Source organism: Anastrepha ludens, chromosome 3 (assembly GCF_028408465.1).
Source record: "Anastrepha ludens isolate Willacy chromosome 3, idAnaLude1.1, whole genome shotgun sequence".
Classification (NCBI taxonomy): Eukaryota; Metazoa; Arthropoda; class Insecta; order Diptera; family Tephritidae; genus Anastrepha; species Anastrepha ludens.
This window is the reverse complement of record NC_071499.1, coordinates 117,506,897-117,651,075: the sequence shown is the minus strand read 5'-3', so window position 1 is coordinate 117,651,075 and position 144,179 is coordinate 117,506,897. Positions and strand designations below refer to the sequence as shown.

General features: G+C 37.8%; 1 protein-coding gene across 1 annotated transcript; it reads left to right on the top strand.

Moving 5' to 3' along the window:
* Positions 1-70,735: 70,735 nt before the first annotated feature.
* On the top strand, positions 70,736-141,082 carry LOC128857697 (jerky protein homolog-like). Its single transcript, XM_054093442.1, has 3 exons — positions 70,736-71,420; positions 71,609-72,231; positions 141,011-141,082. Exons 1-3 carry the CDS (start codon positions 70,736-70,738, stop codon positions 141,080-141,082), a joined length of 1,380 nt encoding a protein of 459 aa, XP_053949417.1.
* Positions 141,083-144,179: the final 3,097 nt, after the last annotated feature.

The window sequence follows — 144,179 nt, the reverse complement described above, 5'->3', positions numbered from 1 at the left end:
GACTCATTAATTTCATAACAATGGGAAATATTTACTCACTCCGGAGTGTTCAAAAAAGAGGGTTTACAGATAAAAAATACAAATTAAAGAAGACAGGTGAAGAATTTATTTAGCCAGCGCAAATGTTCAAATGGATGACCTTTTTGATCCACAAATTGCTGGTAACGCTAAGCAGTCGAACCGCAAACGAGGCGAATCATTTCATTAGAAACTTCGTTGCATTTTCTGCCAATTTCCGCCTTCTAATGATCTAATGGCAGTTAAACCTCATCTCTGATAAATCCTCACAATAAAAAAAATCCAGTTGCGTGAGGTCAGGAGCACACAAGGACTAATCTATGTCCTCCCTTCGACCATTTTATCTGCTCAGCAGATTTTCATTGAAATAAGCTCTCACATCAGGAAGTGAAGAGATGCTCCATCTTGCTGGAAAGAATAGTCACTTTTTCCTCAATAAATAGGTTGTACCCCGAAAAAAATTTTTTTTGAAGGAATAAGGCATTAAAGGGTGTATAGATTTTTTTTGCCACTACAGGAACTGACAATTTTGCTTCTTACAATCGATTTTTAGAGCCCTAGTAAGTTACGTGTTGGCGTCTGCTGACGATTACGATATTGTTGGCCAGTCTGGAGAAGAAAGCTGAAGAAGTGGGTCTTGCGGTGAACGAACCTGCTGTCAACATGCAAAGAGTCCCCGCGTCTTGGACAACACGCCACTGTTGGCAAACGTGAATTTGATGCGATGAAGGGCTTTCTTTATCTAGGTACCAGTGTTAACAGCCAGAACGACGTCAACATAGAAATTAAATAGAAGATAACTCTTGTCAACTGATGTTACTTTGCGGCTCAGTAAGCGTACAGAGAGAGTTCTATTTCTCTATTGCTAAAACCTAATCATCCTTGTATATGTTGCAGACGCTTGGACAATGACGACAATGGATGAAAGCGCACTGGGAGTGTTCGAGAGAAAAATTCTCCGGCAAATCCTTGGCCCTCTTCGCGTAGTCGAGAATGAGTTCCGTAACTGATGGAACAACGAGCTGAATGAGCTGTACTGCGATGTGGACATAGTGAAGCGTATTAAAATACTGCGGCTGCGTTGGCTTGCCCATGTCTCTAGGATGACTGAAAGTGCTTCGGCACGGCAGTACTTCGAGAGGGAACCCACTGGTGGACGACGAGGAAGAGGCAGACATAATCTACGTTCTACGGAAATCAAGTGAGGCATAACCGGGCAGCGCTCGGTGTCACCAACTGTCGGCAGCAAGCAGGGAACCGAGCTAGATGGCGTAATGTTTTAGATTAAGCCAAAACCGACATACGGTTGTATATACTAAGTAAGTAAATAAGTTACCTGTTTCTCGTGCGTCGGGTGTTCATCAAAGTGTCATCGCGTACATTTCCACAGCAATATTTATGCGCTGCTCTGCTCATAGCGGCTAGATGGCCAATAATTCAGTGATATTCCGTGAGAAGTCGGTTATGCATTTTGCAGAGCCTCTGCAGGTTAGTTTAGATTTTGGTGCTTGCCAGTCTCTATAAGGGCGCTAACTTAGACTTGGAGGTGTGATGCTACTAATTTGGACTCAAATGCCATCTCTAACTCCCAATGTGGTAACAACACTTTGTCTTCCGAATAAACGATAAATTCCTGTGAATGGCTGTCGGATCCCAAGTATGCCAGACATTTAAAGAAATAAGCGTTTAGACCACGATATCACTTTCTGAGCCCCTGTAAGTTGTAAGCTCTACATTCTTCGAGGGGTGGCCGAAAAGAATATTGTACTTTGCATGCATTCAGATGAGTGTAGTCGCTCTACTCCTCTTCCAAACTTGTGACAACAGGAAACTCAGAGCAACTTAGATGTGTGCACTCGATTTCTCAATTCCTGTGTCAGTACCTCTACTCGCACACTCGTCTATTTCTTCATTTTCGAAATGCTACTGCATTTCGTAACTATCAACCATCGAAGCTTTTCATTTAGTATTTCGTACTTTTCGCACCACTGTCCTCTACTCGGTCCACATTTCTCCGTAGTCCTCTACCACTTAACGAATACGCAACTGCAAATTTTCAAATTAATGCATGAAAAATCTCGTAATGTCTCAGTAAGTTTAGCTTTTTTGAGGTGCAAGGGGAAAAAATTAAGTGAATCCGGATTGTGCACCTGCAGCAAAGAAATAAAAATAATAAGAGCTCATGCGTATGCACTTTTACATAGACATGTGAAACCCGTGCGAAGGCACTACGAGCATTTCAAATGCGTCGAGAAAATTAAGAAATTATGCAAATGAATTTCGCCATACATGGAAAGCGCACCGCTGGCGACATCATAGCGAATACAAGCCCGTGGCGTCAAGCGAGAGTGAGCGCTAAATTGCATAAACTCTCAAATGGAACTGGCGCTTGTGGACCGCAGTGGCGCAGGAATATTGCGAACAAAAAATAATAAAAATAAAAATAGCAAAAAATACAAACAAAAAACAATTAAGATTTAATTGCAGTGATTTCCCTGGGCAAGCGGGTAGCGTTTTTTTCTTATTTTAGATTTTTTTTAGCTTTCTTTATACGGGCACAGCTTAGAACTGACTAGCAAAGTTTGAGTCACCGACACGGCAGAGGAAATCAGCATTTTTTTATTGAGGTGCGCACACAATAAAACTGTAGCGTCTCTCTACTCGCTTCCTAGTACGGATACGGTGGATGGCGACGGCGGTGGCGGCGGCGTCGTGCTATAAGATGACAGCTTCCGTAGATTCATTCACTCAGCAATGACGGCGTCCGTTAGCTGCTTCATATTCTCGCTTTTAACGAATTATTATTATTTGCTTGCAATTGTGGATTTCTAGCGAAGTGCGACGCTAAATTTATGCTTGAATGCCTTTTATGTCTCCTGCTACGCGTTCAAGCTGTAAATTTGCAGCCGAAATGCGTCCGGACGCATTCGCTGATCAAAGGACGGCACTCTTGAGAAATTATCATAAAAAGGATTTTTTCTGCAGACGCCCAACTCAACAACATACAATAAATGCATTTAGTGAAAAATTAAGAAACGTCGAAAGGTGGGGAAATAGAATCGAGAGTTTTTGAATTTGAATTTGAATGGGCGCGCACGCCAAAGTGGGCGTGTGGATATGTGGAGGAGGAGGAGGAGGAAGAGTCGTGTGGGGGGAAACGCCAAAGTGGCAACTCATCAAGGTGTCAATTCAATGTGGATTTCTCGTTTCGGCGCAGCGAACTCGTGCTCGCGCAGTTGTTTGGGGACTGATTTTAATTTTTGCATATTTTTTTCTGCAACATTACAACAACTTTCGCTTTTGTTAACACTTGAATGATTGTTGTTGTTGTTGAAGATTTCACCGTTGTCGTGATTAATGCAATTTGCAGCTACAATTTGTGTAAATTGTAAAATTTGCAAATTACTAAAGTGTTTTGTGCAAATGTTAATGAAAATTGGAAAAATGCTAAATAACTTGAAAGGCGAAATTAGATGCGAAATCTGATGGAGGGAGCAAACGAAAATGGAGGAGAGTGGTGTTAATGATGTATTTGAATTCCATATGCTAGCGGACGCCGGGATTTTTATCAAAGGATTATTATTTATATTTCCATATGCAAGTGATGCACGAAAGTGGTTTATGAAATGGAATTGCACTTGGCAGGTTCTGAGTGTGCAAAGGTGTGGCAGATATTAAAGTAAAAAAATGAAAAAAGAACCAGTGGCAATGTGGAAATTTGAATTGCCAAAGAACTGTACTAAGACACCCCGACAAAATTGTAAGGAGAGCCACTTGATGTCGTGAACTCAGAACTCATATGCCGGCTTTGTAGTAGAGACATGCTTCGGATTGTAATTTATAGGTCCTTAGTGTGATGACTTTGAAGCTTTCGAACCACAGCTTATTCCTGAACCACAGCAACGCTGAAAATTTTTGCTCCTAAATCTACTTTGTCAGGAAATTCCTAAAAAGTTTCCCAGGCCGAGAAGATTAAACAAAATTTATAAATAATTGGCGCGCCCACTTTTGTTAGGTGTTTGACCGAGCTCCTCCTACTATTGGTGGTTTGCGTCTTGATCTGGTTCCTTAAATGGTGGGACCTACAGTTTTACGCTGACTCCGAACTGCAAATGGTTTTTGTGAGGAGCTTTTTCAAGGCAGAAATACACTTGGAGGTTTGCCATTGACTGACGAGACCATAATTTTTTTATAATTTTGTTGTTTCATGCATGGAGATTGGAACTTACGCACTCCTGAATGGTAGGCACGCATCAACCCATCAACCCACCCGGCTACGGCGGCCGCCAGGAATATTAGAGAAATATAATTCAGTAATTTAAGCAATCGGATTTCACAGCCAAGCACCAAATAATTTTAAGACACGCTTCAGCTTATGACTAGGAAAAACGGAATGTACCTGATCGTTGCTGGATAGAAGGAATCGCGGTTATCGATAAACTGCAAAAAGGAGGTTTATGCGGTGTTACGCTGAGGCTTCAAGTGTTTTGTGTTCTTGGCTAGTCAGCGTGACTTGTAAATGAAAGGATATACTCAGAGTGGGCAGACATAAACCGGTAGAGTAGGGCTGTCTCAAATTTGCCCTGAGGTAACTACATCGAATCTCGTTGAGCGCGTTTGCTGCAGTACCGAATGGGTGTGCCTACTGATATGGAATGGCAGTTATGTCTGAAGACCAATGCGTGGGAGCTTGGGGTTAGCTGTATCAAGATTCATATCTTTGAAGAAAAATAAAGCCGATTCTATGGGTGTTAAAAATTCGATATAAAAACGATCTTCTGTGCTCCTTCACTCCTTGCTCCATTCCAGTGTTCCTCCATTCCTTGCTAAGATCAGAAATCAAAAAACCTAGTACTCGTAGAAAGAATTCGTTCGATAGCTACAGAGAAGCATTGAGATGCTTAGGAAAGCACGTGAATGTATTGCCAGTCAGTATTACCCTTTCCAAAGTAGCTCATACTTAGTTCTTTCCAGTCAGTGACGCGCCAGTATTCTCCCAACGGGCTTTCGGAAGTTTTCAATATTTTAACGAGATATCTCATTTTTTTTTGCAAATATTTTATGGGCTCGTTGTGAACGGGTCAAAGTAATAACACCTGGGTGGGAGAGAGGCGTCGGCGCCAAATACTTTTGCTCAACCAGGTCGACGGATTTCTCTACATAACTCGCACCAAAACGAGATTCTTTAATATCTCGTAGATTTTCGTCCTGTCATCCACTGAAAAGAAGAAAGACGTGGCTGAGGCGCGCTTCCACAAAAAGATGGAGCGCTCTTAAGAGTGTTGTCCACGTCATGATATTACAATTGTGTTTGATGACTTCAACGCCAAGATAGGCAAACAAATCTTTGGTTCAACGGTGGGAAACTACGAAACCTCTACTAGTAGAGTGGGCATGAGCCCAGAACAGCAATATTCATGAACTTTTTGCACTTCAGCAACAAATTTTGTGACCAAGCCATATGTGAAGACGCAAATAAATACTGCAATAAGATTAAAAAATTGTAAGTCCTAACACGGCACGCAATGCAATACATTCACATAAAAAAATATTCGCATGCATGTCACATCCATATAAAAATTTGTATCTGCAGGAAATGGTTGTAGTCTCTGCTAAACAGAAAGCACCACCACACAGAGCGAATGAGGTAAAAGCACAACAACAAACGACGGTAAAAAAGCGTAGCTTTTGTCAGGTAAACAAATGAGCTTTCTTTCTCACATGTGAAGGAATTTCTTAATAGAATTTTATGCGTAGAGTGGGAATAAGGATATGATGGAATTTCAGAATAGGGTTGAGAAAGCAACACCTGTTGCCGTTGTGTAAACAAAAATCAAACAATGTAAAATCAAATAAAATAAAAAGTATTTAAAACAAAGTGAAATTAAATAAAATTTAATTACCAAAAACACATAAAACTAAAAATTTAATAAAAAAACTTAAATGAAATTACTTAAAATAAAACAAAATAGAACAAAAAAAAAATATAGAACTACATTAAATTAAAATAACTAAAGTACAATAAAATACACTAAATAATAAACTAAAAATTTAATTTGAAAAAAAAAACTTAAATGAAATAAAATGAAGAAAAAATAAAACAAAACAAAAAAAAAGAAAAATAAATTAAATTAAATTAAATTATTTCATTAAAATATTAGTTAAAGTATAATAAAGAAGAATAAAATATTACAAAATAAAAGAGTAACGAGAAATAAATAATAATAATAAATTAAGAACAACTAAAAAGACATACAGTAAAACATATGAAGCAAAATTAAATTAAATATAATAGAATTAAATTCACAAATAACACTGAATAACAACCCAAAAATATCTTGTTTGATGATTACATTTTCTAAAGCAGTTTTTCATGCTGATTACAAATATGAAAACCGTTTTTCTCTATCACGTCAGGTTTTTAAGATATTAACATAAACATACATTTTTTAATCCCTTATTGTTACGAATGAATAAGAAAATAGAGTTTAATTTGCTAAGTTAATAACATATTTGCTATTTTTTTTTCAGTGAAAACAATGGCGTCTAGAGGCTTCATCAATTCACCAGACTTGTTTTGTTATGTGTGCGGCTATCTCACAGACAAAAGACACCGAAAGACATTTACACCATTTCTGAGAAAAGCTTATGAACTATACTTTGATTCAAAGGTTGACAGCGGCAAGTTATGGGCACCACAGTTCATTTGTTTGACATGTGCATGCAACTGACGGGGTTGGATAAGGAAGGCTAAAAATAACAACCATCTGGCATTTGGAGTTCCTATGATATGGCGTGAGTCAAGCAACCACATCACTGACTGTTATTTCTGTTTGACAAATGTCACAGGTTTCTCATACAAGACTCGTTCATCTGTGAAGTATCCAGATATTCCCGGTTTCAAAACCTTTTCCACATGATCCAGTCAGTTGTCCAATACCAACATCACCTACAGAATACAGAGTCGATGATGCAACACAAGAAGAAAGTTCGTCTTCCAGCAACATGGCAGACTCTGACTACAATCCTGATGATGATGAAATTCATTTGATTAATAATGATGATCTTTGCGACCTTGTACGGGGCCTGGCACTAACAAAAGGTCAAGCTGAACTGCTAGGTTCACGTCTGGAAGAGTTTAATTTGCTATTACCAGGTACAAGAACTTCACAATTTCGACATAGACACAAAGAACTCGTGCAGTTCTTTGCAATGAGTGACAATATGTGCTACTGCACTGGCATCCAAGGTCTTATGTCAAGCCTCGGTGTAGAACATAAGACTGAAGCATGGCGTCTATTTATTGATTCCTCCAAGGCAAGTTTGAAGGCTGTATTATTACACAATGGAAACATGTATGCATCAGTACCGGTTGGTTATTCTACTCATCTAAAAGAGACGTACGAAACCATGTCGCTAATTCTTGAAAAAATTTGCTATCGCGATTACATTGGAATATGTGTGGTGATTTAAAAGTGGTCACTATTCTCATGGGAATGCAGACAGGGTACACCAAGTACTGCTGCTTTATCTGCGAGTGGGACAGCAGAGATAGGAAGCACCACTATATAAATAAGAATTGGCCCATTAGAGATAAAATGGAGCCAGGTAGTAAAAACGTCCTGCGTGTGCCATTGGTTGAGCGTGAAAAATTTATTATGCCTCCACTTCATATAAAGCTGGGGCTCATGAAAAACTTCGTGAAGGCACTAGACAAAAACTCAGATGCTTTTCGGTAGATCATAGCAGACAGTCACTTCGAAGATTTACTCAGCAGAACTGAAAAAAAAGCATGGTTGGCATTTAAGTCTGTTGTAGCCAATTTCCTTGGAAATAATAAATCTCCTGACTATGTAAATATTGTGCAGAAGTGCATTAGTGCGTACAAGTTAATGGGTTGTAACATGTCCCTCAAGATTCATCTCCTCGACTCACATCTCGACTTCTTTCCAGAAAACCTAGGTTCTGTTAGTGATGAACATGGTGAACGTTTCCATCAGGACAACTCGGTGATGGAGTCACGCTATCAAAGTCGATGGAGTGCAGCAATGTTAGCCGACTATTGCTGGATGCTTCAGCGCAACATGCCAAATTGTCAGCACAAACTCAAGTCTACAGCCAAGAAATTCAAACCAAACTAACTTTTAATTTAAGGAACTTTACGTTATACCTATGTATGTATTTTACAAGTGTATTATATCTTAAACTATGTGTATTTATGTTAAGTAGTGCTCTATTCAGCGATATATGCTCTACTGTGACTTGCCTGCGAGTTGTTTGCTTTGATACAATATTAAACATATATAAATGGTCAATGCCAAATATCTCAACAACGGTGGGTGATAGAGACAAACGGTTTCTATATTTGTAATCAGCATGTCTTACTTGTCTTAAAACAAGTGTTGGTTTCCAAGATATTTTCCGAAAGTTTTTTTTTGTTGATCAGTGTAATTAAACAAAACTAAAATAGAACAGAAAAAAAAATTATGTAATATAAAATGAAATAAAATAAAATAAAGATAAGATAAAAATGTACTAAAAAATAAATAAAAAAAAAAAAATTAAATTAATTTAAATATAAAACAAAAGAATTAAAAAACTTAAATTAAAATATTAAGTTAAAAATAATAAAGCTAAATAAAATTAAGTTTAAAATAAAAAAGTAAAACGAAATAAATAAGGCAAAAAATAAAATAATGAAATTAAGTCAAAATAAATAAATTAAAAATAAGAACGAGAAATAAAATAAAAAATAATAATAATATTAATAAAGAACAAAACAAAATAAAATTAAGTGGAATATAACAGATTTAAATTAAAAATGTATTTAAATAAAAGTTACTTAATTAAAATAAATTAAATGTAAAATAAATAAAGTAAATAAATAACAAATCAATAAAAATAATAACTTAAAGAAAAAAGGGAATTAAAGTAAAATAAAACCACGTTAAATTATATTAAAAAAATATAAGAGGAGAAAATCATAAAAATAAAATAAAGTTAAATGAAGTAAAATAAATCTAAACAAAAATTAAAACATTAAAAAGAAAACAGAATAAGAATGTTGAGTTAAATACATTAAAATATAATAAAGAAGAATAAAATAAAACATATGGAAATATTAAATTAAACCACAATAAAATGAAGTCAAATAAAATAAAAACTAAAAAAGAATAAAACATGAAATGAAATAAAGTAAAGCAAAATAAAATTTAAAAAACTAAACAAAATATAAAATAAAACTAAAATATTAAATTAAATTAAATAAAGAAGAATAAATAAGAAATAAATAAAAATACAAAATAAAAAACAATGAAACGAAATAAAATAAACCAAACTAAATTTAAAAACATTAAATTAAAAAATTAAAATAATATAATAATAAAATTAAAAAATTAAGTGGAATGAAATAAAATAAAACAAAATAAAACTACACAAAAAATAAAAAATAAAATTAAATAAACCAAAATATAATAAAGAAAAATAAAATAAATTTAAATGAAATAAAATTAAAAGGATCATTAAAATAAAATAAAGTAAAAAACTAAATTAAATTGAGAGAATAAAACCGAACTAAAAAAATTATAATAAAAGCAATGAAATAGAATAAAATATAACTAAAAATCAAATAAATAAAATGAAATTGAAAAAAAGCAAATAATATAAAATACACCCCACTTTGGATGAATCAATCCTACGAAATCAGGAACGCAACCTCAACGGATGAAAAGATTTGAAGATCTGAAATGGCTGTCCACGGCGTATATCGAAAAGACTTGCTGAGCCCACACGCCGAGCACAAATAGTCGCACTTATGGCTTACCCACAGGCCGATATTCGCCGAAACGGAGGGTACCATTCTCGCCAAGATGGTGTGATTCCAACAAGAAATTACATTAAATATGTAAAGCGATATCCAAATGCCGCTGCAGACAGATGTCGAAGATGCAATAGTCAGAGTGAGACATTAGACCACGTGCTAGCGGGATGTACCACACTGGCAAACTCTATGTACCTGAAGCGACACAATGACATCGCGAAAATAATCCATCTAAAACTGACGCAGATATACAACTTGAATCAAAGCAAAATACCGTACTTCAGATACACCCAAGAACCTGTTCAAGAAAACTACAACTACCTTTTATGTTATGACCGAACAATTTTAACAAATGCAACAAGAGAGAACAATAATTAAATTTTTTTTTTGTTTTATTTTTTTTCCTCTTTAATTTAATTTTTTTTTACTTTATTTAAAAATTTCGTTTTTTACAATAATTTTTTTTTTATGAATCCAGTACCAGTTGCCTTTTTAATTTAAAATTTGTTTTTTATTTAAAAATTTTGTTTTTTTTTGTATGAATCCAGTACCAGTTGCCTTTTTACTTTTAAAATTTTCTGGTTTTATTTATTTATTTTTTTAATATTTACTTTTTTTATTTTATTTTCATTTTAAATTGTTTTTGTTTAATTTTTTTTATTTTTAATCTTTGTTTTCCAATTTTTTTTATTTTATTTAAAAATTTTGTTTTTTAATTTTTTTTTTGATTAATGCAGTACCATTTACCTTTTTAATATTTTTTAATTTTTAATTTAAATTTTGTTTTTAAAGTCCAGTACCAGTTACATAAAATAATTATAGTTGCATGAGTTCCAAGTTTTTAATTAAGTTTTTTTTTAGTTTTTAATTTTTTTTATTAATCCAGTTGTTCTCACACAAAATAATCCCTAGTTGCATGTGTGCCAATTCTCATATCCAAAATCTATACGAGCACAAACATACAGAGGAAAAAAGCAAATATTTGTACATCAGCCATCTTTATTTGCTCAGCAATTAAGTGCGTAAAAGTGTCGAAAGGACGCGCTACAGCTTGACAACTGATCGTCGCATTAAGATAACTAGCAAAATGTACACCGAATAAATTGCTTGCATAATTTACGAGGATGATTAGATCATTAACCGGCGAATAGGCTGAGGAGCAGAGTGTCAACATCTCAAAGGAAAAATTGGATACCAAAAAAAGGCATACAAATTAAAATAAACTGTCACGAATGAGCGGCATCGCCAGTCCAAACAATTACACAATTACAACAAAAGCAAGTAAGCAAATATGTGCATATGGATGCATGGATGTATGTGTGCATATAACCTTTTCATATAAAATAAGTAAGAATAACAAAAAATGCGTGATATGCATCGCTCCTCACCAGCACACACACACACACACACACACACTTCACCGCTCATTCATACAAAATACACAAATTGTGCGTCGACTTTTTCACAGCCCTCGCCGCTGTTTTCGTTTGCTCATCACCAGCAGTGATCCGCATTCTGATATGTCGGTTGTGTGTGACATAAGCGCCATTGTTGTATTGACATTTTTGCATTGAAAATATGAAGTGTGGAATGTAAATAATATACGGGGGATCTGTGTAGTATTTCGCAGCTGTGCGGATGGCGTGAAAATGCGAAGAATAGAGGGACACAAAATAATAATAAAGAGAAAAAACTGAAAGGAAAGCAAAGACTAGAGAATTTCTAGGAAGGTTTGCATTATGAAATTTTGGCACTTTTGCTGTGATGAAGCGCTAACTTTTGTATTTCGTAGGTGTTGATAAATTCTTCGCGCGTAAGTTGTAATTGTTTGATAGGATAACATGGATATTTTGAGAATGGCATGCGGTTGATAAATTAGTAACCTTCTTCAAATTTGATGGTATTCAAAAGAGCATTCACGTACATAAATACATAGGTACATATATTTATATCCAATATACCTATGTATGCATGTGTATGAGAGCATATCATATGTACATACTAATACTTTTAGGAGGAAAACCCCTCAGGGTAACAGAAAACGCTAAATATCTAGGACTTGTACTAGATAGGAAGCTAAATTGGGGCTCACAGTCGCAGATAGAGTACGCAAAGCTACGACGGCGCTATACTCCTGCGGAAGGCTCATTGGAAAAAAATGGGGTTTGAAACCCAGAATGATACACTGGTTGTACACAGCAGTAATTAGACCAATTCTCTACTACGGTATTGCAATATGGTGGAATGCCCCGGAGAAGGGCGTGAACATTAAAAAAATTGACAGGGTCCAAATACTTGCATCCGTTCTTATAACCGGTGCTATGTCAACCACACCATCGAAAGCACTATATGTGATATTAAACTTCCTTCCGGTAGACCTGCAGGCAAAGTACATTGCGCGCAGTGCAGCAATAAGGCTGAGCACTTTAAGCAAGTGGTCAAACACAGACTATGGCCACGACAAAATCCTGGATGGCACGTTGGGGCTTCCCAGACAGATGGACTATGCAGTTCCGATTATACTTGCCATTACAACGTTCGTGACCCTCCTACCCTCGAGGGAAGAGTGGGAACGGAACGTGGTAAGACAGGGCGAGTCCATCCATGTATACACAGATGGCTCAAAGCTCGATGGCAGGGTGGGCGGAGGTGTATATTCCGAACATCTGGGGATCTCCTTCAGTTTTCGGCCCCCCCGACTACTGTAGTGTCTTTCTGGCTGAACTGATGGCAATAATGAAAGCCGTGACACATTTTCACTGATAGCCAGGCGGCGATAAAATCCCTCACAAAACAGTCGATAACCTCCAAGGTAGACATGAAATGCCGCGCATCTTTAACGAAATGGCTGAGTCATCTCACCTAATGATAGCATGCGTTCCTAGCCATTGCGACATTGAGGGGAACTGCACAGCCGATGAACTAGAGAAAATCGGCACCAAATTGACTGCTGATTACATAGACAACAATATAGGTATGCCCTTGCAAACATGTAGACTACGTATCCGCGAGGAAATTATAACAGTAGCGAACGCAAGATGGCGTAACGAAGCCACTTGCAAAATAGCCCGACAGATGTGGCCGACTCTCAATGCTAAACGCACAGAACTTCTACTAAGAAGAGATAAGTCTTAACACACTGATTTCAGTCATTACGGGGCACGGCCTAATCGGTAGGCACGCCCAGAGAGTGAGTGTGCAAACACATGACTTCTGCAGAAGTTGTCTAGTCGAGGAAGAGGAAGACATAGACTCGCCATTTTGGGCGGACATTTCTTCAACGAGTTAGAAGACCTCGGCTCTGTCGAAATTAAGGATCTTGCGATATTTGAAATTTGTGCTATTTGCACACATTGGTTTCAGGAGAGATAGGGGCTAGTTCTCCACGCCGCATCACAATGGGCTATGAGCCTGAGTGTGTCCTACAATGGACAACCGCTTCAACCTAACCTAACATACTAATTCACAATACCATTAAAAATTAAAGCTAGCATAATGAGAACATTTATTTCAGAAAATCTGTTAATAATTTCGGCATAGAAAATATCAATAAAAGTACCGAAATTACAATTCAAAGTTTTGCCCGAAGCACTATCAAATCGTCCACACCCTTAGGGAATAAAATGACTATGAAGACGCAGATCGCTTCCATTATCATTAACGATAGCGTGAACAAAAAAGGAACGATTTGTTTCAAAGTCCGTAAATTCAGCTTCCATGACTTCGCTGATAAAGAAACAAGTTTGCGCCTATCAGAGAGGCATGACGTCACACTGGTGCAATTGCGTGAGAGGCTCTCAAATAAAACCGAGTATGCTGGGAAGACCGCCGGCAACCTTCCAGTGTTTCAGATGTACGTCCAAGGATGAGAGATTACGTGGTTTGGCCATCCGAGGAGAGAGTAGCTGGGAGAGGGACTTCGGCTAGCCCATTCATTTCACAAGTATCCTTAAATCTATATCTCGATCGAAGTTTCTTGGCACACGAATTTAATAAATTTATAACGAAGATAATGAAAACTTATCAAATCTGAATTTTAAGTACCCACAGTAGTACCAACAAGATGTTCATATAGTTGTTGTTGTCTGAGCAGCTGGATTTCCTGAACGGGAAGAAACTTAATTAGCATCTAGCGTCATTTTAACATAACCGTCCTCAGGGATAACAGATTGCCAGGCCTGACCATTCGATGCGAAATCGTGAGAGTAACTTCGGCCGCCGCGTCATTGGGAATTCGGCTGCAGAATTCTGTCCGCCTATTTCACGCTCAACCAATCAGACGGCAACGCAGTAGGTAATATAAGCAGAGGCTACGCTACAATCTCAGTTTCAGCTGACCTCTGATGTGTTGCCTGTGGCATTGTAGAAAATACTGCGACACGTCGATACTAAATGTCTTGTAAACGAAGAATGAATTGACGAACTGAAATAAAACTTCACATACTAGGTTGTTCAATAAGTTTTGCGATGCGAAAAGAGAGGCCTCTTCATATGAAGAGTGTACCAACATAACAAAAAAAAATACAATTTAGGTTAGTAGCAACGCCCTCTCTTATCAGCTCACCATGAGCTTGTCGACTGGTAAAATCCGTCAAGCAATTCATGAATGCCAAATTGTTAAGAGCGTGGAGTTATCGATGGTGAAAGTTGTTCATCAACACTTCGCGTTACAGCAGCAGCTTTCTCAACAGAAGTTCCAGTTTTTGGTCGTAGGAACCAAAAAGTTTGTGAACCTCTCGATCATTGTCGAGCCAAGAAGCACCGAGAGATTTGGTAATTCCTAAAACACTCAAGTCATTGTATTTAAAGCTCTGCAAAGTGAAAGGAGGTATAGTAAAGGAGGAAAGATAGGATAGAATAAAAGAAAAGAGGTATTTAGTCTTCTGAGAATTTTCCAAATTTTTTGACAAATCTGTAAATATCCTCCAGTTTTAGTGAACGAATATTACTCATTCTCACGGCATCGGTACCCAAAACTCAAAGCCTTGCTCTAGCAAAGGCAGGACACTCACAGAGAAAGTGCTCAGTGCTATTCGCCTCTTCCAAGCAAGACAGGCACATGGGGTCCTCCATGATTCCAATGGTGGTCATATGCTGATCCCATGAGTTGGTTCTGTAACAATACCGACCAACCGAACGTCTTTCCTTCCGAGTTTTAGTACACACATCTCCGGTGTAAAGAGCTCTTAGTTGGCAGTCGCGTTGCCTGAGTATCTGTCCGCTTTGTTATAAGTTTTTCGAGTTGGCAACCAAAAGCGGATCATTATAAAGGGTCTTCAAAAGTGATACCTTGTAGTATAGTACTAAGTAATTCCTACTTTTTTATGCCATTTTTGACATTTGTCAAGTACAGTTGTACATTTTTACGCGATAAAACAACGCGTTAAAATTATTGAAATTTTTTATAAAAATTGTTCATCGTTTAGAAAAGTATATCGCAAAATTCGTGATGTTTTTTTTCGTGGAAATAATCGTCCGAATGAGACGAAATTTCAAAGGTTGGTGAAAAAATGTCAAGAAACTGATTCTGCTGAGGAAAAAGAGGACTGGCGGAAAAGCGGGAGTGGTTTGAAAAGTAAAGTCTATATGAATAAGCTAACCACGAGTCCAGAGCTGAAACACAACATTCGGAACGGGATTGCTGAACTGAATGCGTTAAGGGGGGATGTCCATGTATAATTTTCAAAAAATCGATTTTTTTCAATATTTCGAAAGTATAGTATCTTAAGAATATACTGTGAAATTTTCATGCGGAAATTCCTAATATTATAGCTTTTATAGCCCATTAGCTATGTAGAGACCGGTCCTGTACCTTAAACTTTAAACTCATTTATCTCGAAACTGTGTTATCGACCGAAAAGTTATCGACCGATTTGTTTGAAGTTTGGTGAAACCTCTCTGTATATTACTATCGGATGGATAAACCTAAAATTTCAGATATTTCGCTTTGATAAATTACTTTTTGAGGGTTAAAAATGTCAATAAAATAGCCCTAAATTCTGACTTGTTTTTAAAGGCTTACTTTATAATTAATTTTATACTTGCTTTTTAATTTTATAGGTTCATCCTTTCCGTTAATATGTTATGAAAAAAACCAATTTAATATTTTTGTTTCAGATCGATAGATTAAGAGTAATAAATAGAGCAGTTTGGGACCTCGCGCCGTAGGTGGTCGAAGAGGAAATGATCCTGAGCCACCATTTTGGAAACAAAAATGAAAAAAAAAATTTGTTGGACTCTCGAAAGGTTAAATAAAGTTGTGTTAAAGCTTCAAAATAATATAATTATTTTATCACCTTTAAAAATATGTTTAAAAAATGACCGATTTTGAGCCTTCTACATGGACTTCCCCCCTTAATGTGTGAGCGAGTACTTGAAAATTTTAATTCTCCTATGACAGCCTGTAGATGTGAGCACGGTGGACATTTAAATGATGTAATTTTTTACAAACGAGGTGTGTTCAAAAAGTATCGCGAATTTTGGGGTTTTTTTTTAATTATTTATTTATTCATTAATATCTATTTTGTCCCCTTCAAAGCTCTCATACAACTATTGAGAGCCGTATTTTGAATAAAATTAGTGAAACCTAAAATAATCTATATATTTTTATTTTAAAACAACATCTTAGTGCGTCCTATGTATAACACTTTACTTTCAAACCTTCTTCTTTTAAGTCTCCTTTAGACCTCATCTCTACTAAATATTTCTACCAACCGAGCACTCCTTTTGTAAGCATAAAAATATTGCATGTAAACAACTGTCAACTGCGCAATTTCCGCAGTGTTGCATTTATGAACTGCATTTCTTTCTTGGCATATGAGCGCTTGTGCATTTTCACTTTTGTAACGACATTTACAATTGAATTCAATTTTCGAAGGCATAAAAAATGAAAACTGTATGTAAATGTCAAAAACTTCAGTTGATATTTCACTTGTGCGCGGGGCAAAAGCTGCGCGAATTCAATGCAAAATCAGCAACTCACAACAAATGACAAATAAAACTTTCAAAGCACACAAAAATGCAATTTCTAAACAAACTTCACAAAAATCAAGAATATTACATGTACATACAAACGTAGGTGTGTGTGTGTGTGTGCATGTGGTGCAAGTGCAAATGCAAGTTTTGACATTTAAGCGCGCACAATGTAATTCGATTACGTGTCGCCACGCAGCTGTCGTGGCAGTTTTATTGAAGTTTGTTTGCCCACGCACTCTACGCACTGAATTCTGTTTGTTGTCAGTGAGTGAGTATTGGGATTAGGGAATTGGAAATTGCATTTCACTCAAGGTGCAGGCATTGCATATTTTTCAATTTCGTGCAATTCGCTAAGTTGAAGTGGAAAAAATAAAAGTAAAAATAAATTGAAATAGGCAGGCTGGGAGTTGGAAAACTTTTCAAGTTACTTTTAAGTATGCACTTATAAATTTAGTTACTTTGAGTTGAGTGAGATTTGCTTTTTCTGCAAATAAAGGCAAATCGTTTAGTGACATTTTTATTGCAACAAAGTGGGCTAAAAAAGTAAGGAAATGAATGTCAGTAACTTTTATATCCAACGCACTGAAAGTACGTTAGGGTTTACAATTTTGTTTATCTGGAGTTTTCTAGTAATCCCAAGTTCTTTTTACTGAATCATTCAACCTGGCGAATATCAGCCAAATACGAAATGGCGTTATCACGGAGCTAATTGAGGATCACAGATGGCGGAACCGTATCCGATGGCGTTCTTGAGTAGTTGACGTCCTAGGCTTCACTAGGAGTTAAAACAAAACATACTAAGATGTTCAGTAAGTTTTGCGGTTCGATAAGAGAGGACGTTGCTGATAGGCAAATTTTTTTTGTATTTGTTTTGTTGGTCCTCTCTTCATATGAATAGTATTCCCATATCGCATCGCATCGCATAGCAAAACTTATTGAACAACCTAGTATAGGGTGGGCCATGTAAAATTTGCTTTTTGAATCGGCTATAAAAAAAAACTAATCAATATTTTTTCAAACTTTTCTTTTTATTTTGAAGATTGAACATTGTGATTCATGAATGAAAAATAATATTGTTCAAATGACTGCCACGACTGGCTTTACAGTAGGCCATTCGGTCAACCCAATTTTTAAGCACATTTTCGATTGTTTGGGCTACAATTTCATGAATGACAACTTCGATTTCGTGTTTTAAGGCATCAATCGCCTCTGGATGGTTCGCATAGCGTTTGTCCTCAACGGCTCCCCACAAAAAATAGTCCAACGGGCTTAAATCACAGCTCCGGTGGCCAATTGATATCGGAATTCAAAAACGGTAGCCAAAAGTTCGAGTGTAACTTTGGCAGTGTGACAAGTTGCACCGTCTTGTTGAAACCAAATGTCGTCCATGTCATCCTCTTCCATTTTTGGAAACAAAAACTTGTTGAGCATGTCACGATAACGCTCGCTATTTACTGTAACCGCGGAAGAAGAAGAAGACTCACCACTTTGGAAATAGGTTTTCAATATTTCCCAATTTTGTTCAAGCGTATAGCGTCCCATTTCGTAAATGTCAAACCTTTAAGTAAATTATGAACACATTTGACATGTCATTTGTGTTACCATTCTCAAAAAAATAGGTGGTTCAAAAAGCAAACACTATTTGGCCCACCCTGTATGTGAAGTTTCATTTCAATCTGTCAGTCAAGTCATCCATTGTTTACACGCCATTTAGTATCGACGTGTCACGGTATTTCCCACAGTGGAAAAAATCAAGTATCGTGCAGTGACTGATTTTCTATTTTTGGAGGGCTAAAAAGCAAATGAAATTTGTGAACGAATGTTAAAAGTGTGTAAGGGCCTTTCGCCATCAATTGGTAGAGTAGAAAGACGGGTTACTGAATTTAAACGTGATCGTACAAGCTTTTAAGCGATCCACACCAAGGACGTCCCAAAACAGCAGCAACACCAAAAATCGTTGAAAAATTACAGGAAATCGCATTCGAAAACAGTCGAGTGACTGCAAGAGATTTAGTACATAGAAGCCTTAGACATTTCATTGGGCAGTGTAAGCAATATTTTGACTCAAGTATTGGGTTTCTGAAAGCTAAGTGCACAGTCGGTGCCTCATTCGCTAACAATGGAACAAAAATAAATTGGAATGCGGCTTTCTCAGTACCATTCAGAACGTTTTCGAAAGGATAAAGTGGATTTTATACATGAATTCATCACCATGAACGAGACTTGCGTCTGTCACCATGATTCTCAATCAAAACAAGAGGCTAAAGAGTGGTGTAGTGAGCCCAGTTCTTCGGCTCCGAAACGAGTTCATGCCCCGAAATCGGCCAAGAAGGTGTTAGCATCAGTTTTTCGGGATGCGAAAGGAATTTTTTTCGTGGATTAGTGGCAATCTGGTAAAACAATATAAATACTGAATATTATTGTAACCGTTTAAACCAGCTGAAGTTGAAAACAGGCGTGAAAAAAACACAGTTTGCAAAAGAAAATAATTATTTTTCATCAGGGCATTGCACCGAGTCACAAGAGCATTTAGACAAATTAAAATCCATGAATTAAAGTTCGAAATGTTGGAGCATCCACCGAATTCACCAGATTTGGCCTCTAGCGACTTCGCTATGTTTCCAGACCTAAAAAAGTGCTTGCGTGGAAAGCATTTTTCATCAAATGATGAGGTCATAACAGCTGTAGAGGTACATTTTGCAGCACTCCCTGATTCTCACTGCAGGAATGGAATTCATAAATTGTAATCTCGTTCGAAAAAGTGTATTGTTGCTCAGGGAGACTATACTAAATAATAAAATGTATTTGAAACCATAAAATTGTGTTTTTCTTATCGAACCGCAAAACTTATTGAATAACCTAGTATATTCCATTCAGAATTTTCAAAAAATTGGATTTTTTGTTTTTGCATTTTCTTAAAGTATAATAGTTATTGTGTGAAAATTTGAAGTGAATCCGACAAATACTTTTCGAGTTATTCAATAATTAATAAAGAGCGCTCGGGCGCTTCGGAGCAGATAGCAAAACTTTAAATGCGTTTTTCTCAAAACTGTGTTCTTTGAACTGGTGATCACTGTAACTTAAAAGCCGCTTGGTAGATTTCAATAAAATTTATACTGCTTTTGAAAAACATTAAAAACTCGTGCCTGATCGAAGGATTTTTTTCATTTAATTTAAATTTTTTTTTTTAACAACTAATTGTAGGTTTTTTTTTATCGAAAATCTGAAAAATATTTCCTGAGACCGCCATATTGTTAATTTCTAAAAAAAAGAGCTTCGATCAGGCACAAGATTATCTATTAATAAAACTAATTTCCCTTATCCGATTGATTTTAGATGAGTTGCCAAGGTTTTGTGATGATCACCGCAAGGGACTTCTGAAGAAACGGGCTCCACACAAACAGCGATAACTTTTTCAATTATGAATTTTTTTTTTAAATTTTGCTGAAGTCAAGTCGAAACATGATGCATTAATGCTATGTTTTTATTTTTGCAAAATAAAGCAATTGACTAGTAAAAAAAAAATTATTGAAAATCATAATTATTTCGGGCCTCTGACTACCCTTAATAAGAAACTCACACCTGAAGTTCTTCACTGAAAATTTGAGAAGCAGTATGGAATGGTTCCATCAAGACATGACTAGGTTTTAGAGGACATTTTCAGAGAAATAGTAGACGAGCAGATTTCTGCTGGTCTTTGGCACGAGAAACTCCGACTTTCGGGTAGAAAAGAAGATCCAGCACAAAATTATTTTTAACATTTCTCATTTGACTTTTTATTTATGTTATTATCACTTACAGATACGACAATATTTTTTATTCCTCCAAATAAAATGCATGGCCTCCTGAATCGGAGGGTGATAGAATAAACGTGAAGCTCATATTTCGATTGACTCTTTATTTTTTATTTATATTTTTCTGTAGTCAAGTGACGTTAAGTAGCAAATGAATTGAAGGAAAGTTATTTGTGTTTCATGCCATTGTAATTTAGCATGTCATACTGAGTTATTTTTTTCTTAATGTGAAGGCCTACAACGAGTCTTTTGGATTGGAAACCAAGTTTTCTGGAGAATGTCTTGATTAGCTCGCCGATCACGTAGAAATCAAAAAGTTTGTGATCTCAAGGATCATTGGCCGCTACTTGGGATGTATTTACAAACAATTATCTGTTTATCTTTTCATTCAACTGTATATATATATACCTATAGTTCCATAGTTCCTAGATGAAACATAGGGCCTCAATAAACAAGTTATAATTTCGTCTATAGTATACTGCCCCTAATAAACACCTCCTGATCTAAAAACTTGACACATCTTCGGTATGTAGAGCTCTGTGTTGGCAGTCGCATCGCCTGTGTATCTATCCGCTTGGTTATAAGTTTTTTGACACAATTTCCTCTGAAGCTTCTGATGTCGTCATTGTCTCGTCTCATGGCTATAGAATTGTATGTCTCTTCGCTATTATAGTTCCGTAGTCAGCGGGATTTAATGTGTTTACATCTCACATTGCTTTCCAAAGGTACTATGCATGAAAGTTGAATAATTTGTTCTTGAATTCAACCATGTATGACAGTTCTCGCTTCCTTCAACTTCTATTCATTCATCACCAGGTCTTTCCAACACAGAGCTGGTCATCACCAGCAGTTTGGTTATATCTACATGCGGTGCTTTGTATTTAGTTGGGAGTCATACAAGAACTCGTTAGCCCCTAAATCGTAAAGCCCCGACTAGAATTATAGTGAGGCATGCCGAAGAATCAGTTAGGCCCGAATTAGGCAGGCCTTACTGAGGCACGCCTCACTTACCTTACCAGGCCCACGTTAGGCAAGGCAAAGACTGGCATGCCAGAACAATACCAAATTTGGTTGTGGTCACGAAAATCTGGGGCAGTGTCTCACTTAGGTATAAATTGGAATCCCTAACTGATTTGTAGAAGGGCATCCGGAGTATTACCGAAGTTCGGTTTTTCGAACCTACGCCTAATGAGGCAGGTGTGTGGCGATACCTTTCGGGACTTGGGCCTAGTTTGGCTGCCTTTTGAGGCGCAAATTTGGAATGCGGTCAGCCTTACCTGCGCCTAATCACCGCCTTACCAAAATTTCTAGTCGGGGCGCTAAACTCGTTCGTGCAGCTCATATTGATTGAAGTACCGGCGTTTACATTATCGATTGTCGCCAACTCGAAGAGGTCCTTAAATAAACAGCTGAACTTTTGAGCGAAAAGTCAGTATTCGAACAACTGAGCCGTGTAATATCTTGTAATTAAACTCCTATAAAGGAGGACTAGCTAAAAGAGAGCATAACCTGCGAGGTGAGAATTTTCTACTCAATAATTTCCTCCGCTCAAAGTAGAAGTTCTTAAAAACTCAGTAATTGGGCTTGGATTGTTCACCAAATGGTCTTGGTTTGATCGGAAAAGGGTGTCCAAAAAGAGTGACATGCGAGGAATGAGACACTGTAAGCACAACTCACATCTACTAGAACTTTCTTTAGCAGTCTTCAACTCAGACGCTACATAATCACCCCACAACTAATTCGGGAAAGGTACTAAATTCTGCTTTTCAAAATTCTTTTGGATGAAAATTCTGTAAAAATCAAAAAAAAAATTCTGTCCAGCCTAAATTCTTTTGGTTCAATATTCTGTATTTAAAATTCTGTATGATCAAAATGATGGAGAACTGAAATTCTGTATATTAAAATTCTGGAATCAAAATTATTTTCGATCAAAATGCTGTAAAAATATCACCTAATAAGCAGATAACCTGATAAGCACGCTTACCTGAATAGCACATTTATTTTATGAATAATGGAATCCTGATTTTATAGAAACAATGGTATATATACATACGTCAATTAAAGATAAATTCAAAAATTCATTCAAACCAAAAGTTATTACATTATAATGGAGAAACAATTATTATATTGTATTATTAAATTTTTAGCAATTCGCTTTAGAAAGTCTTTTTTTGTTATTCTTTTAATTCTGTTGTTTGCTTCTACAGCCTTCTTCGTTTGACTAATTTTGTGACCATTTTGAATTTTAGCTAGTTGTGCTTTCGCACAACCCAGCTCGCCTTTTAGATCATTAATTAGTTTGTACAACCCTGAGTTTCGTTTCCCAACAATAACTTTTAGCCGTCGATGCCAAGCCTCAATACTGTTTTGCGTTCTGGGGAAAGCGATATTGGACTCATCGTGCACTGACCAAAATTTTGGTGGGTATTTTGGTATACAATGAAAGAATGGGAATTGATTAAAACAGTTAGGTATTTGAACGAAGTATACAGAAAATATTGCAATTATTCTACAATATTTTTTAGCACGGTTGCTCGAATTTCATTCACATTGTTTCTGAATCTATAAATACATACAAACATATGTACATTTGCTTTATGTAAATCTGTTTTGATAATATAGGAAACCATATGGGTCAAGACAAGTCATGTATTGGCAGTATTTTGTTTTGCAAAAGTCTATATTGAAAAATCGGAAGAGCATATGGATAAATAAAAAAAGTGCGCACTTTTTTATTTTTCCATATGCTCTTCCGATTTTTCAATACAGAATTTTGCAATGCAGAATTTTGACAATACATAATTTTGATTTACAAAATTTAAAATTACAGTGTTCCGCAATACAGAATTTTAACATTACAGAATTTTGCATTACAGATTTTTGAATACAGAATATTGAATACAGAATTTGAAATACAGAATTTTGAACCAAAATCATATTGTACCCAACCCAACTAATTCTTGCACGTCCCGCAATCGGTCCTACATTACCGGAACAACCGGGATTTATATCTGGCCAAGCACTGTCCCTTCAGCAGCACTCCCCGTACATGTATGGGGAATGTTTTTGCTGCTACAACAACAACAACAACAACTAATTCTTGCAACTTGTACAATGACCCTCACTAACAAATATTCCACATGTCATTTCAACCACAAATAAACCCAATTGCAAATAAATCACTTCAGGCAAAGTACGAAAATGGAATGCCTACAATAATGTCCGCCTTCCCAACTGCGTCACAAATATTGTATGATTGTATATATGTATGTATGCGTAAGGAAACTTCAACAAAGCTGAGTTTGAGGTGGTCCTCATATGAAGATCTAAATTCGTATGGTATGTCTGCATGTGCGAGTGATTTGTTGCCAAACAAATAAATTCTTGGGCGAGGGAGCCTGTTTGAAACGTCAACAGAGCTTTTAACCTCAAGTAACGAAATATTATTGTGGCCATCGAAGAAGTAGTAAACATGGCACTTATGGGTAAAGCCCACTTCAGTTGGGGTTGCTGTTGTTGACATCTTTGGCGCCAATGGACATGCAAGCGGTTATATGTATGTATGTATGTGGGCATATACACAAAACAACAACAAATGTGTATTGACTAGGTAGCAAAATACTGTTGTGAAGATATTTGCCCACATTTTTTTTTTTGTTTTTTTTTTTGTGCAATTTCTATTCTACTCCATTTAATTCTTTTTGCTGAAATAATTTGTTGGCTCCAAAGGCTAAATTTGCTCGCTAAATGTAATTTAATGCAATTGTGCGTAGGCGTGTTTGGCTTCATATATTAAATTAAGTCGTTTCTATTCGTTGGACTACAAATTACGAAAATTAATCCTGATTTGATGCTGGGCGCGTAGTGTGGCGGCGGGTTTAGTGTTTGGAGGGCTGAGGTGGTAAGCTGGGCGTGTTTAATATTCTTAAGTGCCATCGAGTGTTGGGGAATGGGAATGCACACAGTGAATATGTACACTCGTGCACAAATTAATAGTAGTGCGATGAATTTTTTTCATTATTTTTTTCTGCTGATTAATCCTTTGAGGAACATAGGGCCTCTACAAGGCTTGTCCAACGTGCGCAATTAGATGCTGTCGTCTCAGCACAGTCCCAGCTTGTGTTTATAAGTGAAATTCAATTTCTCAGCCCGATGAATTACCAAGTTTTAATTATATTTTTTGGTAAATTGTTTTTTCTGAAATCGTACATAATAAATGTATACTTCAGAGTAAGGCAAAAACCGGCATATTCGGAAATGAGATAAATATCGGTCGGAGTACCACAAGGCAGTATATTCGCACCGGTACTGTACTTAGTCCTGCCACAAGATATGAAATTATAACACTTTTTTTATTGAACTTAGCCTTAAATAAGCCTTCACACGATTACGTCATTTAGCTATTGCAGCTCGCACGGTGTCCATGGATACTGACATCGCTGCTCGAACCTACTATTGTTTGAGACTCCCCAAATTTCTGTGAGGTCTTCGACAGGCCATGTTCTCCCATTCTGACTACAAACTGCAGTCCAATGGATTTAGATCTGGACTTCCAGACGAGCAATCTTCTGCCTCTATGAACCCACGAATATTGCTTTTTACCCACTTCCGGATGATTTTTGCCTTATGAGATGGAGCGGAACCTTGTTAGAAGATCCAATACTCTCCATTCAAAAGAGTACTGCTCAACTCGCCTCCTGGTACACCTTTGCCCTGGTCTGAACTCCTTTTTGCAAAAAAAGAGATGTCTTCACAAGACATTCCCCAACAAACCATTACGGAGGCTGGATGGTAGCCACCCTGAACCCTTGGAACAACAAATTTTGTGTGTTTGGAAGCTTTAGAACAGATTTTGTCGTTTTGTTTATTAAAAACTTCTTCGACAGTGAACATTTTCTCATTTGTGGAAAGAATATTTCCATGGCCGTTGACCGCGTGCCACCGAAGAAGATGATTGCATCTGTCGAGCCTAATTTTCTTTAAGCGCCTTGTCCAAAGGTGACCAGTTGAGCGACGGAAGAGGAACTCACACTTACTGGGAATTCCAAGTTCATGTGAACAGTTTCAGTTCACAATCCCAAGCACGAAAGTGGTACACGTTGATACTTTCATTGTAGTACGCGTGCTGCCCAGGACATCTAAGGGCATCACAGACCAGTTATTGCTCAATCTTGTTACTGTTAGACGCAATTTTTCCAACAGGACGACTCCACTTATATAAACACATTCAAATACTTGTACATTCACGATGTACGCATGAAAGAAGGCAATATAAGTTTGAACATCATAATCCTGAAAGTAAGTATTTAATATATTTGAGTCTCGTTCGCTATCGGAATTAACAAATCACTGCACGAATTAAGAATGGCATGCACCACCACCCATAGATTCGAGAAAGAGCTATCAACCTCTCTTACACGCTTATGTTCAGACCTGGTAAGCTTTCCCGTACTGTGGAGATCATCTCTAATTAGTCTTGACATGGATCTGGTCGATGCACTCATTTCGCAGGACATGGTTTTCTTCTTTCTAAGGGGATTTCTGCGAATTCTTTATCGAACGGCTTTTATGGCTGTACTATTTCTGTCCACCAAAATTAAGAAAAACATTTTTCTAATAGCGGTCGCCCCTCGGCAGGCAATGGCAAACCTCCGAGTGTATTTTTGCCATGAAAAAACTCCTCATAAAAGTATCTGCCGTTCGGAGTCGGCTTGAAACTGTTGGCCCCTCCATTTGTGGAACAACATCAAGACGCACACCACAAATACGAGGAGGAGCTCGGCCAAACGCCCAAAAAGGGTGTAAGCGCCATTTATATATATACATATATATATATGGGGCATTCTTCGCCAACCGGACACCCCCATCTGCCCAGAACAGTTTTTATAAAAAAAATTGTTCCCTATGCCGAAATAAAAGCTTATGTCATGTACTTTAATTTGTCATGTGGCACTTTTTAAATATTCAAGATGGACGACGAATATTGACATGATGCTCGGGGGTTTCTGGGTTCGCTGCTGAATATAAATATTGAAGGAAATTGCTGAAATTGGAATTTTTTTTTCATAATACAGGATTTTTTTCACAGTAAAACTTTTTTTTCTTCTGGAGAATTGGAAAATCTTTTAATAATCACTTCCTTTTTGTTTGAGATTTGGAAGGAATGGCTTTTTAGTATTTCTGGTACTGGTGCTGCAGACTCGAATCTTTTGTTAAGCTTCCAACATATTTGTCAATATTCGTCGTCCATCTTGAATATTTAAAAAGTGCCACATGACAAATTAAAGTACATGACATAAGCTTTTATTTCGGCATAGGGAAACATTTTTTTTATAAAAACTGTTCTGGGCAGATGGGGGTGTCCGGTTGGCGAAGAATGCCCCATATATATATATATATATATTTCTGTTTGTCACTTCAGACGTTTGGGAAAAACGACTCGTAGTGCGATAAACAAACTTTCTCGAAAATTTAAGTTTTTTTCAGCAATTCGTAAATTCCACATGCACTTTTACCACCCTTTTGTAATGCAATCACTGCAATGCGATTGGCCTTAGCTCCGCATTCCATTGTTAACAAGCGAAATTCGCCACAAAACTGAGTGCAATTTATGAGTAGACAATACATACGAACAAAATAAAAAATAACAGAATTTTTTCAGCGACTTTGTTCTCGCCGTATGCATTGTGAAATTTGCCACAGAATTTATGGCAAGACTAAGTACTTACTTTATACCTCACACTTGCCAGATCTATCTATGATTACTTCGGAGGTAGGGTAGATTTAAAGAAAATTTAAAAAGGTAACCCGAGTGCAGTACAATGGACTTCATGTTGTCTGAGTGCTGTACTTGCTAGTTTGTCTCAAAAAAAAAATGAATTCTTCATTATGCGCTGTAGGTATGCCGGAATTTTGAACCTTAGTTCGAAGGCGGCTAATTTGTGCGCTATTGAAAGCGCTCATCACATCTAAGGTAGCAAGGAGGACTATGCTTCTGGATTGTGTACTAGCCTGTTGCGCTGCTCCTCCGCTGTTTATGACCGTTTCAATTGCAGTTCCTATTTCCATATCTAAGGCCGTGATTTCTTGCTGATAGTCTTCCGACGTTATCTATGGCTGCAGCCAGACGAGGCTTAATCACTCTTTCAAGGAGCTTGCCTGCTGTGTGGAGCATGCATAATGGCCGACATGCTGGTGGGAGGTTCGGGTTGCGTTTGCCTTTGCTTATTAGCACGAGCTGCTGCTTTTTCCAGATTTCTGTTAACATCTCATCGCTTAGGCAGGCGTTGTACATGTTTAGTAAGATTTGTGGTCGCATTTTTACGATCTTCTTGAGGACTTTAATCGGACCTAGTTTCTTGTTATTATTTGCCAGCTACCTTTTGTGAGGACTTCTTTAATTTTTTTTTGTTTTTTAATGCATTAAATCTGCACTTCTGGCAACAGTGATTATAAATAACTAGCAACTACTGAAGAGAATAGAAAACTACAAAACATAGTCGTCATAAAGTAAGAAGCAGAACCAGTTTCGAAGACAGGTTTCAAATAATAAAATAAAAATAAATTCATAAAGATGCAGTCGGAAAGATGTTGTGGTACGTATGTATGTATTCATCTAATTCTAGTGCCCCAATAGTGGTACTATTTCTACAAAAAAACAAAAAAAAACAATAAAAGTTGCTTAACACAGCTCACAGAAGCCCATTGAACAAGTTCTTTGGCATGCAAAATTGTCTTATTAAGTTTTCTTCCTCTTCTTTACAATCCTCATTCAATGGCAGCATTGCGAAGTTGTACTTGTCTGTGTTAGTATTTCTGTGAATGAATTAATTTCTTATTTGCTGATTTTGTGAAATTTATTATTCATATTTCATTTACTCATTTTCTTGATTTTTTGTGTTCTTTTTTTCTTTTGCTAAAGAGACAAATTATTTCTTTCTGCGCAGCATTCAAAAGCAACACAGATTATCAATTCATCCTTATACCTATTTATTTCTTTTTGATGTAAATGATTATTACTTGTTTGCTTTCTTTTGACGTCCGAGCAATGATTGCAATTTTCATATAAATGAAAATTTACGCTTATTGAGCAAATTTTCATTTGTCTGTTCCTATTCGTTTTGAACGACCGCTGGGAAGTGAAATAAATGTGGATTTCGGGGGAGGTGAATTTATTGGCGGAGTGAGGAAGAATAAAGAGGAATGAGGAGTTTCAAAATTTAATTTAATAGTTTAATTTTTATATTAGAAGCATTTTTTAAGTTTTGTTAAGTATTTTTCTTTAAAAATTTTACGGCATTTGGATATATAGGAGGTTTATTGAAAAATAGAGTGACTTCAAATTTTTCAATTTTCCATTTTTTTTTGTTATATTGCCACACATCTGCCCAATATATTCTGCATTTCTAATTGGTTTTTCATAGATTTAAAGGTAAAATATGATTTGGTATTTCTGATGATTTTTCGCTACCGACAAAAATGGATTAAAGCATCTGCATTTTTTAACTAAAAACAAAAGACTTACCTTGGCACTCTTAGCCGCCAAATATTCTCGCCCTCCTGCGTGCCTAATCCTCGTACTAGTCCCCATAACTGAAAGCGACCGGTGAAAGGCAATAGATTTGCCACGATTGAGGTGATAAAGACCTCATCGCTGGAAGAGCTCATGGCCAAGTGCTTCAAGGATTGGGAAAAGCCCTGCCACTAGCAATAAAATATGGATGGAAGACCACTTTGAATGAAATGGAATATATTAATTTGGGGATAAAGAAAGACATTATTTTTTCGGTAGATGACATCTGTATTTATCGACATATCGTAAAGTATCGAAGTTGATCGGCATAGTAGCTAAAGATCGACCATAAAATAGTTATAAGCCATTTACGCAAAGCTGGTTTCAAAAAGAAGCTCGATGTTTGGGTACCACACCAATTGACACCAAAAACATAATGAATCGAGTTTCCATCTGCGAAGCCTTGACCAAACGGCATGAAATCGGCCCAATTCCCAAACGGATGGTGACTGGCGTTGAAACATGGGTCGCATACGACAATATTGTGCGAAAGAGGTCGTGATCAACCCGACTAGAAATTTTGGTAAGGCGGTGGTTAGGCGAAAATAAGGCAGACCGCATTCCAAATTTGCGCCTCAAAAGGCGGCCAAACTAGGCCCAAGTCCCGAAAGTAACGCCACACATCTGCCTCATTAGCCGTAGGTTCGAAAAACCGAACTTCGGTAATACTCCGGATGCCCTTCTACAAATCAGTTAGGTATTCCAATTTATGTCTAAGCGAGACACTGCCACAGATTTTCGTGACCACAACCAAATTTGGTATTGTTCTGGCATGCCAGTCTTTGCCTTGCCTAACGTGGGCCTGGTACGATAATAGTGAGGCGTACCTCAGTAAGGCCAGCCTAATTCGGGCCTAACTGATTCTTCGACATGCCTCATTGTAATTCTAGTAGGGAAGGCGCGATGACGTAGCTCAAACGGCGACCAAACCAAGACTGTTGGTCAGGAAGGTTCTACTGTGTATTGACTGTAGTGGCTCTTGAAAGGAATGATTTTTTTATGAGTTGCTTCCGTATGGAGAAACACTAAATTCAGATTTCTATTGTCAACAAGCTAGCGGTGGACGAAAACAGAAAAAGTTTTGCGTGCCATTAGAACAACGCAGGGCCACACACGTATGTAGTGACTTGCCAAATACTCCGGCAGCTTGGCTGCGAGATTTTATTGCATTCACCATTTAGTCCGGACCTGACACCAAGCGATTACTACCTTTTTGCTCTCATTAGCAGCAGCAGCATCAACAACAATCAACCTGAGGGACCGAATTTTGTGTTCATTTCCTCCGGCCAGACCTGTCTACTTAGCTCAGAAAGGGCTCTGTGATCCATGGCAAATGAAACTATCGATATCGTATACATACACCCCACATACCACTGTTATGACGGCACAGACACGCAAGAAGACGAGTCTATAGCATGAAACTACCTACCAATATGGTGGGCCCAGACGTGGGTGAAAAGTATTTCATGGACGCCCGACTGCCCCCACCGAAGTAATGCATAAAGTATTTCCGGGAAGGGAGACTCACCAGTAGAGGAGGGGGGATTTTTTAGTGGCCACACCATTCGACGCAGTTGACGACGGTCGCTGTAAATGCGAAGGCATTTTGAACCCTACCATACCCAAAAAAAATAAAAAAAGGCATCCATGGTCCACCTACTGTTCGTCTTTGGGGTTTAGACTAGCCTGATCCAGTGATTCGTAAAGGATAAGGGGTGCCCACATACATGATAGACTTAAGGGCTGAATTAAAATCAATTCCCATCTCCCCATCTCTGTCAACTCATCCGCTATACAATTTCCACGTATGTCTCTGAGTCCAGGGGCCCAGAAGAGCTCTACTGCTAATTACTACTTTGGAGAAAATAATATAGAGATTTTATGACAGCTTGATTGCTGACCCACAACGCGGTCGGTTCTTAAACCTATCAACTCAGCTTGAAAGACGCTGCAGTAGTCAAGTAGCTGTAGATGTAGGTTCAGCACTTCTTTGCCGATCATTAAAAAAACCTACGCGAATGTACAAAGGATTTCCTTGGCTATGAAGGGTTTTGCATCTAAAAATGGAGTTCTCATCTGATCTTACGATTTTAGTGGAAAACAGACAAGTCCCTGATCCACAACGCAACTGTTTCTTAAAGCTATTAACTCAGCTAGAAAGACTCTGCAGTGTACAGGTAGCTGTGGGTTTAGGTTCAGCACGTCTGTGTAGATGCCTTTGTCAACCTTAAAATAACATACTGGAATGTACAAAGGATTTTCCTGGCAAAGAAGGATGTTGCATTTTCGTCTTACGTTACGATTTTAATGAAAATTCTTGGAATTCAGTCTTAAAACAAGAGGAATCTACAGGTCAACCAAGTAATAAAAAATGAGATCTGGCGTTTTCAACCGTTACTATCTCCACTCTTAATATTTCGTTAAACAATCCAGCACTATCTTAGACTTCAGTCATTAGTTCCCCATTTTATACAAAAGATTTTCCTATAGTAAAACATTTATATATTTATTTCCCCAGCCAGAAGTGAGCCTTACAAGCCAAGTGGTATAGAGAATTTTGCATTCCCATTGAGTGGTGCATTGCTCTGCCTATCCCAAGGCTCACAACACTCTCTCTCCCTCTATGCTTCTTAATTTAATCACACGTAATACTAAGTATCTATTCCACATTTAATGCATTATGCAAGTGCATCGTTAAGCGCCACATTAATACCGAATATACACCACTTGAGAGCACACGAGTGGAGGACGAAAAGTTACGCATACAAACCTCGCCAGCCCGTAGTAGAGTCCTTCAACTCGAGCATAACAAACACATGCATATCGCCAACAGTATTGAATACTTCAACTGATTCATTATACCGCACTAAAAAATCAAGCAGGTGCATCCTCGCTGCGATGTTGTTGTCCAAAATGAGGCTATACAATGAGACGACAGCATTCGACTTGAATGGATGCGCAGATGAGATACGCTGAATTGTATAGGTGGGGCGGATAGATGGAGAGGATGGGCAAATGGCGTAATAGCAAATACCATTGTTAGGCGCTGGGGATGGGTTTCGACGCTGGGTTCGAGTATTAGGACAAGTAGCGGCACTGAGTGCAAAGTGTGGGGGTATGGGGTACGAGGCGAGTCAACGAAAGAATTCGCCCGTATCTACATATTCAATGAGGCAAAAAACGCTTTAGGCAACACTCAATTTGAAATTTGCATTAAGTGAAGTAGTCATCAGGCAGTCAACGGCGGTCGGTGGACGGCGGCGGAGCGACAGCAGCGGCAACATCAACAACAATCAACCTGAATCCCTAACGACCTGCTCATTCGCAAATCAACCAACTGAACTTATCACTAAAATGAGGTAAACGAAGCTAAACAGCGCTCTGATGCTGATGGATGGCTAGATGATGATGGCTGGTTGGTTGTTTGGTTGGCTGGCTGGTTGGCTGGTTGGCTGACAAACTGACGGACGGCTTGTTGCCTGTTATTGGCGTTGGTGTGCCGTTGGTTGGTGCGTCAGTAAGTCACCCAGTTGGTTGGCTGGTAGCTTAGTGCCGGATGGCGTGTTTCCTCCCTGCCGTATTCTCCGCACACTCCATACAAATCCTTTATAATCAACGTCAACATCAGTGAAAATTCATCGACATAATCGTCCTCATTAACGTAACGTTTAATATCCTGAAAAACCTCGTCAACTCATCAAGCATGCAGCAACAAGCATGATGGGAGCCGAAGCAAACACGCACACATACACACTACTTGAACGGGCTCAAAAAATCCACACACACTCGAGTGTCGTGCATACATTTGTATGCATGCAAGTGCGCCTGAGCGAGGTCATTCGATTTTTGTTTTTTTTTTTCTATTTATTATTTTTGTTATTTTTTGCGTTTTGTTATTGTCTCACACTCCTTTCGTTGTAAAAAATTGCATTTTTTGTAATTTTCCGTTTTTTTGCAATATTTTCAAAAATATTTTACATTTCAAGTACTTCAGTGTGAGCTCGGGGCATATACACAAATGTCTTCAAGTGAGCCCTCAAACCGCATGTAAATATGTAAGCTTATCTTTACTTTCAGCGTTATTCTTGCGCTGTGTATGGCTGCGTGCTGATACTCATTAAACTCGATCAAATAAATGAATTGCTGCTGAATAACTGATTGCTGGGTTGGGCTGATTGCTGGGTTGGGCTGATTGCTGAGTTAGTTGATTGGTTTGGTTGACTGGCTGATTGAGTGTGGGTTATGTGCTTCAGTGACTCGGTGACGGAATTGATTTCAAACGAATTTCTAGTAGGTTATGCGACAGAAGATTGAATTGGACGCAAATAACCGTAGCAAAAAAAAAAAAATGAAAAATTACAGATATCTCATTCAGTTATATTCAAGTACTTCTTTCTCACTCCCCAGTTGTATTTATCAATTTCCTAATTGCATTTCATTTAAAGTGAAGAAGCAAGGCTGTCGTGCTCTTCTTCTTGTTCCCCCTTTAAATGCAATCAAACAATGGCAACCCCTTTTTCCTTTTCCCATTTTCTGTTTTTAATTGATTTGGAAGTTTTGAGCGCAAAATATACTTATTTAACCACAGTCTAATTGATTACTTTGCTGAAATATTTTTTCTGCTTCAAAATACCTTAAGAGGTCCCGGTGGTCTAGATCTCGAAGAATTGGAGTATTTTAAGGAATATTGTTTTTACAATAAATATAAATCATATAAATATTAATCAGTAGCTATGTCCAGCTAGGGAATAAAAAAAGAATAAAAAAGAAAATTGACCAAATAGCGCGGTTTTGAATTTGACACTCTAAAAATCGGGCTTTTATCAATTTTTTAATAAAAAAATACAAAATAATTGAAATAATAATACGATTCTAGAACGGGCGATAGACATTGATGTTGTGAGCAACATATCAAAATTTCCGACGATTCGGTTGAATAGTTTTTTTTTTTTTTTTTAACAAGACCAGTCCAAAAATGTCGTTTCGAGGTAAATGAGTTTAAATTTGCAGTACAGGAGCGCGCGGACCGCTCTCTCCTCAGTTAATAGGCTGTAGAAGCTATAATATTGAGAGTTTTCGCATGAAAATTTTACAGTATATTCCTAAGCTACTATACTTTCGAAATATCGAAAAAACAAAAAATCGGTTTATTGAAATTTCTAGACCACCGAGTCCCCTTAAATGCTTTCCCATTCCACTTCGGCAGATCGTTGGAACTACAGCTCAATACCTTACAATTCTTCTTGATTGGCGCGATAGCCACTTACACGATTTTGGCCGAATTGAACAAAGCGCGGCAGTCGTGTCGTTCTCATCCGGCGCCAGTTGGACACCCCCAATGAAGCCCGGTCCTTCTCCATCTGATATTTCCAACGCAGAGGTGGTCTTCCTCTTTCACTGCTACCACCAGCTGGTACCGCATCGAATACTTTCAGAGCCGCAGTATTTGTTTCCATTCGTACGACACGACCTAGTCAATGTAGCCGCTGGATCTTTATTCGTCGCGCTATGTCTACGTCGTCTTAAAGCTCATTCAGCTCATTGTTCCATGGCCTGCGATAATCGCCGTCACCGTTCAAAAGTCTTCCGTAGAATCTTTCTCTCAAACACTCCAAGGGATGCCTCATCGGATATTATCACCGTCCAAGCTTCTGCACCATACTTTAGGACGGTCATGGTGAGAGTTCCGTAGAGTGTTAGTTTTGTTCGGCTACTCAACTCAAACAGCAAAAAGAAGCGCTTGCAGATATGCCACGCAGGGCTGCGCAGAATGCTCCCTGACAGCATGATCGCTAAGTCTAAAGAAGAGTATCCAACCGAGAACAAAGTCAACTCGCACTGAACTAGAAGTAATTCTATTGAACATAGAATTCACTCTAAAGCACCTGAGATCATCAAATAGACATCACAAGCAAAAATAAGCAGTGAAAAAGCAAAAAGAAGCTTTGCATTGTCCGGTCATACCCTATGATCAGAAAATACCAGGAATGTTTAATTTAAACGAACCGCACAGTGGGAACCGGTCCATGCCGCCTTCGGATCATTAGTGTCTGCTTGGCCGGCCGGAAATGTGGGCAAACAATTCTTAGATTTCGCATGATGATAACGCACCGAGCCCAAATTGTCCTGGATTATTTGACCAAACATCAAGTAAATACCATCGTGCAAGCACCGTATTCACCTGATATGGCCCCGTGCGACCTCTTTTTGTTTCCCAAGTTGAAGTTACCACTTCGTGGAAGGAGATTGCAGTCGATAGAGGAGATCAAAGAGAATACGACGAGGGAGCTGAAGGCCACCCATTCGTCGGCCTACCAGGGGTGCATGGAGGACTGGGTTAAACGTTGGTCCATGTGTGTTGCTTCAAACGGGTCATATTTTGAAGGAGATAAAATAAATTTGCCTGAAATGTAACTCTGTTTTGGTTTATTTAAACATTCCCGGTACTTTCAGATCATAGGGTACAATCCATTATGAGGGAAATCGAGCTGTCACCGTCCATAGCGAACGTAAATGGAGAGTCCCACGTAATAGGTTCTACTTTGCCGGAACGAAACGGATTTATAACCGCCTAGGGACTGTAACTCCAGCTGTGTCCCCTAAATATGCGTGGGAAAAGTTATGCTGCTACTACAAAAACAACAAACCGTAATTGGAGGCCCATCGCCGACTACATATTGCAAACGAGGGCACACTGAAAGTCAGCATAAGCAAAAACTCAAAGCCAAACGGTAGCCTGAACTTTGCGTTGTCCTAGAATATAATCGAGAGCTAAGATAATCGAGCTATCGCCGTTTATATAGTACCAAACGAAAGCGGGCGCCAATCATCGCCTATTACCGATAAAGAGCTTCAGCTGTTAACCGTCAACCGTTTTGGATGTTTGGCCGAGCTCCTCCTCCTATTTGTGGCGTGCGTCTTGATGTTGTTCCAATGAAAAAAGCTCACATGTTCCGCCTATGAAGAAATCCGCCTTTCTTATCTCACTCTTATCCCTCCATTTGGCTTCCCAAGCCAACAAATCTAGAACACCTTTTCTTTTTGTCGCACCCTCTCAAAACGACATGCTTCCTGGGCCTACCATCTCTATCTCTAGTAGAACACTTAGTAGATATCCGGCCAGGAGGTTTGAGTAGGACTGCTACAATAACAACAAACGGTACTACCTTCCATTGTGTTCATTATAGAGAGAAATTTTCGCTTCTAAAAGTTGGCATCGAAAGCAAAATCCGCTTGAGGTCGCTTAATAAATGGAATAATGTGAAATTTTGTTAATTTAAAGAAATATTACGTCGGTGTTTCAGACTGAATTCAAGATGCTAAACTCACACAAAATTGCAATATAAAGGCTTTTGGCCCACCACAAATCAGCTTTGCGCGAGCAGAGGTCGCTTCACACTTTAACTTTGTGGGGTATCTTAAAGTATGAGGTGGTTGAGGTGTTTATGGGCAATGAAAGAACTGAGTGATTAGCTCTATAGCCGAAAGGAAAATGGTAAGCTTAGAAATGTAGAGCTCGGTTCGTTGAATTTTTGAACAACTCCTAAAACTTTACCGAAATGATGTAAATGCCTTTATTGGCCATCTAACAAGCACTGTAAGCTAAGGTATCATTTTCATAAAGTATACATTTATGTTGCAAAGAAAGATAAAATTTATTAGTTTTTTTTTGTTCTGTTCCATTTTTGCTGGCAGAATCACGTTCGAATGAAAATACTAATTTTCCTTATTTTTATTAAAGGTCGGGCTTAACTTATTGAAACACATTTTCTATTTTTGAGCGGCTGAAAAATATTCCTCTTCTACTCACATAATTGCAATCAACCTCGGGTTTTCTAGTAAAGAGTCTACCAAATCTTTACATTTTCCAATCCCAACAATTGCGATGCCTTATTATTCGCATTGTCACAATCAAACACCAAAGGATATGCATAATTTTCCTCTTTTCATATTTTGCCTTGCGCCAGTTTGTAATAACCCCTTTGTGAGACCACCCGCCACTCAAACATTCAAACATTCAAACAAATAAAATGCGATTTGTTAGTTTATGTCACCATAAAGCGCTGATTTGCTATGAAAGCCGAGCTAAAATAAGAAAAAGCACTGGATGCAAAAAAACAAAAAAAATATTTATGTAGAAAAATTGAATAGAAACTTTTGTAGCGCACAACTCGAGGAAGTGGAGGATTTTTTTAAATTTCCTTTTCTAGTCACATTTTACAAGGATGTGAAATTGTAACAGCTATGAGTGAGAGGATGCGATACGCAAATGAAGCCAACAACGTTAAGCAGCATGGTAATGTGGTGAAGGGTAGAGCGGTTGGGCGGTAGGCAAGCAGAAGGGATGTACTATAGCTGATGTTGATTTTTAATGGCGGTCTGATTTCCATTTTTTCACTTTTTCCCACTCAAGCAATCATAATAATAATCATCATCGTCGTAATAATAAATCAGCAGCAGGGAGACCAAAAAAAAAAAAAAAAAAAATTCGATGTCAATGGTTGGTGGTGGTAGCGAATTCATGCAATAACAACAAGTAGAGCAAGCAAAAATAAGTATATGCAAGGGGAGCAGCTGCAGTACGGCATAATGGCAGTTTGCTACATACAAACAATTGTACCTACATATGTACTTCCATACATACATACATGCATAGGTTTAAATGTGTATTTGTATTCATTTGTATGACTGCCTGATTGAATGGCGATGCATGCGTGATGAAATATGTGCGCGATTTTTTTCTATACACACACAGGCATTATGAAATGCACGCACACATGTACATACATATATATGTAATATATATACGCGTACATGCATGTGTGAGCTCAAACTACCGCCATAATTGTGCGACGCGCAATTATTGTCCTCGTTATCTTTGGAATTCGTATATGTGGCAATCTTTATTCCATGTTATATTTTTACAAAAATAACGGGTGTTCCATTAAGGACGCCGAATCTATATTTAATTGTATAGGAAAAATGAGAATAAAACAGCGACAAAATGTTACAAAAGTAATGGGTGTTTTATTAAGACCCCCGAAATTATGTTTAAATATAGAGCAAAAAATGAGAATAAAACAGTGGATTGGGACATTTTACATTTTTATACTTTTTACGCCAAAATTTAAAGATGTAGCGAAATCATATTGGATAATGCTTTATAGGAACAACATTACAACAACACTTATATTAAAATGCTTAAAATTATATATCTCCTCATAAATAAGCATGCATCCGTATGTTTTTAAGCTTTCCCTTTTAGCTTAATTTTATTTTGTTTTCTTATAAGCCCTTTTTACCAAAAACAAACGATTAACTCTTTTTTTTTTGGAGAAATTCCCTTTTGATTTTTAAGTAATTTAAACTTAATATTAAAATCAACTAAAAAACCAAATTTTTTGAAAAATTCCCTTTAGGGAAATTTGTCATTTAAACTTCTATTTAAAACAATTTTGTTTGAAAAATTCTTTTCTGCGAAATTTTTCCTTTTACGTAATTTAAACTTAAAAACAAAGTAAATTAATTATATAAAACAAATTCCCTTTTGTGAAATTTCAATTTTTCTGCAATTTAAACTTAAAATTAAAAAAAAACATAAAAAAACTTTTGTTTGAAAAATTTTCTTCTGGGATAATTTTATTTTTATGTAATTTAAACTTAAAATTGAAGTAAATTAAGAAAAAATAAATTATTTTTGAAAAATTCTCTTTTGGGAAACTTTTATTTTAATGTAATATAGATTTAAAATTAAAATAAATTAAAAACAAAAACATTTTTGCTAGAAAAATTCTCTTTTGGGTAATTTTTATTTTTATGTAATATAAATTTAAAATTAAAAACAAAAACAACTTTTGTTAGAAAAATTCCCTTTCGGGAAATTTGTGTTTTTATGAAACTTAAATTTAGAATTAATTTAAATTAAAAGAAAACAACATTTTTTTTTTTAAATTCCCTCTTGGGAATTTTTTAATTTTATGTAACTTAAACTTAAAAATAAATTAAATAAAAAAACACATTTTTGAAAAATTCCCTTTTGGGAAATTTATATTCCTATGAAATTTAAATTTAAAATTAAATTAAAAGAAAACACTTTTTGTTTTTAAATTCCTAAAACTTATAATCTCTCTGAATAAAAATCTCTGATGTCAAACTCAAAATAAGCGATATTAATAGGACACCCATTACATTGCTGTATTTTTAACAGCATGTCAACTTGTACTGATTTTATGTTTTATAACATAGATATTGTTTCATAACTTTTAGGGCAAGATTTTTAAGAAGTAGTGAGTTGCAATATTCTAGATTTTTGAAATATGTACTCAATTTTTGTTGTGTGATTCAATTACATAAGATGCAATTGCGATAAATTTCATCATTATTAAAATTTTGTTTTTTATAAATGTATGTATGTATGTATATTTCATGCTTTATCCTTGAGAAATGTGTTTTTGTGGAAAAGTTTCAAGAAAAATTTATTATTTTCTAAAAACTACCAATTTAGGAAAATTCCCATTTGGGAAATTTTTCGTTTTAGTAAAATTGTTAGTCTTAGTATGATCAAAAAGGGGCCCAGAAATGTATTTTATGCCTTTTCCGCAAAAAAATAGTTTTACAAAATTTCCTTTCGCAATTTTTTTCATTTTTATTTAATTTTACAAGACACAAATAATATTCTTTGTGTACTTTTTGTTCGACTTCTTTGAAACCTAGTGACCATTACTCTAAGCTAGAAAAACTTGCATGACGTTTATTAAAATTCAGAAAAGTAATGCATTTTAGATAAGGGAAATTTTTGTTTCATATGATTTTTTCAAAAATGTGAATCCTCCACTTGAGACATTTTTAGTTAAGGTTTGATTTCAACGCGAGTCCAATAAATTTCTAAGATAATTAAATGCGAATTTGAAAATTCCCTTAGAAGCTTCCACTTTGTGCCTTCACTCAGCTTCTGTTCCATTGAATGATTTCTCTAATACACTAAATCTTTTGTTTGACTCATTACCATTACCAAATCAAACATCATTAAAAATTGAATGACATTTTAAATAAAAACAACTTTAACAACCCACTGAACGTAAATAAACCTCAACGAACTACCAAAATCAGCTTTTATATCGCAGTCCATCCCAGGCACTAACAGCCACTAGAGAACAGCAAAAAAGTCAGCACAAATCAACCAACCACTAAACAACAGTCGCCCGCACATTCATACAAACAATGATGCCGTATTGCGAGCCACCCACGCCATTGCAGGCAGCATTCACGTGTATAAACATGCACACACACACCTATCTAAGCTGAGGCTGCCCATACACACATTCTTCGCCCTAGCTGTGCTCGGCTTGCATTCGCGCTCTTTTCCACATATAGCACTTCGTTGTTTATTTTTTTCTTGTTGCACTCTTCTCACCGATGGCAACATTTACCTGCAGTTAAGCTGCAGCAACGCCAAGAGCAAACAACCCTCATTCACTTCGTTAGCACATTGCTTTGCTATTGCTGTGTTTCTTATCTATTCTCAGCAGCAGCTGTGTTTGCGTTTGCTTTTGCATTTGTTTTTGCTTTGATGACATGCTTTTATTCTTTCTTTTCTTTTATTCACTTGCCATTTTTTTTCAACAAACATTTTTCTCAACATCCACGCCCCTCCCTCTGATTTAAATGCAATGGTTTGTTGTTGTTGGCGCTGTTTGCTTCGCTCTCTTTCTCTCTCTCTCTCTGTTTCGTGCTATAATGGTATGCTGCACTCTGCTCGCACTGGCGCGCTGCGCAATGTACAGTAGCTGTCAACCACTCGACGTAGTCTGCCGTCGTCGCTCTAGTCCGTCGTTTATGTTTGTAGTTAAGTGGCGGCCATTCGTCTCCCGCTGTGCTGCTGTTGATGATTCCTTAATTTCGATTATCCTTAATGCGTCTAATTCTTTGCGCAGCTTTACTACAGTTACACTTGAAGACATTTCTCCACTTTGCATTGTCCCATTGTAGTTACTTTCGCAAGGATTCTTTTGCTCACACCCTCTGTCGGCTTTGTTTGTGCGCGCCTTATGATCCTTGACATTTTGCCTTGTCATAATTATCCCTTCATTAGTAAGATTTTTCTTGCGCTGAGTGGAATTTGATTTCTTTGCCTTTCGCATTGCTTTTGTATGCAAAGTACTTGAGCGAGTGCGCAAGGGTAGCGTGGGCAGAAATTAAGAAAATATTAAGTTTTCAAAGATGGTACGGATGTATTGGCTAAATTAGAAATTAATTTAACTTAATGATGAATTTGTAATTTGATTGCGTGCACAGAAAAGTTAAATAATAAATTGTATGAACAAATTACAGTGGTTTTTTAGAAACTTTTTATTCGGATGTTTGATTTTGTATTTGCTGTATAAAAAGGGTAAATGGGTTAAAGACTGTTTCTTTTCGTATAAGTATGAAACACGTATGACAACTTAAAAAGGTTGCCCTTAAGGAATATACTGGTTTGCGCTGATTATTATCTTATTTCTCTGCTGATTACTCCCCTCCTCTACAAGGAAACGTCTTGTGTTTATAGAGGATACATGGCTTATCTGTATGGATCTTTTCCAGACGCTCTTTGATCGACCGCGACTTCTGCTTGTCTGAGGATTCCATCATAACGCCATTATTATGATGCGGTTTTCTAATATCGTTCATTTCCTGCGTGCTAGCTGGCGTGAGGTGGCATAATCGTTCGCTTGTCTCCAGAGTTCTTCACTACTTATGATGTTGGGCCAGAATATTCTGCATATTATCTTTAAGCATTTGATGGTGAAGCATTGAAGTTTCTGGGGGATTGTTTCCGAAACAAGGCATGTTTCACTCCCATATAGCAGCGACAACTTGACACATGGATTGAGTAACCTGAGCTCGGTGTTTCTGGAAATTTGCGAGCTTGCCCAAATCTTCCATAACCCTCGATTGCAGCCCTTGCGTTGTTCAATCCGTTGTTAACGTCTTCGTCTGCTCTGCCGTCCGCTACTATAGTGCATCTCAGGTAGCAGAAACTATCAACGAATTCCCCTTCTTTGCCATCTATCATTACGTGGTTATTCTTGGTGCGGTTTTTGCGTCGTTTATGTCCAGCCCGACTTTGCGTGTCGGCGTTACCAGTTCGACCGCCTTCGCCTGCATATCGGTCAACTTGTGCGATAACAGATAAATATCGCCAGCAAAGTCCAAATCTTCCAGTTGTGTTGCGGGAAACCATGTAATTCTAATGGGGTGCATGGTAAGTTGGCACATGACCTCATCCAGAAAGATGGTGACAAGAAGCGGTGAGAGGGGGCATCTTTGTCTAACTCCACCGTTGGTTGAGAATGCGTCCCTTATGGTACCATTGTACAGTACTGCCAGTTCAGAACCCTCGCCAAATTAGGCGAATTATTTTCGGTGGGACTCCTCGTCTACTCAATGCTACCCAAATCGCGCTGAGTTTAATGGTATCGAATACCTTCTTGAAGTCAATAAACAGCAAGTATAACGGCTATGACGACTAGCGTATTTACTTGATCGACGCTGCTGCGTTGGTGTTTATTAGCGTTATTCTTCAGAAGTTTGGTCCAGAAAAGTACTCTTTAATCCACACTGCGGAAATATGCGGGCCTTTTCCGGTGTCACTCAAGGCAGCATTTTGGACTCTTTGTTCTTTGTAATTTTTATTAACCACATATCTGGTATATCTATGATTGTTTCTATTTCTCTGTATTAAACCAGTCACGTTCATACAAACTTTAATCACACTTCATTCAGACTTAAATATTGTAGATATAAAGAAATATCATACTACTCTCGCGGAGCACTAGTAGTCGTGCATTACTTCCGCCTGCAAGTCGAAGCGTTGCTACGCACTTTAATAAGCAGATCCATTGCACTTTTCACTACTTCCCTTATGTATCTGAAAATAACTCGACAACCTAACGGAATCCCGGAAACTTTAAAGGATTAGTGAGCAAGTCTCAGTTTTTAAGGAAAAGAATAAGAAAAAACTTAAGAAGAGATGTTTTTTAAGTATATTTCATTTTAGAAATTAAAACAAAACACAATTAATCTAAAAAAGTAACCGAAGATATGTCATTAAAAAAACTCCATATCAATTTTTTGACAGTAAATAAATTTCAAAGTTCTTGTTTCTAAGTCACTTATAAGTAAATTTTATAATTTCTAAGTCATATTCGGCGCTTTGGTTCAGAAGTAGTTTTCGCTCGACTTTATCACTTTGATATCATCGGTGGTGTAATTTACTGTCCTCTTGTTTAAGTGGACATTCTAAATTTTTGTTACATCCACAAAAAACAAAGTAATGATTTATTCTTTCTAGAGTCATATAATAATATGTAAGACTAATGCTACGATTAATCAGAGAATACCCATTTACGAGTTTAATGCCGAAAATAATTGATAACTTAATCCTCCCCGATGACTAGTTACAAGGTATATTAGTCGTCCTGACGAAGAAAGGTGACCTATCGCTCTGAAAAAACTACAGAGGAACTATGCAGTTGTCAGTAGCGTCTAGGAACTTTTATGAACATTTCGAAGACCTTGCCTATGCTGATGAGATATGCTTTCTCTCCGTCAAACACACCGACATGCAGAACAAAATTGACGATCTGTCCTCAACCATATTCAATGCAGGGCTAAAAGTAAATCAGGAGAAAACAAAAGACACGAAAATTTGATCCACTAGCAGCCGCCCGTTTCTCTTAAATGGTGACCAAATTGAGAACGTTGACACCTTTACCTACTTGGGTAGTATCATTACCGCTGAAGACAGTGCGAAACTATATGTTATCACCAGAATAAATAAAGCGAATGCACAGCTCCGAGCTATCTGGTCTTCGAGCATCCTCAGCGTACATACAAAACTACGGATCTGTAAGACAAATGTACTATCAGTACTATTGTATGGATCGGAAACCTGGCTCACCACGTTTATGCAAGATATTAAAGATCTGGGGGCCCAACACCATAAATAACGACGATCTATACGAGAGGTGCAAATTCCAGTCGGTAGCTAACATGATAAAACTGCGGAAGTGGTGGTGGATTGAGCATACGCTTGGCAAGGACGCAAACGAAATCTGCCGTCAAGCACTAGATTAGAATCCACAGGGTACTCGCAAAGTTGGCCGTCCAAATAAAACTGTCCAGAAGGAAGTTGAAATGTCAGAACAAACTTGGAACGAAATAAAGCTCCTTGCAAAAAATAGAATCAGATGGAGGTGTTTTACTGAGGCCCTATGCTCCAGTGGGAGAAACAGGAAACGGTGATGAGCCCTCCCTTGGGCCCCTGGGTCTGGCCAAACTGGCTTCTTCAACGTTGGATGTGATTTTAACATATTTCTATTATAGCTAACGACTTGAGCTTCCGGGCAGCTTCCTAAAATTTGATTTTCTATCGATTAATGGACATAATCTTTTAAAAAGGATCCTCGAATTGGACGAAACAAGGGCAGACCCGGGTGATCTGTCAAAAAAATCCATATTGGAAAAAGTACCTCCAATCTAATTACCCTTTAGAAGAAAACTGAAAAAATTAACAAAAAAGTATAATATTGAGATTTTTGTGCAATACTGGTATTTTTTTATTTTTAATTCTTTTTAGAATAAAATATAGTTTTGAAAAAAATTGTTTGGAAAAAAAATTATGTTTTTGCTCAAAACTTGGATGGTATTTAACATATTTTTATTATAGCTAGCAACTTGAGCTTCCAAGTAGCGTCCTAAAATTGAATTTTCCATCGATGTATGGATAAAACCTTTTAAAAAGAATCCTCGGATAGGACGAAAAAAGGCCAGACCCGGCTGCCCAACAGAAGGTTTTAAAAAAGGTGTCCAACGGAGGGTTAAACATGAATTACAAAACCATTATACAGGGTGGGCCATATAGCGTTTGCTTTTTGAATCACCTATTTTTTTGAGAATGGTAACGCAAATGACGTACCAATGTGTTCATGATTTACTTAAAGATTTGACATTTACGAAATGGGACGCTATACACTTGAACAAAATTGGGAAATATTGAAAACCTATTTCCAAAGTGGTAAGTCTTCTTCTTCTTTTCTGATAAAGCTCATTTTCACATCGGTGGCTACGTCAATAAGCAAAATTGCCGGATTTGGGGCTCAGAAAATCCACACGTTACTGTAGAGAAGCAAATGCATCCACAACGAGTCACTGTTCGGTGCGGTTTTTGGTCTGGCGACATCATCGGGCCATTTTTTTCGAAAATGAGCGAGGAGCCGCGGTTTCAGTAAATGACGAGCGTTACCGTGACATGCTCAACGAGTTTTTGTTTCCAAAAATTGAAGAGGATGACATGGACGACATTTGGTTTCAACAGGACGGTGCAACTTGTCACACTGCCAAAGTTAAACTCGAACTTTTGGCTACCGGTTTTGAAAATCGAATAATCAGCCGAAATTCCGATATCAATTGGCCGCCTCGGAGCTGTGATTTAAGCTTGTTGGACTATTTTTTGTGGAGAGCCGTTAAGGACAATTGCTATGCGAACCATCCAGAGACGATTGATGCTTTAAAACACGAAATCGAAGTTGCCATTCATGAAATTGGAGCCCAAACAATCGAAAATGTGCTTAAAAATTGGGTTGATTGAATGGCCTACTATAAAGCCAGTCGTGGCAGTCATTTGAACGATATTATTTTTCATTCATAAATCACAATGTTCAATCTTCAAAATAAAAAAAAAGTTTGAAAAATATTGATTAGTTTTTTTTTATAGCCGATTCAAAAAGCAAATTTTAAATGGCCCACCCTATATTTGCGCGAAGCGTTCAATGATGGGGATAATCAGGTGCCGCAAAACTAATCACTCTATCAGAAAATTTCTAGTTTTTGCAAATGGCGGCGAACGTCAATCATATTTGACACTCGTGAACTAAGAAGCTGCAGTATACAAACAGACAGGAGCGCTTTAGTGGCAAAATAAAGATTTCTCTTACATCTTTGACACAAAGTCCCACAGTTTTCAATGCAGTAGCTGGTATTACAAAGCTTCTCTAATTCTTAGGTATCCTACCGGTTTGGATTTCGGTGGAAGAGTTTCCATTGTTCGGATCCCGTGCCGTTCCTTCGAGATCGGGCGACTAAGCTGGGCTCTAAGCTACCGTGTGGGTCGGCAGGTAGCGGATAGCCAGAAGGCCTGCAGTAACAGGTTAGTCGTGAATAAGTTTCAAACAAATACACAATCCCCGACAATGAGCGGCAGCTAGCAATTCCGATGACGTTACTGTGCCAAAGGCGAATCGAGACTGCCTTATTAAATGAGTGTCTCCCTCACCATGCATGGTGAACAATATAAATCCAGGAGCGACGACAGTTAGCGTCTGTTCCCCAGGTTAGAGGCGGCTATTTGATAGTGGAAATTAAGACCGAGCCCAGTAAGGTCTTAATTACGATATACTGGAAAATGTTTGGAATATACTGCCACGAGCTGACGGCTGGAAAATGTTTGGAACATACTGCCATCCAGCTGAAATGGTATTCAGGTTAATGGTGCAGCCGCCCCCACCTCGTTGAAACTATGGCAAATCTCTAAAAACGCGCCTTATCCCGTCGCCATTAAGTGTCGGCGTAGGTCTAGATGTAACATTCCTAGTTAGCACTGATTCGACTCTGAACTTAGGCTCTCATAAGGAGCCTTTGTCAACCCTCGCATGGCCTCCCTGCTTGCGAAGATAACTATGGTATCATGAATAAGTGACTACGCATTGGGATAATTATAACGGCTTACAAGTTGGGGTTAAACCACCATGAACAACAACAAACAAAATACAAATGAAGAAGCTAGAATAACAGTAACCACTCCATCTTTAGCTCTATCAAAAGAGACTGAAGGCGGCAGTAACAGCAGCGGGGAGCTAATAAAAAACCCCTTCCAAAGGAGCTCCACATTGGCTCATTCGCCTCCGTTGACTGGAAGAACCAGATCTGCGTCCATGTATGCAGTGCAGCAGTGCCGTAGAGGAAGAACTCAATCGCAGCTTTAGCGCTAAGATTAAAGAGCTAACGGAGATGATGGAACTCCCAAGGCGAAACATTAACCAGCCAATTCGGGATCTGGTTTCGAGCATTTCTGAGCTCCACAAGAAGTTGGAAAGATCCATTCTGAATTTTAGATTAAGGATGCTAAAAGGGACAAAAAGAGTTGTATCTGCAGCAAAAAACGAATGCACGCAAACATCGCCTCTTATAAAGCGCGTCACGGACGGAACGCCAAAGAGATCTATAGGCACTGTCGCATGCAAAGGAATACAACTTTTATATAGGTTATAGCTTGAATTAATAATCAATTTTTGTCAGTCGAACCCACATTGAATTCAGTAGCGGCTCATTAAAAATTCATTTTGTGCACCAAACAAAAATATCCATTTGACAGAGTTGCATCTACTAATTTTTTTTGAACCATCATTACCGCAATATACTCGTATGCATCAGCAAATCTGCACCCACTCCCACCTATGCATTTATTTAACTTTCATCTGCACACCTACACCCACACACACATACATACACATGCAGGTTCTACCTTTTTGCCACAAAAATGAAAATGAAGCCTCATTATTTTTCAAGAAAATTTCCGAAGGGAAATCATGCCACACGCTCTCAAATGGCCCAAAGCAAATGCGGGTTGGTTAGAAAAGAAGAAAAAATAGAGAAAAAAATATTAAAAATAAAGAGAAAAAAATGTTTAAAATAAAAAAAATATTCGTATAACACACAAACAAAAAAAAACATTGTAAAATGATAAATATGAAAACTGCAAAATGGATTTATTCCCGCGAGATATAAACACCAGCAATGGAGCAAAACCTGCCACATGTGCGGTGAGGTGTGAGAAGGACATATGCACACATGCAGCACACAAGCACACTTTGCCACAAGGACTTACTTCATTAGATATTTTAGTCTCAGCATCAGATATCGGAGGAAAATATGAAATGAATGAGTGCTTCACAGCGATGTTTGTGTGGGTGTGTGCGCACACTTGCGACAACCGGATAAAGGAAACATAAATTTGCGCACGTTTGCGGAAAAATAAACTCATTCGAGGTGTATTCACATTAGCACACAGAAAAATGCATATTCTTTAAGCGTATTATGCATATGTAAATTACAATAACAACAACATGTACGAGCAAAAAAAAATGTACTGTAGAAAATGCAATAAATGATGACGCCAGTGGTTTGGTGCTTTGGTCGTTTTGGTTGGCTGATTCGTTATTTGGTTATGGCATACATTACATTAAGTATAAATGGTGGGTGATGAGCACAGATAAAGTGGCAGGAGGCGAAGGTGGAAAGTGTGGGCTAACAGTGGCGAATAAACTGCTGCTTCACTAAGTAAATGAACGAACTTTTGTGCGTCGTTTTCCTGCGCGTATTAGGGGCTGACATGAATACGTTTCTTAAGGTCCTTTGACTACATTTCGCATGCTTGGCTGAGAATTTCTTTTCGTTAATGTGGCTTTTTGAACAGGCATAAATATGTTTTTATACAAAATTCAGGTATAAAAGAGTAGAATTATATTTCATTAAAAAAAAAAAACATCCGGAAGCGAAGTGTCGGCGTTGAGTTAGCCAGAATGGGTGCATTGAAGATCTGAAACAAGGTTTGGATGCTGAATTCCTCATACAATGGAATAACAGATACACTTGCATTCACTATCTCTAGCAATCGGGTTGTTGTTGTTGTTGTTTTCGTCTAGCTCATCTAACGGTAGGATCAGGAAACTTGCTGTTTCGACAGGTTGGGTCCAGAAGAAGATTCGAGTTAGATGAGTGGGTTTGATGGGACATGTGAAAAGGCGGTTAGTGTCGTGCGAGGTGGTTTCACATGCCGGACATATGTTTAGTCCATTCTGGATAGGTAGGAGTTTAACCTGCTACAGTATCCAGAACGTAATTGTGAAATCGGGTCATAGATGGCGGTAGTAGAACTACAAACCTAATATGGTCAGCAACCGTCGCATTAGAAAGGGTTGATGCGTGATTAATATTCAATACTGACCAAGTTTAGAAGCCCATGCATGAAACACCAAATGATAGAAACAGTTTTGTCAAACCTGCATTTTTTTCCACCGTTCGAAAGCGACATAAAACTGTAGGCCCTTCCAAATTAGAGGAAGGTCCTTCTACAGCACACCACAAACACGAGAAGGCGCTAGGCCGAACATCCATTGAAGTGTGTAAGAGTCAGAGGACATAAAGGACAATGAACAAGACCATAAATGGCCCGCCCAAAATCAGTAATCACCGAAAACTCTATCGTAATTGTTCGTAAATTTATCAAAAATTACTGATCATTTGGGCTTACGAAAGTTCTGTGCACGTTTCAATCCGCACAAGTTAACTGAGGACCAACAATTGCTCGGAATTCAACAGTCGAAAGACCTCATTAAAGAGGCGAGAAAAGATGAGAGCTTCCTTTACAACTTTGTAACTGGTGATGAAACGTGATGTTTCCAAAAGTCGATGTGGCGAATGGAAGGCACCAGCCAAAAGAATTGCGTTTGAAGAAGTCAAAAATCAAGTCGATGCTCATTTGTTTTACGAATGGGAATTTTGCACGAGGAGTTCGTACCAACGCACAGTGGTCCCGCCGCGTAGGAAGAGCGGTCATAAGAACTTTTGGCGTGATAAATGACTTTTCAGTACGTTTTTAAGCTGAGAAATGTTTTTATTTGTTAAAAAACATTAAGACATATAAAAAGTAATATATAATAAACTCGACGTTGTTACCTGCGAAACTTTATTAGCTGATGAAATCAATTTGGTTTTTTGATTTTAGTTGATCCAGTAATGAGTTCTGAGGGACACCGCAATAAAACTTTTTTATGAGACGTCCGCGAAGATTCGCTGCCACCAACTCATTTCTTCATAAAAATCAATGAAAATTTCACACAATATTCTTTAAATATGACTTTATAATGAAGTAATTTTAAAATTTTGAATAAATCAACTGTGTCGACAAAAAAAATTTCGAAAAATATGCTTGTTTTACACCGAATTAACCATACTACCCCCTTAAGCGCAATCGCAGGTCATCGCAGCTGGAAATTATTTTTCCTTAAAGAGGACATACGTAAGAATATTTTAATGTATGTTTCATTTGTGCAGATTTGTGCGAACTTAGTTAAAACTTTACAAACTTCTTATAAAAAAAAATAGACGGCAAATTTTAAAGTACGTATTTCGTACGGTCTGAAACCCTATTAAATAATAATTAAAAAAGATAACAAAACGTTTAACATATCGTACATAACTTCAACTTGAATTTCCATTGTACAACAGGTCATAAACACAGTAATGCTTAGAAAAATAACACTTCCCGGAACTGCGTAAGTACGGAGCGGAGACCACGCTAACTATCACTTTTCAAATTCTCTTACTTTGGAGTCACAATTATAAGAGAATTGTTTGTGCAGGTGAAATTTCTTTTGTACTCTAAGTTACTATGACTAATTAACTAGCATTTAGCTAAATATTGTTGCATAATTTTAACATGACTATTTTCATCCAATGTCCTATTGCGGAACCACTGTTCAACGGTCTAACCGTCAATGCATATTTCTATCTTGACGTTTTGAAACGTTTGTTGCATCGGATTCGTCGAATATGCCCTGAATAACGCGAAGAAGGAAGCTGACGCTTATTGCATGATAAATACATGCATCAATCCACTCTTGTGACTGATTTTTTGACTAGAAATCTTATTTTAACCATCAATCACTCACCGTATTCACCTGATATGGCTCCCTGTGACTTCTAGCTATTCGTTTTGCGTCCGCAGAGACCATCCAAAAAGCTTGTACCGACATCCTGAAGGACAACTGAAACACTCTTTCGAAAAGCTTTCAGTGTATCGAGGCCAGAGAGGACTGTTTGGAATAAATAAACTCGAAGTTATCAGAACAAAGCTCCTGTCGTTTCTATTTTAGCTCAGTCTTGTTTATTTTGTACTTCACCTTGTAGTTTTAAGAGAACATTCCACCTGTTAGCGAAGCTTAGGTCTAACGTTGCTATACTCACCATCGTTCTTATTACTCATCAGCATATTGAGACCCACGCTAAAATGCTGAGTATCGCATCCAATGGTTACTGCAGAATCTCTAGGCATGCAAATAAAAAGCATACCTATATATAGGAATTTCAAGGCAACAGATGTGTCGAAGCTCGCAGATGGTAGGGCTAGGCAGGTGTCTTTGGGCCAAACTTTAAAAAATGAATACCCATAGGCGGTTGTTACACAACTTTTCAAGCAGAGATTCGTGGCAAAGAAATCTGTGACAGGAATGTCTTCGAAGTGATACAGCTCGAAGCACTTCTTTTGTCAGACAATCAGGCAGCCTTATGTGCCCTGTAGACTCGCATAATAACATCCAAGCTCGGGGGAAGCGGGAATCATTCACTATTCCCAATACTTTCGGTTCAAGTACAATAAGGTTATGGTGGCAACGAACATACGCGCTGCCTAGTGAAATTAAACGCTAGCTCGAAATTTCATGTACCACAACTGCTTTGTGGGCTTTGGTAAGCCCAAAGACCGGGGGGGTCAGTGAATTCACACAACATTGGATGGAGAGCCTAAGACAGATGTTGGCACAACATCCTTATCCTTCCCTTCAGAAGAGCATCAAATAGGTTCTCAAACCTGGGTGGAGAGATCTTACGAACCTTCATTGATTACTACATGGGACATTGTAGACTTCGTTATCATTTCAGGAAACTACAAATAGTAAAAGTGAGTATTTGCCGTTTTTGCAAAATGTATGATGAAACTATAGAGCATTCAGAGGGCGTGAAACTCCAAATGAGAGAAACGATTTTTCTCTAATAGCGACCGCCACTTGACAGGCAGTGACACACCTTCGAGGGATTTACGTTAAGCTCTAAAAAATCATCATAAAAACCTCCTTCTACTCGGAGGCGGCATAAAACTGTAGGCCCATCCACTTCTGGAACAACATTAAGACGCACATCACAAATTGACGGAGGAGCTCGGCCAAGTACCTAACAAAAGAAATACTCTCCAATTACATACGAGCACATACGTAGATGCACTTATATATATAAAATTATTTATTACTGATGTTGATAAGCCTCCTTTGGGCACTAAGGTATGGTATATCCACTTTCACTTTTGAAGTGAATGAATTTAAGTTGATTAATGGTACTAAGGGCATTCAAGAAATAGCACTGCCACTTTTGGGCATCCAATAATCCTCACATCTATAACTAAACCACATTTCATTAGCTGAAAGTGACTTCTTTGGGGATGCTTAGTCAAAATCCATCATTAGTCCCATTCTTCTTCAGAGCTCTCGAGACTTTCAGTCAAGGGCGATCGCTGTAAGCACACTTTGCATGTGAATGGAAAACTTCTGGCGCCCACAAGACAGCGTGACATTCCACTTCATATGCAGTAATATAATATTTGTGTCGGAAGAACCTGGCCGCTAAGATCTCTGGATTCAGCTCTATAGAACTAATTTTTGTTAGGTTTTTTAAGAATTAAATGTATGCTGACAAGTCACAGACCATAGAAGAGCTTAAAGAGAACATTCGAGTCGCCATTGGCAGCAAAATCGCCTAACCTGATGGAAAATGCCAAAGGAAAATAAGTCACACCTATTTAACTTTAATAAATAAAAAGGAATGTAGTTTCTTAAAAGGTAAAGTAGGAACATTTTTTTGTACAAGGTGGCGCAAAAATAGTCATCCATGTTTTTTATGAATAACTTTTTTAGTAAATAAAAAGGAATGAAATGAATAATTAATTTTTTTATTAAATAAAATGGAATGAACTTTCTTTAAGAATAATGTTTTGTGCAAGGTGGCGCAAAATTAGTCATCCAATTTTGTTTTTGAATACCTGTTTTTAGTAATTAAAAAGGAATGTTGTTTCTTAAAAGGCGAAATAAGAACATTTTTTTGTACAAGGTGGCGCAAAATTAGTCAGCCAAGTTTTTTATGAATAATTTTTTTTAGTAAATAAAATGGAAAGAAATGAATAACTTATTTTTTTATTAAATGAAATGGAATGAACTTTCTTTAAGAATATTTTTTTGTGCAAGGTGGCGCAAAATTAGTCATCCAATTTTGTTTTTGAATAACTGTTTTTAGTAATTAAAAAGGAATGTTGTTTCTTAAAAGGCGAAATAAGAAAATTTTTTTGGACAAGGTGGCGCAAAATTAGTCATCCAAGTTTTTTATGAATATTTGTTTAGTAAATAAAAAGGAATGAAATGAATAACTTATTTTTTTATTAAATAAAATGGAATGAACTTTCTTTAAGAAGATTTTTTTGTACAAGGTGGCTCAAAATTAGTCATCCAATATTGTTTTTGAATAACTGTTTTTAGTATAATAATTAAAAAGGAATGTTGTTTCTTAAAAGGCGAAATAAGAACATTGTTTTGTGCAAAGTGGCGCAAAATTAATTATCCAATTTAATAACTTTTTTTTATTAAATGATCATTTTTTTGTACAAAGTGGTGCGCCATTGATAATGATTCATTTCACATTAAAATTATGTTTTTGAATAACTTTTTTAGTAAATAAAAAGGAATGTAGTAAAAAGTGAAGCAGGAACATTTTTTGTTGTTTTTGGACAAGGTGGCGCAAGCCCGGTGATACTATGCAGTTAAGGTGAATTAAAAACAAGTAGGCTTAATAAAAAACAAAACACAGCTTTTCTAACTCCAGTGGACACTGTCAGAATTAGGTGGTGATTTGGGTGGTGCACCCGTTGGTTTCAAGATTACTTTCAAAGGTGATATTTCCATCTATACTTGACGCATGAGAACTTTGAATAACTTTAACTCAATTTATTTCATCTATAGCTTTTTAGAAACATTTAACAAAATTATTTATAGTTCTCATGTGTAAATCAATGTTTGGAATGGATGGAACGCCCTGTATTTTGGCCAGTATGCGCCAACTAATGTTCTTGCACATGTCATCAAAGCTGGTTATCTTGAAGGAGTTACACTCATAGTACTCTTTCCTTTCTCATTGGTGGCATTTAGCATGCATGCTTCCACATCCTTCTTAGCCCTCCAGCCTGCAATCCTCAGCCCAACTTTTTCTTTTGATTTCTTTTTATCTTCATCGCATTTCATACTTGGCAATTCAATTGCAATCCTTCCTTCCCCGATGGCAACTATGCGAATTCGCTTTGAACTTTTTATATTCACTCTTATTTTCATATTTTGTACAAAAATTGCTAAAACAGCGTAAACAATTATGCGTAGCGCGTTAAAGCCACACTTTCTGCCTCGAATGCATGTTTGCAATGCCATTTTTTTCCACACTTTTTACCTATGCAACGAATACTTGGCAAGGTAGCAGTGCCACCACCACCATCGACGTCGTCATCAATTCCATTCAACCAAGCGTTGTCATCAATTTTAAATGAGTGCAATTTTGCTTTGATTTTTGCATTTATTTTTCAAATACCTGCTTTTTTTACTCAAACTCAGCTTACCCCTCTTGTTGCGCGTATTTTCTTTATTATAACAGGTGCTTAAGCTTTATTTCATATTTCTGTGGCAGAAATGTATCCCTTTCCTCTTTTCGTTGTCTCAAATGCCATTTTTTTTAATACCATTTCTACGCTTCTTTTATAATTTCATCTCTTTGCTAAATGAGTATTTTGCAAAATTTGCATAGCAATTATTTTAATGCGTTTTCCTTCGTTTTGCGCTGCCTTGCATTTGAATGGTAAATATTTTGTTTTATATTTTTTCTGTTTTTGTGTAAGGAGTTTCGGAACTCATTAAGCTCGAACTTTACCATTCCGTTTCCGTCCATAATTTCATTGGGAAAAATATATAAGAGCTTAGTAATTAATTGCATATTTTTTACTTGAATGACTCTCGTATCTATGCCTAAGCTTATGCAAATTTTTGAATCTTTCAATTCTGATAGATGCTTGATGAAACTGGCCAAAATGTCTGGTCACTTCTGTTCATTAGAAGCTGAATTTTACCTGAGCTAATTTCCTTTGCTCTTAAAGTTCTCAAAATTCAGACTTCTTTCGAAGCAAAGTAGTCTTGGATAGTAAACTCTAAGGAAAGTCTCACATAATAAAGGGTTTTTCAATAAGGGCGGGTAGATGTAGAGAATGTCAATCGTGGTGTTTGCTGTGTGGCACGTAGCGCCGCCCTGCTGGAACCACATGTCGTCTAGGTCCATATGGTTAAACATGGGCCATAAGAAATTGGTTATCATCGTTGTGTAGCGCTCTCAAAATCCACACCAAACGGTAACTTTTTGAGGATGCATTGTCACCTGGTGAACCTCGTGTGGATTGGTGTCGTCCCATATACGGCAATTTCGTTTGTTAACACAACCATTCATCCAAAAATGCGCCTCGTCACTAAAGATGATTTTTCAACCAAAACTGGGGTTCTCTTCCAAACGATTCGAAGCCCAGTCAGCGAACAAACGGCGTTGTCTATGGTCATCAACTTTGAGCTCCTGGGTCAGTTGGATCTTGTACGGGTGTAGGCCCAAGTCCCGACGCAAAATTCGCCAAGTTCAAGTCTGCGAAAGGCCAAGTTCTTGTGCACGGCGAGGAATAGACTGCCTCGGGTTCTGCTGTACACTTTCGCGGACCGCGGCAATGTTCTCGGCTGATCTTGCGTTCCTTGAACGTACGGGTGTTGGCTGATTGTTTACTGACCCGGTCGTCTCAAATTTGGCCACCAAACGTTGAAGAGTCGACTTTGAAGGGCCACCACGTCTACCGAAAAATGGGCGCAATGCACGCAACGTTTGCGTTAATGAACACTCATTTTGATAATAAAGTTTTATCATTTGAACGTGCTGTTCAATCGTGTAACTTGCCATGATGATTTGGCATAAACAACTGAATAATAAACAAAAGATTTTACAGATGGCTGCAACAGGGCGCCAAAATTGACCCGCGCCAATTGAAACCCCCTTTATTAATGTAAGAACTCTAAAACTCACTGTGTGACATCTTAACAACCATATTGCTATGTGGGTAAGAATATTAACCTCTCATAAGAATATTAACCTCTCATATTGGGCATAAGAACTCGAACGCCCTAACAGAGCTGTTAGACTATTTTCCTAAGTAGAGTGATAATATTGCGACTCACTTTGTGCACGAAAGTTAAGCTCTCATGTTGCACATAACATCTGAAGGAAGCTGTTGTTAGACCTATTCTCCTATGTACAGCTAAACTAAACATATCTTCTTCTAACCAACCCTCATCTGAAGAACTTCAAACCACTTAGAACCACACCAAAAAACTTCTAAGCGTCATATTAAATCTACAGGCATCTACAAGTAGGCTTCGCCAATTATCAAATGGTAACTCTGTTCTTCGATTGAGTGAGTGAGATTGAGAGTTTTCGATCCCTAGCAAACTAACCCATAGTAAAAATGCTCGGTTTTCTTAGGAGCAGCTCAGCTGGTTGTGCACTGATTTCGATTCCTGAGAGCAATTTCAACAAAAAAAATCCCCAGCAGAGATGATTCTGAGCTTGAAGACAGGGTAGTGGAGTGATTCTAGCACGACTGCGTTTAGACCATTTTCGATTACGCAAAAACTGCGGTGTCTTTCACACTGCAGAAACAGCATTGATGAAGGCTTTCGAACAACAATAAACTGAACATTTATATACTTATTATTGACGCTTACATCCCTGACTAGTTATTTGAATTTAGTTCCTTGAATTTGTGGTGTGCGCCTCGATGTTGTTCCACACGGTTTAACAAGACGCCTACGCTTTTGGGTAGGTTCGGTTAGTTGGTAGCGGTTGTTCTCTAAGGCGCATACGCAGGCTCATAGGTCATTGTGGTGCCCTATTGGGAACTTGTCCTGGTCGCCTCTAGTCAACGTAAACTTTTCAAAAACCTTTGAAGGTCCGTGATTTCCGCAAGGCTGAGATCTTCTAACTAATTAAAGAACTAGTAGCCGCCGTAGCCGAATGGGTTAGTGCGTGACTACCATTCGGAATTCACAGAGAGAACGTAGGTTCGAATCTCGGTGAAAGCAAAATTAATAAAAACATTTTTCTAATAGCGGTCGCCCCTCGGCAGACAATGGCAAACCTCCGAGTGTATTTCTGCCATGAAAAAGCTCCTCATAAAAATATCTGCCGTTCGGAGTCGGCTTGAAACTGTAGGTCACTCCATTTGTGGAACAACATCAAGACGCACACCACAAATAGGAGGAAGAGCTCGGCCAAACACCTAACAGAAGTGTACGCGCCAATTATATACATATATATATCTAAAGTGGTGTATCTTCGGCTGGATAGAGTCAGAGATAGAAAATGCAAAATCGTCTCTTTCTTTTCTTTATTCAGAAATAATGTGTCTGCGCGCCTAGTATCTGGAAGTATCAGCACAGTTATATGTAGCAGTCGGTCACTATTAGTCATCGGTCGTTTCACCATCTTTCGTTCGCTATGCCTAGAAGTTTTTCAAGGATAAGTAGTTTTAGCGGTATGCCTATGCCATTATCTGTGTGTACTCTTTAGTCAGTTTGGTGAAGAGTCTCACTAGCTTATCTGTCCCACAATTCCACTCGATATGACAATCGTTAGAATTCCATGTTATATTTGGGAGAAATAAATCAGCGATCTCATTAAGCATTTCATGGCTAACTTGGAGGTTGCTGACTGCTTTGTAAACAATTTTATCGCCGCCTGACTGTCAATAAAATTGTAGATATCATTTCCCGGTATTGCTACACACAATGCCGGTGTCATGGCTTTAATTATTGCCATCACTTCATTGCCATTGCTTCACTATGGCGTAAAAGGAATAAATATAATACTAACCCCTCTTTGTCGTTTAAAGGGTAACCGATCCGTTTAGTATACTCACCTGCTAGTCTCCTCGTTAGAAATCATTTAAATTGAGGCTTCGTTCAAGGCTTCATTGAGCTTTAGCTAAATTTGCAAATATGGTGTGTGTGTGTCGACCCTTTGATAATTTAACAAACACCCATTCAAGCAGGCGAATAAATGGAAATAATTTACTCTATTACAAAGAGACTCGCAACTATTTCGTATGTCAAGTAGTGTTAGACTTTGTTCAAAAAGATCAATTAACTGAGACAATTAAGCTTACTCAATTGGTATTAGACAGCTGACACTGCCTTGTTTTTGTTTGTGAAAAATTCGGCTTGAGGGAAATGGGGGAAAAACTTAGCTTTAGAGTGAATTGGATTTTATTAAAATCATTATAATGAACTACCCCAGCCAATACCATACATTTCTGAAATAAAGGGTTTTCCAATAAGAGGTGTTATTCCCGTAAAAGATCAATGGTTTCGTTGCTTGTGTGGCACGTAGCGCCATCTTGTTGAAAATAAACGTTGTCCAGATCAATACCATCCAAAAATCGTTAATCATCTCTCAATAGCGCAATCCATTCATCGTAACTGTTCCTCCGGCTTCATTTTCGAAAAAGTAAGGTCCAATGACTCCTCCGAACCATAAACCGCACCAAACAGTCACACGTTGAGGATAGAGAGGCTTTTCAACAATAACTGTTGGAGCCCCATATCTGAGCCCCAGATCCGACAATTTTGCTTGTTGACGAAGCCACCGAGGTGGAAATGGGCCTCATCACTCAAGATGATTTTTCGATGGAATTCCGGATCATTTTCATGCATTTCAACGACCCAATCAGCAAAGGCACGACGTTGTTCTAGTATTAACTGGGCTTTATAAGCCTTAAGACGCAAATCTTTACGCAAAATACGGTGTAATGACGTTTGTGGAATGCCTAATTCCAAAGAACGACGAGGAATGGACAAACCTGGGTTTCCTTCAACACTTTCGGCTACAAAAGCAATATTTTCGGCTGTTCTTGAGCGACGTGCGTGGGTTTTATTCTTCAGATCACTAACTTGTCCCAACAGGTCGAATTTTTTCACCAATTTCTGTATTGCGGTCCGATACGGTGCTTCACGATGACCCAAAAATCTTCGAGTTTTACGAACCGTCTCTGCCAAATTTTCACCATATTCACAATTTTTATAGTGAATTTTAATAATTTCAAAGCGTTGTTTAAGGGGTTACATGGGTTTCGTCGGGTAAAAAAAGGCCTTTTTTTCAATATATTTTTTTCTAAGTAAAAAATTATTTATTTAAGTCAAACTTTTTTCTGTCTTATAGAATAATTTCTGAAATTTTCAAAAAAAAAAATGAAAACTCCTCCATTATGACGTCATTTCCGGCGACCCCTCGAAAAAAGGGTGCGTCCGCGTTGTCAGCATAACTCCTGACAGGATCATCAAAAATGAAAAAACAAAAATAAGTGTTTTAGTTAAGACCATAAGCTCGTGCTTGAACGAAGGAGAGAAAAAAATGTAATTTTGGCAGACATTTTTCCAAAAAAATGAAAATTTCGGTCAAATTTGCTTGACATTTTGTTTTTTTTTAAATAGTTGTAATTAAAAAAAAATCCTTCGTTCAAGCACGAGTAAGTTGTAACTCGAACACCTGTGTAATTTTTCATCAAGATCGGTTGGGTAGTTTTCGAGAACATTTGACAACCGGCTTTGAAAACACGGTTCCGAGAAAAACGCGTTTGAAGTTTTGAGTAACAATAAAAGTGGTTTGGAGCACACACATTCCGAAGGCTGTACCTCCGAAACTATTATTTGGATCGACTTGAAAATTTAGGATAATATTCTTGAGATGTTGTAGAAATTAAGAAGCTAAAAAAAAAAAATCGATTTTTTGAACCCACGAAACCCATGTTACCCCTTAAGCGTATATCGTTCCATTTTTATTAATGGCGTAGTTTCTACTTGTCAAATATCAAAAAATGGCAGCTTCAAAAGAGATATCTACCGAAACAGCGGGCTATTCCAAATAACAACCTGTTACTGGAAAACCCCTTATTATTATTTACATGTTAGTAGCCTATTTCAACTTAGTCTTGATTTCATATGAGCTACATGAGTCTGCTGCAGGGTTGAATAATATTGACGAATTTTCGCGAGCTTTTTGGCCACCTGTTAGTAACCGCTAAACACAGTAGCTAACCTTCTTTTAGTCATAAATTACCAAATTTGGGTAAACCATAGATTGCGGCTGCACGGTCTTATCGAGTGATTAGTATTTCTTGCACCTCTTGCAAGCCCATTTTAAAATATACGATACCTATCCAGTGGCGGCGCTAGACCAAATGTGTACGTCGGCGACATCAACTTCGCGAGGCCTCTTTACTTCGCAATGAAAAAAACCGTTAAATTAAGTGAGCCAAATTATAAAATAATTTATGAGTTTAACGAGTTTTATTGTTAATAAAATGATGACAAAAAATAATTACACACAAAAATTAAAATAGTCAAACTTTTCGGCTTTTAGCCGCTATTTCAGCTGCGATTGACAGAACTGATAACGCGGATAGTCTGTGGCTCATTGTGCTTCTCAAATAGGTTTTTATCAATTTCAACTTTGAGAAACTTCTCTCAGCGGAAGCTGTGCTGACCGGAACTGTGAGCAAGATTCTAATTGTAATATAAGCATTTGGATATATTTCTTCTAAATTATTTTCTAAAATGTATTGGATGAGTTGTTTCGCGTCGTTGATAGAGTCTAGTGAATTAGTTTTTAAAAGCTGAAGCTCTTCATATAGTTCAAAAGGCTGTATATCACTGTTTTCGTCTTCCCGAAGTGTTGCACCTAAATCAGTCAAATGTTTGAGAAGATCCTCTTTTGGCATAGATTTCAAATAATTGATATCATAAATAAAACGAAATTGTTCAAAATATTCATTGAGCGCTGTAAATCGACATTCGGTATAGACTATTATAGCCATTGTGTTAAAATAAATAACTCTGAACTGTATTTCAGGAGATTCAACTGGTTCATCAGTATGTTCGTAACTAAGCATTCGTTTTTTCCTGGCTATTCTTTTTTCCTTAAATTGAGACTGAATTTCATAAGTACTTTTCTCCACAAATAATCTAGCTTCTGTTACGCTTTTTTCAAATCCTGATTCAAATTCTTGAATCTAGCTACAAAATGAACGTAAAGTATCAATAGCGACTTGCAAGTTGACTTGAACCGATTGCCATAGTTTACTTATATTATTTACACGTAGCAAAACCTCATACCACACGTGTAATGCAACAATAAAATCAAAAGTTAACATTTCTTTCATTACTTCATTACATTACTGCTTCACAGTCGCTTAGAGTTTCGGAATCATCAGTTTTATTTTTCAGTTCATTCACACATTCGATGACATCATCAAATTGTAAAAATATTGCTTTTACTGCTCCGATTCTACTCTCCCACCTCGTTTCAGACAGAGTTTGTAAAGTATATTTTAATTTACTTTTTACTATCTCCCAAAGCTTCCTTGACTTTGAAAACAGCACAAAGATTTTATTGATAAAGCCGAAAAATGTTTTGGCTGTCGTTGAAGAGTTAACTGCATCTATCAAAAGTAAATTCCAACTGTGGCATCCGCATGGTGTGAAGAATGCTCTTGGATTTATATTGAGTATTCTTGTTCTGATACCTTTTCTAATTCCGACCATATTGGCGCCATTATCATATCCCTGTTCTCGACAGTTTTGGAGATCTAGATCATTTCTTTCCAGTTCTTGCAATATTGATTTTGTTAAATACTCTCCTGTTGTTTCTGCGACGTCAATAAACCCAATGAAATGTTCTTCTACAGCGCCAGTTGACAAATTGCAAAATCTTAATAAGTTCGTGCGGTTTTACAACAGATGGCGTAACTTGATTATTATTCCATCGATCCACATTTCCAAACATTCATTGGAGAGCTACTGTCGTAAGGCACAAACGTCAGTATAAGTTTTTTATTTGAAGCGTAAACAACAATATTTTTACCACACTTAAAAATGTCGAATTTCGTGCCAAATAATGTGTTTTTGCGGGGAATTCTTCTTCATTATTTTAATATGAAGAAAAAAGCAGCCGAAAGTCATCGTATCTTGGTGGAAGTTTATGGTGAGCATGCTCTATCTGAGCGAACGTGCCAGAAGTGGTTTGCACGCTTTAAAAGTGGTGATTTTGGCTTGGAAGACGAAGAACGCGAGGGTGCGCCGCCAAAGTTCATGGATACCGAATTGGAGGAATTGCTCGATCAAGATCCGGCTCAAACGCAAGAAGAGGTTGCAAAAACTTTGGGAGTTGATCAATCAACCATTTCCAAACGTTTAAAAGCCATGGGAATGATCCGAAAGGTAGGCCATTGGGTGCCGTATGAATTGAAGCCAAGAGACGTTGAACGCCGTTTTATGGCATGCGAACAACTGCTTCAACGGCACAAAAGAAAGGGTTTTTTGCATCGAATTGTGACTGGCGATGAAAAGTGGGTCCATTACGACAATCCAAAACGTCGGGCAACGTATGGATACCCTGGCCATGCTTCAACATCGACGTCGGCGCAGAATATTCATGGCCTGAAGGTTATGCTGTGTATCTGGTGGGACCAGCTGGGTGTTGTGTATTATGAGCTACTGAAACCGAATGAAACGATTACGGGGGATGTCTACCGACGACAATTGATGCGTTTGAGCCGAGCACTGCGAGAAAAACGGCCGCAATACGCCGATAGACACGACAAAGTTATTTTGCAACATGACAATGCTCGGCCACATGTTGCACAAGTGGTCAAAACATACTTAGAAACGCTCAAATGGGATGTCCTACCCCACCCGCCGTATAGTCCAGACCTTGCGCCATCCGATTACTATCTCCTCCGATCGATGCAACATGGCCTGGCTGACCAGCACTTCCGTAATTACGATGAAGTCAAAAAATGGATCGATTCGTGGATTGCGGCAAAACCGACCGAATTTTTCACAAAGGGAATCCGTGAATTGCCAGAAAGATGGGAAAAAGTAGTAGTAAGCGATGGACAATATTTTGAATATTAAATTTGTAACCATTTTACGTCAATAAAGTTTCAAATTTCGAAAAAAAAACCGCACGAACTTATTCATAGTCCTATTATTATTGACATTTGTTCAACACGCCTTACGTCCATGGTACAATCGAGCAAGATGGCATAGTATTTTGCTTGTTTAACCCTGTGTATATATTTTCGTTAATAACTTATTTAGACATTAAAGTAATTAACTCGTTTTGGATATCGTGGCTCAGATAATGTTGATTAAGTTGTTTTTTTATTAATACGTTGCATATGCTCCCGTAATGTCGGATCATATTTAGATAACAACTTAACTAAGTCTAGAAAATTGCCACAAATTTTACTATTGTTCAATTTCAAGGATTCTCGATGAACTCTAAATGCCAAATTGTGTTGGGCCAAGTAGTTTATTATATCTATCAATCTTTCAAACAAATTATACCAATGCTTTTGGGATTCCCTAATCAATCTCTCGTCATCCTTATCTATTGTTTTACCGTGTTTGATTCTTCACTCCATGTGTCCTTGACTTTGTTCATGTCTTTGCAGTATCCGACTCAGATCCTTCCAATCACAACACCTTCTTTTACTATCTGTGTCTGCAAATGTGAAAAAAGTCTACATGGTAAGCAATAAACTTTATCTTGAGACATGGAGTAAGTTAACCATCTGCGATGTTGCGTTTCGCCGTTACTCAATTTTCTAGTATAATGAAATTTAGAAAAATGTCTTTTACTTTGGTCTTTTGGGTAATTTTCATCAGATTTCTCTAGGTCTTGATCGGGAGCCTTTTAAATTAAGAGATGGCGCTGCGCATCATTTAGTGGCAATACCCACTTCCCCGGACCTAGGTCTATTAATGGTTCGCTTAAATGAACTTCTTGCTCTTGATTTTCTGACTCACACAGAAATTTGGGTCACAGCAGATTCACTCGATGTTGAAGGTAAAGTTGTATCAGAAATTTGACTAAAGGTTTCATTGAACTATGTAGCTGATTCTGGTTCAGAAAATAAAGATTCATCACTTGACTCTGAAGCAGTGGCACCTGAAGAGGGCTTTTTAAGAAATATCATCATACTGGAACTCAGAGCTTGGTTGGATACAACCGTTTGAGCCTTTCTTTTTCTTTTTGACGCACCGGATTTCCATTTTCTTCCTACATCTCTGTCTCTAGAGGGTCCTCCAGACATGATAACCTTAAATATTTTTTAGTTCAGTTTGGTAAGAACGCAATGTTACAGGATACAGATTATAAGAGTTGGTTGATGATTATTACACAGGGAGGTCCTGGATAAAGTGAAAATTCGAAAACCATGGATTACGATACATACCCGGAACATTTTTTGTCAAACTTTTTGTCGGAAATGAAAAGAAAACGACTATACAAAATTTACGAGTCAGCTGCCAATTTGTATCATCATCATCTCAACCGGTAGGCATCTACTGCTGGATATTGGCCTCCCCTAAGAGCGCCACCTTGATCAGTCGCGGGCCTATGGTCTCAATGGTATTTGCACTTTATCCATGTCCACCCTGCATATGTATGTACGTACATGCCACAGATCGAATATTTTTATTTTATAGTCACTATTAAGAAGGCAAAGGTAAGTAGCACCAACCTACTTATTTTTTGGAATACGTAATGCAGAAGAAACTTATTATAAGCAAGGTCTTTCTATGGAGAAGTGAAATAATTCGTTGTAGGTACCTATTCATTCATATGATTTTGTACTTATTGTAGGAACACCGCAAGAGATGTAGGTATGTATGAAAAAAGAACTCTGTGAAAATAATTGTTACGAATTTTGACGCATACAAAATATACTTGAAGGCATTGGTCGGGAGGCGAAATATTTCTATTATTTCGAGAAAAAACACTAGCGCAAGTTTAAAAATAAGGAGGTAGGTACTTTACTTATCTAGGTAAATATAAATATGAATCTATTTCTTTACTAATATTACGAGTATTTACGACTTATAAAAGGTATAGGTAACTATTGATTTTGACGAAATAATTTTTCTTGATCACTCTGCCGAAAGTACGGTGTGTCTGGCCGCATTTGACTCCAGGAAGAGCGACTTTTGAGGCCTGCTCGAGATGCAGCGCGCTCTAGCGGATTACAAGACTTTCGTGGCCGGCTCGGCTTCTTCTCGGCCACCATCTCACACCCGCCAGGAAATCCAACTTTCTGGCCTTAGGTTGTAAGATACTATCGTTAAAGTCGTTAAAAAGTTGATGTTGACTTACCTTAACATAAGGTATGAAATTAATAACAAATAACGTAAAACTTTTATCCACTAGAACGTCGGGGTGATGACTTTACAATACAATAAAAAGAAACTTCGCGCTTGCGAGTCTGCCAGTTGCCGTATGAAGAAAACTACTCTCACAGACAAATGAAAGATAGATAAATAAACTAAACAACACGGGGACTCCCCGTCCAGAGTCTCGTGCGGCGTGCGCGAAATCGAGCGCTCGATATTGGCATTGGACGCTCATAATGAAGAGGACACACACACATTATGTTTGTATACACATGGCAGAAAAAGTCTGCGTTCACCCACTGTTATAAAGTATTAAAATAATTTAACGTGTTTATCTTATAACTCTCAGTTATTTCTTTTCACTTATTTCAAAGAAAATTATTCATAGAGGTTATGAACAAAATTTTTTGGAGTTTGAGCTGCGTCGTGTTCAGATAACGGGATTGTAGTACAGTTACTTAAATAGGCTAAGCAGAAAAAGTGTGCGTTCATTTCGAATAGTGACGATTATTTGCATGGCAATTACGTTAAATTAAATTTTAAATCATTCATGTAGTTGACGCGGTTAAGAACAAATCTAAAGAGGGAAAAATTGGTATTAGAAATACATTTTTTGCTACTGTGGACCAAAGGCGAAAAGAAATAGATATTGGTGAAAGGAAAATCATTGTAAGTTTGTGGCAAAATAGTAAGAGCTATCGGGAAATCGCGAAAATTGTTGGGAGGTAATACTCCTCAGTCCAAAGAGTGATAAACAACTTCAAGCAAACGAATTGTTTGGAGTCTAAGCCTCGTTCTGGGCGTCCAAAAAAACTGACGGAAAGAGAAGAACGCAACATAACTATTCTTGTGAATTCTAATCCACGACTAACAGCAAGCCGAATTTCAAAAGACATAGAAGTAAAATACCAAAAGATAGTACATCCAGATACAGTAAGAAAAATTCGAAAAAGAATCGGATTTCACGGCAGAGTGGCCCGAAAAAAACCCTTCATATCGCGAGTAAATCGACTTAAGCGGATGGCTTTCGCCAAGGAATACGTAAACAAGCCACCTGAGTTTTGTAATAGTGTGATTTTTTCAGATGAGAGCAAGTTTTGCATTTTCGGGATAAAAAGTCGTAAAATTATTTGGAGGAAAAACGGAACGGCACCTGGAAAGCAAAATCTGGTACCTACGGTAAAGCATGGGGGAGGAGGTGCCATGATATGGGGGTGTATGGCTAGTTCGGGCGTTGGAAATATGCAGTTTTTTGAGTCGATAATGAACAGACATGATTATCTCGATATTTTAAAAACGAATTTGAGAGAAAGTGCAATCAAACTGGGACTCGGTGAAAGATTTGTTTTCCAACAGGACAACGACCCGAAACACACAGCAGAGATTGTTGGGTTGTGGTTGTTGTATAATGTTCCAAAACAACTTCGCACACCCCCACAATCACCTGACCTTAACCCCTTTGAGCACTTATGGGACGTTCTAGAAAAAAAAAATACGAGAGCGTACAATAACTAGCAAGGAAATGCTTAAGAACGCGCTAAACGAGGAATGGGAACCCATAAGTCCAGAAATAACAGCCAACCTAGTTGGATCAATGAAAAGACGCCTCCTAGAAGTCATAAAAAGCCGGGGATATCCAACTAGCTATTAATTTTAAAACATTTCTATGACCTTAAGCCTTTTATTTTATTATTATTGAAGTGAACGCAAACTTTTTCCGTTTAGTTTAAATGGACTTTTTAATTTTATGTGATCTCATTTTAAATTTGATTTTGTTATTGGTAGCGAAATATGTGTGATAGTTACGTTTAAGTGAACTTAATAAAACTCATTAAAAAAAAATTCTGAAATATTTATTGTTTTGAACTTTTTCTAATGCAAAGAATATTTGCATAGGTGAACGCAGACTTTTTCTACTATGTGTATATGCTAAACTAAGATCTTTTGCACGTATAACTGATTTATTTATTGCATTCATAGGTTTAGCTGCACCCATGAATTCAATCAATAAATAAATGATAAATGCCATACACATTACTTACAAATATTTTCACCCAATAAAGATATCGTGTCGGGCAGTGTGTGTGAAAACGCTCATAAAGGCAAAGCCAGGATGATTGGCGAAACGAAAATAAATAGGTAACTCTTATCTGCGAGGCCCCCTCAGACGCGAGGCCGTCGGCGGTGGCCGACGTCGCCGACGCCTAGCGCCGCCACTGTACCTATCCATAGTCCTTTAAGAAACTCAAAATTCTCTTATTTAGCAGATAATATGCATGAAAATTTACCGTTATCATAAAACTTATTTGCTAAGTGAAACCTCTTTTCTTGCTTTTAATTAAGTTTGCAAAACTTTTCAATAGTTAACTGAGAGCTTCTTTGAGTTAATATCAAAAGCCACCCTGTAGCTTAACGTTGAATCTTCGTTTTAAATGGGAATGAAAATTAAACAGGAAGCGCTTACGCGTGTGCAACACTTGCAACATCCTCACAGCACAGCATTATTTATATAAAAAAAACAATGTGCAACAACAACAATAATTAAAGCAATAACAAAGTAACCGCTTCTAATTAAATTTTTTGCGCTGCTTTTCTTATTCCATTCAATTATCATTTCATGCATGCGCTTGAGCAGCTGCCGAGGAACCACCAATGCAGCAACAATGGCAGCATGCCCACTTCAGCGGCGTTGCATTTACTCAACAACCCTTCCGCCAATGGAGGCCATTGGTGTGGCAGAGTCGTTTATTAAATTAATATGCGCCGCATGGAGCAACAAATATGGCCAACAGCAACCAAATAAAAGCAAAAACAAATGCAAAAATGGAAGGAATGAAGCGAAGAAGAAGGAGAAGAAGACAACAAAGCAACAACCAAAACGCAAAGTAAACAATAAGAAGTCATTATAAACGCAAGCACACGGCCATGTATTGTTGTTGTTAAAATATTTTTTTTTTTGTTTTTTGTTTTGCTTTCTGGTGGCGACTTTTACTTTTGTGCGACCGAAATGCTGTTTTTATTGTTGTTGTTGCATTTTATTGTTGTTGTTGTTTTTCATTTGTGTTTCTCTTTTATTTGTTTTTTCTGTTGTTTTTGTTTGTTTACTTGGACTGCGTGCGTTTTGATTGTCTCCAAATGCGGCGTTCGCTATTGTTGTTTTTGCCGACCATTCAAGCCAAGTAACCCTGTTGCTGCATGCAAATTTGCGCTTCAAAAACACACACCTTTTCGCATTTGTTCGAACAGTGTTCTTTTAATGTTGTACTTTGGCTTTGATATGCAAATTAAAAATAAAAGCACCCGCGCTGACGGCCATTTTTCGCCCGTTTTTGGCTCAAAACTGCCATCATTTTTATGTTTTTTTTTATTTTGCGGCACACACAAGCCGTTTGTTGCATGCATCAATGCCGCTGCTCTGCTTGCAACATTAAAAACAGATATATTTAATTTTATTTTTTTTGTTTTTTTGTTGAACCTCAGCTCAGTTTTCTTTTTCAAACTCACGCGTGCAAAATGGTGGCAGCAATGAATTAACGGCTTTTTGCACTTGGCACCTCTCCTCCCACCTTCTTTGCATATGTCTAGCTATGTGTCTTCAAAGCAAGTGGCAACAATTCATGCGTTGCTATAAAATCTCGAAAATCACGCAACGTTGCTCATTTCTGTCTATTTTGCATAAAAAAAATATTTTTTTTGTTTGTATTTTTCTCACATTAATTTTCAAACAGTAAAAATCACATTGTGAATGCCAACTCAGTGGACAGTGGTAACATCAAAGCGTTTAGTTCATTCATCAAAGTACCGTTAACCGCGATTTACATCATTTTTCCTTTAGTCTATTCAAATTTATTTTCTGCGCTCTAATCTTTTCTTTTCATTAAAATCGCGCCTATTTGAGTTTTCTACTTTTTTAATTTATGCTTTTCAGTCGACTCATTTGAATTTTATACAAATCACAGTTCGTTGAAAAGTCACTTTTCTTTTTGTTAAAAGTCACTTAAGTGTGGCAACATCAAAAGCTATTAACGCTTGTTTTCAGACTACCTTCTCAAGCTGCAAAAGCTTGGGATTTTAGTATAAAAATCATTAGTGGTAGATATATTTTGAATTTTTTTTTTTTTGTTTTTGAAGCTGCTAGGACCTTCAAACGGCGCACGCAACAAAGGACCGACCCAGCGGTCGACAGAAGAAAGTCCGACAGTGCATCGTAAATCGTAAGATTTTGTCAAATTTATGTTGAAGCGTTCCAAGCTCAACTACAAGTACGAGGAAGCTGAACCTTCTGTTGAAATGCTGAAGCTATGTGGACTACTTAAGATTAAGAAAATTCTGGTAGGCGATAACCTTAGCGTACTGACTACGCAATACAAAGACATTTGCATTTTCGCTGATCATTCATAAAAATCTTTTAATGTCTCTTAGCGTGCACCTATATCGAGGAACCGATCAAGAAGGCATCAGTTGCTGGCAGTCAACAGGAGAGCCAACATTCTGGCTAACTGATCTAAATAAACTGCCTGATTTGATTGACTTCATAGTATAAAAAGGAATTGATATCATAGTAACAATTGGGTATTAAAGTCTTCGCTCGACTTATCCTCAGATCATTCCCCGTTACTTGCTCGGCTCAGCTCCAATTTTCTTCATGTTCAGAAACCGGCCATTCTGCACAGCATACAAATACATTGGCTTTCATTCCGGCCCATAATTCATGAAACATTGCACCTCGATCCACCCTTAAAAAACTGGCTTGATATAGAAACAGCTTTAGAGTTTTCTATAACACAGTTCAACATGCATCTTGCTCGTGCACACCTGCTTCATCTAACCTGAATGGTAAAAAGCGCGTAAGTAAACAAAAATTCAATGCTGCAGCACGTATTCTCAAAAACACACTTCGAGAAAAGAAAAATCGCGAATTTTCAAAACACCTGTCTGGACTATCTATTTTTGCTTTTTTTCCTCCTTTATTAATTACACCTGTCGTATGGCACTAAGTAATTCTTTCTACAGCTTGGATTTGCTAAAATTATCATTATCAATATTACATTTTGGTTAAGTTTTTGTGTGAGTTTACAAGTGTATGTACATACAGTATAATTCCCCTTAACCGGCTTTGCATTAACCGGTCGACGGATTAACCGGCCTGTTTACAACAGCCGAGCGCAATGCAATATTTTCCAAGAAATTCACCGGCGAGGCGATGCGGCTGGGATTCCCCCGATATTACGGGGAGATCCCGGCGAAGTAAACTATAAACGATGTTAGATAGGATTTTGTCGTTTTGATCAATTTGGTTTGTTTTTGCTGTGGGTACGGACATATCATAGTTCTTTCCTTAACAATGAGTGCAAAGCGCAAACGAATTGTGGTTTCGATGGATACACGATTAAAAGTGCTAAGGCGGATTGATAATGGTGAATCCGTAGTGAAAATATGTGCAGAATTTAATGTTGGAAAAAGCACTGTAAATGACTGGCGAAGAGATAGGCGTTCCATTGAGGAGTTTTGCTCGAAAATGGAATTTGATAGAAATCTGGGTAGCCGTTGTACGAGAAAAAAACCGATTTGCGAGGTCGTCGATGAAGCTTTGTGGATCTGGTTTCTTCAGGAACGTCGAAGAGGTACACCGATTGGCGGCCCAATTTTGAAAGAAAAGGCTTTGACTATCCACCAGAAGAATAATATTGAAGGTGACTTTGTGGCAAGTGATGGTTGGCTTAATCGATGGAAGAAGCGACACGGAATTCATTTCGCACATGTAAGTGGAGAAAAAATGTCTGCTGATACTTCTGGTGCGACAGAATTCAAGACTAAGTTTGGTGAAATGGTTAAAACAGAGGAATTATCTCCAGAACAAGTCTATAATATGGACGAGACCGGGCTAAACATTAAAATGTTACCAGAAACAACTTTTCTAGGCAGCCATGAACAGTCTCCCTCTGGCTTCAAAAAGAACAAAGAACGTATTACAGTGGCCGTTTGTTCGAATGCAGCAGGGACTCATAAAATTCCTCTTTTCGTTATTGGCAAGTCTGCTAAGCCACGGGCGTTCAAAAACTTGAATCCATCTTCCCTTCCGGTTTATTATAAGTCACAAAAATCAGCGTGATGAATTCAGACTTGTTTAAAGAGCGGTTTAATTTGGAGTTTGTTCTAAAAGTTAAAAAAACTTTAAAAAGTGTAAACTTGCCTATTAAAGCAATTCTTGTGTTAGATAATGCTCCAACCCATCCTCATGAGTACGCTGTAGATGACATAAAATTAGTTTATCTTCCTCCTAATGTGACAAGCTTAGTGCAACCAATGGACCAAGGAGTGATCGAAAGCTTAAAAAGACGATACAGGCGTAAACTTGTTTCTGAAATTCTGCAACATTCGGAGAATGAAGGCAAAGGTATTTTAGAAGTCATCAAAAAGATCAATATCAAGGACGTTATCTATATGTTAGCTACAGCATTTCAAGAAATGCCCTCTTCAACGTTTGTTAAGTCTTGGAGAAAACTTTGGCCAGATGTTGAGAATATAATTGTGATCTCGAATATTGCAGGGACTGAAGAAGAAGAAAACAAATCTACTTTACAAGACCTTCAAAAGTTATCGGGTAACGAATCATTACAGGCAGAAGATGTGGAAAATCGGATGACAAACTGTGACGAACATGAATTTTTGAATGATGACGAAATCATAGATTTAGCAAGCAAAGAACGAGAGGAAGATGATGAGAGTAGTGACGTTGAAGAGGAGAAAATAGTTTCTCATGAAGAAGCCGAAAATGTGATGGAAATTGCATTGAAATACATTGAGCAGCAACATGAGTCAACAGCATTCGACGTTTTGGTGATTAGAAAATGGAGGGATGTCGCATTCAGAAATTCACTGAAGGTTAAAAAACAGAAGAAAATCACAGACTTTTTCAAAAAATAATTATTACACTTATATTTTATTGATGTAACACATTAACATATGTAAATATGAAATACATAAATATGTAAAAAATGCTTCTCCATTTTTTTATATGTTATATATATTATACAAGTACACTTCGGATTAACCGGCCAAAACAGCAACCGGCCAGGTATGCAGTCCCGAGGTGACCGGTTAAGAGGAGTTGTACTGTAGCTTTAAATTATTCTAGTTATCAGCTGAGTTGGGGCTCGTCGTTTGAACAAATACATCGCTAGAACCAGCAGTGTATTAGAATTATTGTAGCTAACACAGCTGAGCCAATTGTACATTTTACGAACAGCATAACAGCTGATGGTGAACAAACTACAGTTGAATCTCGATACACTTTTATAAACGCGGAGAAAATTGACATAATCTTACGATTAAAAAATAATGAAAAGAGCTGTGGGGAAGACGGTATCTCAAACTTTTTGCTAAAGACAACAACAAACACTTTCTGGAGATTCTTAGCAATTATCTTTAATCACTCACTTAATATAGGCTATTTCCCACTGGAATAGAAAACAGCAAAAATAAAATGCATTCCGAAACCAAACACTGACCTTAGTTCTCTTGTTAATTATCGCCCAATATATCTTCTTTCAAATATCAGTAAATTATTGGAAGATTTTTTGCTTGAAAAAATAAAACAAGATATTGAAGAGCGACATGTCTTAAAAAACTATCAATTTGGGTTCTGACCATATCATTCAACATGCCACGCACTAACTTTACTCTCTAATTTTATTTGTAGTAATTTAAATCGACGACAGGCGACGATATTAGTCAGTATAGATGTGGAAAAAACATTCGATACTGCTTGCGTGGAAGGAATCTTATTTAAAATGTACAGGAAGTTCAACTTCGAAAAAAATCTTTGCATAATGTTGTATAGTTATATGAAAGAGCGATCATTTTATGTTAATGAAGGTATATTTAATTCTTTGACAAGAGACGTTAGCTCAGGTGTGCCACAAGGTTCTTTGTTGGGGAAAATTCTCTATAACATCTTCTTAGCTGATTTCCCTGACCCACCATTAAGTTCCGAAATTAATAATTGCGATATTAAAGTTCTCATATACGCAGATGATATAATTATATTGGGATCTCACCAACGCATAATCAAAGCCAATGAAGCCGTTAACTCATACCTAAATGAGTTAAATACATATTTTCACACATGGAAGCTAAAACTAAACTTCAATAAAAGCGAAACAACTATTGTTAAAGGAATACGTAAAAACTTATATCCAAATGCTCGTAAATATGAGCCTCAAATTAAAATAAATGGATTCAACATAAAATACAAAGAACAAATTAAATACTTGGGCATAATTTTGGATAGCAAATTCACCATTGTAAGACATGTAGATTTCATTTTGACAAAAGCAAAAAAAATGTTCTTTAGCTATTGTAATTTAGTAAGAACACAGGGTGGACTATCGAACTGCATTAAAATAAATATTTACAAACAAATAATTAGACCAATCATATCTTATGCTCATCCGATATGGTTCAACATTTCGTCGAACCAAATGGAGAGACTAAGACGATTGGAACGATATGTTTTAAGAATTTGTAGCGGTCTTAACCGCCAACCTTACAGGCGTGGTACTTTTCGGAAAAGAGTTTCTAATAAAAGTTTATATGAAAAATGTAAAATATCACGCATAGACTTTTTCTTATTAAATCGTCAGTAAGATTTGTTGATAAACTGACATTCAAAGAAAATGAACTGATAAACAAACATCTGTCAAAGGCAAGGGAAATATCATTACCTCTAACAGAAAAACATTTATCACCAATATATTTAAAAATACTGAAAAATAATAATATGTTACATAAAAATAGTAAAGCAATATATTATCATAGGCGATACAATACTTACAACTTCAACGATGAAAATTTAGTTTATAACATTGATCAATTTATAGTCAAATAAATTATAGAAGTTTAATATACTACTGTGGGCAAAAAGTAAGGTGAATTTATTTGTCAAAGTTCGCGGGATTAAAATTTCGCTCCAGTTAACAACATCTGGGCCAACTTTCATGTGAATGTCATTATCAGTAATATATTTACGCTTGTGTTTACCAAACGACCAAGAGTGCATTTTTCGATTTTTACAATGTCTGATTTGATTGAGCAGAGAAGTGCCATCAAATTTTGTTTGCAGAATGAAATTTCGGCTGCGGAAACGTTTGGCATGTTGCAGAAGGCATTTGGTGATTCGACCATGTCGCAGAAAAATGTTTATAAGTGGTACAAAGACTTCAAAGAGGGTCGAGAACGTGTTGATGACTTGGAGCGTTCCGGACGACCATCGACGTCAACAGGCGACCAACACGTCAATAAAGTGAAGGAGTTAGTGCTCCTCGTCTAAAATCGTCGGTTGACTGTTAAAGACCCTACTGATATGATCGTAATATCAGAAGGATCTGTGAAAACCATTTTGAAAGACCATTTGGGCCTACGAAAAGTCAAATCTCGTTTGGTACCGAAAACTCTCAATTTCTTGGAAAAAAGTCGTCGCGTTGATGTGTGTGAAACAATGCTTTCAGACTATCAGGACAAGCTCAAATGCATCATTACGGGAGATGAGACTAGGATTTATGCTTACGACCCTGAAACAACCGACAAATCAAGCGAATATCGTGCTAAAGGCGAGGCCAGACCGAAAGAGCACGTCAAAGTCGTTCAAAAATAAAGGTCATGATGACAGTTTTTTTCGATTTTCGTGGTGTGGTGCACTATGAATTCCTTCCACCTGGCCAAACTGTTAATAAGGAATATTATTTGAGCATTATGCTTCGTTTACGTGAAGCAATTCGTCTTCTCCCAATCCTATCAAAAGTTTTTGAAAAAATTCTATTAGCGCGACTTAAGTCAATACTAATAGAAAACAAATTAATACCCGAGCATCAGTTTGGCTTCTGCTAAAAGCACTCAACAACAAGTTCACCGAGTCTTTGCTGCTTTCCTCGATCTATCACAGGCATTCGATAAAGTTTGGCACCCAGGTTTACTGTATAAATTGAAAATAAAAACATTGCCGCACAGTTACTATGAGGTGTTATGCACCTATCTCAAGGAAAGGTGCTTCAGAATCAAACTAGGAGACGAAATCACGGATTTAGCCCCGATCTCTGCAGGTGTACCACAAGGAAGTATTCTTGGCCCAGTTTTTTACACGATATTTACTGCGGTTCTACCACTCTAAACTTGGTTGAGACTGCAACTTACGCTGAAGAAACCGTCACTATGTCTACTAGTCGCAACAGTATTTTGGCGACATATTTTCTACAAGAAAACATTATAAATATACAGAAACAAACTTCTCCTGTACAAAGCTATGGCGAGCGGCGACGAAAACGGGCATTGACATTATAGAGAGGCTTCAGGCAATTAAAAAAAAAAGTTGCAAGGCATCATTGGCAAAAGGTTAGAGCTCTCACAAAGCATAATTTGATGATTCTTATATAAACCCAATCACTTAAATAAGAGTCTTCGTCTGGTGGAACTCGCTAGAGAAAACAACGCTGGATATGCAGCTTAAGAGAACCCAACGGATTGCCAGCATAGGAATGAGTGAAGCTCTTCACAATACTATTATTTTAGAGCTTATAATTGCGGTACCCGTAGGTATTACAAACCAAATTGCAGCACTCCATGCTGCGATTAAACTTGATTGCCCAGACAAGATTCCCAGACATCTGGAGCTCATCTCACGGTAACTGACTAGTGCATACCCGAGTTGAGTTCAACCTGAGAACCTTTCTCATAAATAGGCTTTTCTCTCAAGTAGAATATGCGCGGGATGCAGCAACCGGAGGCAGAGGTCAGTGAACCCATTGACGAATGACGTAAAGTTCAACGGTAAGGGTGGTGCAGGAGTCTTCCACGGTGAGCTCCTCAGCAGACTCAAGTAGATTAACTAAGTGGTTTTAAAATGTTCTGCGTTTTTTTCATTGTTTTTCATTTGAAATTTGAAATTTTGAAGTGTCGAGCACCGAGCCACAGATAACACAGAAAAACTCAGGGTCAATTAGAGACATATTTTAGCTATTGAAATTTGAATAGGTCGAGCCAAGCAGCACCAAGAGATTTGGTGACTCCAAAAATACTCAGGCCCATTGTGTGGTTAAATTTTAAGGGCCGATGTTGAATGTAAACTACACCTAAATGGCAAGTTTTTTCTGCATTCCATTTGACATTTTTCAATTTCAGACTAATTCAATTTGAACCATGGAAAGATACACAATCGAGCAACGCGTTAAAGTTATTCAATCTTATTATGAAAACGGGCCACATGGAATGACCAATTTTCGAAAAAACCATCTTCAGTGATGAGGCACATTTTCACCTCAGTGGATTCGTCAATAAGCAGAATTGCCGCCTTTGGGCGAATGATAATCCAAGAGTGATTGCCGAAAAACCAATGCACCGACAAAGAGTGAACGTTTGGTGCGGTTTATGGGCCGGCGGCATCATTGGGCCGTATTTTTTCCAAAATGAGGCCACGCAGTTACTGTTAATAGGGTTCGCTATCGAGAGATGATAACGAACTTTTTATGGCCCGAATTGGAAGATATGGCTGTGGACGATATGTGGTTTCAACAGGACGGTGCCACTTGTCACACAGCTAACGAAATAATGGCTCTTTTGTGCGAAAAATTTGATGGCCGAATATTCGCACGTCGCGGCGATGTCAATTGGCCGCCAAGATCATGTGATTTGACACCGTTGGACTTCTTTCGTCTTTGGAGTTATTTGAAAGAAAAGGTGTACGTCGATAAGCCAGCAACAATTCAAGAGCTAAAGGATGAGATAATTCAGCACATTAACGGCATAGAACCTCAATTATGCCTCAGCGTCATTGAAAATTTGGACCATCGGATGGAGGTGTGCCGCCGAGGCCGCTGCCGCCACATGGCCGATATTTTGTTTTATGCGTAATTGAACGATACCAATATTATCATAATAAAGAGAAATGATAATAATTTCATTTAAAAAATTGTATTTTATTCAAAATCAAGACCGGCCCTTAAAACTTAACCACCCTTTATTCAGAACTCTGGAAAGAGGGTAGATAGACAAGGAGGGAAGGAGAAAAGTATCAAAGAAAGAGATAGGAAAGAATAGAAATAGAGATAAGAGTAGTTAGTCCTGTGAAAATTTTCCGGATGCTTTGATAAATCTGAAAATTTCCGCCAGTTTGAGAGAATGAATATTTCACATTCTCATGACATCGATTCCCAAAACTCGCAACCTTGGTGGTCACATGTTGACCAGTTTAATAAACCAATTAAAAATTATAATAATTGCATTTTTATTATATGCGACCTGGCCATTGAAACCACTTTGCCAATGCACAAAAGTAAAGTGTCAGGTGTCAAAAACTGAGCAAATCAAACATCTGAACAGTAAAGCAATAAAATCTATTAAGCTTAAAATACTTTTTTATGAACAAGGAAAAAAGAAAAAAAAAACTTTTCTATACCCATTTCTTGCAGTTTTGCCAGGAGTGAGGAGAAGTACTTAATCTGAGAAACTTTTCCGCCAACGAATAATTTTACTAGATAATTGTCTAAGAAATGTAGCAGAGACCCATACATACAGTAACGGACAAAAAAAAGGTTACTTACAAGTATGAGAGTCGTTTGAAGAGACCGTGCAATGTCAAAGAGATGGCATTACTGACGCGTATCGATGTTATGTTTAGTTAGCAACATCTCTTGGACGAACACACACCAAGTTTCAGCCAGATCGGTATATTTCTTTGTGCTAGGTATTCATTTGAATCGAGGAAGTCAAGTTATTTAAAAAAAGGTTTTTTCCACCACAAAAACGCATCAGCGCACGCCTCAACAGTTGTGGTCGCAAAATTAATGGAAATAGGGTTTCAACTCCTTTCACATCCTCCTATTCGCCAGACTTGACTCAATTGTATCGCTTGGACTGCTATTTGTTCCTCAATTCGAAGAAATGGCGGGCTGGAAAAAGATGTTATTCAAACAGAAAGAGAAAAATGAAGATGTCAACTGCAGACTAAACAAAGCAAAGGCCGGCGTTCGGGCGGGCGAATGCATACAGTATAGGCGAGTCCGCAAATCTCCAGAAGCACTAAAGCGTGAATATTCAGCTCTTGTGTGAAGTCAGTATTGTTGTATCTGTAGAATAATCGGACCGAACACCATCAGCAACGGCGCACTGTGGAGATTAACGATTGAGGTACCCATCCTTAGGCAAATCAAACGCCGAAAGTGGCGATGGATAGGTCACACGCTTAGATATCATCACGAGATAGCAGATAGCATCACGAGAATGTCATTTGACTGGAACCCGCAAGGGAGCAGAGGTCTCGGTCAGCCAAAAAACACTTGGAGAAGGTCGATGTTACGCGAACTAATAGATGCCGACCTCTCGTGGGACGGCGCAAGAAAAGCAGTTGAAAACCGTCTACGATGGCAGCGACTTGTCGAAGCCCTATGCTTCCGAGCGGAGTGAAGAAAAAAATAAATAATAATGTATAAGTATCTAGGAAATCGTGCATACTGACTCACCCTTCTTGGTTGCTTAATAACAGAATTTTTTGTTTGCATTACAATAATAATTCACGTCATTACTTTTAAATTTAAGATTACTGAAGGGACTTTAATTCCATGCCCGAACGAATAAAAAACGTTATAAAATGGACAGGAAGAACTACAAAATTTTAAAATAATTTTTATAAGTGCCTCAAGGTAAATAAAAAATAGTTTAAAAAAACTAAAAAACACGCCTTTATTGCTAATCGAACTAAAAAGTAGAAAATAAATTTTAATGACAAAGGGGCCTATAATGAAGTAATAGCAAATCGAACGATCAGTCATAGTCAACTACCTCAGAACAGAATTATAACAAAAATTAAGATACAAATAGAGTAATTCAAATTAGAGTTAAAAGCGTGTTTTTTAGTTTTTTTAAACTATTTTTTATTTTCTACTTTTTAGTTCGATTAGCAATAGAAGCGTGTTTTTTAGTTCTTTTTTAACTATTTTTTATTCTTAATTTTTCCCGATCTAAAGCATTCAAAAGGAATGTAATGATGCAATTTTGTTTTAAGTCTAATTATTGTAACAGTCTAACAAATGCAAAAAAAAATTATTTTCAGTAGTTACTTTAAAAGTTATTCACGAAAAACCAAAAAAATGCACTGACAAAAGTGTACATACGTTATATTAGGACTCTTATTTTGCTCATCTTTTCTGCGAATACTTAACTGTAAAGTACCGTTTATTTTATTTTGTGGTTCTACATTGCATTCTTCTTAAAATGTATGGCATTTTGTCTTTTGAAAAAGTGTACGATCGGAATAATGTCGCTCCGCAAAGAAATCTCTACTGATTTGAGAAAATTAGTTGTTGAGTACAGAAGTAATAAGACATCCTTTGGTTAAATAGCTGATTTATTGCATTTAAGCAAGTCTACGGTACAAACTATTTGTAAAAACTTTGAAACAACCAATTATCTGTAGATTAACCCGCGTAGTGGCCGGCCCAAGAATCTCAACCGGAGAGATGTATTCTTTATTCGCAAAGCAGTGAATCAGAATCCGAAAATACATGCTACTTATTTGGCCCAGGAGGTAGCCGAGAGGTATCAAATTGTTGTCCACCCACGTACAATAAGCAGGACCCTTAATAATGAAGGTAACAACTGCAGAACTCCTCGCAAGAAGCCCCTTATAAGCGAGAAAAACTGAAAGCGTCGTATGGAGTTTGCAAAAAAGCACCTTATAAGGGAATAGAATTTTGGAAACTAGTTTTATTCACTGATGAGTCCAAATACAACATATTTGGATACGACGGCAAAGCCAAAGTTTGGAGAAAACCAAACACTGCCATGGATCCTAGGAATCTGATTCCGACTGTAAAGCATGGTGGTGGCAGTGTCATGGTTTGGGGAGCAGTTGCAGCCACAGGAGCTGGAAACCTCGTTTTCATTGAAGGAAATATGAATCGCTTCTAATACAAGCACATTTTGGAACAAAACCTGATGCCATCCGTGGACAAACGAGGCCTAGGTTCGAGCTGGATATTCCAGCAAGATAATGACCTAAAGCATTCTGCGCAAATCGTCAAGGACTAGCTGCTGTATTACATTTTATAATAAGGAATAAGAGGACAAAACGTTCATGGGCACACGCTTTTTTCTGTAAAATGAATCCCTATTTAATAATATTTGACAAAAATTTTATTAGAATTATGTTTACAGACCTGCTTTCTTTCCCGGCATCCATTTCATTTAGTTTTTATTTTGATGTTGGGGTTAAATACGCGTAAAAGACGGATTTCATTAGAAATAAAGATTTTTCATTTTACAACCAAATTAATCTTACTTTTTGCCCACAGGTAAAAAAAGAAAATATTAATCCTGGCAATCCTAATAAGGATAATGGAAAACTTTTATCAAATTATTGCATTGTCATCGGTCTTTGATAGGTGTGCAAAATTCCAAGTCGATCAGATTTTTAGAAGCCAGTGAAAATTAAGCTCAAAGATTCCGTTACATACATACATACAACCCGAGCTAATAAAAGTGTGTTATTTAAAATAGAGTCGACTCTCGTCAACTTAAACCTGCGATATTTCGAACCTCTCATTAATTCAAAGTTATCACGAGTCCCTACAACATCTCTCTATATTTCGAATTATATCCATATATTTTTATGCTCTCGGCAATTCGAACGAAAAGATCATTGCTACGACGCGGTAATTAGAACTCATATGGTCAAACACTCGGCAATACAAATTTGCAAAGTTTCTTGGTGTGTTAGTAAGAACTTTGAATTTTGGGACTCCCCCGAAAATACCTTTACTGTGCGTTGTTGCGTGTTACGCATAAAACATAGGCACATTTTGACGCACGCTTACACACTAATCGCTTTCTTGGTATACAGATTAAAAATTTCGATTAAATATGAGTGCTAAAAAGCAAAAATGTTTGATGAAGAAATTAATTGAAAAAGTAGAAAGAGGTGAGAAGAAAAGCGATGTTGCAGTAGTTGACATCAGCGGCATGAGTTTTTCTGTCTATGTTCAAGTGGATGAAGATGTTGCTGTCTCAGGATCACTAATCAATGGCGAAATTTTATCTGCGACAGATACGAATCAAATGAGCAACGATGAAGATGAAGACGATACATCAGAACCTTTAGCAGAGGTATCAATTAAGGTAGCAAGAGCCTCAGTCGATAACTTACAAAACTTTTGTCTACAAAACGAAACTGATGAAACAGTATTTATTTATTTTCTCTCAAAAATTTCGAACCATTTAATATTTCAAACACACGATAATTCGTAATACATAGTTTAACGAGAGTCGACTGTATCGCATAGTTTCGATTTCTAATAGAAGACGAACAAATGTAACCTCCACGGAAATGTATTTTTCTGTTTGAAACTGGTATGAAACCAATTCCATAACACCTTTTTATTAAATAATCGCTTGTCTATAAATAAATCCAAATTTTCCCAATATTGTAATTAAACTTTTTTCCGGTGTCCTCTTTTTTTGCCCACTACTGTAAATCAATATTGCATAGATCACAAATAAATCAAAAGTGAAATGAATTAATTCTGTTAGACTCCTGCACGGGAGCTCGTTTGCAATTTACTTAATCACCAGTTATTTAAATGTCAAAGTGGTTTCGAAGTTTTTAATAAAAACTCGACAGGGTTACCTCGGACAATTGATTACCTAATGAAAACTCTTTGATTTTTTGATTTCAGATGATCCAATGCTGAGAAAAACTGTCCACGGCAAATTGCCTTTTTTCGAGGCGTCTGCGTAGATCTGCTGTCAACGGCTCAATTTTGTATATTTTCTTGTGAAAATTTTTGAAAATATTTTTAAAATATGAATCATCTTTCCAACAAAAATTCATAAATAAGTGTATATTTTTAGTGGAATTAACCCTACCCCCCTCCCCCCCCCCCCCCCCCCCCCCCCCCCCTTAAGGCAATAGAAGGAAAGCGGTGGCGTTGGGGCAGCAAGGAATACTGTGCTGTAACCACATTGGATGTCAAAAACGCCTTTAATTCAGCAAGTTGGTCGCACATCTTGAATAACCTGTATGAAATTGGCATTCCGCCGTATCTTCTCAGGATATTAAGGAATTACTTCTCTGATAGAGAACTGAGGTATGAGAGCAGTGCTGGAACAAAAATGTACAAAGTTACTGCTGGCGTGCCGCAGGGATCGGTCCTAGGCCCTGTCCTCTGGAATATCATGTACGACAAAGTCCTTCGCTTACCGGTACCCAAAGAGGTAAGAATAAAAGGCTTTGCGGATGATATAGCGATAGTGACACACAGGAAGTGGAACAGATTACAAATGGAGCGATAAAACAAGTGAAAGATTGGCTCGAACAGGCGGGACGCAAATTGACAGAGCAAAAAACGGAGGCGGTTCTGATGGCAAGTCGGAAAAAAGTCGAGCATATGAAAATCAGAGTGGGAGAGCAAATTGTTCACTCACAACCGGCTCTGAAATACCTAGGAATTATGATGGATTGTAGGTTAAATTTTAAGGCGCATATTGACTACGCGGTAGAAAACCCCGCTAGCATACAAGTGGCACTCCAAGGATCTTACCTAACATAGGTGGTCCTAAGTCAACTAGGAGAAAATTGCGGGCACATGTGGCCACTTCAGTCCTCCTGTATGCAGCCTCAGTTTGGGCAAATGCGGCGAAACTGAAGGATAACAAAAGGAAGCTATTGTCTGTATATAGGCTAAGTGCCCTAAGGGCATGTTGCGGCTACAGAGCAATATCGGATGACGCGGCGTTTGTCATAGCTGGTATGATACCAGCGTATATTCTCGCCAGTGAAATGAAGCGAGTCTATGACAGATGTGCAGCGGGTGCCGAAATAAATAAAAAAGCGGTGAGAGAAGAAGAGCGGCTTGCGTCACTAACAAGGTGGCAAGACTGATGGAATACCTCCAGTAAATATGGACTTATAAACTGATTCCCGATCTGCGACTATGGCTAAATCGGAGCCTTGGAGATACAACCTACCTTGTGACACAGTTCCTTTCTGGACATGGAAGTTTTAGGAAATATCTGCATAGGTTCGGGCATGATGACAGCCCCTACTGCCCTGTGTGCATCAATGTAGAAGAAGACGTGGAACATGCCAGTTTCCACTGCCCACGTTTAATATAACAGGAAGAATAATTCCAAATGCAACTGACGTAGTCGAGTTCATGTGGCAATCGGAAGAAAAGTGGGAGGAGGTAGCTGCATACGCTACTAGAATTCAAAAAGAGCTCAGCTACATTGAGCAAATGAGACGCATTAGCCGATAGACATTGACGAAGTTATACGAGTATAGCTAACCAGCCCTGCGAAGTAATACGTTGAAGCAGTTCCGCAGGGAGAGTGGGGGAGGAGACGGAGTTCAAGGGCTTACTACGTAGGTGTACTGTTTTGCAAGTCCAGACAGTATGAAAATTACTGACTGTGCGTGGTCCCGAATGAGGTGTACCCTTAGCAAGCAGTATGAATCGTGCATGCCGTCTAAGTTGACGATATCTATGAAAGATTCCGCCTTCGTTAACAAAAAAAAAAAAAAACAAAAAAAAAAAAAAATACTATACACACACACAAACGCCTACGCATAATGAAACTTTCTCCCACTCCCACTCCCGAACAACGAATGCGCCATGCGACATTTCACAATCAGCTCTCGCCTACGGCGCTCGCCTGCTGTGCAAACGAACGCTGCGCTGCAAGGCGACGCACACACGTCAAAAGATTATGACAAATTTTGCACCGCAAATGAACAGCGAACAGCAAGCAAGCAGGGCTTTGAGGCTGATGATGAGTTCTAAAAAATAATAACAACAACAGCAGTAATAATAACACACAATATTGTACAATAACAAGAACATTGTATGTAGTTCTTATACAAGTACAAGTAACGAGATTTTTGTATCGTAGCCTAAACTGTTATGTAGGGGTGTGAGAAGTGTGAGCGTAATGAGCCACTTTCGCATATTTTGCGAGCAAATGCAGCTCTTGGAGTACTTCTTGTTGTTGTTGACACTGTTCTTTTATACTTTTCTAGTTGCTTTACCACTGTTGTCTTGGCATTGACAAGCATTAATACCATAAATAATTGTGAAGCGATGAATGAAGTGCGAAGCTACAACAAAAAAAAAGATGTTAAAGCAATAACAAAAAAAAAAAGGATATAAAGAAACATGGCATTAGTAATAGAAACAATAACAAATACTTTAAAATCTGCGGCAGATCTAGAAAAAATATAAACATTTGTGAGACAACCGCAACTTTGTTACCAAGATTCAAAAGCAATAGGAAATCGACAAAAAGGGCGAAAATTGCGCTAAAAATAAAGGCCACGAAAAAAATTAAAAGAAATACAATTACAATTTGGGAAAATTATTAATGCTGCGAATTGTATTATTGGGTTGTCAAGCTGTCAGTAAATGTGAACGAGGGAAATGGAAGCGGAAAAATGGAAGTTGTTAGACATTTTTAACAAAAGCGCAATTGATGTAGAGGAGCATCCTTGTCAACATAAACAATTCTAAGGAAATTCTTCGAAAAATGGGAAAATAATAATGGAAAATATGGTCGCCATTTAATATTGAATTAAGTCAGCAAAGTTGCCAACGGTTACAATTCTGATAGACAAATTTTCATAGTAAAGAATAATTTGGCTGATGATATAATTCAGTTGAACCTTAGAGGTTTCTGCGATGGCACAGTGGAAAAGTAATTTTTGCGCCTCAACTAAACCAACATCAAGCGTGGGAATCCACGAGTGGTAGTCGAACCCTCAAGAGAAGAGTAATTTTGTTTTACATTGGGTGGCAGTTTCAATCTTTATTATCACTTATAATACCAAGAAATAAAGCGTAAGTAGGTGACATCTACAAAGGAGCAGCTTATATGTCACTTCCCTGAATGTACGCTATAAATTTCATGAGAATGCTTCTCCTATTGACGGTTCCAATATGGAATCGGGAGTCGGAACAGAGGGTTTCATTAAATCAAACTAATCGGCCGCCGTAGCCGAATGGGTTGGAGCATGGCTACTATTCGGAATTCACAGAGAGAACGTTGGTTCGAATCTCGGTGAAACACCAAAATTAAGGAAAACATTTTTCTAATAGCGGTCGCCCCTCGGCAAGCAATGGCAAACCTCCGAGTGTATTTCTGCCATGAAAAAGCTCCTCATAAAAATATCTGCCGTTCGGAGTCGGCTTAAAACTGTAGGTCCCTCCATTTGTGGAACAACATCAAGACGCAAAGGGTGTACGCGCCAATTATATATATAGTATATAAAAGATAAATTTATTTCCTTAAAATTTCCGAAAACTGCTAGTGTTTATCAGGCAGAAGTCTTTGCTATCTTGCAGGCATGCTAAATGCTTAGGAAACGCGGGAACGAGGGAGATATCAAAATTTTTTCCGATAGTCAAGCCGCGATCAAGGCTCAAAAGACGCCATGGTGCAGATTCAAGCTAATTAAGTCCTGTACGGCAGATATCAAATCTTTTGGTTGTGCAGGTAAAATTTCTCTGCTATGTGGAAATAGAGGGAGAAACAAAGGATGAGCTTGTCAGGAAGAGGATGAATTGGTCTCAGAGACCTCCTATGGGGTAATCAGTATCTCCCTGTCTGTTGTTAAAGGGGAATTGCACAACTTATTTCTCAGGAAAGCGCAGAAGAGATGGGCCTTAATTTCTTCGTGCGCTACTTCAAAACCCCCAGAAAGTCCTGAAGAGTCCACGTCCTTCCATTTCCAAAAGCTCTTGCAGAAGCTGTGGCACCTTTCAGAAAAGTAGACTGTTGTGCACTTCCTCTGTATGTAAATGTCCGATTTTGGCAGCTAGACAATTAAGGTCACGGGGTGCTACTTTCTTCGACAGACTGAAGCAATGCACGAACTTACATCCCAGCAATCTTTTCCGTTACGTTAACAGCTCTGGTTGGCTGCAGATGGTGGTCTCAAAATGGTATCAAAACGGAGCTTTAGTGCTACTTGGGAAGTCTCAGTCTCTCATCTACCTATCTACATCTTCTATTTTTTTCTATTCCTAGGCTGTTAAGGCACTGCTCTCTGAACCTGATAATTGGAAACATCGTGACAATAATACAATGTTCGTCATTACTGTACGAAATATCTTAGCATACTTCTCCACACCAAACTTAGTTGATATCCAATATCAAGAATGGACTAAAAAAGCAAACGTAGCGCTCTGTACCTGCAAAATAATGCTAGGTAAGAAGTGGGGTTCTTCAACTAAAAATCTCACACTGGTCTTACACCGCATATGTAAGGCATATTCTTGCATGTGGGTTACCTATTTTGTGGCCTCTACTACCTTCAACCAAACCAAACTCGGGATAATACAAAGACCACCTTGTATTATATTTATGGAGGACATTATGGGCGAGCCCAAGCGGTTCACCGAACTTACTACCCCGTTTCTTACCGATGGATCTTCACTTCAAATACACATCTACAACTAGCGCGGTCAGGTTCAAAGAAATAAGGACCTGGGCCACTATGAATATATGCTCACTGAAAGATGCTTCTACAAAGTCCATCATTTGGAGGCACCACCATCGACTTCGTATCACCAAACCTTCACTTCATTAAAGATTTATCTATGGTATCCCCATTTAGAGCAGATTGGAGAAAGACGCGCATCTTCAGAGATTTAGGGGAACAAATCTACATCGACGAGCCCGTGATGGACTGGATCGTCGAGACAGAATTTTACTCTAAATCCCTTAAGCTGTCCAAATCAGTGCGCCTCCCAGACAAAGCTAGCGTATTCCAGGTAGAATCGCTAACAAAAAGCGGGAGCCTGCAATGCCATCTTCAACATCATGCAAGCTGAACTCGCTCAGTGCATGGCTCGATATCACTCGAGTATGGATTTCACGCTACAAAAACATCGAGAACAGCGAGAAGGCGGACGAGTTTGCTAGGCTCGGATGCTCCTTAAGTTCGACTGAAGCGGAATCAGTAGAAGTTCCCTTCAGCTGGATTAAGGCGGATTTTAGTATTACAGCTTTTTAAGTAGACGATGGAAGGCACCACCAATCTGTCCAATGTCCAGGACGTCAATGCGTAACCATAACATAACAAATACCGAACAATTACTTGGGTAACGGCAACCCAACATCTCAAGTGTGGCTCAAATTTAGGGATTTTAAATCAATCAGCTGATTGCCTGACATAACTGAGGTCATGATAGCGATTTTTTTACGAAAAAACTGAGATTGTGTTGTTGATATTCGAAAAAAATCAACATAGTGTCCGCACATCGTTGGCTTCTGAACAACGGCTGATTGGAGGAGTGTATCAATACTAGTGAAATGAGCGGGCAGAATTTTGCTACCGAATCCCCAGTGACGTGCCAGTCGAAATTACTCTAACAAATTTTGCTTCGAATGGCCCAGCCTGGTAATTTATCATCCTTGAGGATGGTGGTAAGGAAATGGCGCTAGACAATAATTACAGAAGGGTCTTCCAGTTCAGGAAATATCGCCACGCATCCAAAGAATTTCGAAGCAAAAGATAGACTTTGAGCAGCTGCAATGATATACATCGCAGGTTCGCTGAGTGGACTTACTTCGGTTCCATTATCCATCATTGAGCAAAATATTTTCTGCGTGACGTTTCTGCGGAATGCCTCATATTCATTTAAAGGTCTCACTAGGGTCTGTTTATCGATAGGTGCGGCTGCGAGAGGATGATTGTCTTGTTGCAACGCGTTCTTAACTAAAGTACTCCAGGATCTGATTGTGCGCTGGGCTTTGAATCTGCCATGCAGAAATACATTTACAATAAAATATTCTACGAAGCTCATGAAACTCTCTGCCTAGTAAACTGGTGGGTAGCGAACGTGAATTGTAGGCAATCACCTCAAACTATCCCACGTCAAATAAACTATATAGAAATTTCGAATATGGCAACATGTCCCACCTATACATACGCACTCCCACCCAATGCCATTTTCACCTTAAAAGAAAACTAACTCCAAAGTGCAAAACAAATGCGCACAAATTGTCTTTCTTTCAATTTCAAGAAAATCTATGACTAACAACAAAATCCATTCACCGGCGAATTCAATTGGATTTTCTACACGAATGAGAATTGCTTTTGACAAGCAAGCAAGCCAGCCAGCCAGTCAGTGAGTGAGCAGGCAGCCAGGCGGACGACCAACCTACTAGCTATTAAGCAGATGAACTGCCTGGTCGCCAGGAAGGAAGTAGAAGAAGATGAAGAAGAAGAGGCAACGAAAAGGATATGCTTGAAGTGTATTTATTTGTTGAAGGCTAAGGAAAGATGTAACTGGACATTACTTAGTTGCAACACACACGCACACCCCAACAAATATTTTTATTTCCTTCTTCCACATTTCATATTATTCTTTTACACTTTCAGCTCTTTTTGATTTAATTTTGCGCATCCTTGCGAACGGCGCAGCAAATTGAATCAATTCAATTTATTTAGTAGATATTTATATAATTCTTTTTTGTAATGCTTCCCCTTTCGTCTCTACCACTCTTGCTAACACTCTTCCAAGGCGTTAAATTTTGCTTATTTATTTGAGTGAGTTTTTTCTACACATTTGCCAAGTTGTTAGGCAAAAAAATATTAGAGACATTTATTATAATAATATAATACGCAGTGCAAGTGTGTGCGTGTGTGTACGTGTGTGTGTGTGTGCATTCATAGCAATCATAAAGATAATTCAAGTGGAAAACAAGTCCTTTTGTATGGTGTCAATTTGGAGAAAAGTGCTGTGTGGGAGACTCTGAGTAGGGGAAGCATAAAGAGCAAAAAAAAAGTTGAAAGAAAAGAAAAGCAGATGCAGCATTAAGCGAATGCAAAGAGATAATGAAGCAATGAATATTACGAATTGAATAGGATATTTGTAGAAAATTTTAAATATTTCGACGTAATTGGAAATAAATAAGGTTGAAATTTTCTTTTGATGTTTCTTAACGGTAGATAAGAATTTTGCTTAGCAGATATTGCAGTATTTATTACATTTTAGCTAAAAAAACAAAAACTCTTACTGACTTTTCTAACTACGCTTTCTGACAAGATTAAGTACCAGATATTGGGAAAATAGTCGGGAAAAAGAAATCAAAAACGTCTATTAATGAAGGAAGTAACATGAAAGCATTAGGAAGAGTTCTTATAATTCTTTAACCGTGCAAACAAATAATAAAACGAATACGAGGGCGCTTCAATAAGTACTTGTGTTTGATGACAGAGAGTGTTCCTGGGGGAAGTTGGTGTTAGCATCATGTGATGCCATCTATCAAACGACGGCAAAACAAATTATAGACTGATGGATAGGTTAGTTTGGATTTGGCAGCTATTCGAGTAAGGCGTGTTTCGTGATTTTTACTTAGATGGAAAAAGGGCAGTAGCGTTCGGTAATTCCCTTTTTGTTTCTGGTTGGGAAAAAAATGCAAGAAGATAAAAGCAAAGTTGGATGCTGTCTATGGGGATGCTTCGCCATAGATGACCACAGTTAGACATTAGTTTGACGAATTTAAACGTGGGCGAACATCCGTTTTTGATGAAGAGTGACCAGGACGCCCGGCAGACGTGGTTACCAAGGAAATCATTCAAAAAGTCTCGCCGATCGACAAACGAAAGTGCGCGAAGTAAAAGAGGTCATAGGTGTGTCGACTGGAACGGCAATTAATATTTTACATAATAAGTTGGCGATGAAAAAATTTTCGGTCCGATGGGTGCCGCGATTGCTCACAATGGACAAAACGCGGATGCGGCTGTTAACTTCGAAGCAGTGCTTGAAGCAATTTAAGCGATATCCGAAGGGATTTTTGCGACGAGTTGTCGCCGCTGATGAAACCTACATCAAAACAACGGATTTGCATGCTCCGGTGAATCCGCTCGAAAGAAGGCGAAGACGTTCCCATCGGTCGGAAAGGTCATGGCGACGATTTTTTGGGATGCAAACGGCGTCGTTCTCATAGATTTTTTAGAAAAAGGGAGAACGATCGCTGGACAATATTAAAGTGAGTTATTGGACTGCTTTCACAAAAACAGACACGCCGCATTTGACGAAAAAGAAGATGCTGTTTCACTACGATAACGCACCAGAAACTTTCATCCGAAGTTTTCGCCGCCAAACTGCATGACTTGCGACTTTTTCTTGTACCCTAAGAGGAAGAAATGGCTCGCGGGAAAAAATTTACTTCAAACGAGGAAGTCAAGCCGAGACAGAGGCGTATTTTAGGAAGTTCGCCGAATCCTTTTTTTGGAGAGGCTAAAAATGCCTTTCGGAGAAGTGTATCTTTCTAAAAGGGGACTATGTTGAAAAATAAAAAAAAATTCTTTGAAAAAATAAGTAGAGTGTTAAACAGCTCGGGTTTTCAGTTGGTCTTGAATTGCAAGTACTTTCAAATTCATAGTTATTTCAAGCTAATTCTTGCCGATACAGATAAGCGTGCACTTGCGCCAATTCCGAGTAGGTTCTCTTTTACCTTCATCTCTGTAAAGAAGTTATGAAAAGCATTTAGCATTTGAAACCCAGTAGGCATTTTTGTTTTTTTGGTGGGAGAGGTAGAGTTCAAAATGCCTTCACACTTACAGTAAGCTTTGTCTACTGCGTCGAGTGGTGTGGCCACTAAAACAACCCTCTATTACCCTACTTCCGGGGAGACACCCTATACACTAGTTTCTGCATTACATCGGGAGCGCTCAGAACGGCATCCATAAAGGACGAATTTTATTTACTCTCGTCTGGGCGCTCCGTATTTGCAACCAGCTTTTATGCTAAAGGCTCGTCTTCTTGTGTCTGTGTCTGTGCTGCTTCGCTTGTTGCACTGTATCGAGGTCTTTTTTTTCCGTAGTACGTCCACGATGTATCCCTTTACCGCGTTCCAGCTGTCCTTGCGTTCGTTCACTTTGCTGACTCTGTTACTTGTCGTAATGTGGCCAATCTGCTTCCTCAGAACATCTCTTTCCGCGAGCCATCTGTCACAACTAAACAACGCTCGGCGCCTCGCAGTATAAGCACCTGGGATCGCTTACCTTGTCAATGCGGTATCTTCAGAAGTATACGTGGCCCGAGCGGAACTGAGTTAAGAAGTAATTGATTTGGCGGAAGTTCTTTTGAACCCATTTGCTCATTGAGGGAATGTGTTTCGCCTTTCATCTGCCACTCAGTTCAGTGTTCCATCGACTTTGCCTCCGTACTGGAGATTTGAGTTTGTGGCCTCCATGATTGGCCATTTTTCGCTCTGCTTTGGCCCACCGATGTTTGACATTAATCTGCTTAGCATACCAGTGGCATTTACCCTATCTGGGCCTAGAAAGTAAGCCTGCAGTCAACTTGAATACTTAAGCATTTCACTACTTTTTGGGTCTCTAGGGACGTGTCGCCTATTTGCATGCTGACTTCGAGTGGCAAGTGACCTCGTGCCATCAGCATGACTTCGGTCTCAAGTTTGGCGAATTCCAGGCTCCGGTCCTCAAGTCATAGTTGCGTCCTTATCATAACTTGGTTCAGCTTGCTCTTAGCGTCCTCAGTGTCCCCGGGCTGGTATATCCGCCGCTTTATCGTCCGCTTATCTCACTAAATATGTATCTTCTGGCATTTCTATACTCGTCGAAAGATACCGTCGTAGCTTAGATTCCAGAGTTTGGGGCCAAGAATAGCTCCATGTGCAGCGCCAGACGTTACCGCTTTTGTTTCCTAAACAAAAGCTGTGCTACAGCAGTTTACGCTCACTCAGGTAGCTCTGGAGAATCCTTATGCAGGTATTCGAAACTTTCTCGTAGTGCCTTTATTACAATATGTCTATGCATTGTAAGCTGTTACAGGTGTTTCGTACCACAAGCGTTGCCCGGACGGTGATACGGTTCCGGTAGTTGCGTTTGCGTTGAGCGCGGTCTGCATTGCTTACCATCTCCTCTATTACGCTAAGGGATGATTTTTCGCGTCGGAAACCATATTGCCTTGCTGAAAATCTTCCTACACTGTCAACAGACTCTGCGAGCCTCCCTGTATGAGTTTCTCAAGCAATTTCCCGGCACTATCCAGCATGCATAGCGGACGCCAAGCTAACGGTGGCACTGAATCGCCTTTACTTTTATTGCACAGTGTCATTTTCTGTGTTGGGGAACACGCTTTGTGGGGACGATGCTGGGATACTGTCTGGGTCTGGAGCGTTGATTCTTTTGAAGTTTTTTGTCGCGGTTTTAAGCTCTTCCTCAGTGAAGGGTGGAAGCATGTCGTCACTTTGGGGGTCTCAGGCCCGCAAAGCGTAGAGTGTGTGGTAAACAGTCTATTTCTATCCACTTTGCTAATAGCAGCACTATTTATATGTGGGGCTGCGGAGTTGATGTTTAGCTTCCTGGTTACAATTTTATAGCCCAATCCCACAAGGGTTGTTATTTAGGTTCCTTCCAACTTCCTTCCATTTTACCTTCTTACTAGCGATGATTACTTGCTTCAGCGCTTTTTGAGATCACCTGTAATCATAAGCTTTCGGCTCTGCTTCTCTATTTCGCCTGTTAAAACCAAGCGAAACCATCACTGGGGATCGGTACCGACTTCAATTGATGCGATTGAGCCGAGCACTGCGCGAGAAGCGGCCGCAATGCGCGGAGAGGCATGAAAAAGTGATTCTACAGCAAGACAACGCTCGGCCTCACGTTGCCAAGCCCGGTAAAACCAACCTGAAAGCACTAAAATGGGAAATTCTACCCCACCCGCACTCGGTCTAGCTGACCAGCAGTTCTATTCATATGAAGACATCAAAAAAAGGCTTGATCCGTGGATAGCGGAGATCTACCAGAAAGATGAGAAAAAGTAGTAGCCAGCGATGGGCAATACATTCAATGATTCACTTGTAACCATTTTTTCAGAATATAGTTGTCTTTTCATCAAAAAACATCGAGAACTTAGTTGTGCACCAATATTTTAACTAAATTTTTGCCAGCTTTACCATTGAATGAATTTTGATTTTGTACCACTTCTTTATTAACTCGCAAAACACGAATGACAACCTGAAATATTTTTATTATTCTACTTCAAATTTCACGTAATTTGATATCTGTTATAGTTCCCACAAATCAGTGACAGTACTATAAAATTACCAAAAAAAAAAACCTGTTGAAGTGCGTGTCACAATTAAATATACAGACAATCGCTGTCAAAACAAATTGCGCAATTGAAATTGATATCCTTTCTCAAAGAGTGTGAGGATGATTAAATTGCTGATTTAATTGCTAGCCAGCGATGCCGAGCCGTGCATACTTAGAGCTAAAGGCTCAGCTCCATTATAACAACAAATTTTTAGACTGCTGCATAAAATAATAGCAAAGGTTTCAATTACCGAATAGGCAGCAACGGATACGCTTAGCATTTTTTTTATTTAACTGTTTTTTTTGTCCTTCTTCTTTTGTTGCTTTTGCCAAACTCACTTTAAAACACTTCGAAAAATTAAGCTTTAGCAGCATTTCCTTGTTTTGACATCCGATGTCACTTCTGATATGTTGAGTTACGCGGATTTTTATGCTATTATTCTTTGCGCATTACTTTGAATTTGTCGTTTTTCCATTTGTATTCCCTAATATTGTCAAGTGTTTGTGGGTTTTATTTGTTTGCATCTGTTTTTTTATTTTTATATTTTTTGGGCAAACGCCATTTTTATTTCGGCTATGCAGCCCCGATATGGATGCCTTGCAAAAGGTTTGTCTCACAAATTTGCTCACAATCGCTAAATATTTGTTTTTTCATAAAATACCCTTTCAAATAATAGGAAGAATGGTTTGAAATTATACTCCTCCCTCTAATTGTGTGCATTTTGAATGACATTTAATTGTTTTGACATTTCGCGTTTGAAGTTTCATTTTACTCAACTCGTTTTGCTCTATTCTTATGCGAGTGCTGCTTCACATTTACCATAGAAGCAAAAATATACATAATATTATATATATATGTAGAGTATCTCCATACATATGCACATACATCACTGGCTTCAAAATGGGTGACATTTCGAGTAGCATGGAGAGCCACAGTAGATGGGCATATCGACTTTCATTTCTCATTCAGTAGTATTTGGAGTAGAACTTAAACCAAAACTTCGTAGAATAGTCGTCCGCATCTATTTTTCTAAAACCGAAAGAAATCAGCGTCGGGTCGCTACATACAAGGGGAAGTCCAAAATAACTAAGACTGAGCTAAAATAGAAACGACAGGAGCTTTGTTCTGATAACTTCGAGTTTATTTATTCAAAATAGACACACTGTTTTGCGCGATCTAAACGATTTCGAAAGAGTGTTGCAGATCATTGACCGGAATCCGGAATGCCCTTCAGAATGTCGGTACAAGCCTTTTGGATGGCCTTTCCTTTCATGCCCAATGGCCCAATTTTTCGAATAAGTAGAAGTTCCAATTAGCCATATCAGGCGAATATGGTAAGTGATTGATGGTTAAAATGCGATTTCTAGTCAAAAATTTAGTCACAAGAGTGGATCGATGAGATGGTGAATTTTCATGCAAAATTTTGAGGTGATGGCTCGTCTGGGGCCTTCCATTCGGCACTTTGACACTTAGTTTCAGGTTCATGTTGGAAAAACCCCGTTTCATCACCAGTTACAATGTTGTAAAGGAAGTTCTCGTCATTTCTCGTCTCTTTAGTGAGGCCTTTCGAATGTTGAATTCTGAGCAATTTTTGGTTCTCCGTTAACTTGTGCGGAATGAAACGTGCACAGATCTTTCGTAAGCCCAAATTATCAGTTAAAATGCGATAAATCGGTGTTTTGGAAATATTCAACCCCGATTCCGTGGATTTCAACGATGATTTCGTTTCATTTTTGATAAATTTACGAACAATTTCGATGGAGTTTTCGGTGATTACTGATTTTGGGCCGCCCGTATCTTCACTGTCATTTATGTCCTCACAACCATCTGTAAAACGTGTGAACAACTCATGAGCTCTGGCACGAGATAGATATTCAACGCCATAAACTTTTTTCATCAATTCAAATGTCTCGGTAAACGTTTTACCGATTTCTAAACAAAAAATCGTATTAGCTTTTTGTTCGAAACTCATCAAACATACTGACACTTTAGACGCAATAACTTCGGTTGCACTGAACCGATTGTCACCAAGCTTTCACTGGAAGTCAGCTAGGGATGTAACTTCCAACGCACTAACTCATTAAAAAAATGGCGCCATCAAAAACATTTTTATGACGCAAGTCTTGTTTATTTTGGACTTCACCTTGTATATCCTATGCCTGTCCTAACTATGTATTAGACATTCAACCTCAAAGTTTCCCCTTTGGCGAATTGAATAGGAGAAACCTTTTGTCAACCGAAAATACTACTTTTTTCATTCCTCATCACAGAATATCTCTTTTTCAGGAAATTTGGAGTGTGGCTAATTTTTTTAGGAGTAGCTTCTCACACCACTAGTTAAACCATTTTTCAAATTTGCCAAACAGTCTCTCTCTTAACAGAAAATTCATTTATGGAATTTTGACTTTAGAGCTCAAGCTACCTTTTGCAGCAAATGTCTATATTCACGTTTGGTTTTATGTCTGTTCAGTGTAGCGTTCGCTTGGCTAATAAAAGTTGCCACCCGGTTCAAACCGTTACGTACAAATGTATTCGCAGTTGATTTCTTTTTTTTTTTTTTAAGTAAAAAATATTAAACAAAAACAAATTGTCTTACAGACTAATACAGATATTTTAACAAATAACCTAATAATAATCTTAATCCGTAAGAAATGTTTGAATTCCTTTATAAGCAATATTAATCGGATAAAATTTAAAATTGGCCATCTCGCAGACATTTCCATGGATGTACAATATAATCATCTGAACTGATTATGATACTTTTAATCCGTCGTTGTGTAATACTTCATTTCCGTCTGTGTTAGAATTACAGCATCATTTCTGTTTTTTTCGTTTGAATAGGTCTAACCAATGGGGAGTGCAGAAAGTTTTTTTGAAGAAGTTTGTCTATGCCTGGTTTAGTTACTAAATAAGGAGGCTGAAGTTGTGACACGTTTTTCTTTGATTTCATACATGTTTACCAATCATCGACAAAGCTTCAATATGCATCCATTCCCTACCGTTATAAAGCTCCAAGCGAATCTTCGGTTTATTCAAAACAGTTCTGCTTCTGTTAGCTCTGTCAGAACGCGAGCCGCTTTTTCTAATACAGTGTCGACTGACTCAAACCTTATTCCATTTCATGCAGACTTTCATAAGTAGCAGATAGCAGCCTCACTGCACAAGATGCGACAAGTAAGGTCTAACACTCGGATACTGTACTTGGCTGGAAACCTCTTGACTGGCAATGCGGAATGAACCGGCGCACTATTTTGTTCTATCGTGACAAAATTCTTACTTCTTGCCCTGGATGCAGAACATTTTTTGAATTTTCAACAGAAAAAGAACGTTTGACAGCATTTCTTAATGAAAAGTCTGAGACCAACGGATACCACCAATGCACGATTATCGAATGTAAGGCTCTCTGTAAACTGATTGTTAGCTGATGAGGCAAAGCCTGTTTATCGCTTTTTATGACTCTGTATTGGTATCTATTGACTCTCAAAACGTAGGGTGTTTTTTGAGAACTTAAAAATATAATATAAAACAGAAATATTATTAATATAATTATTTATTGCTTTTATGCTATATCGAGGGTGCATAGCGGTACAATAAAAGATTTCCTTTGTTGCCGATTTCTCGCTAAAGTCTTCGGCTGGTTCCATATTAGAGCGCAGTCAACTCCGCTTTATAAGTTCTTCGTTGGAGATACAATTTTTCGGCCATTTTTCGCAATATTGTATGCAGGCATCTGCTAACCAAGGTCTGCAGTTGGTCCGATCGCTTGAACAATCGTAATTTGGTTTTTGTTCTAAATTGTTTCGAGTACCAAATGCGTTTTAGGCATGCAAATGTGCCTTGTATATGTCGGGGTTTGGCAATCCTGGTGTAGGAATCTAGCAACTGACAGCTGTATCGCAAAGTTTGACATTTTTTGGCTTTTACGTACTCAGACCGTTTTGAAATACCAGCGCTATTTGTGTTGTTTACAGTACCTTAAAAGATTCATCTCGGTCCAAAAAAGGAATTAAATCGTGAACATTTTCGTGCGATTATTTTTTACAACTTTCGACGTGGATTAACTCAGCAACATTGCATGGATGAACTTAATTCATTTTTTGGCGATGAAGCTCCATCAAGGACCAGTGTTTATCGATGGTATGGTGAATTCAATCGTGGTCGTAGTTCACTCCAAGACGAATTTCGTGAAGGTCGTCCAAAATCAGTTGTTGTTCCGAAAACCATTGATGCTGTGCGCGAACTGCTATTGCAAGATCGTCATGTGACCTATCGTAAGATTGAGACAATCTTAAGCATTAGTGGGACCAGCATACATTCAATATTGCATAAACATTTGACTGTCGAAAAAATTTGTTCGCGTTGGATCCCACACAATTTGTCAATCGCTCAAAAAAAGGCTCGTGTCGATTGGTCGAAGGAAATGCTCAAAAAATACGATCGCGGGGCTTAGAAACACGTCTATGACATCGTGACAGGTGATGAATCATGGATTTACGCGTATGAGCCCGAAAGTAAACAGCAGTCGACTGTATGGGTGTTTCAAGATGAGCCAAATCCAACAAAAGTTGTTCGCGCACGAAGCACTTCCAAGCAAATGGTCGCCTGTTTTTTCGGAAAAACTGGACATGTCGCAACCGTACCACTAGAACAACGCAGAACAGTAAATTCTGAGTAGTACACAACCATTTGTTTACCAGTTGTCTTCCAAGAAACTAGGAAAACCAATCGCCAAAGACGGACCACTCTTCAGCAGGACAATGCGAGCTCTCACACATCGGCTCAAACAACTGCATTTTTGAGCACCCAAAACATCGAATTAATGGGTCATCCGCCGTATAGTCCTGACTTGGCACCGAATGACTTCTTTTTATTCCCGTACGTAAAAAACAAACTAAGAGGTCAACGTTTTTCGACACCTGAAGAAGCGGTTGCGGCATTCAGAATGCATGTTTTGGAGGTACCTCATTCGGGTGGCAAAAGTGCTTCGACAAATGGTTCAAACGCATGCAAAAGTGTATAGATCTTCATGGAGAATATTTTGAAAAACAATAAAGTGATTTTCGATAATTAAAATTTGTTTTTGTTCTCTAATCCCGACATATAAAAGGCACCCCTCGTACTTTACGAAGTCTTGCGTAAATGTCGTTTCGTCGTGTGGAGTTAACGGTATCCATAGTATCTCAGGATAGAGAACGAGATATCTGGAAAATTGTAAGTTTTATATTACACAATTTATTTGGTTGTTATTGATAGTAAATATGTATTCATGAAGGACCGCAATGGCACATTTTGGGAGTATGACGACATCAGATTCAAGAAGCACCTTCGCCTCGAATTGCTTCAATGATTGCTTACAATCTTTCTTGTTCTTCTTTTTTAATGTTTGATTATCTTTCATTCGCAATAGAAATTAAGGATCCTTTCTCGGCAGTGATGCCATCAAAAATACCCGTAATCTGCTTAAATTAAGGGGGAATTAAGTTTAATAGTTCATTCTAATCAGTTGCTTTAATTACCGATATAATTCCAAATTAAATCGTTAATCTCGCTCAATGTCTGCCTATGCTTCTATATATTGTACATTTTGAGTTTATGAGTCTTAAACTCTCGCAAACACTTCTTCTACATTTTTTTCATTCCATTTTGACTTCAGAGACTTCGAGGATATTGGATAGAACTATAAAACCTGATTCAGATTCTAGTACCGCATTGTTGCTTATTTCAAATTTTGTTTCACCAGCAAACCGCCCGCTATTTTTCCATAACTTTCCTTTATTCGAGTATATCATCACTTTTACCACTTTTTTGGGCTTCTCTCAATGTGTGGCATATCATTGATAATGCCAATTACATACTAGTAAAATATATTCTCACTTACAATAAAACTTTTGAATCCGAATAAAAGTAACACAGTAACACATTTTAACACATATACTTGCACATGCGTACCTATACATATTTATACTCGTGCATAGATAGGTACTATGCTCGTACATATATTTAGCATGCTGCCAATTTTCATAAATTTAGCCAATCAATTATGACTCAATGATTGCAAAAAGTTAGGAGAATATGTGTGTTGGTACCATTCACACTCACACATACGTACTATACAGATTGCATACATATGCATACACTTATATACATAAATATATTTATAAATATGTGAGATGTCAATAAATGAGTAAAATATTTCTCCTATATCGTTTAACGAATACCCGCAACTGTCCATGATTTCAGTATCTGCATAAAAGTCACGTAATTCTCTACGCATTAGTACTTTAATCAGAGGAGAGTATGAAATTTATTGAAACTCTCACTTTTTCAGAATTATGAAATTTGTAGATGTTACTTAATTCCGCTATATATTCTTTTGCAAGACCTCCAGCAGATTTTCTGCTTCTTTATTAGCGCATTTCCTCGTGAGAGGAAAGTCTCTAGGCAGCACTATCTTCTTGGCCATTTGAGGCCGCACTCAGAAAACTAGTAAATATTTTGCTTAGTCGGGAAGGAGGCGTTATTATCCCGCTCGCAAATCTTTTCCTGATCCACAAAATGGGAACCTTTCCAAATTTGTAGAAGATCTCTCATTTCCGCGGTTCTAAGATCTTCTAACTCATTCAAGAATTGTCTACCAAAAGTGGTGAATCATCGTCTAAATAGAGTGAGAGGTAGTGGCACAGAAGATGCAGAATCGTCTCTCTCTCTTCTTCATCTCGATAGTTTCTGCAAAAATTGTACGTCTGCACGCCTAGTATCGAAATCAGTATTATAGGACGCGTTTAAGCATTGAGAGTCAGACCCAACTATTGCGCAATTCCGCGGGTAGGTTCTTTACGCCATCTTTCGTTCACTTTAGAGAAGATTTGGATAGGATAGTACAAATTGCTGCCCTTACAAGGGACCCACTGGGACAAACACGCAAAAATCGTTCGTTGTGATACCACACAAGGAGGCAAAAAACAGAAGGAAAAGAACGAAGCAGGTGGAAACAGGAAGAAGGGACTTCGGGTTAAAGGATGACAACCAACAGTGGCTATTTGCCTTCGTCTTAGCCGCTTCAAGCGACTGATGAATTCTACTAAGTGTATGATATTTAAACCCACAGTATCAGCAGGTACAGCAAAAAATTGAAAGCTCAGATGTCTAAATCTTTGCCCGACGAGAACAGGCCAGCTGAGAAAACAATGCTGCAATGATTCCACCTCAACCTCCTGACAGCTTCTGCAGAAAGGTCTAGAAGCAGTTCCCAGTCTCACCGCATGGATACCTAACGGGCAATGCCCGGAAAGGATACCTACGAAATTCGAGAGCTGCGGTTTTAATAGCCTTAGAAGTTCCCTCGAGCGCCCCGATCTACTCGTGACCAGAACGATCTCGCGACTTTGCACGTTTGCGTAGTAGCTCAGCCCTCGCTGAGTGGACGCGAGGCCCATCTTTTCAGGAGTAACCCACAGGTTCTCAAGGGAACCCCAATCTTCTCCTTTTGCGATGAAACCGTCTCCAGGGTCCCCTGCCTAGCCAGCTTGAAGAACCCATGTTGCAATTAAGCGAAATGGCTCAGCCGTCTCTTTAAGAGAAATGCGGCATTTCATGGCCACCTTGAAAGTTGTCGACTATCTTTTAAGAGAGTTTATCGCCATCTAGCTTTCAGGCAGGCTGTCGGTATGAATTATTGAAGAGGTACACATATTTTTGAAGTGAAATGACGAGAATATTGAATAACTGAGCTCACTAATATTAAAGAATCTTCAACAAATTAATTAAAGTACCAGTCGACACATGTCGAGCATATGTTTACGTTGAGCTCATTGAAGTTTTTGACACATGAGTGATGGCATGAAGTTAGGACTAGGCTGAGTGTCACTCAAATTTATAGACTTGCGCCCATTTTTGATATTCATAAGAGTAAGAAGAGCCTAAATCTAAAAATCTTCCGCCGAATCTTTCTCTCAAAACACTCTAAGTCAGTGGTCGCCAACCCGTCGATCGTGAGCTATCGGTAGCTCGCAAAGGCAATTCTGGTAGCTCGCGCTGCTCACGTTGCAAAAAATCCAAAAGTCTGAAAATCATACCAGTATTAGCAAATTTCAGAAATTTTCATAATAAATAGATAAACAGCGGCAGCACTGCGGTAAGCGATTTCCCGCCGACAAACACGACGCAAAGTCGCGTCTCCGTTCTAGGATCGGCTGGAACCGATTAGCGTGTTCGACAATTTTTTGGCTTTATATATACGCAATGCACGTCGACATTGCGCTCAGTTTAATACTGAACGGCATTATCAACGTTCTACGTGCAGCGGTTGGGTTAGAGTTCGAAACATTATGGCAAGCAGTAGTAAGAAGGCGAAGACATACCATTTCCATTCGGAATGGGAAGAACAATACTTCTTCACAGAAGTTAAAGGCAAAAGTGTTTGTTTGTTATGTAATACATCTGTGTCAGTTCCTAAAAAAAGAAATATATAGAGGCATCATAAAACTGTACATTCGAATTTTGAGAAGGCATTCCCGTTAAATTCTGCCACCAGAAAAGAAAAACTGAAACATTTAAAAATCCAGTTAATTGGACAACAGTCAATATTTTTGAAAACAATCGACAAAAATAAGGCTGCAACTGAAGCATCTTATCGTGTTTCCCAGATAATTGCTCAAAAGAAAAAACCTTATGAAGACGGGAAAATCATAAAACAAGCATTTTTGGAAGCTGCAGATTCTTTATTCGCCAACTTTAGAAATAAAGACGAAATAGTGTCTGCTATAAAATCTATGCAACTTTCTGCTAATACAGTGAGTAGAAGTAATGAGCAATGATATTTTTTTACAGTTAAGAAGTGACTTAGATAACTGTATTTATTTTTCACTGCAACTGGATGAATCAACAGATGTAGTTGATACCTCACAGATGGCCATATTTGTCAGGATGGCTTTTAGTGATTTTACAATTAAAGAAGATCTTTTGAAGTTTATTCCACTCAAAGGGCATACTACTGGGCTAGAGCTGTTTTCTCATTTAAAAAATCTCATCTCTTCTGAGAAAATTCCAATATCAAAAATGGTAGGCCTGACAACTGACGGTGCTCCAGCTATGGTGGGTTGTGATAAGGGGCTCGTGGCGCTATGTCATAAGGATGAAAGTTTTCCACAATTTCTTAGTTGACACTTTATTATACATCAGCAAGCATTATGTGGAAATTTTCTAAACTTGAACAACGTTATGAAACTGGTGGTGAAAATTGTGAACAAGATTAGAGCTCAAGCGTTACAAAGAAGATTATTTAAAACCTTGGCTGATGAAATTGACTGTCAATACGGAGAGCTACTTCTTCACTCTGAAGTGCGATGGTTAAGCAGAGGACGAGTGCTCAAACGTTTCAATGATGTCCTGCCTGCTATACTCCAATTTTTCAAAGAACGCGATGAACCGATTCCTGAACTGGAAAATTCGACTTGGCTCAGAGATTTTGGTTTTCTTGTGGACATTACAGAGAAATTAAATGAGCTTAACTTGCAGCTTCAAGGCAGGGATAAAGAATTAGCGGAAATGATTTCTGATATAAATGCATTTATTACAAAACTTGAATTTTGGGAACAAAACCTAAAAAACCGCGATACTAAGCATTTTTTATTCTTTCCGAAAAGATATCCAAAAATCTATTAAAGCCCTATGACAGTAAATATCATATGGAAATAGTTTCTAACTTGAAGGAAAACTTCACAAATCGTTTCAAGGATTTCAGCAAAATTGCTTTAGTGACGCAATTTGCTGTTTCACCCTTCATGGACATTGATATAGGTACAACAGTTTGCAACTTGTGTTATGAACAACTTTGGCGAAGACATTGCTGTGCCAGAAATGGAACTGATTGCTTTTCAAAGTGACTTGAAAAAGTGACTTGACTTTAAAATCTGTAGGTTCAAATGCAAAATGTATATGGACTTTAGTAAGTAAAGATAAGTATTCAGTTTTATGTCGTGTTGCGTTGAAGGTGAAAGCGTTATTCAGTTCAACTTATTTGTGTGAATCTTCTTTTTCCAATATGAAATCTATTAAAAATAAATACCGCAATCGGCTTACAGATATACATTTGGATAACTGTATTCGAATGACTGTATCAAATTATACTGCAAATATTAAAAAAATTATCGATGAGTCAGAATGTCAACCTTCTCATTAAATATGCTCTTTTTATCTGCCCATATTTTATTTACAATATATAATAATGTACTATTACTGTTTTGTTGTTTTTTTAAGTCGCTTGTGATTTGCCATTATGACTGCAAAAAATTTTGTTACGATTAATAGGTGTGAACATGGATATAGTTATGCATAAGTATAAGCAGTATAAGTCATAAGTTTATTATATATAGAACGTATATTAGTGAAATAAATACAATACATGTATTGTATGTCGAATATAACTGTGTATTATTTAATTTATGTTGGCTTGTGCAAGTAGCTCGCTGTTTATTTCGAAATCTTAAAAGTAGCTCAACACATTGAAAAGGTTGGCGACCACTGCTCTAAGTGATACCTCATCTTATGTTGTCATCGTCCAAGAGAGATACCTTATGTAGATCAGAGCCTTATAAAGTAATAGTTTTGTTGTTCGAGAGAGGACTTTACTACTAAATTGCCTATTTAGTCCAAAGTAGTCGGCTACATTCAGAAAGCAGTAGATATGTAGTCCCGTGCCTAGAAGTCCACGCAAGTAGGGAAAGTCCGTGATTGCCATTCGCTTGGGAGTGACCAAGACGATTATTCTGCACACGGTCCAAGCAGCTCACAACTTCCGAGCTTCGGCCAAGTATCATCTGCGTAGCTCCCGAACATCCGTTTGAAAGCGAGCTATTGTGACAAGGTGAATCAGCCCAGGATATCCGCCACTTAAAATCTTCTCCAAGGAAAAACAAAGCCTTGCCTCGGATGAGAACTTTACTATTGGAAGCTATTAAAAACAGAGTGGAGTACATCGGAATTTTTCTTTACTAATCCTTCAGGTTAAAAACACTTCGTCGCAGCACAAATAAAGGTTATGAAAAGATTTTTAATAGCAGAAATGGCCTCTAAAATAATAGTAGAAATTGCCGCTGTTTAAAAATTTCATTATTTTTTGACCGGAGTAGAAATTCAATTCTTTGCCCACGGTTCACTTTTTAAGTTCTCTCTTTTTATAAAAAATAATGCAACTGTATTTATCTACTAATTATTTTAATTACTCCCAATTCTGGTATTTAATAACTCTATATTAAAATAAGTCTCACAACAAGAACAATTTCGGAATTAATTTGCCAAAAGTCTAGCATAATTTTTTCTTGCCCATAAACACATCTCATTAAATGCCTCGTTATTTCTAAATAATTGGATATAATCCACATTCATAAAGCAATAACAAAGTCATAATTTGGTTGATATGAACAAAAATATATAAAAGAACAAATAAGAGCTGGAAACACACGACACAAAAAACGACATACATAAATATTTTCCAATCAATCAAACACAATTGCGTCGGACAATGAAGCTTTCATGAGAGAGACTGATTGCCGCATGTGGGGAAAGGGCGAACTCTGGGCAGCGCATTAAAAGCTACTAAGTACTTTAACGCCTCCACCTAGCCAGAGGCCTCTAATAATGTCATTATTGTGTAAATAAATAAATAAGTAAATAAATAAAATCATAAATGGTGATGTGATAAACATCAAAGGTGGCATTTGCTTGATTGGTTGGGTGGACAGTGGGGCTGCGGCTAGCCAGTTGGGCCTGCAGCGGATCGATAGAGCGTGGAATAGAGAATAGAAATGGAAGGAAGCGGATTGCTTGTGGACAATAACGGTTGTATAAAGTGTGTAATGGCGACGGAAATTGAAGCAATTTGCTGCGGAAAGTGTTAATGAAGAGCTCACAGACGGGGGGAGTACATGGAAGGAGAGTAAATGAAGGATGTTATTAGTAAAACCAAGAGGGGAAGATAAATTGTTGATGAGAAAATGAAGTGAATTAAATGATAAATTAAGTGTCAATGGGGATAAATCAATAAGATGGGTGATGAGTGGGCTTAAGGGGAAAGAATTTAGAAATAATGGGTGTTTAAAGAAAAGGCCTGAGATGTAAGTTGGTAGGGATAGGTATGGGTGAAGGTAAAGGTAAAGGTAAAGGTAAAGGTAAAGATAAAGGTAAAGGTAAAGGTAAAGGTAAAGGTAAAGGTAAAGGTAAAGGTAAAGGTAAAGGTAAAGGTAAAGGTAAAGGTAAAGGTAAAGGTAAAGGTAAAGGTAAAGGTAAAGGTAAAGGTAAAGGTAAAGGTAAAGGTAAAGGTAAAGGTAAAGGTAAAGGTAAAGGTAAAGGTAAAGGTAAAGGTAAAGGTAAAGGTAAAGGTAAAGGTAAAGGTAAAGGTAAAGGTAAAGGTAAAGGTAAAGGTAAAGGTAAAGGTAAAGGTAAAGGTAAAGGTAAAGGTAAAGGTAAAGGTAAAGGTAAAGGTAAAGGTAAAGGTAAAGGTAAAGGTAAAGGTAAAGGTAAAGGTAAAGGTAAAGGTAAAGGTAAAGGTAAAGGTAAAGGTAAAGGTAAAGGTAAAGGTAAAGGTAAAGGTAAAGGTAAAGGTAAAGGTAAAGGTAAAGGTAAAGGTAAAGGTAAAGGTAAAGGTAAAGGTAAAGGTAAAGGTAAAGGTAAAGGTAAAGGTAAAGGTAAAGGTAAAGGTAAAGGTAAAGGTAAAGGTAAAGGTAAAGGTAAAGGTAAAGGTAAAGGTAAAGGTAAAGGTAAAGGTAAAGGTAAAGGTAAAGGTAAAGGTCATGGGTCATTTCGAAGATTTGGCAAATTGTGAATATTTGGTCGATTGTAAACTTTCCAGGTCTAGAGCCACACTTATTAGGTCCAATCAGTTGGTTGACAGTGGGCTTCAGCCTTTCGCACAATACGCTCGCTGAACCTTATAGGCGATATTTAGAAGACTAATCCCGCGGTAATTGGCACTGATTGCAGGATCGCCCTTCGTATGGATTGGGCAGAGCACACTTAAATTCCAATCGACAGACATGCTTCCATCCGACCATATTTTGCATAGGAGCTGATGCATGCACCTTACCAGCTCCCCGCCACCATGTTTGAATAACTCAGCAGGCAGTCCGTCGGCGCATGCGGCTTTGTTGTTCTTTGGCCGCGTTATCGCTATTCTCACCTCGTCATGGTCGGGTAGCGGAACGACAATTCCGTCGTTGGGGTTGCGGTTGGGTTATCGGGATCTTCACATTCTCTGTGACATGCGCAGCTATTACTATTTAACAGGTTCATACTACAGTGACTCCCACCTTATTTGATACAGAGACGATTTTTTTGTAAAGTGTTCTATATTTCATAATATTTTGCGGAAATGGAAAAACAGAGTAACGCAAAAAAAACATACAGTGAATTCAAGCCGCAGCTTTAATGAAACAATTAAAATGAGCAACTATTTACTTCTAATTTTGAAAATTTTAAGGTATTAAGCACTTTGTTGGGTTCATGCCTACGCTATATTTAAGGAAACTAGAGAAAGTACTTAGCCAACTGTCTCAAATAAGTCGAATTCGAAGTTTTGCTTGGCAAACAGTTAAAAAAAAAAAAATAAAAAAAATATTTGACTCTTAACGCCGCTATAATTTTTTATACTATAATAGTAAAATTGCACGCTCTTGCCAACCACCCGCCGCGCAAAACGTACAACATCCAATTAAACGACAGCAACAACACTCCAAATGCCGGTCATTCACAAACTACACAACTGCCACACATGCAACGCTGCCTGCCACACGTGCCCAATTAAACTAATGATAAGCAAAAATGGCAGTAGCACAATAAAAGTGACTAAAAGACGTCATAGAGCAAAAAAAATTTTTTTTTAAATGGTAGACGGAAGCAGCGCGAATAGTGGGAGGGGAGGGGGGAATGTATGTATGGAAGTGTGTTGTTTGTATGCATGATTTTGACATTGCATGTCTAAATTGTGTAACATGTCAAAGGTAACAAGTGGCAAACTGACAACAATAACAACAGCAACAAAAACAGGCGCCAAGTAAAGCTTGTTATTTAACATTTTTTCGTTGCATACCAGCAGGCGCGCAAGCTGGTAATCGGCTACGTGAGAAATGGCTTGTTAGAGCAGGCTGTGTGTAACTGATTTTTCTCCATTGTGTTTTGGGCTATTCTTTGAATTCCACTCTAAGTGAAGGATGCGCATTTTACTCACTCCGCTGCCAGTTGCTCCGTCTGGGCGCTGCTAACACTACACAAATGCACGTAAGCATAGCCCATAGGACACATAGGGCAATGTAAGCGCAAAAGTCTAAATAAAGTTATTGCTCGGCGTTGTAAAAGTTACACACTTTGCCCAACGTTTCACACACAGCCACCTTTTAAAATGCATGCAAACATAGAGAGACACATGCATACATTGGTGTGTATGGTTGTGTGAAAATTTGCCTGCCACTGATATGTTAGCATGCGTGTGTGTGTGTACCGCTAAGTGGCATCATTTTGAAATAAACTTGATTCAATCAGAGTTCATCATCATTCACCAAAGTATCCATGCACACTCACATCATTTTAATCCTCTTTCCATGGAAAAAGCGTGTGAAAATGTTGGAAATATTCTCGTGTGTCTGTTTGCACTTACACACACATACGAGACGCACATAGCCACATGCATGTGCCAAAAATTAATACATTTTTCCGTATGCCTCCGATTGATCCGGAAATTGAAAAGTCAAGCCTTTTGTGGCGTAAAATAACAGCAGCCTCAGGTAAGCCTGTGTACATATTCACATACGTACATAAGTGTGTATTTAGTAGCATCTGCACGGTTACATATTTACAACGCACTACACAGAAACTGATTTAAAAAAATGTCTTAATTTTATGAGAATGAGTATGAAATAAAGTTCTTTAATTGCTCAAACTACTACCACTGGAATAGAGTTGCCAAGTTATCATATTTTCACTGCAATCTTTCCAAATTTTCAAATATAATTTTGTGCTAGATTATGTGAATGCTGTGAATCCTCTTAGCTGATTGAATTAACAAAACAATGGCCTCAGTTAGCCGTGGGATTTTACCTTCGTAGGTCACTTGCCGAATTGTACAATTAGATATACGAGGTGTGTTCAAAAAGTATCACGAATTTTGTGTTTTTTAAAAATTATTTATTTATTCATTAATATCTATTTTGTCTCCTTCAAAGTAATCCCCTTCAGATATTATGCACTTGTGCCAATGTTAGTTCCAATCTTCGAAGCACTTCAAAAAATCATTTTTTTTGTGTTTAATTTGTTCAGCTCCTCCGACGGGATCGAAGTTTTTATCTCGTCAATGGTAGCGTAGCGTCGACGTGTCATGGACCTCTTCAGTTTCGGGAACAAGAAAAAGTCACGGGGGGCCAGATCTGGGGAATACGGTGGCTGTGGCATCATTAGTGTGTTGTTTTTGGCCAAAAAGTCGCGCACAAGCAACGATGTGTGAGCAGGGGCGTTATCGTGATGCAAGAGCCAATTTTTGTTCTTCTACAAATCCGGGCGTTTCTGGCGGATTGCTTCACCAAATTGGGCATAACTTGCTGGTAATATTTCTTATTGACCGTTTTACCCTGCGGCAAGAACTCATGATGCACAACGCCCCTGCAATCGAAGAAAACGGTAAGCAAAACTTTTACATTCGACCGAACTTGGGGCGCTTTTTTTGGTCTTCATTCGTGCGGCAGCTTCCATTGAGATGATTGAGCTTTGGTTTCCACGTCATAACCGTAAACCCACGATTCGTCACCAGTTATGACCCTCTGAAGCAAATTTGGGTCGTCGCGGACAGAGTCCAACATCTCATTAACAATGTTCATGCAATGCTGCTCTTGGTCGAAATTGAGCAGTTTTGGTACGAGTTTTGCGGCGATCCGTCTCATGCCCAAATCATTGAAAAAAATCGAATGGCACGAGCCAATCGATATGTCTAGGTCCTCAGCAACTTCTCTAACGGTGATTCGCCGATTGGCCAATACCATTTACTTCACTTCATCAAATTTTTCGTCTGTTGTTGAAGTGCTCGGGCGTCCGGCACGCTTTTCGTCGTTCACATCTTCTCGGCCTTCTGAGAACATTTTACACCACCGATAAACGTTGATTTGGTCCAAAGTAGCTTCTCCGTATGACAAAAATGAATCCGCGCACTTAATTTTGTTTTTCACACAAAATTTGATACAGGTTCTTTGATCTATCTTTTTGAATAGGTAAAAATCAAAGACGAGCCGAAACACGTGCAAGCAAAGCAGCTGTCAACACTTAACCGAACATTCAAAATGGCCGAACTCGTCGGCATGGGTAAGAGACATGAGTACCAACGTATCGCAACAAACAAATCGAAATTCGAATATACGTAACCTGCGAAGATTCAAAATTCGCTATACTTTTTGAACACATCTCGTAATCTTGAGCTGGAACTATTGGCAAAAAACGAAACTGTGATATGATTTATAATGGGTTGGCAACTAAGTAATTGCGGATTTTTTTTAGTAAATCAAAGACAATTTTTTCATGGAACTAAATAATTTTATTCTGTAATGTACTGCCCATTTGATCAATTACCTTTTGCCATTTTTCACCCAGCATCATAATCCCACATTCATGAAACTACTGGTTTTTATTAGCAAAAAACTGAAACAGGTACGATTTGACATCATCATCATTAGTGAAAATTTTACCATTCAAGGAGTTTTGTAAAGATTGAAACAAACAGTATTCAGATGGTGCAAGGTTAGGACTATATGGTGGATGTGGCAAAACATCCCAACCAAGCTCCAATAATGTTTGCCGAGTGGCCAAGGATGTGTGGGGCCTTGCATTGTCATGATGGACTACAATACCTTTTCGATTTGTCAATTCGGGCCGCTTTTCTTCTACTGCATTGTTTTCCTTTCCTTAGTTGTTCAATGTAGACATCAGAATTGATCGTTCGGTTGGGTGGTAAGAGTTCAAAGTAGACACTTCCTTTGCAATCCCACCAAACTGATAACAAAACCTTCTTTTGATGAAATATTAGCCTTTGATGTTGTTTGAGTTGGTTCACCTGGCCTGCTCCACGAGCTTTTCCGCTTCATATTGTTGTAAACAACCCGTTTTTCAGCACCAGTTATCGTTCGTTTTAAAAATGGATCATTTTCATTACGTTTCTTTAGCAAATCGCGGCTGTTAATGCGTTGCGTTAAATGCGTTTCTTTCAGTTCGTGAAGCACCCATGTATCGAGTTTTTTAACATAGCCAAGTTGTCTTAAGTGATATGTACATGAAGCTTCTCTGCAATCTCACGTGTTGTACTGTGACGATCCGAATCGATTATTGCTTTGATTAGGGCGTCATCAACTTCAATTGGACGACCAGAGCGTTTTTCATCTTTGAGTGAAAAATCACCAGAACGAAATTGGGCAAACCAATTTTGACACTGCCGTTCTTTTAAGGCTTCGTCACCATAAACAGCACATAACTTTTTATGAGCTTGCGATGCGGTTTTTCCTCTGCGGAAATAAAAAAACCAAATAAGACGAAAATGTTCCTCTTGATTTTCCATTTTTCAACGAACGGCGAATGAAAACTACGCAACCGATCAAAACACTTTTTTTACTGATTGACAGCTGAATTGTCAGCTATCGAATAACAAAATGTGTTTTACATTTGTACTACGTCTGCAAACCTAAAAATTCAATTGAAGCCTTGAGTGAAACCCGTATCTACTTACTTGCCAACCCAATAAAACTTCAGAGGATAAGATGACTGAGACACATGTTTGGAGAACAACTCGAAAGGCAGTTGAATTACGCTATGTTAAGAGGCTGAAAAAGAGGATGGCTTGAAGACGTGGAAGTTGACATTGAAAGGCTAAACGTGCAGCAATGAAAGGAGGTAGCCATTGATAGAGGGAGATGGCGCAAAGTTGTGAATCAAGCAATGGTTCCCCAAGGACTGTGATGTTAAGAAGAAAGAGAGGAAGAGAGGCTACTTGCCGCAACATATGCCTTCGGAAGAATGTGGAGATGGCCAATGAGACAGTCGTCATGGAACATAGGGCCGCCTTATTTGTAAGCGGGTTTTAAAAATCTGAGCTATCGTCGGATCATTCACCATTCCTAATAACAATTCTTGGAAATCTACACCAGCAAACTTTTACAGGACTATATAATAATAAAACAGACTGGAATTATTTTCGACAAAGTGTGGAAGCACAATTGACTATAAATATTTCATTAAAAACGGAAAACGAAATTGGCACAGCAATAGCTTTTTTCAACGATTCCATCATCAAAGCCCTCACCCTTTCGACACCAACTATAAAAATTCTACAAAAAGAGTCTATTCCAATACATATCAAACAAAAAATACAACAAAAAAGGAAACTCTGTAAAAAGTGGCAAACTTCTAAACATCCCGAAGATAAGGCAAAACTTAACAATTCAACAACTGAATTAAAAGCATTATTAAAACAACACCAAGATAAAAAGCTTCAGAATTACATACATAACTTGGGGGCCACGGCAGTTAACAATTATTCTCTATGGAAAGCAACTAAAAACTTAATCAAAGCAGTTCCACATAAACCTCCCATCAAAACACAACACGGAACTTGGGCAAAGACCAATAAAGAGAAGGCAAACACACTAGCTGAACACTTTAAAACAATATTCTCAAACAAAAAAAAAGACAATCAGCACATTGAACAAAATGTAAGTACGAGTAATCCAGAAAGAAAATGAAAATGACAACCTCAGCAGAAATCAGATATCATTTGAAAAATCTGAACAGTGAAAAAGCACCGGGCTACGATCTAATAAATGGTAAAATACTAAAAGAACTACCCGATGTAGCAATCACATATATATGACAAATATTCAACAGCATATTAAGGATACAATGCTTCCCACGCCTCTGGAAAGTAGCACAAATAACGGCAATCCCCAAACCAGGTAAAAATGCATCAGAAACGACATCATAGCGCTCCATCAGTCTCTTGCCCATTCTTTCAAAAGTATTTAAAAAAATATTCTTTGCCAGATTAGAAGAAATTCTGATAGAAAAAAATATAATACCTAGCCATCAATTTGGATTTAGACACAGAGTTATAAATAAAATACTAGATGATATGGATAATAAAAGGTTCTGCATAGCGGTCTACCTAGATATTGCAAAAGCTTTTGACAGGGTGTGGCATAAAGGACTACAGCATAAGCTCAGCCAAATATTACCACGGCATCACTTCACCATTCTCAAAAGTTATCTGGAAAACCGACATTTTTTTACAAAGTTCGAAAACGAATGCTCAAACATGATGCAAATGACAGCAGGTTTGCCCCAAGGTAGTGTTCTAGGCCCTCTATTGTACCTGATATTTACAGCAGATATACCGATCCGAACAACATAAAATTGCATGATAGCCACATTCGAGGATGACACGGTTTTAATGGCATCAGACAAAATAGAAAAAAAGCTACTGACATTCTTCAACAAACAATAAATGACACTGTATCATGGCTCGATAAATGGGGAAGAGAGGTCAACAAAGATAAAACGGTACAAGTAATTTATACAAATAGAAATCCTAAGAAACATAAACCAACAATAAAAAGCAATGAAATAAAAATCTACCCTAGTGCAAAGTACCTTGGCATAACTATAGATGAAAAACTAAATTGGAAACGACATATAGAAACAAGCGAAATGAAATCAAAAACAAGTTCAGACAACTATACTGGCTATTGGCTGCAAATTCAAAACTAAGCCTTAACAACAAAGTAGTGATATATAAATCTATAATCTCATCCATTTAGAAATATGGAAATATGGAAAAATAGAAATCTGGGGCACAGCAAAAAAATCCAATATCAAAATAATTCAAAGGACCCAATCTAAAATACTTCGAACAATAACAAAGGCAGGCTGGTATATACCAAACGACATGATCCACAGCGACCTCAACATCGACACAATAGATGACACAATTAGAAAATACAGCATCAAGCATATACAACGACTAACAAATCATCAAAATGAACAAATGCGCAAACTACCACAATCGGAGAAAGCGGGAACACGAAGATTAAAAGGATTAACTCCAACAGAACTCACAATTTAACAAAAAAAATTATTAATAATAATAATAATTATAACACTTAGAAAATAATATAATGTAGCATAATCTGAAGCAAAATGGAATGTTTATCTCGCATTGGTTAGAGAACAAAGAATTCCAATACTACTTTAAAAATAATTACTTATTGTTTAAATTTAACAGATTGTAATTTAAAAAGGGAAATAAAAAAAAAAATCTGAGGAAGTAGCTTTCAACATTTTATAACCTCAATTCCTACTCTCGCCTGCACGTAATGTACCCTGAACAACCCTAGTTGAAGGCAAGGTACCACATTCGCGTGCGAGGCATGATTCAGGGGGAGCTACTATGAAATATTCTAATCTAAAGACCTCCCGAAGTGCGCAACATCAGTATCGCAGCGAGTAACTGCAAAAGGCGTATGTTCTTCAAGTTAGAATCGGCCTCCCGCTATTGAATATCTGATCATTTTACCCACTAAGCTCACCAGATCTTCCTTGCGCTTGTAACTTATGGATGTACTCCACGGTTTCCAAACTAAACCGGTTTATGTACTGGGACCGACTATATAGAACGCCTTGTATGACGGCGAGCTAAGAATCAATCTTCCTATAGGAGCAACACTCGACCCCCTGAGAATAAAAAGCCATTTTGGGCATACGGAAGTGGCTGATATTAGCAAAGTTAGAGTTTGTAGTGCAGAAAACGGAAGTGGTCCTGCTTAGCCCAATGAAGGCCCGTGAGGAGTTGATTATCGCAGTCGGCGAGTGCCACATAAACTCGCAGCCGTACTTAAAGTATTTGGGACTTGTCCTTGACTCCCGAAAGACTTTAAGGAATCATCTTGCAGCAGTTTGCAAACAGGGTACATACAGTAGTACTCTATCAAGACTTATGTCAAACATAGGAGGGCCACGCGAAGAAAAACGTCAGTTACTCTCCATAGTAACCACGTCTGTTATACGGTATGCAGCACCGATATGGATCGATGTGAAAAAATCGTCTATAAAGGAAGTAAAAGCGTCTATAAAGGAAGTACACAAACTTAGCGCGTTAAGGGCAGCGAGCGCTTACCGCACGACCTCCGATGATATCATAGCCGTAATATCGAGGAAAATTCCAATCGATTTAAGCTCATCAAGGAGCTAAGGAGGTTGTAAAAGCCAATAAGGGAGAAGACGTCATGCAACGTATCATAAGAGAATGGCAACAGCACTGGGAGCATTCAACAAATGGTCGCTGGACCTATAATCCGATGCCGGACATGGCGAAATGGCTTGGCAGAAAGCACGGAGAGGTTAATTCCACTGACGATTTGAGTAAAAGTACTCGATAACGGCCTGTCGACGAATTACTTAACGACAAGGTTCTGGAAGGAGCAACCATACGGATGAGAGGTCGTTTTAGTTAGGGTCAAAGTCCCACACCGACGACCAACTGGCCAAGTAATTTTTTAACACTTTCCTTCTATTAGAAAAAAATATATATAGGTATAAAAAGATGAATTTAAAGACGCGAGAAATGCAGTCTGCAAGTTTTACCCACAGAAATGTGAAAAATCTACATTCTACGGCAGCTGGCACGTCAGATTTGGAGGTACGGAATTTGCGTTTATATGGAAATAGTACCACAACTGAAACCACTATACCTCTTCTATATTGGGGAGTGGGAGTGCAGTAAGGAGGCAATTATACCAAAAGCGGGCTCTTGCTCAGCAGAACCCTCAATCAACCCACTTTTGCCTTTACCTACTGAACACAGATTTCCTACTCGAACAGAAGGTGCCCGCGGTCAAGAGGAGTAAATATACATCTTATTTTGTATCCTCTATTACGTAATTTTCTCAGCCTCTCATCCAATTCACGATATGCTTCTTGATGATGCCTCACAAATGAAGGAGCCTACAGTTTTAAGCCACCTCCGAATGGCAGATGATTTTTATGAGACGTTTTTTCCAAGAAGAAATCTGCCCTTTGAATGAAACATCCTACAGATTTATGCCGCCTCCGTATGGCAGATGGGTTTTACGGAAAGTTTTTTCCAAGAAAATAATAGACTTTGTCATTGCTTACCGAGGACATCTGAGACATGCAGACAACTGCATTTCGGCAGTTGAACTCCGCATAGATATATTACAACGAATTGAGGAAATCTTTTCACTGGTTACGGTGTTGAGATTTAGCAACTTAGGATAGCAAACTGAACGATTTTGGAGGAAGATACACTTTCCAAGATACATATTCCAAAAAGTGAGAATTGTGCTGGTCCTGTGCCAGCATGGCATATTCAACAAGAAGAGTAGTAATGGAGAAGGTAGAGAAAGTAATATTCTCATAGCGAAAGGGAGTCAAGACTACAGAGATATTTTTTGGCAACCGAACGAGAATCTTCTCAGTCACTGGGACTACATGAGAATTAAACCCGCACAGAGCTATTCGTATTACCTTCTTAGACCCGCTACTCAGATAGACTTGCGAAATTTTATATAAAGCTGATATTTCTTAACAAAAATACCCACGTAAATCGGGAAATATTACAAAAAAATGCATTGCACCAGTTGTTTGCGGGGCTGCAGGATAACGCTTGCTGGCTACATAGTGATTTTACTTCCTCTATGCATTTTGTGTCCTGTTCATCTACGTCGAAAATTGTCAAAAAATAAACGCACGAAAAGTTGCGCGCTAAATTCGCTAATTCGCACGCTAAAGAATTCTTTCACTAAATTCAGAGATGTGGGACATAAATAAGCGGGTGTAGTTTAACGGAGTGCAAAGTGGGTATCATGCAAGTTTTGAATAGCCGAGCTTCAGTGCTGCTGGTTTGAGATAGTAAGTGAATAATGGTAGTAGCAAAATCGCAAGTGTACGAGTACTTATTTGCTATTAGGAAAAGGAGAGATATTAGCCCACACGCCTATGATTCTATAAAGAAACCACTTTACCTATTTCCTAAATATTCTGCAGTACTTGAATGACTAAGAATGATCGTTGACTAATCAATTTTTTAAATCCTCATATTTTCCAGCTTTTTAATGTAACTTTTAAGCATTTTTGTATGGAAATAACATCAGAGAATTTCAAAGAATTATTTTTAATTCCTTATTCTTGTTTATTTTTATTCTATTTATCTTATTTACCCTTGTTGTTTTTTGTTATATGAGCTTTGATTCTGTTAAAATAATATTTTTTTTTTTCATATTTACATATATTTTATTTCCACACTTTTGGTGAGTAAGCAAAGCAGAGTTCACAACCAACTTCATGAAAATCCACCACTCCTTCGGACGGTGAAGAAAATAGTTCACCAATGCAGCTGCATTGGCGACATCTGCTGTTTCACTTCCATACCAAAACAGGATAATAAGGAAGACAAAATACCCATAAATTCTTTATTATGGGAAATATTTGTACATACATACACGCCATATAAACACACAGCTGCATATATGAACTAAGGTTTCTAAAATTCTAAGCAAATAATTTTATTATTTTTCTTTTTTTTATAACTTTGTGAATTAATAATTCGAATTATTGTTACAAAAAAAATAATTTTAATTTAACTTTAAATTTTTCTTGAACCCTTTAAATACATTTTTGGAAAGGCATTTAATGAATTTATTTTTAGTCAGAAATAATTTTTGGGAAAATTTTAAACGTTTTTCTAAGTATTTAAATTTGTTATATATAATTGTTTTCAAATATTTAATTAAATTATAATGAGCCGATAGATGCATCCGACTAGGCGACACTTACTCCCTCGTAATAAATTTTAATTGAAATGTATTTAAATTTAAGTTGCATTTTTAATGCTTAACTGCTCTAGCAGTCCGTAAGAACCTCTGTAGTGAAATAAATAAATACGAATAATTAATTAATTAAATAATTAGAAAAAATATATCGGAATTAATTTAGAAATTCAATTTTAATTTTTTTTAGTATTTTACTCTTTCCGATTTTTTTCATTTTAATAGTAAATTAAAAATCTTTTCATTGGGGGGGATTTTTAAGTGGCGGGTCTTAAACCCAGCGCACTACTAGCTACCCTGGAATGCTTCGCCTTCTCACGTTAGCTCACTCCCGAACGGGTGAGCATACGTGGGCTAATCCCGGACGTTGTGAGCTACTTGAACCATATCCCATAACCATAACCGATCCTGCAATCTGCGCCAATTACCGCGGGATTAGTCTTCTAAATATCGCCTATAAGGTTCTAGCGAGCGTATTGTGCGAAAGGCTGAATCCCACTGTCAACCAACTGATTGGACCTTATCAGTGTGGCTTTAGACCTGGAAAGTCTACCATCGACCAAATATTTACAATACGCCAAATCTTCGAAAAGACCCATGAAAGGAGAATCGACACACACCATCTTTTCGTCGATTTCAAAGCTGCATTTGACAGTACGGAAAGGAGTTACCTGTATGCCGCTATGTCTGAATTTGGTATCCCCACAAAACTAATACGGCTATGTAAGATGACGTTGCTCAACACCAGCAGCGCCGTCAGAATTGGGAAGGACATCTCCGAGCCGTTTGATAACAAATGAGGTTTCAGACATGATGACTCGCTGTCGTGTGACTTCTTTAACCTGATGTTGGAGAGCATCGTACGAGCCGCAGAACTTAATCGCTCAGGCACAATATTTTATAAGAGCGTACAATTGTTGGCGTATGCCGATGATATTGACATCATCGGCCTTAACAACCGCGCTGTTAGTTCTGCCTTCTCCAAACTGGATAAAGAGGCAAAGCGAAAGGGTCTGGTGGTGAAAGAGGACAAAACGAAGTACCTCCTGTCTTCAAACAAACAGTCGGCGCACTCGCGTATCGGCACCCACGTCACTGTAGACAGTTATAATTTCGAGGTTGTAAAAGACTTCGTTTATTTAGGAACCAACATTAACACCGAAAACAATGTCAGCCTTGAAATCCAACGTAGAATCTCTGTTGCCAACAAGTGCTACTTTGGACTAAGTAGGCAATTAAGTAGTAAAGTCCTCTCTCGACGAACAAAGCTAACACTCTACAAGACTCTCATCATGCCCGTCCTAACATATGGCGCAGAAGCGTGGACGATGACAACATCCGATGAAGCGACGCTTGGAGTGTTTGAAAGAAAGTTTCTGCGGAAGATTTTCGGACCTTTGCACGTTGGCAACGACTGGCGCGCTTTGTTAAACTCGACCAAAATCGCGTAAGCAGTTATCGCGCCAATTAAGAAGAAGAAGAAGAAGTAAACTAAAATAAAATAATAATAAGAAAAATAAGAGATTCAAATTAAAACAAAAATTGAAAAAATACAAAAAGTTTAACATTTATTTCTCTCAGGAAGTTTTAAAAAATAAATTTGAGGTTTTTGGTTTTCCTATTTATTTATTTTAATATTAAATTAATTTAAAATTTACAAAAAATAAATTTCCATTTTATTGCTTTTTATGTTTATTTATTTTAATATTATATTCTTCTTCTTCATCTTAGCGTCACAATCCTTGGTGAACCATTGCTTCCTTCACAGCTTCTTGCCATCAATCTGGATTTACAGCCACTTCCCTCTAACATTGCACGCGCATTTTCCTAAGATCAGCTTCCACATCTTCTAGCCACCTTTCCTTCGGGCGTCCCCTTTTTCTTTCTCTAATTGGGCGAAGATCTAGTGCCTTTCTCGTTGATCGCTTCTAGCCAAATGTCCAAGCTATCTAACTCGTTGAGTCTTAATAAATCTTATTATAGCTTCTTCCTTAACTATGTCTTCTAGTTCGGCATTGCGCCTAATGCGATAAGTGCTATCTGCCAGTCTAAGCGAACCATAGATCTTTCGGAAGAAAAGTTGCGAAAAAACATTCTGTTTAAATTTAGAAAACTTAAGATTTCTTTAATTTTAAAATATGTTCAGGACAATTTGAAACTTTTTTCCAACTTACTAATTTATTGTTACTTTTTAATTCTTTTATTTAATTTTTTCAATTGATATTTTTATTATCCTTGTATTAAAATAAATCAAAAAATTTAGAAAAAAAGCATTTCAGATTTAAATAAGAAAATTTCCTTTCATGCTTCCAGGTAATTTTTAAAACCTTAAAGCGAATATATTAAGCATAAATATATTTTTTTATATTCTATTAAATTTAAAAAGAAAAAATAAATACATTTCGGATTAAATTTAAACGACTTAAAAAAGAAAAAGAAGAACACTTCAAAAATCTGTTTATAAAAAAAAAGTTTTCGGAAAATTTTAAAAATATAAAATAATATAAGTAATTTAACTACTGACTTGTGTTTTTTTTATTAAATATAAAACTTAAAAAAATATATTTCAGTCTTGACATAAAATACTTAAAATTTCTTTTAATTAAAAAATATATTGCATGGAATTTAAAATGCTTTGCTACAATACTTAGTAAAACTGAAACTTTTTTCTCATATTAAATTAAAATAATTACTCACGAAGGCTTACAAAATCTTTCCAGATATTATACAATTTTTTTAGAATTTTAGCATTTTTTAAGTTTTTTTCATTCTGAATGTTAAGTGGATTTAAAAACTGAAAGATTTAAAAAAAATATTGTTGTTTAATATATAGAAAATATTTATTATTTTCACACATCATATTCATATTCAAATTCGTATTCGTATTCATATTCATATTCATATTCATATTCATATTCATATTTATTTTCGTATTCGGAATCGCATCATGCTTTTGCTAACAAGGCTTTGGGTTTTCTGTTACGCTCCGTATAACTTCCCTAATGCAAGGCCTCATTATTTATCCAGATGTACTCGTTTAGCTTAACGGAGCTCCATAGCAGTCCAAGAAAGGATGCTTTTCCATGCGCATTCAGTGCGTCAAGAGTTCCGAGACTTGTCTTAATTGAGCCTACTTGGGAATAAATCATGAAAATTGCTAGTTTTAGTCAACTTTCAAAAAATTACCATAAAAAATGTTTAAAGGTCGATACGCAAGGGCAGTCATCTCAAGTATTTCAAGTAGAAACACATGGCATACATATTTGTGGCAGGGAATGCTTTCGAAATGGATTTACATTTTGTCAGTCAGTTAGCCATACTCGCACTTCAATTCTTCTTAATAACATCCAAACTCTTTGGGAAATACTTCTCTGTCCTCTGCCTCTGTGTCCCCAATACCATGGAACCAAAGAGCAATGTTTTGTTAGGCGTAGTACCAGCACTTGAAGGGCATGATGGCAACGAACAGGTAGCCTGCTTAGCGAAATAAGGCGGTCTTTCAAAATTTCAAGGACCTGATATCTTTTATGGCTTACCAAATTCCATGCAAAAGGATTTATCAAAGACTTGGAAGACGGAGATTTCACACGACACTGGATGCATGTTTAAAACAGAGGCAGGCCACAGTTTATGCTTTCCTCAAGATGAGGTCAAATGGCCTCCTAAAGCTGAAAAGAGAGGTCTTACGAACTTTCTCGTTATCATTTCACGGAACTATTGTGAAATTAGTAGAAACAAGGGCCTGTCGTTTTTGCGCACTAGTTGATGAAGTTCCAGGGTATATTCTGTACAAAGGCGAAGGCTAGGTCACCTAAGTGGTGCGACTTTAAGTCCATTAGTGATATGGAACAAAAAGCCTGAGGTGGCATTCAAATTCATCAGAAGCCTCAAATTCTAAGCTTGCGGTGAAGCCTAATTGACCATGTCAGAGGTTGTAGTGCTTGACAGACTAATATTAATAATAATAATCGGCTTCTAACTAACTTATTCTACCAGCTAGGCGCACCATATGTTAGGCTGGACTTCCAATGATTTCGTACAATTCCGCGCATGCGCTTCCGATGGGTCCATATGAATACTCTCGTCCTTTGCCTAATTTTATTCGTGAGTGGATTTCATAAGAGTTTGTTATCAAGGACTTCACCAAGATATTTTGTATAAATAATACTTTCATCACAATTTGTAATCTTTCCAATCTTTTTCTTCCCCCTCTCTTTTGTCTTGCTGTAGCCCCATGCAGTTTGTAGCAGTTGCTTTTTTTCACAAAACGCCCGCTCGTTAATTGGAAAATGTCATTCTTTTCATAAACGCAAAATGTCAAATTAACATGTAAAAAACTAATAATAAACAGTAGGAGAAAATAGCCTTGCAACGTCAGCAACAGAAACAACATAAAAGCGTGTCTTACCCATACAAGGATATGTTGATTGTATGAGGACGACTGAGGAACAACAGCAGCAGCGCAATTTATGCCTAAATGAGCAACACTTTCAATGCGGCTTGAACAAAAAAGAAGGCAAAGCAGAGGCGTGCAAAAGAAAAAAAGCACACACACACACAACTATACGAGTATACAAGTATGTGTGCGCATATGTGAGTGTCTAATTGAAAGCAGAAAAATATAAAAAGTTTTATGTGAAAACGAAAAAATTAATATTCGTAATTACGCGCAATTGGAAGCGAATGAAATATGTTTGCATAATAAGAGATGTAAGAAAAAGTGAAAATGCATAACGTTTTGCAAAAAAACAAGAAAAAAATGGGGAAGTGGAAGGACATTTTTTCAGCTGGAAGGCACAAAAAGTGGAAGAGGAAGTTAGCAAGCAGATGCATGGTCAAAAGGGAAATGAATGAATGCAATAATGCGAGCTTACATGCGTCTGTGTGAATGCACATTAGGGATGTGCTTGTGCGGGATAAATTAATTATTATTTTTGTTTTATATTTTTGTCGAAATATTTATTTTATTTCTTTTTTTTTTTTTGCTTTATATAGACTTTTACTCACATAATTAAGTCACTTCATCTTTTTACAATATTTAATTAACGTTACTTTTTTATAAAAATTTGCAAAATCCCTATAAAAATCAAAGTTTCAAACTCTGTACAAAATTCACAAAAATTTAATAAATTTCAAAAAATGCTCAAAAGTTTGTTATTTTCAGAATCTATAGAAAACTTCATTAAATTATAAAGGACTTTCCACTAACAGGTGTTATTTTGATTAGCCCGCTATTTCGGTAGATGTCACTTTTGAAACTGTCATTTTTTGATATTTGACAAGTAGAAACTACGCCATTAATAAAAAAGGAACGGTACACGCTTAAACAAGGCATTGAATAAAAATTGTGAAAATGGTCAAAATTTGGCAGAGCAGCACCTTGTCGGACCGCAATACAGAAATTGGTGAAAAAATTCGCGCTGTTGGGACAAGTTAGTGATGTGAAGAATAAAACCCGTGCACGTCGCTCAAGAACAGCTGAAAATATTGCTGTTGTAGGCGAAAGTGTTGAAGAAAACCCAGGTTTGTCCATTCCTCATCGATCTTTGGAATTAAAGTCCAGTTAACACAAGAACAACGTCGTTGCTGATTGGGTCGTTGAAATGCATGAAAATGATTCGGAGTTCCATCGAAAAATCATCTTGAGTGATGAGGCCATTTCCACCTCAGTGGCTTCGTCAACAAGCAAAACTGTCGGATCTGGGGCTCAGAAAATCCAAGAGTTATTGTTGAAAAGCCTCTCTATCCTCAACGTGTGACTCTTTGGTGCGGTTTATGGTCCGGCGGAGTCATTGAACCTTACTTTTTCGAAAATGAAGATGGAGCAACAGTTACGATGAATGGATTGCGCTATCGAGAGATAATTAACGATTTTTTATGGCCGGAATTGGAAGGTATTGATCTGGATAACGTTTATTTTCAACAAGACGGCGCTACGTGCCACACAAGCAACGAAACCATTATTATTGGAAAATCCTTTAGTATTAGTTTGGGGAAAAATAAATCCATTAGTTTTGCTTAAAAACCAAAACTTTATTTAAGATGTCTTCGGAATGTCCGATTTGGGTCAAATATGCACCTTTTTGTTGTATAATTTGTTGGGGCAATTCTACCTATGTTAGTTTCGAAATCAGTTGATTGCGCCCCAGCAGAAAGTAACACTTCCACACACCTGGTGAAAAGATCATCCATCCATAAATAAATTCAGTGCATGCCTTTTCCAGAATTTGTATTATAGGGTAAGGCATATTTGGTCCATCTGATTTATGGTGGGATAGGTGCAGTTATTGAACTGTCTCTCCCTGGATTGCTCAGGATTGCTGCGGGTTTTAAGGCACCTTTCTGGTCTAGAATTTCGAATCGATTTTTTTTTTGGATGTTATGATAGTTTATACTTTCAAAAGTATACTTGCAAATTTTTATATTGAAATTCGTTGTAGTTTAGACGTTACAGTCCTTTAAACGAGACCGGTTTGGAGTAGGACGCCCAGGTATAAGCGCGTTAACCGTGTTTTTCTCAAAACTATTTTTTCCGAGTTGGCGTTGGTCATTTCTCAAAAAGTGCTGAACCGATTGATTTGAATTTTTAATATGTTATTGAGTAGACTTGTGGCTCTCGCGGGTAACAGAATTATAATTTTATAATCAATTTTTCTATGTTTTTAAGAGCGAGAACGTGAAAAAAATCCCTGTTTTTTTGTTTTTCCAATAAACAGATAAAATATCCAGACTCTTTTTTTTTTTTTGTAAATCTGCTACCCACCATAGCGTTGAATAATCCACCGAATTTTTCTTTTTTCAGACATACCTGAGGAGCCCAATCAGTTTCACCAGTGGCATGTGGGAAGCAATTTTTTTCTATTATTGCACTTGAAAAAAATATTTTTATTTTTTTATTTATTTTTTTTCTTTTAATAAAGAATTGATCTAATGAATAAAAATGATTTTCAATTGATACCGATTATTTTTCTTCAATTTTCAACGCCATCAATTTTCTCGTCTCTAGACCAGAAAGGTATCTTAACATGATAGTTTGTTTTCTTTTCCAAGATAATGCTTAGGTCATTCTGAATGCTCTGAGATTCAACCAATTATCTCACAATTTTTTCCAGATTACGATGGCAAATCTACGTCAATGGGGTCTCAATAAATTGAAAGTTATCCGCTTCTGTGACTATATTTTACTGTACAGAGTAGGACTTTGAAAGAAGGTAGAGTTGGCTGTGCTGCCCTTCTGGAAAAAATAAATATTAATATTCCAACAAGAGAGTTTCGAAATTCTTACCCTTTTTATGAAAGTGAAAACAAAACAAATAGTGTCCGAAGCGCGCCAATTGCTCGCGCTCTTAATGAATTCAACCGGTCTCATCTCTTATCGATTTTTGTTTTTTTTTAATCTAAAGTTATTTTCATTAAACTTCTTCTTATTTAATTTTTTTTAGTACTCTGTAGGATTTTGTTGTTCATAGACTTTATATTTAAATAAATAAATAAATAAAATAAGCAGAAACATCCACAGGTTAAATATAAAATATCTTGACTTCAAGCTATCCAATTAAGGACACCCCTAATGCGTATAATATTTTGTTCTGTAAATATACACAATATAAAATGTTTTTTTCTACCCGCTTCGCATTTAAACTAAATTAAATCATTTCCTCATTTCACAAGAAAGCAAAAATTTTCAATTAAAAATTCTGTGAATCAGCTTTTCACCACTTCAAAAAAAACTAGCGGTATGTAAGCTGAAAAGAAGAGCAAAATCTTTTGATTCAAATCTGTTTAGCCTGCTTGCTTTCGCCAAGACTTTCCATCCGCAACAAATGCTGTTCAAGCAAATTCATTGAAATATGGCTCGAATTAGAAAAACGATGGGTCGTAATTTATCTTTGAATAAACAAACAGGACATTCATTAAGCCACTAGAAGAGCATACACACATACATATTTATTTTTCTACGTAAAATATAACTTTGTTTTATTGTAATTCCACTAAAAGAAAACGAATAGCGAGTAACGTAAGTATTAACAAAAAAAGCAACATAACCAGCACCAGAAAAGGCCAACAGCTACGAAAATTGAATACTACCAGCCAACACCGTTCGTTAAAAAATTTAGCTTCTCTTTTGGGTGGGGAAATTGTTTTATTTAAATGGTGAATGCCAAGCTGTGCTGGAGTTGAGTTACCTTGACAGCTTTGCCGTTAGAGAAGGTAGGGGTGGTGCTTGTTACAGTATTCACTTGCTTGAGTTGTATGTTGAATTTGTTTTTGTGCTGTGCTCAAATGTGGGTGGCTCGGCATGTGCGTGTTTGGGGCTTATGGATTGTGGTATATTTTGTTGCTGTTTGTTTTGTGGACGCATTGTGCTGCTTTCAAGTGCGACCATGTGGCCTTTGCGGGGCAAACTTTTTTATTCATGTGTTTAAATGATTTTTTCATAAGCATTTTTAGGTATTTTGAAAAATAAGACAAACGCTGCAAATGTCAAAAAACGTGAAAACAAATGTAGGAGAAAAAATTTAGCTTTTCATGTATCTTTTAATTGAAAAAGTTATGAAAAGGCAGCAGAACTAACACGTTTTCAATCACACATGAACTATGATTTGGATTTTTAATAAAAAAATGAAAAATTTAGAGAGATAACAGTAAAAAAAAACGAAACTCTCGTATATTGAAATAAAAATATTGCCACAAATTAAACAAAAATTATTATCACTTCATTGCGGAAAAAAAAATCGCAGTGAACTTTGGTTAGCACATCTGCACTTTCTTTACTCACTCATTCATCTACCCTTCAGTTTCTTGATTACATTTTCACACATACATACACATATTTGAGCAAGTATGTGCATGTAAGTTTGTAGCTATCGACATCCTTGCAGCCAGAACTTAAACGTCGAACAACACGCTGCAAAAACCAAAAGTGCGCCAATCTTGATAATTATTAATAATTATTCACTCAGCTGTCAACGTAGCCTTCTTTTCATTCTCATAACTTTCGTCTTCGTCATCATTGCATACATATGAATCGTGCAAGCCAACGCGGCGAACAAAGAAAAGGTAAATGCAAACAAGAAAATGAAGAAAAAGTTGTGCTCGTACATGCGAGTACCTAAGAAGCAGCCACTTTTGGTAAGCAGCAAGCAACAACAATGCAGTTTGAGTGACAAGGACTCAAACGGTCTTCATACCCACATGCAACCATTATGCAACAACAAGCAACTAAAATGCACACCTACATATACATACGCACACTAATAAATTTTGGTTACTTATGGCGGCATGGCATGGCAGAGAATTGGACGAACAACAAAGCGATGTGTCGTAGAAGGTAGGCAGTACAGCTTACGGCTTCCAATGTTGTTGGAAAATATGAAGGCTCATTTGGCTGTAATTTCATGCAGTGCGAATTTTTAGTGTAGCTAGCGGTGAAGGTTTTTGTTGTTTTGTAGGTATCTAACATTGATGCAAAAATAGACTCATTTCATCGATAATTTGCCACTTTTGATGCGCCTATTTTTTGTCTTTTTTTTCGCTTCTGCTCGCCTTACCTTCCCCATCTTCCATGTACGAGTATGTGAGTGCGTATGGATTGCAGGTAGGGAGAAAGAGATTTCACAAATATGTATAAGTAAATAGTTTGCGTGCCAATCAGAATGATTTCATACCAAAAAGGCAGTTGGGAAATGATTAAAGCGGTAATTGCTATAATAGCGGGAATATAAGAAAAGTTGAAATTAGCGGGCAGTGCTCGGAGCTCACATGAAATATGTGCGTAATTATAAATTTAACAAATTTCCATTAGCATAATATGCCGATCTGCTAAAAAAGTGTCACAAAAATATTGCAAGCCGACAAAATAAAAAATATAAAAACCGTTTGAGACCTTTAATGTCCACTCATCGCCGCCTTAAGTCTCCAAGGAGTGCTCGCTGATTATAAAGGGTGATTTTTTAGCTATTATCTTTTTAAACAGTTGGTTTAAACGGCTGACGCACGTTTCGTGTTTTGTTTCACTGTCAAAGATCTTCAGTTTGGTCTATAATTTAATCATGAATCGTCTTACAAATGAACAACGATTGCAAATCATTGAATTTTATTATAAAAATGCGTGATCTGTTAAGAAAGTTTAAAGTCGAAAAATTTTGTTCAGCGACGAAGCTCATTTTTGGATCAATGGGTACGTAAATAAGCAGAATTGTCGACTTTGGAGTTAAGATCAGCCAGAAGAATTGCAAGAGCTACCAATGTATCCAGAAAAGGTCGCAGCTTGGTGCGGTTTATGGGCTGGAGGTATCATTGGACAAAGATGCTGCGAATCGTAACGTAATTGTGAATGGTGAGCGCTACCGTGAAATGATATCCAACTTTTTTTGCCCAAAATGCAAGAGCTTGACTTGCATGACATGTGGTTTCAGCAAGACGGTGCCACATGCCACACAGCACGTGTAACAATGGACTTGTTGAGAGGCGAGTTCGGTGAACATTTTATTTCACGTTCGGGACCTGTCAATTGGCCACCCATATCGTGCGATATAACGCCTTTAGATTATTTTTTGTGGGGCTATGTTAAAGCTCATGTCTTTTCAGACAAGCCTGCTTCAATTAAGGCATTGGAAGACAGCATTAAAGCATTTATATGTGAGATACCGGCCGAAACATTGGAAGGAGTATGCCAAAATTGAACAAAGCGGATGGACCATTTGAAGCGCAGTCGTAGTCATCATTTGCATGAAATAATCTTCAAACATTAAATTATATTGACTGTACTATCGATTTAAATAAATATTTCATGCATTTTTCTGAATTTTACGTGTGTTTTTTGAAAAACTTTCCCATAGCTCTTAAAAAATCACCCTTTAGATACTCCGTAGTTTTCGGTCAGATGATAGGTTAGTTAGGATGATTGTCCACCCACTTGGACAAATATACAAAATTTCGTCCATGTGCTATCATAGCGCGAGTAAAAGGGAGAAGGACAGGAAACAAAAGATAGTGGAGAAGAAGTTATATTTGGTGGCTATGAAGAAGAAGGCCGAACGATTAGTTCTTGATTGTGTATTAAACGCTTCAGACTACTAATGAAATTCATCAGGTGTGTGATATCTAAAGCTTTTCTGGCCAGACTTTTTTCACGTGAATTTAACATATTTTTATTATAGCTACGGACTTGAGCTTCCAGGTAGCTTCGTAAAATTTAAATTTCTATCGATTTATGGGTATAACCTTTTAAAAAGGATCTTCGAACAGGACGAAAAAATACCAGAGCCTGGTGCCCAACGGAAGGTTTTAAAAAGGTGTACAACGGCGGGTTAAAAAAATTTATTTACATTCTATCAGAACATCACAAAGAAAACAAAAATTGGAAAAACTGCAATGTTTTCTGATCTTGCATACATATACAAAGTGGCTCAAAATTAATGACCCTATAGGCAGATTTATAAAACCAGAAAAGGGAAAACAAAATTCAGTGTGTTCTGCTCACGCATACATATATGTATAAGGTGGCACAAATTTAATCACCACATTGGAAGATTTATAAAACCCGAAAATGAAAAACAAAATTCAGTGTTTTCTGATCACACACATACACACAAGGCACAAAATTAATCAATTAATCAATTAATCATTCTTGCATATGGCGTCGTACGTCAGTCATATTTCTAAACTAAACAACTGCAGTGTACAAACAGACAAGCAATGGGGCGCGTAAGGATCAAAATAAAGATTTCCATAAGTCAAAATTATTTTTTTATTATTATAAAAAAAATATTATTATTATTTATTAGTAAAGTTATTCAATTTGCGCCATATGTACGCAGTTATACCCTTAAGAAGACAAAAAAAATGTTTTAATAAATGTGAGCCCAACCTAATGCCAAAACATGCAATCAATTTGTTAGCTAAGCTGGTTAATTAAAAAAGATATATAGACTGAAGTTTTAATTGCTTTAAAAAATCTATGTTTGTTGCTTTATTTATTGGTTTTTTAGTTGCGTGTGTATGCGTTTATTCATTTATTTAGTTGTTTATGGATTTTTTTGCTCCAGTGCAGTTATTTAATAAGCACTTAATTGCTGAATTGTTAATTATGGCGTTAAAAAGGCAATTATAGTTGGCGTATTAGATTACAAAGCAATGCAATAAATAATCAAAAATTGACAGAAAAAAAATTTTAAACATAAAATAGGATACATTCAGTTGAAAATGCAGCTTTTGGAAGGTTGAGAATTTTTAAAGCGTTTGCAGGATTCGCATATGGAGTTAAACTAGAAAGGAAATTTCAGTAAATGCAGTGAATTAAGTTAATGGGATTTTAGGTAATTCATATGTAACTCACAAGTAGCAGAAATACTCGCTTAAGTGCTAGATGTACCTAACACATGGGTTTAAAAGTCACGGGCCTAACGAAGAACACAAGTTTCTTGTTTTGATCAAAATTAGCTTTATTCATCAACGTAGTTTCCATCAAGAACAAAGCTATCATTCCAGCGTCGCTGGACCCACTTTTGAAAAACGATTTATCTTTTCCCTCAAAACAGGCCTCAGTTTCAGCGATAACCTCTTCAGTCGAGCGAAATTTCTTACCGCCGAGCATTTTTTATGTCTGCGAACAGCCAATAGTCGCTGGGAGCCAAATCTGGCGAATGCGAGGGATGTGGGAGAAATTCGAAGTTTTATTTCTGCAGTTTTACCGTTGCTTTGATTAACTTATGACACAGTGCGTTATCTTGATGAAACAAACAAGTGCGCAAACGAGGCAGGCAGCCCCTTTGAACAGAGTTTTCTCATAGTCAAATGGTCATGCAATATAAAGCCAACTCATTTTTTTTGATATCTTCACGAGCTCAGCTAACGCACGCAACTTAATTTTTCGCTCATTCAAAGCGATTTTGAGGATTTTTTTGATGTTTTCTGGTGTTGCCTTCTCATTTGGACGTTCACTGCGATGTGTATCATCGGTTCATCGGTGTCTTTACGACCAGCTTTGAAGTCAGCAAACCATCGTTTTATTGTTGTTTCTGATGGAGCGGAGTCCTCTAGACACTTTTCAAGCCATTGCTTTGCTGGAACGGTAGTTTTGTCCATCAAAAAGCAGGGTAAAATAAAAACATGGAATTCTTTTTGGCCCATTGTTTTGAAAATAACAAAAGTAGCGTCACTCTTAGCCCAATAACTCGCGAACTAATGAATAGAATATCATGAAATTGTAACAGCTGTCTTCTTAAGGTTAACACTAACTGAGAAAAGAGGTGAGTGCAATAAAACTAGTGACATCTATGTGTTAAGCCCGGTAATTTTTTTCAGTGAATTTGTGATTATTATAATTGCAAATAAAGTTGTTTCCTTTAAAATCGTTATTGGGCACGAAAATGGGAAGACCTGCTCACTTGAAAAGAAAAAAATATTTGGCGGCTTTACGAATGAGGCACAAAAATAAAAAAAATGAATTAATAAATGTTTGTTTATGTAAAACGGTATAAAATGTCATTAAATGTATTGAAATAAATAAATAGGTGGCGCATACATTTCTGGTAGGTGTTTGATCCAACTCCTTTTCCTATTTGTGGCGTGCGCCTTGATGTTGTTCCACAAATGGAACATGGAATGGATTTTGTTCATCCGGAGCTTTTTCATGACAGAAATACACACGAGGGTTTGCCATTGCCTGGCGAGGGGCGACTGCTATTAGAAAAACTTTGTTCTATCATTTTGCTACGCACTCCTGAATGGTAGTCACGCACCAGCCCATTCGCCTACAGCGGCTGCGAAATGTATTAGTACGAACAAAAATATGCTTGAAAGAAAGAAAGTCCGAAAGACGCCTGCGCGAAAGGCTGTAATTCAGCGATAACTTGAGCGATAACGCTAGAAATGATTTAGGAATATACCCTGATTATTTCAAGCAGTGAAAAATATACCGCGGAATCACTTCCAGTACTTTGGAATCACTCCAGTATACTTATAATACGCATTAAACGAATGCTTTGACTAATCTCTGAGAAAGCAACAAGCCGTTCCAAGCCGTTCGTGTATTACCCAGATTAACACCGTACGCATCAATGTTAAGCGAATTAACGAATGGCAGTCCACCATTCGACTTGTTTTCTTAGATTATAGCAGGGCGTTTGAGAGCGTACACCGCGGAAGTATTTGGGAGGTGCTCAAATCTACAGCTGTTTCTGGGAAGCTGACAGCCCATCGGAGCACAATATGCGGATTTCAAGTGCGCAGCGAACTTCCAAACAGCAACACAATCAGCGCAGATGGTCGAAAAAAATGTTTGCTTTCGCCGATCCTCTCTCTTATTGTTATTGATGGCATCCTACACAATTTCACAGATGATAAGAGAAGAGTTATGTACTGGAACTTCACCAAACATCTAGAAGACCCTGCTTATACGGATGATATTTGCTTACTATCAGGAAAGAACTCTGACATATAGGCAAAACCCGACGCTCTGTGTGCCGAGTCGGGTGAATTTGGCCTTAAAATCAACATCGAAAAAACGAAATGAACACCAAAAATCACAATAATCTTATGCTTCTTGGCAATGAAATAGAACAAGTCGAAGATTTTAACTACCTAGGCAGTATAATATCTGCTGAGAATAATGCGAGAAAGGATATACTGACCAGAATAAATAGAGTAACTGTGGCATATGCTCATCTGCACCAAACATGGAACACATCACATCCTTCCGAACAAAAATGAGACTATTTAAATCAAATCTCATCTAAGTACTGCTCCATGGATGCAAGGCGTGACTTGTAACCGGCCATCTAACCGGAAAAATTCAAAGTTTTGTAAACAGATGCCTATGCATATTCTCAAGGTGTGGCGGCCAAACGTCATAGGCGACGAGGCGTTATATAAAAAGTGCAACTTGCAGCTAATGGCCAACCATATAAAATGACAAAAGTGGACGTGTATATGTCACACACTGCGATAAGATGCAACGGATGTCTGTCGACAAGCTCTTGATTGGCACCCCCAAGGAAGCCGCAAAGGGGCTGACAAAAGACTACATGGAGAAAATAGCTACAAAAAGGACTCATTGAATGCGAAAAATCGTAAATGCACTAAAATTGAAATACTGCATTGAGGCCCTCTACTCTAATGGGAGTTAAAGGAAATGATGACAATGATATGAAGCAGATTTGTGAGAAGACGCCTCAATAAAAATAAATCGTGCGGGCGTGTCAGCAGAAAAAAAACGCTGCTGCCGAAAAAATAACATGGCCCTTTTGTCTTCCCTAAATGCCCATATAAGCAAAAGCGTAAAATTCTGTAAAGGAAGACTTTTTGACGGACGAAACTAAAATTAATCTGATGGGTCATGGTTGGGAAAACTCTTGTTCATCCATCAAGAGTTCAATCACCAGTACACAACAAATACCGTAAAGCACGCTCGGGGTAACTTGAAAGTTTGGGGATCAATTTCCTCGAATGGAATTGAACCAATAATGAGAACAAATGACAATATGGCAAACTTTGCCTACCTTGATATTCTCCAAAATGCGATAGAGCCCTATTCTTTCGAGCTCATGTCAGTAAACTGGTAATTCATGCCTGATAACGAAGCATATTTGCATAAGCAATTTGAAATAACTGTTTTCGTTTTTTTTTACTGATGAGTAAAAGCGTCCAGCTTCAGTGTCCAGCTCAAAATGCGATACATTTTTTCGAGCTCCTTAGAATTGTAGATATTGAATTGTTCCTTATTTTGCGTTTGTTTTTGTGTTTTGAAAATACTGAAATAAAAGAATAAATTTGTGCAAAAATAACTCCTCTACTACGCCAGTATAGCCTTCTACTCCTGCAAGTCTATGTTCGGTAAAAAATGGTGACTCAAGCCACAGGTCGTGCTGTGGATGTACAACGCAGTGGTTTTGCCAATTTTGACGTATGGATGCCTGGTTTGGTGGGAAGCTCTTCGGAAGGGCTATAATATCAATAAACTGGGGAGGGTGCAAGGACTGCTTGCATTGGCATCACCGGAGCATGTAAAACTTGCTCCAGTGCTACCCTAAATTTCCTTTTGCACTTACTTCCCATCGACTTTTCCGTCATTTCCATCGCAGCTCAAAGTTCAATCAGGTTAAAGAAGATTGGCCTCTGGAGGCAATCTCTCAGGAGACATGGTAACATTTTCGGACAGTTAACACCGTATTTCTCCGAACTGCGAACAGATCTCTCTATCCGAAGCTTGCACCTCTGTCTTCACTGACGGTTCCTAGATGGAATCGGGAGTCGGAGCACGGGAGTCCAGGGCATAGGAACATCGAAGGGGACTGAATCGGCCTTAGAGACCTCCTACCCGGTCATCGGCATCCTCCTGACAGTTGTTGCACAAATTGTTTCTCCGGAAAGCGGAGAAAAGATGGAGCTCCATTTCTTCATGCTGGGTTTACAGGTCACTGGCCGATCGGCACACACGCGGAAACGCTAGGGTTACCATTTAACACTCATTGCAATAGCTGTGGGGACCTTTCAGAGAAGGAGACTGTACAGACCATACAGCTAAGGTCACTGGGAGCTCCTTTCTTCAACACCCTGGGCCATTGCGCCAACCTAAATCCAATCAATCTCCTCCATTATATCAACAGATCTGGCTGGCTACTGATATGTGCCTGTTGGAGATTACATAGTAGTATAAAGACGGAGCTTTAGTGCTACTTGGGGAGTCCTAGTCCGGCACTTCAACCATATCAACTACCTACCTACCTAGGCCATCCAGTAAGAATAATCGTCATTTTATATTATTGTGGGGAAGTGCGCTATTTCACTGTCCATAGCTGTATGCATGTGCGTCGAGTATATAAAATATTGATTAATTTGTTCAAGCGTTTGCCAAATATATATAAATGCAAATAAGTGTGATCAGCAAGCGTTACAAATGCTTTGCACTTACTTTTATTACGCCTGAGTCTGATGGAAAGTGTAAAAGCACAAAATTTGTTGATTGTCGTTTGAAGAAAAAAATTGAGGTTACTGGAGCATGCAACAAATATGTATACGCAATTTTCTAAAAACATACAACCCTTTAAGGCCACAGTTCATGCAGATTTTCTCTAAAAAACTCATCAAAACACACAAAATTCCCGCAGTCCACTAGAGAGTTCCGCAAAACTGGCGAGAAAAAATTATGCGATTTTTTTAATATTTTTAATTACCTCGCAAATAATGGCATAAGCAACGCAAAGTGCCAAACAAGTGCAATGAACTGGGAAATGCTGGAAAAAATGAGAAAAAGGCGCACTTATTTCACAAAAAATTGCTTAAAAATTCCATATGAAAATGCGCACAAATGCAGGCTGCGCACCAAATTAGAGGTGTGAATTTTGATGCAAAGTGACAATTGGCTGCACACAAATAACACCTACACACAGCGTACTAAGTGCACATTAAATAGACATTACATAAATATGTATACACACACACATACATACTCGGATACACCTCAGTGACGCGCCAAACCACAAAACCACATTTGTGAAATTACGGTTTATGCCCGTGCAGCAAAGTCACTTTGAGTGGGAAGCTAATATGCAAGCGCGCAAAGTGAAAAAAATTTCCAGAAAAAAAAAATGATATGCATTTCTGCAAATAGTCCCCAGGGACAGGGCTTTGTACGCCCCCATAAACAAATAAACAAAAAAGGCCACTCTTGACTTTGTATGAATATTTTTACCCATCCTTTGAGGAGAAGAAATTGCAGCGCCTTTTCTCAGCGCTCGCCTGTTTGCATTTGCTCATTTGGTTTGGTTTGAGAAGGAGCAAAAAAAAAAACAAAAAACACAAATAATCAGTCAATTTATGTTTGCGGTTTCTCAGTGGATTTCCGTTTGTTATGGTTTTGAAATTCGAAGCTTTTAGCTTAATTAGTCATTTGGGTTAATTAGTTAAATGAGTAGCTGCTGACAAATGAGTTCTTCTATTTTATAATATTTTCAATGAGGTGATGAAAAATACTGCGAGGAATTGGGAATTACGGCGCCTAAAGGTTACGTTAGGTTAGCTTGGTTGGCATTAAGCCATGCATAGACCTTTTGGTCCCTAGCGATACAGTTGGAGACCGACCTCTATGAATACTGAAAGTAGACATCAGGTAAGATATCAACGCTTTTGGTGAATCTAAGAAGAGCTGGGGTGCTTTTTGAAGAATTGGAGTAATTTAAAGCCTTTTAATACAATTAACCTCTCAGGAGGTATCTTGCGGCGGCGTTGACATCGATTAAAACCTCAATTTGGTTTCAGAATCGTGATAGTTTTTGGTTGAATTCCCTTAGTGCAATCACCTAAAGAGCCGCCTTCTAGACTGGAGAATGAAGATTTCGCTGTGCCGCACAATTATTATTCCCACCTTCAAGCGGTAGTGAAACCAAGGATCAATCAATCAAAGATGCGGATAAACAGAAGCAGCTGATCTTTAAGAGAAGATTTCTGCCAAAAATCTTTGGCGGAACCTCTACAGTCGCGTAGTCGAAAAACTGTACGTGCAGCCGTCCGTAATAACCACAATAATGATCAACAGACTGAGATGGACAGGCCGCATATTGCGAGCTAATACCGCTAACCCACCCGAACAAATACTCCTTGGAAAGACAGACACACAGACAGAGAAGAAGGGCAAGGCCGCCACTCTGATGGATTGGCGGTGTAGATTAAGATGCACATTTTTGGTATTTCAGGAAGAGGAGGGAGCAGACCCGAAACCGAGACAATCGGAGTCATATGCAGCCACAGACGAAGATCCGACCAGGGTTGTACAGCCAAATATAACGATGATGATGATGATGATAGCTTTGGAATTGCTAGTCAGGAAGGCAACATTCCGCTCGCACTGCTTAATTTCGGAAAAGCTGCAAAAGTCACACCGAAGATGACAAGTCCGAACTCATTGTGAGCAACAGCATCGTCATTCCAACCTGAGATGGAAAGCGAAAAGCAGCAGTGAGCCTACAAGGGAACAGCAAAGCTGTTGGAGCTATGCACTGCATTCTAAAGTAGCGCTAAAGCTATGAACTATTTAAAGGAAGCATTGGTGGCCGCCGTAGCCGAATGGGTTGATGCGTGACTACCATTCGGAATTCAGAGGGAACGTAGGTTCGAATCTCGGTGAAAGACCAAAATGAAGAAAACGTTTTTTCTAATAGCGGTCGTCCCTCGGCAGGCAATGGCAATCCTCCGAGTGGCAATGGCATTTCTGCTATGAAAAAGCTCCTCATAAAAAATATCTGCCGCTCGGATTCGGCTTGAAACTGTAGGTCCCCCCATTTGTGGTACAACAACAAGACGCACGCCACAAATAGGATAAGGAGCTCGGCCAAACACAAAATATCTATATTGGAAACCGCCGCTGAGCTGCTGTTAATTCTCACTCATCGAAATGGCATTGCTGCTCTTCAATCGTCACTGAAAAATTACCTGGTTGGAAGTTCGTCATTTTATCTTAAAAATGCGGTCGTCTGTGTGCGTGCCATTAAATCTCGCGCAACATCGACTTTCGCCAAGTGATCCTTGGCCGACCGCGATCTCTGCTCGCCTCCGAGTTCCAGTCCAGTACCATTCTCATGATGCTATCTGGTGGTTTCCTAAGGGTGTGACCTATCCATTGCCACTTACTGTGTTTGATTTTCCATATCATGGGCTCCTCGTTCATTGATCTCCTCGTTCTTTGATCTCCACAACGCGTCGTTGCTAATGGTGCTCGATCAGAATATTCTACAGAAAATATTTCCCTTTCTGCGGGTGTATTTATTGATCGCTGGAAGCTTGCGTCTAGCACTCCAATCTACATATAAGTCTGAAAATAAGAGAGATATCAGAAATTTCAGAACTTTTTCGAAACTAAGCAACTATTCCAAACTCTTCGAAAAGAAAGTCAACAATAATTTACTGTTTACCATCAAAAATACAATAAACTCGGGTCACCATGATTTTATCTGTGGCCACTCCAAAGTTACCGATCTCTTGGTATTTTCCCAATACTGTACCTCTGTTGAGTAGTTCTCAAGTCGACACTATTTAGAATATACGGGCTTTTCAAAAGCCTATGAACTGTTTCGCAGAATATCCTACTGCGGAAACTTGAATGATTTGGCTTTAATTAAACTGTCGTGCCATGGTTCAGATTTTATCTTTCCAAAAGAAAATTCTTTGTGCAAATTGAATGCACTAAATCCTACACTTATATAGCCTCCTCGGCTGTCCCACAGTGGAGTATTCTTGGTCCTTTTTTATTTTGCCTTTTTATTAATGGCTTTGGATCTCCTTTAACCATTGGAAGTTTTTACTCTATGCTGATGATTTAAATCGGTAAAATAGCCAATCGGATGCTTCTGTAGTACAACAAGATTTAAACAACCTTGTCGCTTGGAGGGTCCAAAATGAGCTCTCACTTATTACAAAGAAATGTTTTCATAAAAATATCTGAATGTTATTTCTTCGCCTTATACTTTGACAAATGTTGTTCTGTCTAAAGTTAAATAGTTTTCTGATCTCGGCGTCACATTTGGCTCTGGTTTTACATTCGAAAAGCATTTTAGTCAGCTATTGCCGAGGGCTTATGCTAATTAAGCATTTCTGAGACGCTATGCGATGGATTTTAAAGACTGCTACATAGAAAAATTTTATGTAACTCCCTAGTTCGTTTAAAGCTCAAATATGCGTTTTAAATTTGGAATCCAATTTATGGCGCTCAATAAATAGCATTGAAAAGGTACAGGTTAGGTTCGGTTATGGTGGTAGTCAGTCCATTATGACACCACTATGCTGCACGGGAACCCCATTTACTTTCCTTCGTGGAACCATTTTGTGGATCTTATGAAACGTAGAATTGATTCCAACCCCACACCAGATAGCTCTGTAAGAGAATTGAAAAAGTATTTTCCTAGACAACCTGCTCTGATTTTAGCTAGGGCTGGACAATTGTGAAGGAAGTGCTCAACTGTTTCTTCATCTTCCTCATCTCTACAACTTCTACAATATTCATGAAAGAGCAAACTCCTAGTCTCGAGGTATGCTTGCTACATAGCCAGTGACAGATTACACAAGCCACGACCTTCGAGATAGCATCTCTTGAGAGACTAAGTAATTCCTTTGTCCTTTTCTTATTTATTTGCTGCCATAGTAGAGTAGCTGTTACACATACATACCTGCAGTGCCGGTGCAAGCTAATAAATCTGAGGTTCCTTGCCCATAGACGTATCCTTCAGGCCTTGATGTTTATTTTTTGTGTTATTTGTGGTTCTGTTGATTGAAGTTCTTGAACAGACTATTCATTATAACAGTCAAATCAGACTACTATAACTTTGCCCCTATTACGAGGGCTCTTACTGAGTTAAATAGTATCTACAGACTAATTGGCGAGTACACTACTGTTAGATGTTTGGGCGAGCTCCTCCTCTTATTTGTGGTGAGCATCTTGATTTGTTCCACAAATGGAGAGACCTAAAATTTTAAACCGACTCTGAACGGCAAACAGTTTTTTTTTGAGTAGCTTTTTCATGGCATAAATACACTCGGAAGCTTACCATTGCTTGAAAAGGGGCCACCGGTATTAGAAAAAAACTTGTCTGTAATAAAATGAAAATGAAATATGCTGACTTGAAGCCAAGTTTGTCCAATGCACAAGTATAGTCAACGGGTCCCAGCTTACTTTGAATCGAACTTCTGTGTATTGCAAATTGACAGAACCCCGAGTGTGTTGCGACAAGTGCGAGACCTCACCCAGTTCCCTTAATGGTAGTAAAATTGCTTATTTATGCCGCTAATGTCAATATAATCGATATTTCAGGCGATCTGTCTTTAAGGCCTTACATTCTAAGCGTGAAACGGACGAGTCTGAAGGTCGTCAAAGGAAACACGAAGCTTCTTTTTTTATTTTTATTTTTGCAGAATCCGAAGCCTTCTCTTAGCACTTCTGCTTGAAGAAAACTTACAGGCGTACAGACTTCCAGATCGAACACTAAATAACTTTGTGATAATGAAGGAGCCGAAGGAGATATTCACCTGAATGTTACCTGAGCTTCTCGGGAAGATCGCTTACGGCTTTAATCAGTTGAGAATCTGATGCCTTCTCTTAGCACTTCTGTTTGAACTTACAGGCATACAGACTTCCAGATCAGGCACGAAATAACTTAGCGATAAGAAAAGAGTCAAAGAGAGTGACATCTGAATGTTACCTGAGCTTCTCGGTGAGCTCTCTTAAGGCTTTAGTTGAGAATCTGATGCCTGCCTTAGCACTTCTGCTTGAACTTACAGGCGTACAAACTTCAAGATCAGACACGAAATAACTCAGAGATAAGAAAATAGTCAAGGAGATAGGCACCTGAGTATTACCTAAGTTTACCGGAAAGCTCGCTTAAAGTTTTATTTAATTGAGACTTCCAGATCAAACATTAAAGAACTTAGAGGGAATGAAGAAACCTAGGAGGAGTTTTATCTGAGCTTATCGACACCTTAAGCGATTTTATTTATTTTATTTATTAGCAGTGCCATCTCTGACCTGTGTCAGATAATTATCACGCATCCCTCGTAAATATATTCGTAGTAGCTTTCAAAGCTCCATTTGCCATAACTGCGTTAGACAAAAATCTATTTTAGTAACTCGATATTTTTCTCAATAAATTTGGCACTAAAAACTGTATTTACTAATCAAGACGAGTGACACTTTTGAGCATCAGAAATATCAGCCATCAAATACTCGTACAATGAAAATTGTTGAAGCAAACGCATTAAACAAAAGAGTGTGAAAATCATTACAAAATATCCGTTTCCAAGTACAGAACAAATACTTACAAATATATACCTATTAATATTTAAAATCACAGAATAGGTAGGCATTTAAATTGTTTTCCACTCAAAATACGGAAATGAGGTTTAACTGCATTTGGCACTTAGTCGTCGCGACGCTTTGATCTAAAGTGCCACACATCATTAATATAGGCGCATACTGGTACATACATACATACATACTTATGTACTTATGTGCATATGTGATATACATTTCCCGATATTTTTTTTTTGTTTTTTTATATATTCCTTCGCCGCAACAACAAGTTGGAGTGCTGCTTTAGTCCATTTGCCAGGTGTGAAGCGCCGATAAATTACGGAAATGCATTAAACGAAGAACAAAGCAAAAGAAAATTTTGTGCTTGAGTAAAAGCGGCGCAAATGATGATATGTACGCGTATGTGAGGGATAAAAAAAGGGGATTATGTGGGAATGAGTTCAATGCAAAACCCAACGTCTAAAAAAACCAAAAAAATTAGCGGAGGAACGTGGAAATAGATGGCGCGGTGAAGAAACTGGAGAAAGGAAGTGTAAGAGAAATTTTAAAAGTATTGTAACTTAAATTAATTACTTGAAAATTCTCACTAAAATGTAGATATTTGATATACATATGTACTTGGAAAAATATTTTTTTAGAAATTGAAAACAATATAGAAATGCATAAATTAGGAAGATTCACATTTTTTTATTTTTATTGCTTTTTATTAATATATTTAATTTTTTTTTTATTATTATTTATTTATTTTTTTTCATTTTTTATTTTTTTTTTTTTTTTTTTTTTTTTTTTAATTTTTTTTTTTTTTTTTTTTTACAACTATATTCATTATTTCAATTCACACTTGCTAGTTAGATAGTGACGGCGAGCATTCCAAGCGATTTAACAATGAGCTGTATCAGCTTTCCGGCGGCATCGAATAAAGATTATACAGCGAATAAAAATCCAGCAGCTTCATTAGCCAGGTCATGTCGTCCGAATGGATGGAAACACTTTGGTTGAAAGTATTTGATTCTGCACCAACTGGTGGTAACAGCGGAAGGGGAACGTCTCCTCTGCGTTGGAAATATCAGGTGGAGAAAGGTTTATCTTATCTTAGTGTGTCCAACTGGTACCCAAGAATGATAGAAACAAGTTTGCGCCCATCAAAGAGTGCGAGACGTCACATTAGCTGAGTTGTGCAGTGTTGCCAACCATTTGCTCTTCGCAATAAATTTAATGCTGTTTATATGCAAAATGTGAAAATTTTTAAGTTTCGTGTATGTGTCTTTTTTTAATTTAAAGCTACCGAAACTGTAATTAAAAAAAACTTTATTATTAAACAAAAGAAGGTTAAAAAAGGTCACTCTGAGAAGATCTAAGTGCTAATAAAAATTTGTTGATTCTTATAAAATTTTATATTTCGAAAGTGTAAATTTAATTTTTTGCTCCTTTTAAGGTTATGCAAGAATATTAAATATTCTTCTCTCAACTCTTCCTAACATTGAAAACCTTTTCACGCATTTTAAAAAGCTTGAATTTACTGAATGCGAATTAAAACCATAGTCGTTTCTTTCGGTCGTCAATCCTTAGTGGGACATAGGGCATCAAGAACACACCATTCATAGTAAAAATAAGCAAAAAATACCAAAATATACTGAAAATTCAAAAAGAGTACCTTATCTTGTTATATAACCTCAAATATAACAAAAAAGTCGTTCCCTTAATAAAAGAGTTTCTCTCAACAAAAAAACTCATAAATTAAATTGTACATAACCACAACACCTTTATTAAAAAAAACGCACATTTTAAAGATAATTTGTTACGCAAACAAAATTCTTTGAATAATTCAATTTGGTATTTTATTTCTTTAAATGGGCATTTTAGTGTGTTTTTATATCCAAATTGGCAACACTGCAGTAGCGAGAGACAGATTTGACTGCTGAAAGCAGAAGAACACCAACAACAACTACAATCGCGGGCAATGCGACCAGATGTTCAAAAATAGTAAAGCTAAATAAAACTGAGTGAATTATTGAACTAACTTTTAAAAAATCTATATTTTACAAAATTATAAACATTACTTTTAATTAGAACAGGCTAGAAAAATGTCATGAGGAAAGAACTAAAACTCCGAGACTAAATAACAAAAAAAAATGCTAAATCAAAGTTACGAAAATGGTAATCTGGCCATACTGGTGCTAAAATGACGTAACTCATTGTCAAATTCGCTGAGAGCAAAGTAACGGTACTACGATAGGCGCCATCTTTCCATCATGCACGAGAGAAAAACGACTGGTGCGCTTTGTTAAACTCAGCCAAAATCTCTTAAACGATATCGCGCCAATAAAGAAGAATAAAAATATGTGTGTTTTTACATATAGGGAAACTTCTCTTGGGTGAACACTCACGATCAGCCAGCTGCTGTCCGTTCGGAGAGGTGTGCACTCAAAAGAGGGTAACTTTTTCCGAAACAAAAGGTTTGGTCAACAACAAAACAGCTACTAATAGCAGCTGGACCTACTTAGAAGGTATCTGAGAGAAACAGAGAATCTTCATTCGATTTTGTTAGTACCGAATGGACGAAGAATATAAAGTATAATATTAGAAGATGTTCAAACAAGAGTACACAAATAGTCCTAACAATAGTACTAAAAAAATACTGAACCTTTGGCTACATGGCCAACGACCGCCAGGTTGGATGCGCGGTGCAACTAAAGAATTGCGAACAACGCTGCAGTGCATTCGAAAGTTCCGGAGCGAATGTCTCGCACATCGGAGTATACGATTCAGATTTCTAAAAGTTGGAGTTTGGGAAACTTATTTTACCTTCATTCTTTCAATTTCATCATCTTTTAGTGGAAGGTTTCCAACAGCGGGTAATGAGGGCTTAGAAGGCTCACAGCAACACTTCCGAAGAATATATGGACCTTTACGCATTAGACTGGGAAAGTCGGCAGACAATAAAGTGATAAGTGCTGCATAAGCATTCTCAGAATCTAGTGATTTTCGATCAAAAACCTCGGTTTGTTAGGTATTTCCACGCAGGTGGATGCAGACTCCTCAGCACTATGATTCAAAGGAGAGTCACTTCTTCCGATACATAAGATTTGGTATACAACCAAAACCAGTGGTGTCCGTTAGGAGAAGTTACACTGTATTTTGTATCTAAAAAGTATAAGCAAAAGTAGAACATTTTTGATATCAAATTTCGGGATACAGGTATCAAAAAAGCGAGTAGATGGTGAAAAATCTAAATGCTAGTATTATTATTATTATTATTATTATTACTGCGCACTGCGACCAAAGTAGATCTATTGTGCAAAGTCCGCTGAGGTACCCTATATTTGAAGGCCTTTTAAGATTTTTTGCACGTTCTGGGGCTTATTATTCCATAATTTATATGAAGGCACGGCAAGACCACCATAATCCGTAGTAGTTGTAGCCGTTTTCTGCCTAATGCAGGACATTTACCAAGAATGTGCTTTGAATTTTCAGTGTCCATTTCACAGAATCGACAGGTGATGATCTCAGAGAGAACAGTTTAAGTGGTGTTTATGTGGTATCTCGGATTATGGTGGCCTATAAAAGTAACCAGTTAAAAGTCTTAAGAATGCTCTGCTGAGTGAAAGTAGCTTATCAGAAATTGCTCCGTCCGGTGTTAGAAATTGTTTCGCTTGTCGCTGATCGATAGAGTTTCGTTCAACGAATTTCTTCCCCTCCCACCTTCTGAGGCCCTTTGTAAGTCTCTTGGATTATCGTGCAACTAACGAAGAAGAATGATTGACGCCCCATGCTCCAAATCGAAGTTAAAGAATCGCATAAATAGTACAGAAAGCCTCAGAGTCAATTAGAGGCATGTTAATTCGTATTACTTTGGTCTTTGCTATGTTAATTTTTGTTTGTGCTACGGCATGGCATACCGCTTATAGTTTAACTGATGCATCTGAGTATTTGTGCGATAGTAAGCAAATGTCGTTCGCATAGCATAAGTCTGCAAGCCGGCCACATAAACCCCATGAAATGCCCGTTTTCGTGGCA

What these genes read in the sequence shown, in the direction of transcription:
- LOC128857697 (XM_054093442.1), top strand. Translation starts at nt 70,736, where the DNA reads ATGAGTGCAAAGCGCAAACGAATTGTGGTTTCGATGGATACACGATTA. An exon ending in AATTCCTCTTTTCGTTATTG is followed by an intron (nt 71,421 to 71,608) that starts GCAAGTCTGCTA and finishes TTCTTGTGTTAG; the next exon opens with ATAATGCTCCAACCCATCCT. An exon ending in CAACAGCATTCGACGTTTTG is followed by an intron (nt 72,232 to 141,010) that starts GTGATTAGAAAA and finishes CACACTTGCTAG; the next exon opens with TTAGATAGTGACGGCGAGCA.